The following is a 118,804-nucleotide window of genomic DNA, read 5'->3' on the forward strand; positions in this document are numbered from 1 at the left end:
CTCTTAGAGTGTTGACAAGCTCATGAAGATTTGCCATAGTTGCAAATCTATTCTCACTTCCGTTGAAAGTAGCATCCATAATCTTTCCTTCCATAGACAACTTAAACAAATTCAAAAGTTAAATTAGAGAAGCATAATCCGTAACCTATGAAAACAAATCCCACAAAGAAGGCTAATCCACTCTCTTTAGAAAAAAGATTAGTGTTAGAAAACAAGCTTTTTTGTTTAAAGGTGGGTAGTCCACAACCTTCAAAACACAACAATAGAAGTAGGATAATCTACTCACTTCTAAAACAAGACAAAAATAATATGTTAGCACTCTTGTCAAACTATCAAGGATATGAATCTCAAAGAAAAAGAATTCTCAATACATTCTTCTATCACTGAAGAGAACTAAAAAGTCACTCAAAAATGATATATTATTGCACAAGAATGGCTATTGCCAAAGACAAGAAGACTAAAAAGTCTTGGAATAAGACTAAGGACTAAAAATGCATTGACAAGAGTGAAGAAGGCTTTATTAGTGCCTCCATATACACTATCTAACTAAGAGCTACATAGTAATGTCCTGTAGGACCTCCAACATGTGTTGACTTTGTTAGTCACATGTCTTATCTTGTAAGGCAAGTTATCTATATATGTCCCACGTACTTGACTTGTTTTACAAGCTACTTCACAGAGATAATTTGTTCCACAAGCTACCAATACATGGTTAGCTTTTTGGCCAAGTTTCTAATCTACAAACACATCTAAAGGCAAAACGGCATCTATAGAGCTTCTAGGAAGCTTCTCTAGAAGACTTTATGAAATTATTTTATATTTATTTATTTTTACTTAATCATATAAGTAACTATTGAGATAAACATACATATTGTTCAGATTGTCTAAAATTTATAGGATAGGTAAATTTCACCCTTAAATTTTACTACAAAAAAAATCAATCGCAAATTCATCGCCAATCTTTTAGAATCTAAGAAACCCTAGCAGATGCTCTTAATCCTAATTTACAAGCACCTAAGAACTATTTTCTTAATATCTCAAGAACCCAATATTCAAATGTGATCAAACTTATGTTCAAAGTTTAATAACATGAATTTATACATTCCTCGAATTTTTTAGCCAAAATCTTGCCAAATTGCTCAAGATGTAGTTCAAGTCAAATCCATTAGTAAATCGGGTCACTTATTATCCTTAGATTGTATGTGCTGACTTCAAAATCCAATAACACCTTCATCCCAACTTCGAATCTAGCAAGGAGTATACAAAAAGTAAAGTTGTAAAAGTGCTCTCTCTAGTCGCGATCTCCGATGCTCAATTGTTATCTGAACGAGTGCATTATGCCAATAAGAGTGATACTAGCTTCCAAATCAACACCTTAACTTTGAGCGCCTATATCTCCTTCATGTAAACTCCAAACCATACAAAACTTCTACTAAAATCATAGCCAAAAATCTTAACTTGATGACTCTAGCCTTCAAAGCTCGAATGGCCCCGAAAAACTAATCCTAATCTCTAGTATGGCCTCGCACAGCCTCCACAAAGCCTATTAGTTATGATTTTTGACCAATAGGAATGAAGATTTTCATCATTCATCTCCATTCATCTATATTAGTGCCCTAATTATTCCATTTGCTACCAAAACCCTTCTTCAATCCTATTTTTTATAAGATTTACATAATTTATGCTCTAAACACCATATAAAAGAACCAAAATAAGTTTCCAAAGGTCACCAATGTCTCACAAAGGTGGCTTTAAATATTTAGAAGTAATTATCAACGAAAATCAATCTTAAAAACCACTATCAAAAGAAAATTAAACTTATAAAAATTCTATAGTAATCTATATAAACAACCTCTTTTCAAGGTAGTATTTGAGATGTACCATCAACTATCATCAAGATGATTGGACAACTCTTTTGCCATTGGCAGAGTTTTCATATAATAATTTGGTACATTCTCCTACTTAAAAAATACCTTTTTTTGCCAATTATGGTTATCATCCATGTCTTAATACTTTTGACTTTTCAAAATTTGATAATCCTATGGCGGAAGATTTAGCAAATCGCTTCTAAGAGCTACATATAATGATGAAGATATAATTGAAGGAAGCTCAAGAATGACAAAAGACCAATATGGATGCCTATCGCAAGGAACAACCATAATATAATATGGGTGACAAGGTATGGTTACTTCGTCGTAATATCAAGACTACTCGTCTTTGTGATAAATTAGATTATCGTAGGCTGGGACCTTTTCTTATTTGTGAACAAATCAATCTTATTGCCTATCGATTACATCTACCAACGTTTATGAAGATCCACCTTGTATTTCACGTATCTCTTCTAGAGCCGTATAAGATAATGAATATCTTGGGAAGAAGATAAATGCCACTTCCTCCTATAGAAATGGATAATAACTAAGAGTTTGAGGTAAAAGAAGTCTTAGACTCAAAGTAGCGCCGAAATAGGTTAGGATATCTTATTCATTGGCACGGATATGATATTAGTGAATGCACATAGAAGCCATCAAAGAAACTTGCAAATACAGCAAAGAAAGTTGAAGTCTTTCATCAATGACATCCATCAAAACCAAGATGAAGAATAACAAACCTTTGTTATAAAAGAAACAAGATCTAAGAAAAATAACATTCTACCTTCTATCTTTTATTATAGCTTTTATATATTTGTGATGAGATGGAGCACCAACAACTAGTAGATTCAATTCAAGAGCTTTTCTTTGCAAAGTTACTAGACGAGATATTACAATTGTCACAACCTTCAAGATGACAAAATCGAGATGAAGATCCTCAAGAACAACATGTCTTTCTTCAAATAGATGGCGAGATACAATGTGTTTGGTATCATGACCTTAGAAGAGACTTTCGATGTTTAGTGATTTTATTAGAGGTAGGAACAACTCCTGACAGTGTTTCAAATATTTTATTTGAAGGAAGTTATGAGGGCCTCAACAATGACCAAATAAAATAGTGGTCTTTTCGCCTTAGAATGGGATAGTATAGATGGTTGAGAGGACCTATCAACCATCTTCGAAGAAAGCAAAGATTGGAGTATATAGCAAATACAATTTACCTCGTCTTGGACTTCCTCAACATATGAAGACCACTCCTCGTGGAACTCGTCTGTAGAAGGGAGGGTAATATCATGGACATATATATTTATCTCAATAGTTACTTATATGATTAAGTAGAAGTAGGTAAATATAGAATAATTTTATAAAGTCTTCTAGAAAAGCTTCCTAAAAGCTTTATAGATGCCATTTTGACTTTAGATGTGTTTGTAGATTAGAAACTTGGCCAAAAAGCTAACCATGTATTGGTAGCTTGTGGAACAAGTTATATCCATGTAGTAGCTTGTAGAACAAGCCAATTACATGGGACATACATAGATAACTTACCTTGCAAGATAAGATATGTGGCTAACAAAGTCAATACATGTTGGAGGTCATATAGGACTTCACCACATAGCTCTTAGTTAGATAGTATATATGGAGGCAAGAGTGAAGCCTTCTTCACTCTTGTCAATGCATTCCTAGTCTTTAGTCTTATTCTAAGACTTTCTAGTCTTCTTGTCTTTGGCAATAGCCATTCTTGTTCAATAATATATCATTTTTGAGTGACTTTTTAGTTTTCTTTAGTGATAGAAGAGTGTATTGAAGATTATCATTTTTTGAGATTCATGTCCTTGACATCTATTGTCATAGGTTGTGATTGGAATCAACTGAGTGGAATACTTTATCCATAGAGGATATTTAGAATGACCACCAAGCCATAGTATGTACCTAGTGGGGAGATATGATTTTCAAGGATATGATTAGCAAGTGCCCCAATTTACAAATAGAATTTTCTTTTAGATGGGTCCATTGTGATAGTTAGTTTTGACAACTTCAATTTTTTTGTGGCAGGCTACTCTTGATTTTTCCTAATACAAGCATTGTTGAATCCAACTTCTCCATGATTGGGTGAGAGAAGGACGAATATGGGTAGTGCTTCATGGACTTCTTGCTTGAAAGTATCCAATATTCTAAAATTTTTGACAAAGTCTGTCAAATTTGACAAGGACAGATGTTTTTGCATAGCCATATATATGAATTTCATCCATTTCTAATTCACCTAAAACAAAACTTGATCCTAAAATAAGCTAAATTAGATATTTCAGGGAAAACCCTAGTTTCAAGAGGCTTGGGCATCATTTTTCTTTTTACAATCAAACATATTCAAGCCAAATATCAACATGTTGATATACTTTACACATGTTTTTTTCTTCTCTTAGCATTTGATAGAGTTGTTTAGGAATCTGAATACCCCACCCTCATACAAGGTTTTTATTAAGAATAAATTTACAGGTACAAATACCCTGCTCATACAAAGCAGATCTCCGTTGAAAGCTACATAATCTCAGAGTGACAAGTTTGCTAGTATTCAACGCTTTGCCAATGAGATAATCGTAAGAGCACTAGATGCTTTTTCACGCAGGAATGCCAAATTTTAGTAAACTTGATGACAGATGCACAGATCACCCATCTCCGAAGCCCGCAACATTCATCGAAACGAGGAGGAATTCATCTCTTGGTTACAGAAAGGAACTACACGATGGCGGAGATGTTGGGCTGTAACAAGTTATCTGACTCTCCAATTCCGAGAGACGGACTGGCATGTGTTTCGACTACTGGGCAGATTGATGTTCTAAAAGCGGCAGACAAACAGCGCTGCTCAGCTATTTACGGTACGAAACTCTTTCATCGTTGCATCGCTCAGACAGCAGGAAAACTAAATGAAAGTCGGATTGATTGACGTCGGTTGAAATGATTAGTTAGATGGTTGCATCTCCTCAACTGTGCTCAAAGAAGTTGCAGCATTCGCTTGATCCGGATTAGCACCTACAGCTTCCTGGGTTGATCGAGAGAGCGTCCATCCCTTTTTCTTTTTCTTTTTGACACTGTAATCTAAACCTTTTGCAAACGCCTGCAATAAGTGCATAGATTAAGGGAAATTTCCCTCCCAGGTCTGGCCAAACCTCCAACCGCTTCCCACTGCGTTCCGAGTGATGAGAACGCGACCATGGCTAGTGGTGATCATGAAAAACAGTGCTCCGGACATCCTCGCTCGGACCGTCCACAGCGAGCCCCAGTTACGATACATGGAGATTAACCCCGAGTGTGGTGATTTTATCCTGACGGATCTCACGTCACCCGCGCCGCCAACGTTGTGAATGAGTATCGTCAGGAACCAGAGGTTACCTCCCATGGTGAACCGAATCCCACCTCGTTTCTCACTGCGCACTTTGGTGTACTAAACGGGGGCGACGCCACCTTCTCGCCTTGCCAGACTCAGGAAGGCAGGCATTGGCAAGTCGAAGTGTTGGAGAGGGGGATTGCAACATCCGCCACTGGATCGCGGTGGGCAGAGGTTTATGGCGGTGACTGTGATGGTTCGAGAGTAGCTCCAGCACCAGTTCTTCACGGTGCGTGTAACCCTAATGGGTTCGCACCTGATCTGGTAACACGCACCGCACGAGCTTCCACCTTGAAACAAAGACGAGCTCAACGCCGCTGTCATGAAGCCATACCCCAGCGAGTAAGTGTTTTGGTACCCGCAAGCACCTCCTTCCGTTCCACCGCCATTGGGAGAGCCATAGTAAGTTATGTGAGCATCTCTCTATCCATACGGGGCCCCGAGCACCTCCGGCAGTCCCATATGCGCTACAAAAAGCACAACCGCGAGCAGAATCACACTGGATGTCGAGCCCATCGTCGTGATGGTGTTTCGCAAATCACAAATTGTCTCAGAAACGCAAATGTGTATTCTTACTGTCGAGTGACTCTCCACTCCATGTATGTCTGTCGCATCATACAATATTCAATGCACACGCACAAGTTGGCGGAGTAGGAGGCACAATACCAGCAGAGGACGTCACATCGATGCACCGAACAAGGGTAGCAAGAGACGATCTCTCACGAACAATTAACTCACCTTCAATTCAGCTACGTCGAAGACCCACAAGGCCATTCGTGTACTAAGAAATTTTGATGCGGTCAATGATGCGCAGCCATGTTTTCAGAAACCGATGTCTTACTCTCAACATGTTCACTAGATCGATTGAAAGATTAGCTTTAAGTGGCAGGTCCACGCAGTCGAGAATCTTCTCGAACTGGCCCAGAGATTGGGCTGTATTTTTTCAGTGAAGGACCAATGTAATTCAACTGCTGATACGATTCTCTGAAAGTGTTACTTGTGCCGTCGTGAACTACATTCTGTGTCAAATAGGGTGCCATCCATTCGTTACCAATAAGGGAAGGCCAGGGATAACACCTCCCGAGCTTGAGTCCAGATAAAAGTTTTTTACAGTCACTGCAAGGATCTGGGATCTTCATTATGACGTCTTAAGTATACTTTGCCCTCTCCAACAAACTCAGGTTCACTACGTCTGATGAAAATGTGCACATTTGTGTCTCCGAGTTATTGCAAAAGATAGGAACAGTATCTTTCATTCACGAGCATGAAGAAATCGATTTCAACTCTCATTCGCCTTGTAACAATTTACACTGAAAACCTAACTTGTGGGCATTGGTAAAGTCCTTGAAACACTTTCCGTCACCCACTGCATGAATTTTGTAGCGACGTTCAAATCGCTCAATCGAACAAGTTAAACTAAGGAAATTTAGAGGTTCCAAATCTGTAAGTCTTTGAGGTTTGATTTGTTTACAGAGTGAAGTGTACCTCTGTATTTCAGCCAAACAAGGCTGGAAGCCCCTACGCTACAAATAGATTGAGGAAAGAAACATAACACAACAAAAAATCCAGTAAAACAAAATGCTGTAGACCTTGAGTATGCAGGCAGTCTAGGTATGGAGCCTGTGCCCAAGTTCTAAGTTCAAGGACTATTCCAAGACAGACCAGTCAGAACTCATACTTTCAGAAGAAGAATTACTTTGCAATGTTAATCATTCAGAGCGACGAAACAATTCCTGCACAATTCGGAAGTCGTCTGTGAAAACTTCCGAACCACCGGAAATTATGTATTCCAAAAAATGACGTTACATCTTTAAAACTGATGAAACAATACGTTGTTAAAAAGATGGTTGTCCCGAAATGGACCCTGGGATGCGCATTTATAATTTGAACAAAGGATGATATCCAAAACGTGTTTATGATGTTAGCGTGTGTATATGTATATAAATATGCATGCATGCATGCGGCTGAAAAGCTTGCAACTGTAGCTTAATATCTACATAGTCCTGTATACAAACGTCTTCAGAAGGTTGTGGACAAAATTCAGCACAAACGAGGCAAGAAATAGGGGTGACAGGACTATCACAGGTGTACGCTGCTGCGTAACACAACACCCTGACACGAATTACCACAAAATGGCCAATGTGAGAGAGAATTAAATCAATAAACAAAACTTAGCTAGGTCCTTCACCTGCAACTGCGGATAAGTCTGTACTTGAAGCCTCGGCTAGAGGCTGTGCTTGCAAGGTCGCAGCAAACTCAACAACATAATCCGCCATCTGCCGATCAAACGCTGGCCCTTCCATTTCAAAGTGGCCCGCCCCCGGTACTAATCGTGTCTCATTCCTCCCAACTGCCGTCTTAAGCTTGGCTTCCAGCTGTTTAACTGATGTGAAGCCGTCGTTTGTTCCCATAACAAAGAGCTTAGGTTTTTCAGACGCCAAGATTGGTTTGTTGTGTCTGCCGAACAGGACGGAGGCTAACATTCCAAAAGGATAACCCAAAGCTACGTAGCCTACAACCTCCTTCACTTCATCAATTGCAGATCCTGCAATGGGTGCCCCTGCATTTCACGACACAAAAGTAAGGCTTCAGGAAAACTTTAACCCGTTTTCAGTTTCAAAAATCTGCAACAGGTTGATGTAAAAAAAATAAATAAATAAAAAGAAAAAAACAGAAAAGTAGTTATACTAGATCTCTATTCGAAATTCCCTACCACTTGATTGCAGGTCAGTCCAGCATAAATACAAGAGGAACGAAATGAGCTGCATCGAAGTACTGAAGATGAATGCGGATTTTTTTGGGGGGAAAGGGATTAAAGAGAAGGGAGGCCCATGGTACCAGCGGAGTTGCCGATCAGGATGATGGAATGGGCATCGAGATTCTCTGTAGCCCATTTGCTAACAGCCACCACATCTAGCACCTCGGCATAGCCCGTGAGCGAGGGCCTTCCAGTGGACCTTCCCGCTCCGCGCATATCAAATGTGACGGCCGTGAAGCCACGACTGGCGAGCTCGGTGGCCATGCCCTTCAGGAGCGCCTGACATCCTCCTAGCACCGAGTACTGGTGCACCATCACCAGCGTCAAGTCTTGCTTCTTCACATCAAACGGCGGCCTGAATATTCTCAACGACAACACAACCTCGTTGGCCTCCACTGTCACAAACTCCATTTCTCACCCTCTCTTGTGCTGAACTCAAGCCGCAGTTCACGCTCCGCACACACCCACCCACCCACCACCTTCAAATCAAGTCCGTGATTCGGAAATTTCACCATAACCACCACAATACCATGGCATTCCTCCACACACTCAAAAACTTCAAAAACCTGATGGACTTCAACCAAAACGCACACACACCAACAACCTCTTCGTAAGCTTCAACGTTAAAACTCACGAATCAACATACTCCAAAACCCACAAATCTTACAACTCCATGCCGCATGTCAAAAAGATTCAAACTCGCAAATCACACAACAAATAAAAAAAAACCACCAGCCGCTACTAAACACAACCCTTGAGACAGCAGCAGCAACAACAATACAAACCTTACCTCGAAAGAAAAAGAGCATTCAGAGATCAATCGAGGATAGCTAACCTCGGATACTACAACTGTAACGACAACCCAACTGTGGCTATCGAATTATGTGTATTTTTTTAGTGCTTTTTTTGTTTTGGTGTGTGTGTGTGTTCAGTGGAGATGAGACGATGACTGACTGGCCTCAATAATGGCGCCCACAGACAACCATGATGAGCAATGGTGAGGAAATTGTGAGACATGGGTTTTGCTCCACCATTAATCTGCTTTTGTAATCGCCGTTGTCGCTTCATCGATTCCGGAGCTTGCTCGGTTCCGTTGGCTGATCAATTTCCGGGAGCTTTGATGCCGAAATCAGCAGTCATCTTCAGCGATGGGGTTCTAATAGTGGCTTTTTTTTTAGGACGGAATTGGGTCTTCTTATTCTTCTTGCCTTCTGTATAATTAGGGATACAGGGAAACACACAATTCTGTCATATTTTTTTAGGGTAATAACATGTAGATACTGATCTGTTGCATTTCTTTTAGATTTGTGTAATTTTTGTTTCGATTTTGGTTGAAATTTGTTTGCAGAATTTACCAAAATGTTCAAGAACATTGACGTTAATATTTTGGACTATTAATAGGACTTGTATATTGTGTATTTTGCTTGCATAGAAAGAATTCAATATGTATTGACATCTTTTTTTTAATATCATAAGATTTAGAAGAATTATTCTTAATAGTCTTGACCTAGTCCAATCATGTATGTCCTCAAATCCTCTTGATTATGGTATTAAGCATAATTCTTCTAAATCTTACAATACTTCTAAGTTTGAATTTTATAATAGTTTATTTTTATTTTTATTTTTAAGATTGCTTATATGTTCTAAAAAATGAAGCACACTTCTAAGCTCTTCAATTTAGTCATATTTTCTCACTTGGAAGACATTTTAAATACAACATGATATTAATGTTAATTTCAAGAGATTTTCACATGTAGAAAGCAATTAATGACTTTGTATAAACTTGTGATTTTTGTTTAAAACAAAAACTTCTTATCATCAACCTTGTAGACATTTCTAACTACTACCTATACTTAAATTACCATAGTCATCTGTTTCTATGAATTTTATTAAAGGTCTTTCAATCTCAAGCTCTTATAACTTTATATTCGTAATAATAGATTGTTTCATTAAGATGGTATATTTTGTATCATATAAAAAATCTATTGATATGAAAGAAACAACTAAACTTTTTTTTTGACACTATTTATTGCTATAATAGATTACTAAGGGATATTATATTAAGTAGAGGAACTTAATTTGTATTAAGGTTTTGAAAGATTCTTTTCGAGATATAGAAGGTGGATATAAAACTATCTTCGGCTTTCCATCTGTAAATTAATGGATAAATAAAATATGTAAAATAAGTATTAAAGCACTATTTCAGATGCACTATCAATTATTATCAAGTTAATTAAATAATTCTTTTGCCATTAGCAAAATTAACCTATAATAATATGATACATTATTCTACTCAATGATCACCATGTTATGCTAATTATGGTTATCATTAATAATTTAATACTTTTGACTTTTCAAAAGTTGATAATCTAATGGCAAATGATTTAAAAAATTATTTATTTGAGCTACATTCAACATTAAAGGCAATTAAAAGAAGTTCAAGAATAACAAAAGCTTAATGTAGATGCTTATTATAAAAAATAATCTTAATTCTATATTGGCAACAAGGTATGATTACTTTGTTGTAATATCAAAACTATTTGTTCTTATAAAAAATTAAGTTATTGTAGGCTTGGGCCATTTTTTTTATTTGTAGGTAAAGAAATTTACTTGCATATTAATTATACTTACCAAAGTTTCTAAAGATCCATTATATTTTTTATGTGTCTCTTCTTCAACTATAAAACATAATAAATATACTAGAAAGAAGACAAATGCTACCTCTTCCTATGAAAATGGAAAATAATGAAGAATTTTAGATAGAAGAGGTCTTAGATTCAAGGCAATGTTGAAACATATTAAAATAATTTGTACATTAGCAAGAATATAATATTACTAAGCAAACAAAAGAGTCATCAAAGAATCTTTTAAACACAATAGAAAAGGTCAATAATTTTCATCAACAATATCAATCAAAACCAAGTTGAAAAGTCAAGAAATATTTTGCTATAATAAAAATAAGGTTCAATAAAGTATGCATTTTGTCTTCTATCATTGTTTGTAGTTTTGTATATTTGTGGTGCTAAAGAAATAGAGAACTAATAATTAACAGATTTAAGTCAAAAGCTATCATTTGCTAAGTTATTAAATAAGGTATTAAGATTGTCATGTCCTTCAAGATAATACAAAAGAAATGAATACCTTCAAACATAACATTTGACAAAGAACATGTTTATAAATCTGATTATAAAATATAACATATTTGGTATTACAATCTTAGAAGAGGTTTTCAACAATTGGTGGTATTATTGGAAATAGAAACCACCTTTAATGGTATTTGAATTGTTTTATTTGAAGGAAGTTTTATAAGCCTAAAAAAAATAAAATAACAAGGTGGCCTTTTGCCATTTCTTATATGAGATACTATCAATGGTTCAGAGGACCTATCAACTATCTTTAAAAAGAATAAAATTCAAAATACATGTTTAATATAATTTATTATATTTTGGACTTTCTCACCATGTAATCATGATACGTTGTGGAACTCATGATTAGAAAGGTAGATAATATCATAAATATACATATTTATATTAAAAATTATTTAGATTAAATGAATTAAATAGAAATAAGTAAAAGTATATAGATTTCATAATATCTTATAGAGAAGCTTCTTAGAAGCTTTATAGACGCAAATTTGAATTTTAAATGTTGACAGATAATTGATAGGTTGATGTTGTGGACATATATTATTATATAAATAAGAAGTTTTAGTTAAATGATAAATATAGTGTTGAAGATTAATAAGATCTTGTATAATTGCCACCACATAGAGTTCAACTATAGTAAATTGCTAATAATTAAAAGATAATAAAGGATTAAAATAAGTTACTATGGTAGCGGCTAGAACTCTAGGTTGCAGCTAGGCTAAGAAGAATCTAGGATTTAGGTGGATGTAGCAAAGAAAGATGAAAGTAATTGTAGATGAAGTTCATCTATAATAGATATAAACTTCAGCTATTAGTAAAGAGTGTTGGAAGTGAGAGTCATCTTATTCCATTCTTTTCTTTGTGTGCAACCTTATTGATGCTTAGTGTTGTGGCTTTTAACTTTTCTTTCTTCAATATGTAGGTAGATTTAATAATATCTTGTGATAAAACTTCTTAAAAGCTTTATAAATACACATTTGACTTTACATGTAGTTGTAGTTGATTGATAGGTTAAAAACTTGGTGAATAAGTTGGCTACATATTACACATGTTGGCGACTTGTGGTATAAGCTGGCCATGTGGTGCACATCTAAGAAACTCATCTTGCAAGTTAGACACATATCTCACAAGTTGGATGTGTATCTAAGGTCTTATAAAATGTTATCATGTAACTCATAGTTAAATTATATATATATATATATATATATATATATAATCTAACTATGAGTCTTCTTCATTCTTGTTAATTTCTTTCTTGACTTTAGTCTTCTTTCTAGAGATTATAGTTTATTTTTGTCTTTGACAATAGTATTTTTAATTTAATACTATACCATCTCTTAGTGCTTATGTATTCTTTTCAAGTAACACAAGAATATATTGATCTTTTATTTTTTTGTAATTTATGTCCTTGACAATTGAAAGCTTGGCTAACAAGTTATCTACATATTACATATATTAATTACTTGTGGTAAAAGTTGGCCATGTAATACACATATAAGAAATTTGCCTCGGAAGATAGATATATGTTATATGAGTTCGACATATGTTGGAGATTCTAGAAAACATCACTATCTAGCTTTTAGTGAGATAGTATATATAAATACAAGAGTGAAGCCTTTGTTATTTATTCTCTTTGATTTTAAGAGTCTATAGCTTTCTTGTCTTCACAATAGTCATTACAATTTCTTTTTAAATACACATACTTTCTCATTTGATTTTTGTTATCTCTCTTTGAAACATATCTTTTCTAATTAATTTCATTCTTTAAGTTCTTTTCTTTGATACAATTTTAGAAAAAAATTTAAAATTTTCATATACTTTTATTGATTTAAAAATAATAATATATGAAAACTTATATATAATATTTTTTCTAAAAAGAATATATACTTTTCTTAAAATAAGATTTTTTTATACTTCTTATATATTATAAAATATTAGTAAAAATATTTTAAAAATTAGCTAAGATAATACATAAAAATCTAATTATTTATTATAAAATAAAAAAGCTAATTAATTTTTATTATAGTTAAAAATTCTTTAAAATATGTTTTACAAAATTTCACTTTTTAATATAAATAATTAATATAAAATATTATTTTTTATAAAATATAATATCTTATCAATTCCACATTTAAATTATAATTTAATAAAGTACTTAGGTATTTAATATTTTAATTTTTAACAACCATTATAATCAAAATAGATAAAAATATCCAAATAAAAGAAATTTCTATAACTATTAACTTAAATCATACTCCAATATTATAAATATTATATCCTCAATTGATACTAATATTTCAAATAATATTTTGTTGTATACAAAAAATAATTTTATGTTACATTTCAAAATCCTGCATAAAATTCAAAGTCTAAGCTCAATTTGGAGCATGTCTTTGGTAAGAAGGGCTAACAATTAGATTAAATTAACTTAAATGAATTTCTCATTCAATTTATTTTTTATTTTTTATACCAACAAGTATCTCTATGATGTAAACCTTGTGCACTAGCTCCTAGAGCATTTCTTGATGCAAGAACAAGTTTAAGAATTGAGGTTCAAGAATAAATTTTTAACATAAAGATTTTAAAATTTTCAAATACCATATGGTGATTAGCAAAAATTGGGGTGACAATAGCAACACATTTTAAAATTATAGTACTGTAGGAGAAAATTTAGAATTTTATATTTACCTAAATCTTATAAATATTAAAATAAGATTCTTTAATATATAAAACTACAACTAAATATATTTGTAAGTTGGAGTACAACCAAAGAATAAATTCTAACAAGAGTACATTAAATAATTGTACAAAGATTCAACTTTAGTAAATATATCCTAAATATATATATGGAAATAGATCTATGGCAAGAAAGGGCCATCAAAACTTTAGTTTAGTCTAAAACTTGAAAATAAAATAAAAAAAGAAAACAATATGTATATATATATATATATATATTTATATTTATATATATAAATAAATAAAATAAACAAAAATTGCACATTAATCAATATATATATATATATATATATCATTAAGGACAAAAATATCCAACCTCTGTTACCATTTATATTAGCAAAATACACACCAAATTAAATTTATAAAATCAAAAAGGCCTAACCAATATATAACATAGTCTTCCTGGGATGGATGTCTTGTTTACGTTCCTTTGTCCAATCTTCTATCTTCACAATGGATGGAATTAAGAAGAAAAGTACTCCATCATACATAAATATAATTTAAACCTTACTCAAACATAACACACAGCTTGAAAAGTATAATATTTTGAAAGAATTCCTATACCTCATTATATTCTCTAATCATTTACTGTAGATTAGTTAAAAGTTGAACTCTCTCAAGGAGAACAACATAGAAGTACTGTTAACATCAGCACAGAGGTCATCTTGATGATTTCCACAAACTACCATGTGCTTGGCCCCCTTCCAAGTGCCATTTGTACCAAAACTTGGTCCTGTTGTTGCCTTCCACATGCACTATTCAAAAGCCAACTGGAATAAGCGGGGTCATGAGAACCGATTCACGCACACTGCATGTCTGCCTGCATACCTTAAAAGAGTTCAGAACTCGTAACGTTGGGCACGCCTCAAGCTACGAATTGAAACAGGTGCATGAAGTGGGTATTGCAGGGAGTGTGTCTTCGTTCTTCGTTTAATCCCCAGTCATAAGGAGGGAAGAGAATTAAAGCAACATAGCTTGTATATCTGTTCGGGGTTTGTTAACGTACTCGGCTCTGAAGTTCTCAAATAGGGGCTATTTCAAAGGTCATGCCTACCGCAATTCTGCAGGGCATTGCAGAAGCCTTCCTTCCTATTTGACAAGAGAATGTGTGCATGTTCCTGTCTGCGACGATCTCAAACGAACCCCGACCACATTCTAGCGAGAGCTCAAGGATTCAAGTTTTCCCCAGGATTGGTCTGTGCTTACCATTCTTCGTGGAACAACGGTTATAAAAGTAGAAGTACCTTCAATTCAATTTCGGCGCCGTAGATCCCCTGTCATTTGCAAGAACTTAGCAAAGAGTTGATGATATGTACAACAAGCTTTAATGCTGTCTGCTCGGACTGCATCATTGCAACATCCATCATTTGTAGGCAGTTTAGGTAGGATTGTTCCAGGCATCCACGCATATGTGGAATCCAGCGAGGGTCATTGAGATCCAGGGCTAGTGCCGCCTCTTTAATCCACTGGATCTTATGCCCTGTGTCCTTGTGCAGATCAAAGGACAAGTTTCGCACCAGAGACAGCAACACTCCTTGGCTCAAAGGCGGAGGCATCGTTGAAAGGTCACTGGGGTCAAGCTGGACACAGTTATCATGAAAGAGGAATATGAGCGAACAGTAACAGGAAAATACGTAAACAGACTATCAGCGCTCATTTATCTACACCTCTCTCTGCTCACAACTGCTCAGGAATTGTATCTTCAATGAACAGTAGAAAGGAACGTGCAACTTTCAGCTAATCATGTGAGATGGGCAGTAAACCTGTTGGCACAGCCAAGAAACCAGTTGAAATTCACTAGATGACAGTGCTTTGTTGAAGGCCTCCTCCATTTTTCCTTCATGAACCAGTTTGCGTAGCTCAATGGTTGGATCTAAAGTCTGTTCCAATTGTTGTGCCGAGAGCGCCTGGATGAAAAAAGCGCCGTATTAATGACTGGCTAACTCTATACTGGTTATGCTGAAAAAGATAATACTGTTTAGAAGTACTTCAGTTGGTACGTCAGCATAACTAGTCAAACTAAATAGTAACGACATCAATGTGTGTTGAACATCCACCTTTTCAGGTAAGCTCCCTTTGCTCTGCTGAATCTCGCCATATCGCGACACATTTACACTCGCCGCTTCCACAAGATCGAGAAGCTTTTCAGTGCTATCCTTCAAGTCCTCTTTCAAGACTTCCGCTAAAGCTGAGGCGTCGCCAATTACTTCCTGTGAAGTTGAAAATCAAGATCCATGATAGTTAGCTGATTCAAGGTACAGTACTTCTAACTTAATAATTGCTTGATTGATATTGATTAGCACGAATGGTTTAGGATTTTAGATATCGACAGAAGTAGCCACTAATTTGAAAAAACGTCTAAAACTTAAAAATAAAATTTCCAACTGAATACATGCACACTTAATATCAATTATGGTGGAAATAGTGGTGAAGATGATTGAAGGAATAGTCATTGATTGAGTTTAACATTTTTAGAATTGAAAGCAACCCATAAAAAAAAAGGCTGCTCCTGTGGAAACTTCCGTGAGGCATACGTGCATCTGTAATTTATGTTAACAATTGAGGGAAGGGAGAGTAGGATAGTCGAAGGACCTGAAGAGTAGTGGCAAGAGTAGTATCTGCTGAAGAACATTGCCGCTGGCCATCAGAAGCATGCTCAGCCATACCCCTATAGAAGGCAGTGCTTAGCTGTGCTGACATGGATTGACAAGACCGTTCAAATGCTGGTATCACTAAACTCTCAAAGCCACTCCGAAGTGATTCCTGGCAACAAGTTCACCCATCAGATCGTCAATTCCAATTCATTATAACAAATTCTCACAGCTGTTTAGAAATAATTTGAAACAATTTAGAACGGAGGTTTTACTACAGTGTCAACCTCACATGTTGTTTGAGATACCTGCATTGCTTGTCTCCCAGTCGTTTGAAATTGAGTCTTGAGTTGCCTGATCATAGCAGCCTCCAACCTTGCAAGTGTTGTTTTCTCAAACTGTGGCAGAATTTTTTCAATAGCACTCTGCAGTGCAACAAGACCAACCACCCAATCAAACTACGTATAATTGCTTCATAATAAGATTATCGTAAGATGTTCGAAAAAGCTGTTCATATGAATTACCTGAGTCAACCTTTAGCGCTACTGATTTCCAACTGTGAAAGCCAGTGGTGTTCAACGAAAAAAATGCCGACTAATTCACAGGTTAATAATGGTAGCATGACAGTTTTAAAAATTTGTGGTTCATTAAAATGCTTAAATTACTTAGGTCATACCTGGAAAGTCTCAGTCGCTCCTGTGGACACTGATTTTTGGAGAGGTTGAAGCAGAAACTGAGTAATTGTAGGCCCGAGAGAAGCTATTTCCTTCTTTAGTACTCTTTCCAAGGCAGCTGGCATATCCTTACTGATAAAATTGCTTATAAATGTAGAGAATTGCTGCGCTCTATCACGATCTTGCTTCTCTCTCTTCCCTTTCTCGTCACCGATCCGTGCCCACATGGCATCCACATTTGCTTTAACAATCTTCTCCATACGCTGGCCAAAAGCGCCTGCGTCAAATCCATATTGACGAAATTCCAATAAAAAATCATTGCATCGAGAAAAATGTCATATCAATATCTTCAACTCTCACAAATACTAATCAGAACTAGTATTCACAAGAAATATAGTTGACCAGAATATCATGACAGACCTTCCAATCTCTTGGTTTCCTTAGAAAGGGAAGCTGCTGTCAATACTGTCATCTGCTTCTGCAGCTCCCTTTGAATTGCAAGCACCTGAACATAGCAAAAATGAACATCCTAAGTAACATAAGAAATTTAATACAATTTAAAGATGAAAGTTCATATTTTAGGCTTTCATAAGCGTCCTCAAAATCACCAGAAGGCTGAGAAGTATCAACGCCAATAATAAAGTTAGCGAAAAGGACCTGATTTAGTGACTCTTGCATCGTAGCAATTTGAGTTGTTAGGCCAGGGTCCAATAGAGCCGAATTCAGACTTGACACCGTTTCACATTCACTCAGTGTTGCAGGAGCCGCGGAGGATTGTGAGGGATTAGTGATCAGAGGTAGGCCTGAAGTAGCGACGTTGTTCTTATTCTTACTCTTCCTTCCTTTTACAGGTTGTTGAGCAGTAAAATTACCAACACCCGCTTCACATTGCTTTGCCAGCACACTTTTCAGTTCATGTTTTGAATCTGAATCTGCAGAAGATAATTTCTTTTCTTCCATTAACTTGTCGGTTTGGACGTCATCACAACCTGCCATAGTCGCAAACCCGGGCAATTCAAGTTCAGTTTCGTATTCGCCCACATTCTGGACCACTGCTATGTCTTTTTCAATGAACGGAGTGCCGCTCTCATCAACTCCCTCAAAGGCTCCTAAAATTGAGGCTATTGTAGAGCCATCGACCGCATCTTCTCTAGGGTCATCTGATATGTCGGCAATTTTATTCTGATGAATAGCTCCACTGCCGAGCTTTTTCAGATTAAATAAAAGACTCGATCGCGTATCTTCTTGCCAATCTTCCACATCTACAAGTTTTGAGGCTCCATCTGAAGTAGGAGCATCTTCTGAAACATTTTGAACAGAGGCAACTTCTCCTTTGGCGCATGCGGCAAGGGACAAAATGTCAGAAGGGCTCATTAAATGGGGGCTTCGAAGCTGCTGAATGGTGCTTGGTTGCAAACCACTGCTACTTTGAACCTCTTCTTTTTCCTCTTTCGAATAGTTTTCATCCTCAACAGAATGGCTACTTGAAGAAGTACGATCCAAGTCAACTGGTGCTGAAGGTGGCGCTTCTGTTCCGTCCCCCTCCACCCACATGTCCCTTCCCATTTCTGCTTTCTCAGCTCTGTGCTTCGAGTAAGTACTATGCGCGGATACGTACTGCATATCGGTCACTCTCGCAGGACTTCTTGACCTTGAACGCCTCCGTGCAATTGGAGCAGGTGGTTTAACCATGTTCGAGGATGACAGGACTTCCCTCGTAACCTCCGGTCTTGAGTTCAATCTAGGACTTGATTGTGATCCTTCTGCAAAAGTTGGATTTATTGCTTTCGCTATTCCATCTTGAGATTCTTTTGAAGGCACAAGTGAGATCGCTTTTGTCGCATCGGTTAGTCTATTTGCTTCTGTCACATATTGTTGCATACGACCCCCGATTTCAACCAAGCTGCCAAATGCTGTGGGCCTTGGAGGAATACCAGGATTGGCACCCAAGGAAGGCACGATTGTGACTCCTGCGGAGCTCGAAGTGGTCATTAGATTTTGGTGACCTTTCTCAAGTGCAGGGAAAGCAGATGAAGTTAGAGTCCATTGTGCCTGTGTCACACTAAAGCTTTTTTTAGGGGTGCTAGGAGTAGAGCCCTCCGAATGGTACTCATCTAAAGTATGAGGTAAGCATTGTGATAAATCAAGCGCATACTGTTGAATTGCTTGCGTCTGAACACAGAACACCTTAATGATGCCCTCACCCTTTTCGTTGACAGAATTATCAGTAACTGTGAAGCTAAGGATTGGTGTCGCCACCGAAAATTCAGCCAAATAGGCCATTCGAGGAGCGACAGAGGAAGAGTTGAAATCTATATAAATTGCATAAATTGCATGCTTCTTAGCATTAGCAATTAAAATGAGACCTGCTCGAGGCGCCCCAATAATATGGTTGAAAAACGATTCCTCCGGTTTGCAAATGCTAGAGCTTTGGAACTCAAGTGTCTGGATGCATTTCCAAACATCTTGACTAGACTTAGACGGCAGTTCATCACGGTTCCAGAGTTTTATATTCTGATTCGAAGGTCCCTGCAGCAGCACATGGTGCAACATCATTACTTAATAAGGAACGAGGGGATAAAAGGGAGAAAGTGCGAAAACATCTCATTTACTTGCTGTACACAACAATAACATTGTTCCACTGTGACGCATAAATAGTAACTAAAATATTCCCTTTTGCATTATACAATTTCATGACACTGAGATGGGTTGCATGTGCTCCAGAGTAAGAGAATACCCCTGTAAGCAGAAACTGCCGACCCGTGCTTTGTGGTGCGGATATATAGCGCACTGCATCCACAGCATTTCCATCGTATGGTGTGAACTTAGAAAGACAGTTCTTCTGTTCTCCCCAAACGCGTACCTGAAAGAAGGGAGTGCGGGAAGAGAAGTATAGTAACTTTACCATCAAAATCCCACTCAACGACTATTCAATGTTTATACCACAGGTTGCATACTTCATATGAGAGTTGTGTTGACATTTGAAACAAAATCTAGTTACTGACAATGCAGGATAGAGCAAAGTGTACAAAACAGAAGTATAAAACTACGAATAAGAAGTGGCAGTATACCAACATGTTGCAGACGATTATGGAAATAAAATATTAGTAGAAGAGGTTATTCACCGTGCCGTCTTTTGAGGCTGATGTCAAACGGAATGGACCCGAAGCAGGGACACATAAATCAGTGACTACATCATCATGTTGTCCAGTCACTGAGATTCCTTTGTGAGAACTCCCTAAGTGACATACAAGAGGATGTTCTGAATTGATTCCGTCATGGCCTGTGGATTGCTCCGTCTTGCTTATGTCAATTGTGACAACATATTTTCCAATCGCAACGAAGATAATTTCCTGTATTTACAAGAATTTGAGGCGGTCGTTAAACTTGGAATTTATACAATTGAAGTCTGACTATGAACGGCATAGAGGACTCAATAGTGACATGTGTTTATTAGCTGAAAACCAAAATTTGAATTAACTATCTGTACGTAACTTTCCATCTTTTCCTTCTTTCTACTCATAAAATAGGTTCTGAGGTTACCTGCGTACTTGGATGCCAGCACAGACGAGGATGACACATTTCCCAATCCCCGACAAGTTGAATACCGAGAAGAATGTTCGCTGTTATTTTCCCATCCTCCCCAAATCCTTCATAAATTCGACGTACAAAAATTCTTCCATCTTCACTCGCGCTGAAAATGTAGGCATTCCACAGGTCAGATTGGTTAAAATGTGGCTTTCCCAATTATCGAAAAGCAGCAAGCAGAACTGTGAGATATTTCTTAGAGGCTCTAATAAGGTAGATGTCGTTGGAATCCAGTTCAAAACTTGCAAAGTAGTCCAGCATATGAATGCCAAGAAAGTGCGAAAGAGTAAAAATAAACTTCTGACACTGAACTCAGTTGAAGCAAGTCTACCTTGCAAAAAGATGCGCGCTCTCTGAAAAGAAAACCATATCAGATACTCTCTGTCACAAACATAAGGATGATTTAAATTTGGATCGAGTATGGAGCAGAATTTATTTCTCGTACTCTTAAACATAAGAATGCAAAGAGCTTGGAATTCTGACGAATCAATGCTCATTTAGGGCCTCACCTGTGTATGGTCGCGAAGCAATATTTTCTGTGCATTTGTGATGTTGAGTATGCGAATACGGCCGTCACGCAATCCATAACATATGTACTTTTCGTTCACTGCAATCTGTCTTCCCAGTACCAGGCCTGGATCTGATCCGTACATGGTAATCGAGCTCATTTCCAATTGTGGTTGTGCCTCTCCCGGTTTGCGTACATCCACATCATAAATGACATGTTCGCCCCTAAGATATCGTCCCTTGGAAGTTTTCGAGGATAACCGCCCTGGTGCTGCAGAAGGAACAGGTGGTGCTGAAGGCAATGCTGGAGACATTGGAGGTGGAGGACCGCACACCTCTTTGCCAGACGAAACATCTGTTTGTCTCGACGAGGGTAAGAGCCTGGGAGAGCTACGGGGAACTCCGGGTATAGATGGATTTTCGTGATCATCGTGGGCGTCTTGACCTCCGGACTGCTGAGTAGTTAAGAGCGCCATGAGGCGCGGTCCATCAAATGGATGACTAGAAGGGCTAGACGGCAAGCTGGTTTGAGAGAATTTGGGGTTAGAGGAAATGGACGATGGCAAAGGAAGAGAAGATTGAGGTTGGTTAGAGTGTGAAGGAGATGAAGGAGGTTGAGAAAATGGTGGCGCAGCTTGCTGACTGAAAGGAGAAGTTGAATAAGGGACCTGAGTGCGAAGCCCATGATCTTGGTTGTAATGCATGAACTGTTGGCCATGGTACACTGGAGAGCCGGATTGTTGAGGTGGCGTAGCATTGTATGAGTAGTTTGAAATTTGAACGTGAGGATACGCATTCAAACTTGGTGGGAAGCTGCTGGGAGAATTGCTCCCAGGTGGATAGGAGCCATGAGAAGGCTGATGATGAAAAGAGTTGCCTGGAGATGAGGGTTGGTAGCCACCCGATTGAGGTGGATAAGCGCTTTGAGTTGGTCCTCTGAAGTATTTGTGAAGATCATAACCCCCTGGTGGACCCGGAGCCCCCATCGTAAGCTGCCTCCAAACCTCAAATAAGGAAGATTGATCTCTGTAACCATCATAAATATTGTTACGAGACTGATAATTGGCGACGCTAGAGTTTGTAAGATGAATTTGAAGCACCTCTAAAGCGTCCTGTATCTCAGAACTCTTAAAATTTGAAGTGAGGTTATGCTTTGGATTCGTCAAAATGTCAATCTTCCTGCCGAACTAATAGAACTACAGATAAGTGGACTGAAATGACTGCATTTCAAGGTATGCAGGCTGAGAGAAATTGTATAAGTAAGTAGATCAAGGAATTCCTTGAGAGAATTAAAAGATTCAGCTCTGATTCACAACTTGAGAGTGAAAGCAGCTAAAGGTCAGTTAAAAGAATACAATAAACTATAGACATTCGTATCGTTTGGTTGAAATATAGAGCTAATAAAATTCGGGATATTGACGGTAGCAAGAGCGTGACGACGCAACTGACAGCAATCTTTGGGTTGAAAGCTCAAAATGTTTACAGTTAACAATCCTCTCAAGCAGGAATAGATGAAACAGCTCATGAGATGTTCCAGTTTACCTCCACTGCAATGCTCATACGTTGTGATATTTTTCTGCAGATTTAACTTTCAATTTGCACCACACGAGTAATCGAGAGCTGCACCAATGAACATTTATTGCAAGTAATAAATTTCAAAGACTGCAGAAGGGGTTCATCAAGAGAAAATAAATATAGAGTGAAGGCAATCTAACTATTAGCGCAGCGGTCTGATGTTGCGGAACTAGAAGCACAGACGACTACCAGAACGTCAAGAAAATCTTAGATGAAACAAACACGTACAGGTCGATTCATGGCGTAGCATAAGTCTCCACCCAGAAATTGGGTCAACCTACACTCCTTCATTAGCTCCTGTAAGCTGAGTTTTAGGGCCTCTGATATCCCCGTAGTTCCCAGCAACTGATTTATTCACTGAGCTACTCAGTCACAGGAAGAGACTCGCTTTGCTCCTTCCAACCGAGGGCACGAGTCGTTCTTCCATAGTTTTCCAGTGAGAAAGGCACTTAGTGAGATGTTGACGCTCAAAGTTGAAGGAAAATTTGCTGCAGTTGCATAAAAAAATAAATAATTAAATAAACACAAAAAGAAAGAAAGAAAGAAAGAAAGAAAGGTAAATCAGAAGGCAACGAGTGCAGAAAGTAGACCTCAAATAATTACCGAACAACACAAGTTGCATGAAAGGTATCATTGCTCACACATCGAATAAAATCCTCACAAAATACTTCAGAACTCTCATGAAAAGCTGAGCATCTCGTGCTATCTCGAGAGTGGCACTGAGTCAAAGAGTGCAGCGACGCAGACAAGGTCAAGTGTTCACTAAAGTGTTCAAACGAACAAGCTAAGATTTTTAGCAAGAGAACAAAAATCTCATCAGTTGTGACTCCCTAAGACCAGAGATTGACCAAGTCCTCGTTACAAATTTAACCGCAAAAATCGTGCTTATTATTGAATCAGAATTGATTCTCTTATCCAGCGTAGTCAATTAACTCTTGAAAAGAGGTCAGCACTTACTTTAGCATTCTTACACACAGCTGCAAAAAAATTGCAACCTAAAGTGCCAGAAAAGGCTTTCAAAACTGGATTATGTTTGGTCAGTAACGCTCCACTACAACGTCTTCGCACGTTCTGATTTTAAACCACGAGCTATGCACAAAACTGACATCCCATTAATGAATCGCCTCTACGAACATCTGCTGAGAGTACTATAGCCTGGAAACATGTCCGGTACTGGCACTTAACTGCTAAAAATGATTCCAGTTTCGATTTGTAACAATAAGGTCACTACTAAGCAGCTAAGTACATACTAACTAATTAAGTGCTTGCTCAATAATTTACTGAGTGACTGTTAGCACAATCATTGACATCATGGAGGCTAACATTTGCAAGCCATTCACTCGAGTTCGACGAGGCGTGGAGATGACTCGCATGAAGAAGTGAAGAAACAAACTAGTCCAAGGAAGAGCAATCCTTCTTGGCCTCGGCCTGTGATTGTAAGCACATGATTGTATTGATATCCCTGAAGCACATGTGATGGGAATTTTCACACGACAAGCGAGGCACACACTCGACCAGCCAGTCTCTTATTCTCTCCAACCCTCCCTCAGCGAGCTTCATATGCACAATCACTAACTGGCGTCCCAAATGATCGTCACATTGCTCTATCTTCCAATCTTAAAACAACTCAATTCTACTCCGCCAAAAGAAATCAGTTAGCCATCACTACCAAGACCATCGAAAACTTCAGCGAAACTCCGAAACGAGTCGCAGAACTCACTAACGCACTCTCTGCAGTAAGTCTCTCCATCCACCTTCCAAAGCAAACACTCCCCTCCCCTCTCTCCAACTAAATCCACGCTACCTCCCAAAATCCTCTGAAGCATCTATACCGCGAAACAATCGCGCGCATAATCGACCTCTCCTCTCATACAAAAAAAAAAAAAAAAAAAAAAAAGAAAAAGTCACCAGATCCCGTCCGAAATTGATCAAGCAAAGAACAATTCCGAGCACCTGTCCAGGAACCGGATCAACGCAAAAACCGGTGGATACTTCATTCGCTTGAGCGACAGAACTCCCTTCGCCGTAAGAAGAAGCTTGTCAGAGAGAGAGGAGAGCAACGCGCGCACCTAGAATAGCAGGCGAGGATGACGAGGCCATGCATATCAGGGCCGCGACTGTGCCTCTAAAAACTGTCAAAGCTCAGCAAAGAATGAGAGAGAGACACCATGAGGTGGTGCCGGTGGTGGTCGGGGGAGGGAGGGAGGTAGGAAGGGAGGTCGGAACGGAGGCACACCAATTGCTCCCTCCTTTCCTTTCCTACCTGCACTGGTCTGCTATTCTGTTCTGCTCTGTTCATGACTGCTTCTGTTTTACTGTGGCCCACACTTTGGCTGGTCCCCCGCCCAATCGCCATTTACCCGCCCTTAGTCTCTTTCCTTCCCTTTCAAATCAGCCAACTATTAATTACTTTTATCTTTGGTAAAAACCAGCTTGGTTGATGCAGCACTGAATTTGAAGCATTACTTACTTACTGCATTCATTCACTGCTGTCGTTGCTATGGTAATTCGGTCCATGATCGTATGCAGTTTTTACTGCTGTCAAAGGAAGTGTGCTTCTGATAGGATCTTCTGATGGCCACACTCATTTCTAGGTAATTTCCTCTTTATAGCACATGGGTTTTTCTTTTTTAGTTTATTATTTGTTAAATGAACATTAGAGGGTAGAAAACAATAACAATAATAATAATAATCATATGATGTCTGCAAACCATGAAATTGTCTACAACCAAGCTCCAACTACCAAAAACTAGAGAACTTTCAGGTATTTTGTTGAAAGTCTAGGATGCTATTGGTTTAGGTAAAAGAGGAACATTTCTAGTTCTAGGATCTTTTAACTCTAGGAAATCTCTAAACTCTATGCAAAATTAATATTTCATTTACAAATAAAAAGATTGATACTATTACTAATTATAATGTGCTGATTTATTTTTTTGTAAATTTTGCATTGATATTGTTGCAAATGTATCTAGTGTAGGTATTTATTCTTTAATTAAACTTACACCAATTAAGTTTTATTTGTGCAGAGTTAGCTGTAGATTTTTTGATTTTTTTAAATAAATTGGTGTGGATGAAAAAGATCACCTATGATTTGAGATCTTTCTAAGGTTTGTTTTATTCTTCTTTGGAATTGAAGAAATCATTGTTGTAAAACTCAATTACAAGGTTTATCCCTTAAAAGAACCAATAGTCATAATGAGATTTTGGAGACAAATCATTGTTTTATGTTAATTTGTCTTCCACATTAATTTGGAAATTTTGAACTCTAAAGTAATTTTTTTTCCAAAAGTACATAAATTATTTTGGAAGTTCTTTGCATGGTGTTTCATGTTAGGAGATCAATGTCCTTAAGTGTGTCTCAATATTTTGTGAAATGTGTGAGGGCAACTATGAACTAGTAGCCTTTTGTTATTGTTTGTTGAACTACTTGCAGTTCAATTATCCTCCAGATGTACACTTTCTTTCACAAATTCTGCCTAGTAAGTTTTAGATCTCCTTTGCATTTGTATTACACACAATAATTATCCCATTCCCATGCTTGCTGAGCCAATTAACACACACATTTACCTTCAAATTATCTAATCTCCTTCATGAGCATCAAAAAAATAAAATAAAAGAAGAAACTTTGAAATTAACACTTTATATTTATATATGTATAAATATATGTGTATGTATGCATGTATTTTGGATCAGTAGAGATGTAGAAGACACTACATCAAAGCTAAGAAACTATTGACATCAATTTGGAGTTGAGAAAATCCTAACCATGCAAGCAAAGGGTCTGCCATTGCTCCCTCAACTCATATGTAAATATCCATTGCAAACATGTGGTTCTTGTATGGGAAATATTTCAAGAGAGGTGTTGCCAGATTTTGTAGAAACTTGTGCTCTGTTTGCTGGGAGCACATGATCCAAGAAAAATACCCCAAATCAGGAATACTGTATTATGATGGTCAAGGAAAGGTTCTTAAGTAGAAGGGCCCCTTGGAACACCAAAAAAAGTTAATCTTTTGACTTTTCTAGATATCTCCGCACAGTGTGTTGTAGTAGTAGGCATTTTTTCAAAAAAATCATTTCTTTAATAAGTTTTATTATTCTTTTCCTTTCCCTCACATTAAGTTGAACTGGCATATCTTTCCCCTAGTGAACTAAAATATGTACACACACACACACACACACACATATATACAAATTTTTAATACCCTGAATATTCCCACGTGGATTCTGGTTTAAAAGACAAGAATTTATGGTAACACCTACACAACAAGCAAAACAATGTGGTATTAAGAAAGGAAGTCTTTTCAACATTGGCCTCAATCCCATTTCCAAGCAAAATAGTAAAATCCAAATATATGTTAGGATGTCCAAGACAAAATCCAGAAACCAAAATATCCAGCCCTAGAGTATTGATATCCAAGTAAGTGAGGCTGGTGATTGTTGCTTTCACAGAGGTGGGACTTGTGCCCAACTTACTGGGCTATAACTACCATTCACAAAATAGAGATGGTGGCCCCCACCCGCACTACAACCCCATGTCTGAATTCCTCCAATAAGGGGGGTGGTGTTTAGAACCCCACCCCACTGTTAGGATGCCTATGATATAGTAAAGGGGCAGTTTCTGTTTGGGGACAAATGAAAACTGGAACCTGGTGTCAGATAGGAAATGAGGTAGTTAGATAGATAGATGCCTACTACTGACTGACTGACAAATCCACTTGGAATGTTACCTGATTTCATGACCTGGTGACAGATGGGAAAGCAGGGCTCTCTCTCTGCTTCCATCTCCCCCCCCCCCCCCGACCACTTGAGAACGGCTTCGTTTTCCTCACCTTGTGAAATGTAATCCATTTTTTACTGTTATTATTATTATTATTATTGCTATTATTTCTGCTAACTTATTAAACGATTGAAGGCTAAGAGGAGAGCTAACGTACAAATTGTGATTTTGAAGAATTGGGTAGTGGTGTGAGAAATGCTGTACAGCGTTGCCATTGAGAAAAACAGATTAAAGTTTGGAAACTGATGAATTGCACCCAACTCAGCAACAAAAAAAACATGATTTTTTTGTTTGTTTGTTTTGTTTGTGTGTAGTTCGTTCATCGTTACCTTCATTCATCCAACGATTGGTTTGGACCCCCTAGTGTCCACATTTTTCTTGTAATGTAGCCAAAAAAACGAAAACCATGCGTCAAATCGGGCACAGTCAGGTCTATTCTATGAAAGGAAACAAGGAAATCGAGGGTTGGATTTTTTCCTCAGGGGGGGGGGATTATAACAAGAAAAAGTCTTTTTTTTTAATTAAAAAAAACAAATGGCCATTGATATAATCATTCTGCCAATGATTTATGCCCATGGGCGGTTCAGATTATGGACGCGGATGAATGTGTGAGTCACTTTTCGATGCCGGAGATTCATACAAAATGACGAATGATAAATTGTTCCAGTTAAGCAACGATGATGCCTGTGGATAGAGAAGAACTTCGCACAAGGGGGCAATTGAACAAGTCAAGCGAGCTCCTCCTCTTCTACAAGCTACCCCTCCCCCAACCGCTTATTCATCCATCTGATACTTCATCCATTTTATCATCCATTTCGAGGGGACCTGGGCAAGCATATTTAGAAAAGAAGCAAATAAAATTTGTCTTATTTTGGGGGGGGTTTTGTGGGGTTTTTAATGGATTGCCGAGAAGATGTCCCTACCTACAGAAAGGACTGAGGCCCAGAAACAAATTTTGTTTGTTTGTTTGCGTGTCTGTCTGTTTTGTTTTTTTTGTCTAGACTGAAGAGGAACAAATTCTTCGTCCGAGGAGTGTTCTGATGCACTGGAGTGTAGTGAGCCTTTGTGCACTTGGCCACCATGCGGTGAGCTGTCTCCTTTGGCCTTGCCTGTTTGTATTCATTCAGAGAAGCCTTTGATACTATAAAATACGCAAATATGTATTAAAAATGGGGTAGAACTGGGAAAGAGGGAATATATATATCTACACTTGGGATACAGACTGGACGTCCACTGGGAAACGGAAACACAAGCAACAGATGCATGATATATATCATCACCCTCTCCAAGCATAATATTATCCACCAATAGGAAGATAAATAAAATAAAATAATGGGATGGCAAGTTGGTGGTGGTAGCCCAACATTACTACTATTACAACCACCACTACCACTACTAGAGTCCTCCGCCAAGGCAATTGCTCCAAGGCGGAGGAAGACCCTGTCAAAGGGAAGGCGGAGAGGGCTTTGCTTGGACGCCAACCAACAAGCAATGGTGTCTTTCTGGCATTGGGGATGTGTGCCCCTCCTCTTTGGAGTGTAGGATCAGAACAAAGGAAGCGAGAGAGTGAGAGAGAAAGAAACAAAGATAAGAGAGAGTGACTGAGACTCACTCTGGGGGAGATTCATGCGAAAGGACACAAACAGCTACCAGCTAGCTGGTTTGTTCAGACAAAACACCAACACTTGATAATAATATAAGAATATATATGTGCTACTGGGTGAGTGGTATTTGATCAAGTTCCAATTTTTGTGGGGTACCCACGTGGTGATGTTCTGTACCACGGTTAAGGAGTAGTGACTGTGAGGTGAAATGGGTCACGAACATGAAGCTCAACTATCTGTGGAATCAGAGTCACCGGCTTTGCTTGAAGAAGAAGAAGAAGGATAAGTTTTTTAAGTTCCCCTGGATTCCGCTGAAGATATTAAGCCGGAGTAAAGTCCGGATAGTGCAAAACACTGCAACCAGTCAGTGAGGTTGATCATGGATCTCAGCAGTGGGGGGGACGAGACTGTAAATTCGCTCATTCGGTGGCAACGATTCTTCACTTTCTTCCACTTGAAGGTGCATCTGGACATTGTAATGGTTGCAGATGGATGGCGTCAGCAATAAGTCATGAAAGAGGGGGCTGGGTCTTGGACCTCACAGATGTTCAAGCTGCTTCGGCACGCTTTCATGGGTCACTGTTGGTAGTATCTCTCGTCAGTTTAGGGCTGATGCTCAGCGTGATCGGAGTTCTTTTAGACCTTGCTCAGTGTATGCTGACCAGAGCCTTGGTATTTTTGTTCTCAGTGCACCATCCAGCATGGATTGCAAGCACAATGCGCAGGTTTGAAGATACTTGGAATGAGCAACAACCGCAAGAGATTCAGTTAGGCCGTGGTACTCGTTCACAACCTCACCGCTCTAGTACTTTGGCAGAACATTAATGAATGTTTGATACGTATATGACTGCAATGTAGGGATGGAAATTTGAGTGATTATTATCTATCTGCAGTGAAACTCATGCTGTGAAATCTTACCGTGATGGGTAACCAAAAATATGTGGAGTGGCTTGCGTGAAACATTTCGTTTCTCCCATTTATAGAATCTTACAAGATCTTGTACGAAATTCGTTATTTTCTGATGTAATCTTTCAGTGGGAATGAAAATAGGAAGTTAATAGTTCCTTCCAGTTGTTGGTAGTCCTTTCAAGAGGATATGATGCCAGGTGGAAACGCAAGACCAACTCATCTTGTGATGTGTTCTGTCTGCAGAGAAGGAATCAAAGGGAGTAAGTAACATGAAAGTAGGAGAACGTGTTTTCCTTCACATTAGCTACTCTTGCATGTGGCAAGGAGGGCAGTTTTTTCCTTCCCCATTGTGCTGCTCTTGACTGGTCTTGTCACAACGTTGAGCTCGTCTAGTTATCAAGAATGTCGAGAAGTATGTTCGTTACAAGAGCTCGAAGTACGCTGTTCACAAACTGTACCACGTGAATAGTGGTAATGACAGCTGATCTTGTCTTGCATGTGTGCAGTAAATCAGACTGGGATTTCTGACTGTTGTCTTGATTGGAATCATATTTCCAAACCTCGAAAAGGGTGCCAGGAGGGATGGTGGTGGAGTAGCGCCTCGAGGCCTCAGATCGTTTGGGAGTGGATGGAAATGAAGTGTTTCAAGGGGAGAAACCTTGTAGAAGCTATGCAGCAATACGGAATGATACCCACCTATTTCTTTCCAGTATTCTAACTCGTTTCATGGGAAACTCATGAATTCATGTTGATCGATTCATCTTGTGGATTACACTTAATTAGCAGTTGCCATGTACATCAAGCTAATAGGTCACATACAGTAACTGCTGGGTTCGCAAGCACTCGCATGTATGGGTGATGATTCCATTTATCAACACATGGGCGAGTACAATAACATTGCGATTGCTGCAAAGAATCTTGGGCATGATAATCTTGCTGCCTGCATGCTCCAACTACATACCTTTGAGTAAGCCATCGCTTCCTGATCAGTGGTGACATTTTTCTTTGTCCTTAGCAATGGCATGTGGTATAAGCAAAACGATGTGTTCTTACGATGCTCTCGGGGTGACTTATAAATGTGCTGATGTTTTTGATATTTTCATACGAATCCAGTCACATTCTGAAAGTTGAGCATTTGATACTGTGAATGGTGCCGCCACCAACCATGAATGGATCAAAAAACACGAAGGGCCTTCTGATGCGAGACCGTGAAGCTGGGCTTGATATTTTCAACTGTTCTCCAACAGAGTCTCGAAAGTCCGAAAACATTCATGAGTTGGTGGATTGCTCGACGTGACTGCGCAAGATCCAAATGTAACCAAAGCTCTGTTTCTTCGTGGGAAAGCACACGCAGGGGCTTTGCCAATCGACTAATGTGAACTTTAAGGTAAACAGCGAAAGTTGTACAACGTCCTCTTTAAACAGTCCCTGCTAATACTACCCCATAGAACAGGCTTGCCTGTTGGTTTTCCAAGATTCAGCAACTGGTTGTTTCAGTGCAACTACACATTTCCGAGGCCAACAGTCCACGGAAGAATCACCCCCTCAAATCACAAGTCATGATGTCCCCGTTTCTCCTCAACTAACAGAAACAAGATGATTTGAGTGATTTCAGTATTGTAATTATTCAATGTTAAAACTAATTTTTCAGTAGGGTTGGAGGAGGCAAAAGTTTGTGGGAAGCGACAACAACGAAGTATGATGCTTCAGCTTACACTGTGAACCAGGTTTACAAATGCTTGTCATTGATTGAATTAGTGCTTCAAGGATGGCTACAGAAATGATGCTCTGGAGACATTTTAGATGAATCATAATTTGCGAAGCTGTTGCTTGACAATGCGTAGGAGATTTATTTCAAGCTCGTGGCTACTAATTAGAAGAAGGCATTGCATTATTTGTTTCAAGGAACAGATGGATATTGAATATTCAATAAATTATCATGCTATAAGCAATGTGTTTATATTCTTTGTATGATTAATCCAGGTGAATTTATAGTACGCTTTTGTCCACTCACATTATTCTAGTATCAACAAATCAGATAATAACATACTACAAATATTACATGCTCTTTTTAATAATATGATGCATACATTTTTTTTTTTTTTTTTATTTCTTTGTTTATTGTATCACTTACTGATGGTGTTTATATAGCATCTCTTCTTAAAAGTGTGCTTTCTTAAAAATATTATGCATTTATTACAATCAACTATTATCTATATATATATATATATATATGTTTTCCTTTTACATTAGCATTTCTCCTAAAAATGCTATCATGCACAGTAAAAAATATATACATACATATATATACACATATACATACATACATACATACATACATACATACATACATACATACATACATACATACATATATATAAAATAAAAATCAATCATAACATTAATACTAAAAATATTCTTATGTCTAAAAAGTGCTTTAAAGACAATGTGTTATATTTTAATTACAAATAAAATAATATTTATTATATTTAGAATGTCAAAATATAAGTTCTGTATGTGTGTATATTTATATATATACATATATCAATTCCATGTCTATTCTTAAAGTAGTCTTTTGTTTAATTTTTAAAATATTATACAATTGTGTAGTCTTATAGATTTTACAAATTAACACAGTGACTTAAAAACATTAAAAATATTATAATTATCAAATTATCAATATACAAAAATAAATTGTATAATTTAGGCACATATTTGAGAATGAAATTATACAATTCCTGCATGATATTTGTTAATCAGATAAATAAATATAACTAAAATTTCTTCTTTGATTTATTTAAAAACTAGCACAAGGATTTCATTTGATCTATTAGGATTTTTGATATAATACCAAATCTACAATGATGGCTTAAAATACTACAACTTAATGTAGAATACATATATATATATATATATATATATACACACACACACATTTATATATAGAAATTTTTATAATTAATGAATTAGAATATATAAGATTTAAAATTTTAAAATTTTGAAGCAATGTACGCAACAAAATGCATATTATACAAATTGAGATTCAAATTTATTAATCTTTAAGTTGTTTTATTTAAAAGTAAAAAAAATATATTATTAGTATTTTTAAATGCTTAGAGATATTTGGTACAAATGCTAGAGTCAAGTTATGGCACAAATATCTCTTTTAACACTAAATGACAAATTTTTGCCATTTTTGGCATTAATATTCTAATTCAACTTCCATTGGCTCTATAACTATGTATAATAAGCATAGAAGAGTTTATTTCTAAATTATTCAACATGTAAATAGTTATAAAACTTATATTGATAATCTTTGTACACTAACAAATAAGTAATTATATTTAAAATATGCATTGCTATACAAAACTTCGATAATAAATTCAATTTATATTTATTGCACATTTAGATAATATTTTAATAAGTTCATATAGTTTGAAATTAAAACATTCAAATAATATTATAAATAATACATTAACTTAAGTTGCAATATGGTTTATTGTTTCTTGATTGAGATAATCAAATTGAATAAATTAGGAAACAAGAGGATAAAGACTTAAGTGAGAGCTCAAACTCACAAAAGCATTCTATAGAAGTTATGTATCAACCTCAGTTACTACTAGCTCTACCATTTTCATGTCTTGCTGTAATACACCTTTCTTCCTTTTTGACCTTTTATTCTTTAAATTTACAACAAACTCTCAAAATTCTAATGGGAGTTAGTATGAGGATTGATAATAGTGAAGATATTGAAAACGAGGTTGGAAACAAAGGAGTTTGGAATGCGGGTCGGGAACATGAAAAATAAGAGGATTGAGGGGAGGACGATTGAAATGAAGGCTAGAAATGGAGGAAGCACGGATTAAAAACAAAGAAGAATTGAGATGAGGGCTAAGATTTTAATAATGGTTTCTAGAAATGATTGATAGTTCTAATAATGGATGCAATAGGATGGAACAATTTAGTAAATGAATGGATTGATTTAGTTAATAGATAAATCTATTTAACATTTTTTAATATTTAATATCTCTAATAGACCTAAAAACCTCCTCCAAAATTGATGTGAAACCTGGTTGTCACAATATATATTAGAGGTAACAATGAAGAATATCTTGGTCTTATTTTGTTTTTAATTTCATAATTGACTATTATTAATTTGATATATATATATATATTTTATACTTATAACATTCTTCATGATTTTTTTAATATACTCTTAAAAAATATTTTTATTTTATTCTTCCAAAATTAATTACAATAAAATAATAATATTTTAGAGTTTTATTATATTATATTAAAAATTAATAAAAAAATTGCATTTAAAATTTATATATTTTTTAGAATTTATTTTAATTATTTATCTAAAAGAATAAAAGTATCTATATATTAATTTATTTTGATAACTTGATTAAAATTCTATTGCTAATATGCAATGAAATAGATTTTTTTTTTGAATAAATGAATGAATCAGGACTTGAGAGAGTTTAGAGAATATGTTATAAGATAATTAACATGATTTAGAAAAAGCCATATTAAATGATTCAATGTATTAGTAAAAAAACCACAAATAATATATATATATATATATATATATATATATATATATATCAAAGCAAATCTAATCAAATACAAATTCTAAATCAGAATTATAAAACACGTGTATTTATTATAGAATTATGAATGCAAGATAAAGTTATTGTGATAATTAAGACATGAAATTTGTTAACAAATTGTATTAAAAATAATAAAATTAGAAAAATTAAAACTTTATTTGTTAATATTACTATGTAATATATGATATTCACTTCTATTAGTTTATTGCTAAGTTAAAATTAGTAAATAAAAATACTTTTTTTCTTAAAATAATACTATTTATGTTAAAATGGCTAAAAATTTATTGTTTATACCTTTGTTCAATAATTTTCTTGAAAAAAAAATAAATCTAAAATTAACCCAACAAGTTCATAGAATAACACTATTTTTTCAGTAAAACTAATATTATTTATATTACTTAAAATTAATATACCAATTATGTAAATAAAATAATAAAGAAATTATATATAAAAATATCTATTACATTTGTTTAATCTTGAAGGTTCTATAGAAAAAGGAGTGTTTTTATTTAAAGATTTCTTATTTCTTATTTCTTATTTTAAAATTTCATAATCATTAATATTATCAAAAAAAAAAATCTAGAAAAAAAATAAAATGAAACTAGTTTTAGTAAGTACAATGTGAAGTTGAATACAAACATAATAGTGAAAACATTCTTGCATTTATTGGAATCTTGCATAATATAGATATTAAAATTCTCTACAAAATAAAATCACAAATTTCATTTTAATTAAAGTATTTTTTAAATAGTTGATATAAATTTAAAATATTATGTAAATTATTAAAGATAATAAAATAATTCTAAATATAAATAAATATATAAATATATAAAAATAATAAATTATTGAGTAGACTGAAAAAATTTATACATACTTGAACTTTCTTAGAGTCACAGTAAAACTTTAAGAATTGCTAAATTTATTCAAATTAATTAAGTCAGAAATAATAATATATATAATTAAGCAAAAAAATAAATATTTAAAATAAAATTTGCATGAAATAATATATTATTGGATATTTATTTTGCTACCAAATCAAAGACTATAGTATATTATAGACCTCACATAAAAAAACCATTCAAAAAATGAATAATTGTTAAGAAAAAAAAAATGATAGAATAGAAAAAAAATATTAATGATACATCAATTAAGAACTATATATATATATATATATATATATATATTAATTTAATATATAATTATATTAAATTTATCTACATATCTAAACTATCATTATATCCTTCTAATTCCTACTGCTATTCTTCTCATCTCTATTACATTTCCTCATTTTCTTCATTTCGAGTCTTCTTAAGGATATAAACTTTAAACAATTAAAATATCAATATACTCTTGTATCACTCAAAAAGACTAAAAATTACTTAAAGATGATATAATATTAAACTAAAATAGCAAGAAGACAAAAAAGCCTTGAAATAAGACTTATGACTAGAAAGGCATTGATAAGAATAAAAAAGGCTTAACTCTTGCCTCTATATATATTCTAAACTAGGAGCTATATGGTAATATCTTGTAGGACCTCGAAAACGTGTTGACTTTGCAATATATGTATCTTAACTTGCAAAGCAAGTTTTTTATATGTATGCTATATAGTTAATTTGTTTCGCAAGCTATCAACATGTGGTTAATTTATTGTCTAAGTTTCTATCCTATTAATTAACTACAAATATATATAAAGTTAAAGCAAATTTTATAAATCTTTTAAGAAGCTTTTCTAAAAAATATTATAAATTAAATCTATTTTTACCTACTTCTATTTAATCATAGAAGAAAATATTAGAATAAATATATATGACCGCTCTTAATATAACTCATCCCAGATATATATATATATATTTCTTTTAAAGATGAGTTCCATGAAGAGCAATTTGAGGCCTTCCTAACTCTTTTCAAATAAAACATCTGAAATACCATCAAAAATCATTTTTACCTTTAATAAAATCATCAAATGTTGGGAGACTCTTCTAAGATCATGATACCAAACATATTATATCCCACCATATATATGAGGAAAGAAATGTCCTATTTAAGATCTTTATCTCAATTATGTCATGTTAAAGATTGTAACAATCACAATGTCTTGTCTAGTAGATCAACAAGTAATAGATCTTGAGTTGAATATGTTAGTTGTTGGTTTTCCATCTCTTTAGCATCACAAATATACAAAAATTACAAATAAGAGTAAAAAGTAGAATGCTATCATCTTTGATTTTTATTTTTTTATAACAAAGATTTGTTATTCTTCATCTTAGTTTTGATGGATGTTATTGATGAAAAGCATCATTTTTATTTATTTATTTATTATATTTACAAGATTCTTTGTTGGCTACTATGTGCATTTATTAATATCATAATTATATTAATAAATAAGATATTTCCATCTATTTTGGTGCCGCCATGAGTCTAAAACTTCTTCCATCTCAAACTTTTGATTATTATCCACTTTTATAAGAAGAAGTGATATTTGTCTTCTTCTCAAGATATTCACAATCTTATATGGATCAAAAAGAGATATATAGATTACAAAATGGATTTTCATAGACTCCAATAGATATAATTGATAAGTAATAAGATTGATTTATTCACAAATAGAAAAGGACTAAGCTTATAATAGTCCAACTTATCATAAATATAAATATTCTTGATATTATGACAAAATAGTTATACCTTATTACTTATAATAAATTATGGTTATTCCTTATGATATGCATATGCATTGATCTTTTGCCATTCTTAAGCTTTTTTTAACTGCACCTTCATTGTTGTATGTAGCTTTAACAAACAATTTGTGAAATCTTCTATTGTAGGTTTATTAACTTTTGAAAAGTTAAAAGTATTAAGTCTTAGAAGATAATCATAATTAGCAAAGAAAGATGTTTGTTGAGTAGAAGAATATACAAAATTATTATACATAAGCTCTACCAATAGCAAAAGAATTATCTAATCATCTTGATGATAGTTAATGATACACCTCAAATATTATTCTAAAATTTGATTTATCCATTGTATTTGCCCATCAATTTCAAGATGAAAAGCCAAACAGAGCTTTATATCCATCTTTGAAATCTTGAAAAGCATTCTTAAAAATCTTGATACAAATTGAATTCTCTTATTGAATATAATATTTTTAGGCAATCCATGATAGTGATAGATATTGTCAAGAAAAAACTTAGTTATTTCTTTACATGTGAAATATTTTACATATAATACAAAATATACCATTTTAATAAAATGATCTACTATCTCAAATATAAAATCATACAAACATAAGACTAGAAGATTTGTGATAAGATTCATAGAAACAAAAGACCATGGTTACTTTGGAATATATAATAGCTGAAAAAGTCCATAAAATCAATGACAAAGAGTTTTTTCATCTTGAACAGATATCACATAATTATAAAAAGCCTTTAATTGCCTTTTACATTTGAAGCTATGAAAAATTTCTTGATATTAGTTCTAAAGTCTTATTGTATCCAAAATTTCTTGCTATTTGAAAGTTATGATAAGCTGAAAGAACACATAATTGTACTTCACCTTTTAAAATATATAATCATCCCTCAAAATAGAGTAGATTATTCATAAACTTAAACCTAGAAGTATCATAAGACTTAGAAGAATTATTCTTGATATTACAAATAAGAATTTTAGAGAACATACTTGATTGAATTTACTAGACAAAGATTTAATCAACAGTCAATCTTGATTTTATTGCTCAAAGATGAAAATTCTTTGGCTTTAAGAAGATCATTCTTTGTTAATAAAAAGCTGCATCTCTTTCTTTTAATACAAGAAAAGAATATTTACAAAGGAAGTCTCATAAAACTTGTTGTTTTTTGGATGGATAAATAAATTTGAAATGAAATCTTGATAAAAACATACTTTAATAAATTTGGCTATAATTCAAAACATGTGCTGATAAGAAATACTAAAGGTTCTTGTGATTCATATACATGGTGTTGTATTACGTGAAGCCTTGTTTGAGAATGCACCAAGCACCTAGCTATGGAAGGTAAAAAGAATATTACAACAATAAAATTTTAATTCTAATAGAATCCTAAATAATTATAATTAAATATTAATAATTTTAATTAAAATTTAATCAATTCTAAGAAACCTCAAAAAAATTACAAAAGAATATAAAGAAATCCTAAAGTAATTCAAAGAAAGTATTAAAATAAAATCCAAAATATATTTTAAATAAATTCCAATTAAATCTTAATTTAATCTAAATTAAAATTTTAGTAGTTCTTATTTAAATTCTAAATCAAATCTTAACTAAATCCTAAACAAATCGTAAATAAATCCTAAACAAATCCTAAATTCTAACTAATTCTTAAATCCTAAACCAAATCCTAATCAAATTAACTTAATCTTAAGGCAGTTTAGAATCTCAATATCTATCAATTATACTATTGATCTTGCTTAAGATTTTATACACCTCTCAATAACTAAGTTGGCAACAAACACACAAAATTTGAAGATCAAATTTACTAAATAGAATAACAATCCTAAATTCTGCTTGAGTATTGGCCGACCTTCTATTCCAATCTGAATGTTAAACTTCTAGTGCTAATATCTCTTTTTTGAACCATTGAATTGCCTCTAAAATACACTTAAACTGTAGAAAATCAAGTTTAGCCTCCATAAAAAAAAATCACTTCAATCTAATCAACAAATTGCTAAAGATCTTAAAAATGCTTACTAACTCTCAAATTTCAATTTCTAAGACTTCAATCCAAAAAAACCTTCACACACTTTGATCTAATTGTTTGATTGATCTCAAAATTTTCACACATAGTAACAACTAGAACACCAATACATTGCCCAAAATTCACTTGTACACACATCACAAAAATCAAGAAACCCTCAATTTTGTAAACATAATTTTAATTTTCAAAAACTAATCCAACCAAGAACATTATTAATTTTAAAAATCTCCAAAAAATTGTATATTAACTTCATTGATATAAAATCAATACTTAATAATATTTTTATAAGTCTACTCTCAAATTTTGCTCTTTGATCTATCAAAGAACCTTGGAATTGCCATAGATATGTGGTTTTGTACTTCAAGGTCTGATTTTGACCTTGGTTGACAATTGGTGCTCTTTGAGTATGAAGATTTGATAATTTGAGATAAATTTTACTTAAACCTAATGATAACTTCTTCTTCAATATGTTTATATTAATCACTTATCTCATTTATTTTGATTTGAGGCATTTATGTCCCTACAAAGCAAATAAAAGCTCTTTCCCTAAAAGACAACATTAAGAGTAAGTTTTTTATTACCTTCCTATTATTTATCCTTATTTTTCTACCTCATCTTCTTATAAGGTACTTTGTAACAACATCCATGTTTTTATTTTTGTACCATATAGTCGTATTACTACATGACAATGGTGATCAGACTAGAAGCGCCTTTTAGATTATGACACCATTCTTGAAATGAATTTATGATAACAAGAAGCTCTTTGTCATGGATCTGATAGTTAATTTCAGCTGCTGAAAATTTCTTAAAAGGAAAAGCTATTAGATAGAGCTTGTTATTTATAATAAAATTTGATGTGTTTATTTTTATAAAAAATTACTTCAAAAAGTAAATATGATATAAGATTCATGCAAAAATAAGTATTATCTTTCAGGCTTCAAAAGATGCTTTAGCTTCTTTTCTCCACTCAAGTTTATCTTTACATATCAAGTATGTAAAGGAGGCGGCAACTTGAAAAAATTTCTTAATAAAGATCCAATAATAATTGGCAAATTCCAAAATAACATTGCACATCTCTAATTATTTTTGGAATTTTTTAATCTATGATAGTTTGGACCTTCTTAAGATCCATCATAAGACCATTGTTTGAAATGATGTATTCTAAGAAGTCCACTTGAATAGTGTAAAATATACACTTTTTTAACTTGGCATATAATCTTGCATCTTTTAGTTTTGTATCATACAACAAATATGAAGTTCATACTTTTTTATATTCTTAGAATAGATCAAAATATTATTTAAATAATAGAAGATAAAATTATCAAAAAATTCACAAAAAATATCATTCATTAAATGTTAAAAATTAGTTAGCGCATTTGTGAATTTAAAAGTTATGATATTATATTTGAAATGCTTATATGTAATTCAAAATATAATTTTCTATTTATCTTGTTCTCAAATGTATATTAGATTATTTATTTTTCATAGATCTATTTTTATATAGATCTTTGCTTGATTTAGTTAATCAAGAAGTCCTAAAATCAAAGGTAAAAAGTATCTATTTTTAATAGTGATCTTGTTAAATCCTCAATAGTCTACATTCATTTCTAGAGATTTTTTAATTTTCTTTACAAATAAAATAGGAGCTTTGATTGAAGATTTTGAATCGCATATGAAGTTCTTAGCCAAATTTTTATTATTACATTTCTTGAGTACAACCAACTTGTTTTGTCATAGGCTATAGATTGGTCAAAATAATAGTTGAGATCTTTCTTAAAAATCAATGGAACAATCATAGAGACAATGGTCTAAAAAAATATCTATATTTTTATATTTAAAAATGTCTTCATAATCTTAGTATTGGCTTAGAATGCCACTTGAAATCTTTTTTCCATCAACAATAGGTGTGGTATAAATAACAAAAGTTGATCCTTCTTTTGTAACATGCATGAAAGTTTTTGCACCTACTAATAATGTTTTAGATATATCAATATTATGGATTTTTACTTGTCTAGAAAAATCTTAGGCTAAACTATAGAAAAAATAAAGATTGCAAGAAATTTAGCTTATCTAAGGATTATACCTTTCTATCCATGATAATTCTAAAATAATTTAATTAAAAAGAGATCTAATCATATTAAGTATTATTAAACTATTATGATTACTAGTTGCTACTTCCATAAAAATAGTTTCATGTATAACATCCCTTGAAGAAAATAAACGACCATCTACTACTTCTAGATGGACATGTTTGATTCTTTTAATTAAAGATGTATCTTACTTTTTGAAAAAATCTTTGTCTATAAAACAAGCTAAGGTTCTTGAATCTTAGAAAGCTAAGACTTTGTGATTTTTTGGTCCTAAAAAAACTTCTATTATAAAATAAGGTAAAAGATTTGAAGAGAGAATATGACCTTTATACTAAGAGTTGCATAAGATTCTAGCTGCATAATTCCTATTATAGGTGGAGAGATTTATTTTTCAACACATCATTCTCTTTAGCAACCATGCTCCTCATTTTGTGATTGTGTTGCTTCTTTAAATAATATTGAGCAGTGTATTTGAGTTCTCTACAATATAGGCACAAACCTTCTTAATAGTGACAAGTCTTTTCTTGTTTAGTAAGAAGTTTAAAACATATCATATTAATTTTCATTGATTTAAGCCTTGATAAATAAGTGTCTAAAAACTTAGGAGCTGCCATCATTACTTGACTTATTCCTCATAAAGAATAAAAACTCTTCACGACTTTTAAATAATTGATTGTTCTATGTAATAGCTAAAATAATAAATTGTTTCAAAGATTTTGCTTTTGACATTGTTAATAATAAATCTTTGATATTATCCTTGAATCCATATTAAAATTTACTGATAAAAGCTTTGTCATTCTAATCACCTTCACAAATGAGGTTTTAGAATTTAATAGTATATATGGTGGCTAACCATAATTCTAGAAATGAATTCAAATCATAAAAGAGTAATGAATATTTTTCTATTAAAGGTATAAATCAAAATAAAAAACTTCTAGATAGAAGTGTGCCTATAAATCCACTTTGAGTAAATCCATTAAGACATTAGAAAGAATGCAATCTTTGATAGAGATTGACTTATTGTAAAAATCCTTGAAATTTTTATCTTATTCCATCAAACTTCTGAAGTATACTAATCCTTGTCCCTATTATATTTGTTGAAGCAAAACTTCCTATATTTGGTTGTGATTTCAATCTAATTACTTCTTTCAATTGCACAACCTCTTGATGCAGATTCTAAACTTCTTCCATAGGCATAAACTTAGTATTTTTTTGGTTGGCGCTTGTCATGCATGAAATTTTCATCCTAAGGATATTGACAAGTTTGTGAAGATATGTAATAGTTATAAATCTATTTTCATTTTTGTCAAGTATAACATCTATAATTTTTCCTTTTATTTCAAACAATTTGATAAATCTTCAAGTCAAATTAGAGGAAGATAATCTGCAATCTCTAATATTGAATAAAAATTTCCACAAAGATGGATAATCTATTTTTTTAAAGAAAGAATTAATATTAAAAAATTAAAAAATTAATTTAAAGGTGGATAATTTGTAATATTCAAAATACAACAATAAAAGTGGGATAACCTAATCATTTCTAAAATAAGATAAGAATAATGACTTAGGAATTTTGTCAAACTATCAAGGACATAATCTTCAAAAAACTAAATTGCCGATACACTCTTATATCACTCAAAAAGACTAGACTATCACTTAAAGATGATATAGTATTAAACTAAAGTGACTATTGACAAAGATAAGAAGACTAGAAAGTCTTGAAATAAGACTAAGAATTAGAAAAGTGTTGACAAGGGTAAAGAAGGCTTCACTCTTGCCTCTATATACACTCTTAATTAAAGTTTATGTGGCAATGTCTTATAAGACCTCCAAAACATGTTGACTTTATAAGACACATATCTTAAATTGCAAGGATTTTTTTTATATGTGCGCCATGTAGTTAGCTTATTCTGCAAGCTATCAACATGTGATGAACTTGTTAACCAAATTTCTAACCTACCAATTAATTAAAAATATATATAAAGTCAAAGAAATATCTATGAAGTTTCTAAAAAGCTTTTGTTTAGAATATTATGAAATAAATTTATTTTTACCTACTTCTATTTAATCATATAGAAAAATATTAGAATAAATATGTATGTCTGTGACAAGTTCTTATCTTCTTTTTTCCTATTTTTACTCTTTATTTTCATTCTTTCTATTTCTAGTCTTTATTCTTAGCCCATATTTTTTATTTCAATCCATATCTTTAATATGACCACGATATATTAGTAATAGTTCCAAATTTTTTGTATATAATGGAATATGATAAGTGTGAGATAAAGTAATAAAAGAGAGCTATACAATATAAGATGACTATTGATATAAATATTTGTAGTGCCACAGATAACAAGAATAGCAATGAAAAAATACACAAATAAATAACAATCATAGTAGTCAATTTAAAATAGCAATTGATGCTTGTATTTAAAGGGGCATAAATCATATAATATATAATATAGAATTATTTTATGACAATGTGCACAATTACGATAAAAGTTTATATATTGATATCATGTGCATGTAATCTTCATCTTTTCAATACCATAAATATCTCTTATAGCCATCTATAAAGCTCCAAGTATGTTTTTTTCACAATTTGTAACTTCTTGATTGGCACTAAAAATATTTTAAAAATATTCTAAAGATTCTTTTTATTCTCAAGATAAATATTGTTACCTGGATGATGAGAAGAATTTTTTAAATGTCCTTCAAATATAAAAATAAAAAAAATTACAAAAATTTACTTATTAATAACAATCAAAAGGTCAATATAGAATTTGGACTTCATTACTTATTTTTTTAATATTGCAGCATCAAAAATATAATTGTGGTGGATATTATTAAATTATACAATTTGAGTTTTGCCATCAGTATACAACAAAAAGTTTTCAGTTTAAGAAATTGTATTGCACATTCATGTCTTTCAATATTCCCATGAGTTGTACAAAGAATAATACATGATCACACAAAATATCAAGCTCACAACACCATAATATACCACCACATTACTTGTGAAAAGTATACTAATCTCATAGATATGTCTATAAAACAGCAACAATATTGTTTTAGCTTTAGCTTTCTCTCTCTTTCTTGCTTTATCTCTCAGTCACACACTATCACGGACATATGCATGTAAGCCAATAATTATATGTATAAATAGGTAGAAGTAAGTAAAAGTAGATAAAAATAAGTTAATTCTATAGTATTTAGTATGGAAGCTTCTTAGAAGCTTTATAGACGATGCTTTAACTTTATATGTGTCTTTAATTGACTTTTTGGGATTCGAAACGTGGTCAACAAGTTAGCCATGTATCAAATATATTGTTAGCTTGAAGATCAAGCTAACTATGTGGCCTACACGTAGAATAACTTGCCTTGTAAGTCAAGGCATGTGTCCTACAAAGTCAACACATATTGGAAGTACAAGAGTACACCTACAATAATAGAACTTTGCCTAATCTTGATTAAGAGTAGATTACCACTTTTTTTTCTTAATAAGACACAAGCATATTAGAAGTTGTGGATTACCCTCTTCTAAACTGATATTGTCTTTAGTATTTTTTTTGTTCTCAAGTCCTCTCTTCTATTTGTCTTAAGCAATATTAGACATCTTTTCTTTTCTAAGTGTAATCATGGCAAAACTTGCTGAAATGAAGAAAATAATGGCACAAATACAAGAACAATTGAAGGAGTTAATGCTTGCGATGCATCAACTCAATTTACCACCACAAAGAGCAACAAGATTGGAAGGAAGTGAAGATATAGAAATCATTGAAGCTGCTTCAACATCCACACCAAATCATGTTCCTTTTCCTATAGTGGAATGCCCTTCCATTATTAGAGAACCAAGAATTGCCCTACCCAAGAAGTTTGATGGCACCAGAACCCAGTTTCGAGGATTTATCAATCAAGTGTAACTTGTGATTGAACTTCAACTCCAAAGCTATCTAACTCTAGCATCGCAAGTTAGATTCATTGGATCTTTCAAACTCAGCACAATCATGGTTTTTATCTTTTCTTGAACCACGAGATCCAATATTGGATAATCTAGAGGCTTTTTTGGTAGAGTTTTGATCCATATATGGAGAATATGATACAATTCGTATTGCAACCAATAAGATCCATATTTTATGATAAGGCAATCGATCAATAATGTTTTATACTTTATAATTTTGATAACTAGCAACTGATATCAAGTGGGCTGATGCTGCACTTATTAGCCAATTTCACTATGGATTACAATATGAGGTAAAAAAATTAATGCTCAACTTACTTCATCCTCAAACATTGAATCAAGCAATTGACTTTGCTGTGAAGTGCGACATTCACCTTTTTGAATTCCCATCTGAGAACCGTATAAGTAGATCTCAATGTTACTATAATTCAATGGCAACACCAACACCTCTTCAACACATACATTCGGAAGTAGAGGATATGTAAATTGATGCAGTACGTTTCAAACCTCTTACTGAGCAAGAAAAGACTCGTCGTCATCAAGAAGGATTGTGCTTATATTGTGGAGAACCTAAGTACAATGCTCAACATTATCCAAAGAAGCGACGCAACCATAAAATGAGGAGTACGGCGATCAAAAAAGATAGCATGTCGGAAAACGAATTTATCCAGCTACAATAGGGACCGTGAGGCTAGAACATTGTACAATGGCTAATGAAGGTCCAATCCTCTCCTTAGAATCCTCTCCATGTTTTACGATAAATATTATTCTAGGATCTAAATATCTCAAAGCCTCTGCCTTACTAGATTCAGGAGCCTCAACATGTTTCTTAGATAAAAAATTTGCTAAAAGACATAACATATTTTTAATAAAGAAAATTAAACCTGTTCATGTAGAAGTCATAGATGGTCGTCCGTTGTCTTCACGAGATATTATTCATGAAACCCTTCCTATAGAAATAGCAACTAATACTCATAGTAGTTTTGTAATATTTAATATCATTAGATCTCCTTTTAATCCAGTCATTTAAGGTATATGATGGCTAAAAAAATATAATCCTAAAATAGATTGGACTTCTCGTAATCTTGACTTTTCTAAAAGTATACCTAAGAGTGTAGTTAATCAAGTAGAAAGTCATAAGTCTAGAATAACTAAACCTATATTTGTAGGTGAAAGTACTTTCTTGCATGCTACAAAAGAAGGATCACCTTGTGTCATTTATGTCACACCTGTTTTTATTGGTGGAAAGACTTCAAGTGGCATTCCAAGCCAATATCAAGATTTTCAAGATGTATTTGAGAAAAAAAATGCGGATACTTTTCCAGAACATCATTCCTATGACTACTCAATTGACCTTCAAGAAGGACCACAACCGTCATTTGGACCAATCTACAATTTATCTCAAAATGTGTTAATTGAACTCAAGGAGTATATTGAAGAAAATTTAGCCAAGAACTTTATATGCCATTCCAAATCTCCAACAAGAGCTCCAATTTTATTTGTGAAGAAAAAAGATGGATCATTGCGGATGTGTGTTGATTATCGATAACTCAACAAAATCACTATAAAAAATAGGTACCCGCTACCTTTGATATCTGGACTTCTTGATCAGTTGAATCAAGCTAAGATCTATACAAAAATAGATCTATGAGGAGCATACAATTTGGTACACATCAAAAAAAGGAGATGAATAGAAGACTGCGTTTCGAACAAGGTATGGACATTTTGAATACAACATCATGCCTTTTGGACTTACAAATGCACCAGCAACATTCCAACATCTAATGAATGATGTCTTTCGGGAGTTTTTAGATGATTTTTTTATCTATTATCTAGACAACATGTTAATCTATTCTAAGAACGCAGAAAAACATAAACTTCATGTTTGCCAAGTATTACAAAAACTAAGAGATGCAGGACTCTATACCAAGATAGAAAAGTGTATATTTCATACTACTCAAGTCGACCTCTTAAGATACATTATTTCAAATGATGGACTTATAATGGATCCTAAGAAAGTTCAAACTATTATGGATTGAAAGATCCCAAAAATGGTAAGAGATGTCCAATGCTTTTTGGGATTTGTCAATTACTATCGGATCTTCATCAAAGACTTCTTTCAAGTTGTAGCCCCACTTACACGTTTGACTTGCAAAAATAAACTTCAATGAAATCAAGAAGCAGAAGTAGCATTTGAAGCTTTGAATACAGCCTTTGTTTTTGCACCAATCTTGTATTACATCGATTTTTCTAAGCCATTTTTTATGGAAACGGACGCATCAGACTTTGCTTTGGGTGCCATATTGTTACAGATAGGAACAGATGATAAACTTCACCCAATAGCTTTTCATTTCAGAAAATTTTCAAGAGCCGAGATCAACTACGAGATCCATGACAAAGAACTTCTTATAATTGTAGATTCGTTTGAAGAATGGTCCCATTATCTGGAAGGTGCTTCTAGCCCAGTCACAATATATATGGATCACAAGAACCTTAGATATTTTATGTCAGCATGTGTTTTGAATCGTCGCTAAGCCCATTGGAGTATGTCTTTGTCAAGATTTGAATTCAAGATCACTTATCGATCAAGAAAATAACAAGGTTTGTCAGATGCACTCTATAAACGATCTTATCTTGCACCAAAAGAAAGAGATGCTGCTTTTGATCAATAACAAATAATTCTCTTGAAGCCAAAGCATCTTCATCTTCGAGCAATGAAATCAACACTAACTGTTGATTCAACTTTCATTAAGCAAGTTCAGTCAAGTATGTCTTTTGATCCTCTTATTCATGATATTAAGAAAAATCCTTCAAAGTCTCATGATACTTCCAAGTTTGAATTCAAGAAAAATCTACTATATTTTGAGGGACGCCTATATGTTCTAGAAGGTGAAGCTCGATTATGTGTTCTTCAATCTTGTCATGACTTTCCAATAGCATGACATTTTGGGTACAATAAAACTTTGGAACTAATATCGAGGGACTTTTGGTGGTCGCAAATGTGGAAAGAAGTCAGAGATTTTGTACAATCTTGTGATGTCTGCTCGAGATCAAAAACTCCTCGTCATCGACCTTACGGACTTCTTCACCCATTACCCATTCCAAAACAACCATGGTCTTCTATTACTATGGATTTCAATATGGATCTTCTAATCTCATGTTCTTATGACACTATATTCGTGATAGTAGATCGTTTTACTAAGATGGCACATTTTGTACTATGTACAAAATCTATCACAAGTGAAGAAACAGCTAAGCTCTTTCTTAACAATATCTATCGCTATCATGGATTATCCAAGGATATTATATCAGATAGGGGAACTCAATTTATATCAAGATTTTGGCAAACTCTTTTCAATATTCTAAAAGTGCATATAAAACTATCTTCGACATTCCACCCTCAAACTGATAGAAAAATAAAGCATGTTAATCAAATTATGGAGCAGTATTTAAGTTGTACTATTAACTACCAACAAGATGATTGGACAACTTTTTTGCCATTGGCAAAGTTTGCTTATAATAACATGATACATTCTTCTACAAAAAAAATATCTTTCTTTACTAATTATGGTTATCATCCACGACTTGATACTTTTGACTTTTCAAAAGTTGATAATCCTGCTTCGAAAGATATGGTAATTCATTTGTCAGAGCTACATGCAACGATGAAGGCGTAGTTAAAAACAACTCAAGAACAACAAAAGGTCAATGCGGATGTCTATCGAAAGGAACAACCACCATTTCACATGGGTAATAAGGTATGGTTACTTCATCGCAATATCAAGATCATTCATCTTTGTGACAAGTTGGACTATCAAAGGCTTGGACCATTTTCTTTTTCTGCACAAATCAATCCAGTTGCATATCGTTTACATCTACTGGAGTCAATGAAAATCCATCCAGTATCCAAGTGTCTCTTCTTGAACCATACAAGATAGTGGACATACTAAGAAGAAGACAAGTTCCACCTCCTCTGATAGAAGTGGACAATAATGAAGAATTTGAAGTAGAAGAAGTCTTAGATTCAAGGCTGCGTCGAAATAAATTGGAATATCTTGTCCATTGGCAAGGATATGAAAAATGGAGAACCAACAACTAGCGGATTCGACTCAAGAGCCTTCATTAGCTGATCAACTCGACGAGACATTACGATTGACACAACCTTCAAGATGACGCAATTAAGATGAAGATCTTCAAGAATGACATGTTCTTCCTCGAATAGATGGCAAGATATAATGCGTTTGGTATTACGACCTTGGAAGGAACTCTCGATGTTTGATGATTTTACTAGAGATAGGAACAACTCCTAATGGTGTTCCAAATGTTTTATTTGAAGGAAGTTATGAAGGCCTCAACAATGATCAAATAATTGGGTGGTCTTCCTGCCCTAGTATGGAACACTACTGATGGTTGAGAGGCCCTATCAATCATCTTCGAAGAGAATAAAGATCAGAGTATGTGGCGAATACAATTTGTAGTATCATAGATTTTTTCAATATATAATTACCGCTCCTCGTGGAACTCGTCCATAGAAGAGGGGGTAATGTCACGGACATATGCATGTAAGCCAATAATTACATGTATAAATAGGTAGAAGTAAGTAAAAGTAGGTATAAGTAAATTAATTCTATAGTATTTAGTATGGAAGCTTTCTAAAAGCTTCATAGACGTTGCTTTGACTTTATAGGTATCTTTAATTGACTTTTTGGAATTAGTAACGTCGTCAACAAGTTGGCCATGTACCACACATATTATTAGCTTGAAGAGCAAGCTAACTATGTGGTCCACAAGTAGAAAAACTTGCCTTGTAAGTCAAGGCATGTGTCTTACAAAGTCAATACATATTGGAGGTCCTATAGAACGTCGCCACATAGCCCCTAGTTAGATAATATATATAGAGACAATAGTGAAGCCTTCTTCACTCTTGTCAACTCCTTTCTTGCTTCCAGTCTAGTTTCAAGGGTCTCTAGTTTTCTTGGCTTTTGGCAATAGCCATTTCAATTTCTTTCTTAATATATATATATATATATCAAGTTATTTCTTTTTTGTCATCTTTCTATAAGACAAGTTTCACTTGTTTATTTGTCTTTATCATGTTCTTGTCCTTGACACAAACTCTATATTGAGTGAAGTAGATTATAGAGCAACAAATGCACATTGAATGTAATAATAGACTAAAACAAATGCAAGATGGTGAAATGGAGATGGAAATGAGAATTATTTGTATGGATCAACTGCCTTGGTGACTAATGACATTGTCGAAACGTGATAGTCTTTGAGATTCTTTTGGATTTTCTTTTTTCTTTTTTTTTTTCTTTTTTTTTCACCATTGCTAGAAAACAATCTTAGGTAATTTTTGCAATGCATCTATGAATTCCACGTGGTAACAATGTAGAAACAAGGACGAGGATTAGAAGGATTGGAATAGGAGACAATGGCTTAGGATGAGGCTATAAATGAGGTGAATGAGGATAGGGGCTAGAAAAGTGCAATAATGATTTAGACATGTGGATTGATTTAATATAAGTCTCGGTTATTTTAACATATATATATATATATATATATATTAAATGAGGTTGTAATAACAAAGTTTTTTATTTATTAATTATTTTTTATAAATAAAAATCATCAAATTTTTAAAACAAGAAGATTTGTTTCTAAATTATTATCTATAGTTGAAACTCACACATACATGTGCATATATATATATATATATATATATATTTATATACACACATTTATATACTTTAAAAAATCTTCACATAAAAATATGATTTTTTGCTCATTTTGAAAATTATTTAGTTTTTTTATTGATTGTTTTTATCTAATGTATTTTTTATTTATATATACATTAATATATATATATATGTATTAATATATATGTATGAATATATATATATATATATATTTATATATAATCAATTGATTAATATTTTTTTACAAAAAACTTTAAAATATATTAATTAAAAACAGAAAATATAAAAGTTCTATAATTTAAAACACCACTTATTTGATTTGAAAAGAGCAATGTGTCTCTTTGTATTTATTTTAAGCAAAACAATTCTTGCCAACAGCCATCTCAGCTTCAAAAACATCTTTTTATTTAAACATTGAGGCAATTTATGTATGTTTGTATATATATATTATTTTTCAAAATTCTTAGCTGTTCATTAAACAAGCATATGATAATATAAGGAAATCCAGAAACATCCAAATTAAGGACTTCTACAACCATCCGTTCATTTGTTGTTGGAAAACAACTAACTTTGGAAGGTTGGTCATATTAATAATTAACTTGGTGGTTGACATCAAATCAGCAGAACACTGTGTCAACACTACTACAGAGTGTGTAGATGTATTAGCTGTGTGGGTAGTAGTGTAATATTTACGAACTTCAGCAGAAACAGTTATTCTTCATTCATGCACGAGAAGAAACACACATTAATCCACACCCTAATTAACATCTTCTCAATATCCCACCTCCCTCATACTTCTTGTTCTTTTACTTCTATTATTAGTACTTATACTATTAGTACTATTACTAATAGTAGTATTAGTAGTAGTTCCTTTACCGTGGGTCTATGGGAGACGGAGGAGGACTGGCTGGTCCGGTGACCCAGCCGCAATCCGGGCCTCCTCGTGAACTCCGCCCCCTCTGCAGGATGGGGTGGGAAGGGAAGGGAAGGGGAAGGGAAAAGGCCTATTTGATCGGGCAAAGCTTGTCCAGCAGCTCTTGATTCCCGACACGCTAGCTAGCTTGGCAGCAGCAGCTGAAGAAGCAGTGCTATCACTGCCAGCAATCATTCTATCAATCCCTCACCCTCAAACCCCACTTGCGAATTCGTCTCTACCCATCCTTCTCCTCGTCCTCGATCCCCTCATCATGTCGTTCATGATTTGCCCCTTTTTTTTGTCTACAACGCAATCGCCGCGTCGAATGATCCATCATCGTGCATTGTGGGTAGTCCAGCTTGCAGGGAAGTGAGTGAGTGAGTGAGTGAGTGAGTGAGTGGGTTAAGGCTTCCTTACTTCCAGTGCTGCGAGTAGAAAGAAAGATCACGAGGTTGGGGTGGTGAAGCGGGGCAAGATCATGACTTTGTTTGTGTTGGCTGAGACAGCTAGACTTGGTGTGTGTGTGCGAGGACCACGATTGTCGTGGTTTGATGGTTTTTAGAGGAGGGTGTCAGTGCTGGTGATGATGGACGGTGATCACGACGCGCCCCACCACTATTTTGCTGACTTGCGGAGAGGCTGGCGCTTTTGGTAACGTGGCTGTGAGTGAGAGAGCATGGTTGCGGCTGATCTGGCTTTGCGGGGTCTGTGTCGTTGGCCCGCCGTGGACAGTTGTTGGGACCGCGCGTAGCTCAGGAGTCTTGGACGATGGTTTGACAGGACATGGGTGGAAGTTGTGTTGTTGTTGTTGTTGTTTTTTTTTTTTTTTTCTTCTTCTTTTTTTTTTTTTTTTGTGTGTTTGTTAGCTGAAGGTGGGAGGAGTTGACGAGATAAGAACTTCGCGTCTACCGTCTTCCTCTTACTTAGTTGTGAGCTTGGAACTAATCTCCTGGTCAGCGTGAATGCTCAGTTTCTGTCGAGGACTGGTGGATTAATGCGCTAGAAAGCTTGTTACGTGAATTGGCCCCATGTTTTTAGAGTTTGGTAAGAGTTTGGTCTCACTTGGTAGTTGATTGGCAGCACTTCTCAGTATCACGTCCGCAGTGTTAGCATAGGATTTGAAATTGACGAGACTAATTTCGTAATTGTCTTCAGAGACCCATTCGTAGTTACTTGTATCCAGTGCTTTAGTTCAATATTCGTCTCCAGTGAGCTTGTGCCTCGTCTCTGTCGAAATGATGGTGACCGAGCTTCACGACCCAGGCGACCTGGACTTCGCCGAGATCGATATAATTCTGGCGCAGGCCAAGCTCCGACTTCAAAGGGATCGGTGCCGAGACCGCAAGCTGCGGCGCCATATGAACCTGTCCGATATCCCTGAGAATTTTGCTCACGTGCCTCCGTGCACGTTCAGCGAATGCAGCTCGCTCGCCAGCACGCGCTCCGTGTCGCTTGACACCTCGCAGCCGGACTTCGCAAGCCGAGATGTCAGAAGCAAAAGGCGGCCGCCCAAACCACACCAGAAGTTCCAAATCTTGAGCCTAATTGCACCCATGAAGTGGCTCCGGGGATACATGGGCTGCGTCATGGCGGGCGCGCAGGATGCATACTGCGATGCGGAAGGATCAGCTGAAAGCCGCAATGTGATGACCAAAGCAGAATATATCTTCCCCCCGCCCCAGTACTCTTCTCGGTAGGAAGCAGGATTAACCCTCTAATCCCTTGCTACTCTTCGGCTTCTCATTTCCACAGATATCGCCATGGTTTAGATTGCAAAGATATATTGAGTGCAGCACTCTTGCGTCCCATTTGTTCCTGCGTCCGAATGAACTCAAAGCGGCTGAAGCTCAACCTTCTTTCCGCCTCGTTCAAGCGATTACGATCGTTCATCTCTGTCGGAACCACCACAGAACTCGGTTGCCATTCCTTTCAGCGCGGTTGTGAAGCAGCCTAGTCACAGCGACACATTGAACAAATTCGTGAAGCAATTTTGTCGGCGACGAGCTACTTCTGCAAGATGGTAGTTCTTGTATAGTACCCACCTTTGTTTCCCAAGTTGTGTGATGACTTAACGATTTCAATGGTTGTGCTGTGCGCATTCAACAGCCAACCTTCATGTCAACTCTTTCACTGGCTTTCCACAACCAGCTTGGTCTGACCAATATCATGTAAATCAGACTCACATGCTGATTCGTGATCTTATTCCTGTCTTCACCTCGCCGTAACGAAACTCATCTTCCAAACGTTAGCATCCATGTCCACATTCCACACTCTTTCAGATTACCAAATGCCAACAATCTAACTGCCTCAGAATTTGAATTTTGCTTGTGACGGAGGTGAAAAGGAAAGTGGAACACGTACGCAATATCTCGCACACAGTTTTCTCCCAGTGCTGACGCCGCTTACCTACTCATCAATCTGCTACCAACTACCGTTACCAGTGCGCCGACACGATGCCATGCGATCTTAAAAGCGACTTGCCATAATCGACCACCATCAAAGCTTGGGGAAAAGGGACAAAAACGGTGCGCGGTGGGTCTAGTGTAGGATTCGGATTTGTTGCAACCACATGAGGCGTTAGATCCAGGTGAAGAAAGAAGTTCGCCGCTGCACATGGGAGGTGCCATAAATATTTCCCCTTCTCTGTAGCCGACGCCATGAGACAAACTTGCGATGCCAAGGCACTGCTACTCGCCGATAGCTCCCAGATGGCTGTTCAGATACACTGCTGCCTACACACTCATCCTTTTGAGAAGCCCACCTTGGTTCAAGGCGAGAGTTTTGGTTCCTTAGATGATGCAATTTGACCACATTTATATCTATTTATATTTGTGTTCAAGTGGGCGATGACCGTGAGCTTCACGCTTTCGTCGATACTTTCGATGATGATAATGATGAGTTGGGTTAGCGAATTCCTTGCAACTTCGCAAACTCTGACATTTGTGTTCAAATCTATTGTTTTGGTTTAAAAGCGACAAGTGCACAAGGAGTGGTTTCCACGAAAGTGTGTGATGTATGGGTTAGGGACGTGGAGTTTTTTTTTTTTTTTTTTTTTTTTTTTTTTAATTAGGAGGTGGGATAATAGTTTATGAGGAAGAAATGTGGGGCATTTTTGTGGATTAGTGAGATTGTTGTTCATGTTTGATGGTATCATGTTCCATTTTGAGGTATAAAGTAAAAAGAAAGCTATTGGCATGGCAAAGTAAAGTAAAAATCACTTTTTGTACCTAAGTATGTATTGTATTGAAAGTATGTATTGATACCTAAGTTTGCTTTTTAAGACTATATACATGAATTTTTATTAGTTGTTTATTTCTAAAAACTATTTCTTTTGTCTTTTCTTGGGTGTTAGATTTTATCATTACTTCTTATTATTGATAATAAGATTGTAGAAAATAGTATTAATGATAATCATGTTTTTGAAGTTCCAAAGCTCAAGAGATATCCCATTAGAGCTGATATTTTTAATAAAGATGTTTAATAAGTTGTAGTTTTTTAGGTATCTAATATAAGTTTGAATTAAACTATGAAGATATGCATTAAAGTAGCAAATACGAACATACATGTATACAAAATTACATACAGAAGCACACTCAAGTGCTATTACATATCATTGCAATCCTGCACATGATTGTATTACACAATGTTTATTATTTTTATAATTTAAGTTCATTTGTGATATATTTCTATTATGTGAATATTTTGAAATATTGAGTTGATTCTTCTATTATTTAAATCTCTTCTTTATTTTGCTTCTAACTATATCACACAATAAATATTAGATGCAAAAAGGTTTTTTTTACATACTATTAAAATTCTCAAATATGACTACATTAAATTTTTGGACAATGCTATTTTTGTATAAATCCACTCTTCTAACCAATAATGTAATACCAGCATTATCGTCCAAATATTACTTATTTTTAAATATAAAATACTTTAATTTTTTTGACATTTATAAAATATTACTATTATCTTGGATTGTGATATAATAAATATATATACACTATTAATATAAAATAGTTAAAATAGTTAAAAATAGAGTGTATCTTCTTCCACCAAAGATAATCTTGTAAAATTAATATGACTACAAGATCACCTTCTTCTACACAATTTCTATTCATGTTTGTTCACATCCTTTTTCATCTTGGATATTTAAGCTCAACAAATTCTAAGCAGCTTACCCTTCGGATTCCTTTTCTCACACATCTATGTTCTCCTGTACTTGCAGTTTCCAAAATATCCAATTCAATGATTTTAATTCTTGCTGAAATTTCATGCAACTATTGCCCTCATAAATGATGGTTTTTATCATGTCCCAGGATTACCACTTAATCATACATTATCTCATTTCATAACACAAACCAAAGGTCAGATTGGGTGTTGCTCATATAAACAGCAACGAGCATGCAAGAACAACCTGTGCCATAGCAAGTCTCTGTTCTATTGTTTGCCAATCCCTTTGTTGATTTGATTTGATTTTATTTTATTACTGAAGTTGTTTGTCCATATGCACAAAGTCATGAATATCAATATGTGAAAATATTTGAAAATATCCCATGTAGTCACTTTTTCATATGTGTTATTCATTGATAGCATAATAACTCTCAAAAACCAATCTCATAAACATTCAAACCATAAAAAGTATGAAAGATGCAACCTCATTCCATGTTAGATCACAATGAATCTCAAATATATATATATATATATATATAGTGAATTTATTTTTGGTGACTAATTAATGTTCTTTGTCATGGAGGAAACATAACCAACGACACCTTTCTGACAATTGCATCTGAAATTGGTACCCAACTCGAGCACTTCACATGTACTCAACTAGGCCAGAACCAGGGAACGGAATCAGGCGACAATTCCCATGACCGTGATCCACGGTATTGAGTGACCACGGTCGTAGGCAGGTGCGGCGCAATATTACGCAGAGAGGGGAGAGGTGCCGATGGCTTTTCTCGCAGGCAGGTGGCCTCGGGACGACGGCGATCGCATCGCAGTCAGGGAGAGAGCCTTATTTCCTGGCTTCTTCGATCACTAGATCTGTCCATTCTCTTACAAAACTTAACCTGGAAGTGTTTGTGTTAGATTGCGCAGCTATAACTAGCTAAAATTTGCACTAATCCATATCGGGAGCAGCCTATAGAGGGATTATTGGTCTGTAGTGGAGTGGACTGGAGTGGACATGTAACCCTAAGGGGGGGAATTAGAGGAAGCGGGGGAGGTGGTGAGGAGGAGGAGGAGGTGGAGTGGTTAGTGTCATAGAGAAATGGGAAAAATGAGGTTTAATTCCGAATTTACTCGAGTATCGGCGATATTTGTGTTGATGAGTTTGTTGTGGAGAGAGTCGGGGTGTTTGATGGAATTTGAGAACCCTAGGAGCGGCAGCAGGGGATCGACAGGGGTTAGGATTGAGTCGGAGCGTGGATCCGCGCTCGTGCTTCCCCTTACGAGATCGAAAAAAAATGATATTGTGGATCGTCGGTTTGAGCGGCGGGGACGAAAGCTCGAAGAGAGCGCGCGTATGACACTCCACGACGATCTGCTCACGAAAGGGTGCGAATGATGTGCTACATTTTGTTAATTGTTAAGAACTGCAGATGAATTGCTTGGTTTATTTGGCAAAGGTGCTGGATTTCTCGATTTGAGCTGTGGTGTTATGGAAGATCTGTTCTTGCATCCAAATTTGAAATATTATTGTGGGCAGATTTGGTGCTAGATTCGTCGCGAATTTTCAGTCCAGTTGTCAGCTAGTGTCACGCTGCCAATCTAGATACAGCATGAGCTTTGAATTCCATCCTTGTTTGAGGGCTGATTCCTCTTGCGATACATGGAGTTTTGTTAAGGGCCTCGCTTAATTCTTATTCCTCTATAATCAACTACTGCTTCGAGAAATGAATGTGACGGAATCCTTGTCTGGTTTCTCAAGCGCTTTGAATATTTTCAGCTTTTGTTAAGTGGTTCTCTGCATTGGTGAAAACTCCACGTAATGTGGTCAGAAGCGAGTCTAAAAGCGAGTTTGATGTCTGGTTTAAACTTCAATGTTAACTGTCAAATTATTAATCATCAGTTATTGGTAGAAGGCGTTAAGGATCTCCGTTTGGGGCACCCTTCGTTTATAGTCAATTTCGAGAGACTGGCTGACCACAGAAGTATTGTATGTTGATCAATCTTCTCCTGCATTACGTCAGGTCAAGACCTCATCAGTTATGTCGAGAATGCTTTAGGTTTGATGAAGCTGCTAATCAACGCATAAGCTTGGAATGCAGATATTATACGAGCAGGGTTTTTATTGGAACACCGCCGAATGAATTCGCACTTATAGTGGATACAGGGAGCACCGTTACGTATGTTCCCTGCTCCTCCTGCACCCATTGTGGCCACCACCAGGCAAGTTTCAGTACTCACCGTTTGTTCTGCAGGGTAGTTTCTGCTTTTATGCAAGAAATTTGCAGAACTTGAGCTCACTAATTAGTTATATGGTTAATCGATGAGTACCCCTAATCTTTCAAAGTTCGTCGCCTAGGTGCAATTGGCTCAGAATAAAATGGTCGTGTAATTTAAGACTTAAACCAGATGCATGATATGGTGGCATTTTGTATGATAACTTACCTATGGATGGACTATTTAAATAACACGATTGTGGACCGTGCTTGTTGTATGTGGCGCAGGATCCTCGATTTAAACCCGAAAATTCAAGCTCTTATCAGAAAATCGGTTGTAGGTCTTCAGATTGCATTACAGGGTTGTGTGATTCTAATAGCCACCAATGCAAATACGAGAGAATGTATGCGGAAATGAGTACCAGCAAAGGAGTACTCGGGAAAGACCTGCTAGACTTTGGCCCAGCTAGTCGGCTGCAATCTCAGCTTCTTTCGTTTGGCTGTGAAACTGCGGAATCTGGAGATCTTTATCTACAAGTTGCGGATGGCATTATGGGGTTGGGACGTGGTCCGCTCAGTATTGTTGATCAGCTCGTAGGAAATGGAGCAATCGAAGATTCTTTTTCACTTTGTTATGGTGGCATGGATGAGGGTGGGGGTTCTATGGTGTTGGGAGCAATTCCGGCCCCTTCAGGCATGGTATTTGCAAAATCCGATCCACGTCGCAGGTAGGACTTATTCTAGCTTTCTCTTGGATTATATCATGTCAGAGATTATTATTATTCGAGCATAAGAACACGTGTATGTTTCTGTCTTGGGATGGATAGAAAAGAAAAAGACAAGAAAAAAATGTTGTGGCTGACTCAAATGGTTTGGATGCAGCAATTACTATAACCTTGAATTAACTGAGATTCAGGTGCAAGGAGCAAGCTTAAAGCTAGATAGTAATGTTTTTAACGGAAAGTTTGGCACAATTTTAGACAGTGGAACTACATACGCTTATCTTCCAGATCGAGCTTTCGAAGCTTTTACAGATGCTGTGAGTGAACCAGCCTTCCTAATTTTCTTTTGTGTAGCTTGCTGTTCTACTTTGTAAAAAACAAAAATGTATGTATATATATTTTCTATCTTGCTCGTAAGAAATTCACAGTTTAGTTGAAATTTGCCTTTAGAATATACTATCATTTTTAGTATAATTAACGTTATTTAAAATTTTAAATTGGTGGTTGAGAGCTCAGGTTGTTGCACAGCTTGGTTCGTTGCAAGCTGTCGATGGTCCTGATCCAAATTATCCTGATATCTGCTACGCAGGCGCAGGAACGTGAGTTTCCCAGTATTCCTCTGCAACAAGCGCATTTTTTTTGTCCCATGTTGGGACTAGTTTGGATATGTATGGCTTTGAATGCATCCATTTTTTGAAATGTTGTGAGTATGTAATTTCCTGGATGTGTAATCCACTCATTGTACTACCTCTCAGGCACCAACATTTATTGTTCTCATTGATTATTAATCTAAGTTTTGATTGTACGTAACTAAGTACCTATGAAGCGAGAATATGCACCTACTATCTGCAATTTCGAAATGTGTACTGATTGTTTGAGTGTGCTTCCAACAGTGACACAAAGGAGCTGGGCAAGCATTTCCCTCTTGTAGACTTCGTCTTTGCAGAAAATCAAAAAGTTTCTTTGGCGCCAGAAAATTATTTATTCAAGGTTGGTCATCCAACCTTACAGTTAATGTTACAAGTCAATTCCTTCCTGTTCGCTTTCATTCGAGTTTGAAGGTCTTTAAAGTTCGAAAGTAGAAAGTTCTACAATACTCAATCTTATGTACATAATACGTTACCTCTATTCCATAGCTGTAAGTGCGTGCTTTTTGATTCTTATGCTTTTCTGGAATTCCAAATTCTTCTCACCACATAATAAGGGCAGTTGATAAAGGGAATAAAATGATCCAGTTTTCATTAGCTCCTTCTGATCAACTTGTTAGGCATTTAGGTTTTGTGGTTGTCTCTTACACTGTTTAGCCCATTTCGTCTATTTCTATTCATGCAATTTGTGCTTCAACTAGTTTTGTCTTTCTTTGATCGTATGTCATCTCTAGGATCAAATATTCACCTCTCATTGTTCGTTACATTCTCGTAAATCTTTAAATTTGGCAAGATCACTGTCTCCTTACGTATCTCTCTGATCACAGCATACAAAAGTGCCAGGCGCATATTGTTTGGGTTTCTTCAAGAACCAAGATGCAACCACGCTGCTTGGAGGTAATATTTTTGGTTGTGCACACATTATACCAATGCTTGACGATTGGATGATGTTTCTAATTTATGTGGGACTCCATCGGTTTGAGATATTGCACCAATAGAGATAGCCTTGGAAGTTAAGCACAAAAATGATGATGGCAATGGTCAAAAGTCCTGTTAACTTCAGCATGTTGCTTGAATTTTTTCAGGAATTATTGTTCGAAACATGCTGGTTACTTACGATAGATACAATCATCAAATTGGTTTCCTGAAGACGAATTGCACGGAATTGTGGAGCATTTTGCCTGCTGAAGCCCCATTAACAGCACCAGCTGTCTCCCCATCTGTACCCCCGGCAAATGAAGAAAGTCCTCCAGTAGAACCACCTTCAGCATTACCTTCACCTTCTGTGAATGCCCCTCCTCCGCTCTCAACAGAATCACCGGCACCTGTATCGCAGGGTATGTGCTTTAACATGAAAGAGTTTTCTTTGATGGCTCGATTGTATACCATTGATACAATTTTTCTAGATTTTAGATGAGTGTGTATATCTTAACTATCATGAACCATGAATACTGTAAGGATGAGTGCTATAACAGTGAGTCAACCTATTTTTCTCTTGCCAAGACCAGAAACATTCAGGTTTTATAGATTTGCAGTCTTGAAGAAATCGTAATTGTTACACTGACGTTTGAGTTATCTTAGAACAAAACGTGATGGAGCTGAAGAGAATATACCATCTAAACGCATTTTTTATATTTCATGCTGATTGCTTGTCTTAGTATCAGTCGGTGATTTATCTATCTCCATGACTAGTAACAACGAGTAGCCCACTATTAGATTTCCACACTGCTGTTGTTTTCCCTCATTTCATTAGAATCAACTTCAGATTCATGTTACTCACCAAATATCATTGTTTCTTTACAGCCGAAATTTTTTTTGATAGAATTCAACTTATAATTGTATTAGATACAAATAAAACTATTATTTGTGAACAAATGGGCGTATTTCTTTCAAGCATTGCTTCGGAGCTTAATGTTTCCGAGTCACAGGTTAGAACTTGAAAATCTCTGTTCTTACTGTTGCAGCTCTACTGTTTTGGGTTCAGAAGCTGAGGTTGTTGGTTTTTTGGGCTGGGTATAAGGGTTAACATAATCCTCCTTTGTCATCCTCTTCATGGAAGTGATTTCAGGATTTTCAGTAGCCCATGTAATCTAGTTTATTTTCTTATGACTCCGAGTATTGTGCAGATAAATTCTGAGGATGTCACTGTTAAAGAAGAAGCGGGACAAGCGGTCGTGCAACTTGTCGTGTATGCAGAATCTTCGCAGCATTTTTCATCTTCTTCTGCTCAGGTCCATTACCTGAGCTTGCCTTTTCTTTTTGCACTGAGTTGTTCGTTCGCGATGAATGACGACGAAAGTTCAAGCTTGAAAAATCTCTTGTTGTCGATGCCATTATCACTGATCTCTTGTTGTCGGTGCTTCTTTTTCTGATTAATGACGTGACTCTGTCAGACGCTGGCATCACGGTTTGGAAATCATACTGTTCAGCTGCCTGCAGTTTTTGGTACATATACTCTGAAAAGCTGGAAAGGTCTGCCTCCTTCACGAAGGTAAAGCGGTTGCTGTTCTTCTCTTGATTTTCAGTGTCAAATCATTTTAAACTGTGCACAGTAGACTCAAACTAGACCTCGTACTCACTTAATTGATATCATCCCTAAGAATCCTGTGTTGTGTTTCAGCAGGGGCTGGTTTCAATCTAAAAAGATCAAGGTTGCTGCCATCGTTGCTGGAGTAGTGGGTTTGGTGGCAATGTTAGCTCTTGTTCCGAGTTTAGCTTACTGGTATATTTCAAAATACAAGGAGAAAAACCAAGTTAATTACAAAAACTTGAATGCGGCAGAAAATTCCGAAGAGGAATCGTTGATTGGTGACCAACAATTGTAGTCACCCCCACATGTACCATGGGTTCACCTGTCACTGACTTGTGACACTCTTTTATTCAATGATTTAAAAAAAATCAGAACTGTAGACTTCACCAAGCGTGTTGCATCTTGTGCGTGTGTTCTTGCGCTTACCAGCAGCCTAAATTTCCCCTAGACTTTTAATAATATTTTGTTCTTGATTAACATAAATTCTTCCTGAGTGCATCAAACCTTACACCATTAGTTTCAGTTCTGTTCTTAACGTAAGTCAGGACGTTAGCTTTACCCACACCAAAAATCAAGATGGTTCAACATTCTTGCCAATTGTCACGTTAGCAATTGGCACGTTAGCCATTGAAATTGATCACAGGTGAAAATTTCGCCGTCATGCACTTTGAAGCAGTCTACGAGTATCCGCTTTCGATTGGGCACCAATGTTCAATAATCAATGCAGATGTGGATGTTCGTGACTGTGCACATATAAGCAAATAGCCTCAGAACTGTTTATGGATTTGTTGATGGAGAGCAGGGATTAGCCTGGCAGAGTGTGCTGGGACATGCTTTGAAGCCTCGTGCAACTTTTGAAAGCACCACTCATTTCTGAAAATTGATTTTGTGTTTGTTGCAGTGAGACAATCTGCCACTGAATAGTAATTCGATGACACGGTAATACCACCATTGTTGAAGCAATAGTTGCGTGGGATTTGAGCGAGAATTTGAAGAGAGTGCGGGTTCGTTTGGACGCTGCGAGCATAGGAAGAAGTACACGCGGAAGAGGAAAAGTGTGAAGGCCGAGGCACTTGGAACCTATTAAACTTCGACATCATGGTGGATCAGTGGCTAGAACAAGCTTCACCTCACCTATCACGTTTTTAAGTTTCTTTCCACACGATGCCTTCGTGACGTTCTTTGTTGAAGTTTAGATGTCTTCAGTGGAGAGGTTGCAAACGAGGAAGAATTCACTGTGCCAAGGGGGGTTGGGGATTTGCGAACGCTTTGGAAGGAAAAGAAAGCATGAGTTCGTTAGTGGTGGTGCAAGTGCATGAACGTGAACATCGGCCGAGTTCTTTCATCATGAATGAGTTCGACGGTGATGACAGAAAGTGGGCAAGTGGTGAAGAGGAGCAAGTCGGGGGTCGGTACGTAAAACAAAGAGCAGCCATCGAGGATGGGGTCGCAGTGGGGCCAATATGGAAAAAAGGGCGGAGGCGGTGTTTCACAAGGTTTTTTTTGCTGGCTTTTGCAATGGTGCACAGAACAAGCGACCGGAGCATGCGATGAGGTGTAGAGGAGCTCAGCAAGCATCTCACCGATGGACTTGACGTTGAATAAGCGATGAAGTCTAAACATGAGGAATCTTGCAACATCTTCCGATTACCTTACGGATACGATTTTTGCAGTTGTCGGATAGAATGCACATCAAAAAGAAAAATTGTCCTAATGGAAACCCATATGCTCATTCGATTCCGCGATCCAGCACGTAAGCTTTAGTGTCTATCTTCGTGATCTTAGTTTGTGAAGACGAGACTGATTGTTTTTGGTGCGCAACAGGCATTCTTTCTTGTCTTTTTACCAGTCTGAGTTTCGTGCATCGTCAATTTGTTATTGCCATGATCTTTCTCTTGAAGTGTGCCAGAAACGTTTTTGGATAAAGTTTACCTATTCGTTGTTCGAAAGAGTTTAAAGGCGTAAATTGAGGGGTCGGTGCAGTGGAGAAGTTGATGTTATGATGTTCGCATGGAGAGTTTCGTAAATATCCTTGTCGTAAGGTTCTTGACGGCTGTTTGAACAAATGGTGGAGCAAATGTATCATTGATCGGAGGGGTTTTTTCAGGGTGATAATTTTTGTGAAAATTCGGACACAAATGAACGTTTGTGGCTCTTCTTCTTTTTTTATTTTTTTTTTTATTTTTTTATTACTAGGGGGACACCAATTGAGGATGTTGGATTGGGTTCGGTTGTGCAATTGGACATTCTTTATGTGAATACAAGACATCTCGTGACCTTCCTTCAGAGTGATTTCACCGCTCCTTTTCAATGCGTAGGAATGTCAAATTACAGATTATGTGATAATTCTGCAGTGGGTCGAGGGACTTGGGTGATGCTGTGTGCTCCTGAGTTTCTTCCCGTTCAGGCTTGAAATCATGAAGATGAAGGTTGAGTGTCGGGTTAAGGTTTCGTGCATCTTGGACGTAAAGTTAAGTTCCCAACATGTTTCAACGAAGATTGAATAGTCACATACCCTAGACGTCGGTGAAATAGTCGCATACCTTAGACTTCTTCAGACGACAACGGGCGGTTGGTTGCTTGTGACTGACGTCAGTTGGGAACTTCGACGATGACGTCGTGTTTAGCGGAACACTCTGTCGTTGTGGTTATTGAACTGTTCGTTTAGATTCGGTCTTACAGTTGTATCATAAATCCTCCTAGGGTGCTCTCCAATTTCCTGTTGGATAATTACACGGCACTGCTGTTGACGCTTGTCGCAATCGTTGCTCCTCAACTGTAGCCTAGTCACGAGCACCTGAAGCTGGCGACATATGATTTGGGGGCCCTCTGATGTTCGTGCTATCTGTTCGAGTTTCAAGCTCTGGTATGAAATCTACTCCTTACAGAGTGATCTATATATGTAGTTTGGTGTAAGGCGTCGGCACAGTATTTGTGACTACGCCACTATCGACACCAGTCTCACGCTGGGTCTGTCAAGATCTGAATCACGGCCAGACACGCAATTTCTTCCAGCAGCACGAGCATTGTTCATTCTCAACTTGTAAACCATTTTCAGATTCGCCCATTTGTGGACTTAGAGTTCGGCGTTGAAACTTATCTGTGCTTGTAGAATGAATGTGGGTCGAGGGGTTTTGAAGGATTCATCGTTCGTAGGGGTTCGTTTGAATTTCTCTTCAACATCTCATGTGTACGCAAATTCGGCTCACGATTGCTGAATGTATCTTACACTCGCTTTTGCTTGGCCTGGGTTGATTCCATAGTGTTAAAAATATATTGATCTATTGACTTTCTTACGGGCTGTGATCTGGATGACTGCGTTCAGATTTGAGCTCTCTTTTTCCGAGTGGAGAGCGGCCGCACATATTATTGAATTCGAGTGGTTGCAAAAGGATTCCCCTGTCAAGTGGTTGTGTTCTTCCTGGTTGCGGCAGAGGAACGTCGGAATTTGGAGTAATTTGAGCCCTATTTCTTGGTGCAGCTACATTTTATCTGCGGTTGAGGCTTTCGTTGATTTTCTGTGGAAATAGCACGAGTTTTTCGATTTAGGGTAGAAATCCTAGGGTAAACATCTGTCTGGCGAGGGCAAGTGGAGGGATTTTTGTTTTCTTTGCTTAGGGTGATGAGAATGGGTCACGAGGGAGCAGAGTGTGAAGCGTTTCGTAGAATATGTCATGCTCTGCAGCTCCTTTAGGCAGATTACGCGGTGGGGTGGGATTTGCACTGAACAGAGCAGGACTTGCGGCATTGTTTAATCAAGAGCGTTGTGGTTGTGAACTTAACAGGAGAATGAACTTGTGAGCAACGAGCGGGGCTTTGATGCACAGGAGATACATGTGTTCAGTAGGGAGGGATACAACAAGGCTGTAAGCTCTTGTGTGGTAGTAAGAAGATAGAATGAGTGTCGAAAGTGCTGAAGGCGCGAAGGTGGCATGGCCCAGCCTCAGTCAGATAAAAACTGTGGCCCAGGCCTCGCAAGATGGCTTAGCGAAGCTGCTGGCCGCCCGGTCTGCATTATGTCAATCCTTGGAGAAGTCTCGTGCCATCGGCAACCAATTAGGTCAATCGGACAAACGACTGCAGACTTCTCACGAGCGCCTGCCCTCTGTGAGGAAAGCATTGGCGCCGCTGGAGGGGCAATCTAAGATCGTGGAGGGGCTAGCGCAGAGGATAAACAAAACCTTAGAGCCTGCAATGCAGGTTCTGAGTATGTTCGATGTTGTAAAAAAGATTAGAGTGAGGCTAATGCGGGAGCCTAGAGATGATTTCGACAGCTACATGTCAGCTTTGGTGCAGCTGGAAGACGCTGTGGATTATTTAAATGAGAATTCGAGCGTCGCTATCAAGTGGTTACAAGAAGCTGTCTCATATTTGAACGAAGCAGGTTCTACAGACACTGTGCGCTTGGACCGACTTAATGAGTCACTGACATTTTTGAAGTCTCAACAGGAAGGTAAGTGTTTTAACGCTAGATGTTAGTGTATATCAACCCATACTGTATTTTCCGAGTTTGAGTGAGGAAATCTCCTCATTTACTTACAATTAAGGGCAAGGTTTCTGTAATAGCCTGTCATGATTGATTTAAGTATTGGGCCACTGTATTGAGCTAAGTGTCGTAATTAAGCAGGTGGGACACATGAGATCGACGGTGGGCTATTACTTACCGCCTTTGGCAAGCTTGAGAAAGAATTCAAGCGCCTCTTACACGAGCACAGGCATCCTATTAGTTTGCCGGAAAGGATAGATAATGAGGTAGAGGAATCTCCTTCTCGAAATTCCGAGGTGGACTACTTAGACAGTTACACTCCTGAGGTGCTGGAGAGACTCCAAGCAATCATTTCAAAGCTAGTTGGCTATCCTCATTACCAAAGATGCATGTATGCATACCAAGATGTACGAAGTTCACTCTGTGAAGAAAGCCTGCAAGTAAGTTGTCATCTCACACTTCTTTTTGGTTCAACTCTGATACTGGATTATGGTTCTCGTTGCCTACTTATATTTCAGCTTCTCAAGGTTGAATTGTACTTCCAAAGCATGGGGCCAAAACGCCTTAAAACTTTCAGTAGTTTGAAGCTCAAACTGTTACCAACCTTTGACTAGGTCTTCCCATAGTTCATCCTGCATGTGCTGTAACTATGTTCTCAACCTAGAACTTGCTGACTGTTTTCTGTTCCTCCGAAATGTTGCAGACTTTGGACGTGAGTTATCTGAATTACAGTACCACAGCAGCAGTGGATACCGTCGCCTGGGATGATCTACAGGTTATGATACATAAATGGTGCGAACATTTCAAGATTATTGTGAAAATACTATATGCTGGTGAAAAGCGCCTCGCCCGTGAAGTGTTCAAATTTGTGGGGCATTCAGTCTGGGTGGAATGTTTACGCAATCTGGCTGAGAATGAGATGGACGCGTTTATGCGATTTGGATTAAGCGTTGTACGGGGTGAACGCTATCCTGAGAAGCTCAGCAAGCTGCTGGAAATGTTTGAATGCCTAGAGATGTGTGAACCCAGTGTTAATCAAGTATTTGATGGGGAAGTCTGTGTTGAAATTCGATCGCGTCATCGAGAACTTATGAAACAGGTGATTACTCTTCGTGACAAGAACAAAGCATGTCTTACTTCTTATTTGGCGTCTGTGCATGCATGCTAGCAAATAAACGGGGGTTTAAACAATATTTTCGAAGTCATATTTGGATGTTTGTCGGAGCTTTTCCCGAATGTTTAGTTACTATATCTAAGCTCAGGATGTGGCGCATTTCTACTGGACTCTAAGTTCTTGTTTAAGGAATCTTATTGTGGGCTCGCTAGCTTCGTGAACCTCCTTAGATATTTCGAGGGCTAACCTACAGTAAATAACCTTTTGAAATACACCCCTCCTTCTACGGCTCTATGTACAGTTGAATATAAATTTAAATAATATTAGCGACATCGGTAGAATTTTCAGCCAGCTTATCATATTGCATAGTTTTGTAAGAACTTTTGTTTTGTGACGTTCTGAGATCCAACATATTGCTTTGCTGCGTGCCCCATGTTACAGGTCGTCGTTGCATCTGACAAGACATTTCGGAGCATTCAGGGCTGGATAAAGATGCAAAGGGAATTCGTGACATTCGACGCCAGGGTCATGCCGATCTGCAGCTTTGTGGTTAATTATCTGAAATTAATAATTGGTTCATATGTTGATCCGCTGAGAAAGGTGCTCCGAATCGCTCACAGTTGGGCGGACCCTCGTGCATTGGTCAGTGGGAGCGAAGATGAAGACGAGGGACTGTCTCAGGGCATTGCTCAGATTTTACGAACTCTTGAAGAAATAGTTGAGGCTCGCGCCAGAGAAGTTCAAGACCCTGCTCTGCGCCACATATTTCTAATGAACAATATGTACTATATTCGCACCCGTGTGAAGAACAGTGAAATCGGACCGCTGTTGGGCGAAGACTTGATGTCAGGGATCGGCCGCAAGGTATTTGCCCTCAGCGTGAACAGACAGAAAATTAGTCATTTTTTTCATTTTTTCAGTGTAACTGATTAAAGTACTACGTAATGCACTTCTATTTGGCTGTAGCGAGCACATTTCGTTTTATTTTTAAAATGAAAAAATCTTTACACGTTCTATGATGCTATTATTCAACTATAAAGTTATTGTTCCATGTACAGGTGTCACAAAATGCATTGAAGTACCAGCAAGAATGCTGGCGACCGGTTCTTCAGCATCTCAGCCGTGAAGGGCTTACGGGTTCTGGATCAAGCAAGGGACACCGTGATTTGGTGAGACAACGTTTGAAAGCATTTAATGCAGCCTTTGACGAGACCATACAAATTCAGTCAAAATGGATAATTCCAGATCAAAACTTGAGAGACGGAACCTTGGCAGCTGTCACACAGATGGTGGTTCCTGCATACCGAAGCTTTATGTCACAGTTTGGGCCTTTACTTGAGAGTCGTCTCCGCGATCCAGATAAATATGTAAAGTATTCTGCCGAAATGTTGGAGACAATTTTAGGTGCTTTGTTTTTAGGCAACGGTTAATTTAATTCATCTTCGGAATCTCTTTGTATATATTTTGCGCATTGCTATGCTTTAGCTCATTCTCTCTGCTCTCACAACATACTTTTGGTGTACTCATTCATTTAACCGATATGGTAATGTGTTCTAACCAATCTCAAGTATCAGAAACCGTTCGTTATATATTTTCGCGATGTCCCCACGAAAACAGAAGGGTTTGTGTTCCTGACAAGCGTTACTCGGTGCTATCTCCCTTTGAGCAACCTCTTGGATGGATATTTCCAGTTCTATTTTCAGATTTAATACAATTTCATCAACTGACTAGACATCATCAGCACTTCGTAACCTAGTCCTGATGTCGGATTTCAATTTAATGCTTTAGTAGTGGCGAAATTCTAGCTTTCATACTATCAGAAATTGGCAGTTAAAATTATCATGAAGTTGATTGACTCAGTAATCACCGGAATACACGATAGGTGTACACAAATCTTACCAATAAGAGCAACTGGTGCAAACTATCACATTAAATGTAATTCCTCACTGAAGTCCGAAATCTTGCAACTGTTTATCGATGTATTACTTGATTACAATATATCCCACCCTAGGACGCACAGTTTCTGTACGTTGTAAGCTTTACCACACATTCCACATCGAGTAATCTTATTTTGATTGCCGTGACTGGAATTTCAACTTCACGCTCACAAATTGGACAAACGTTGAGGTACCTAGATGTAATCTTTGAGTCTGCAAAGACGATAAAATAAAGCTAAGGCAGAAACGCATGCTCGAATCTCAAAATCACGCGGCACCTCACCACAAGTACGAATCATGCATTCCATCCTATAAAGCTAACATGTAGAGAAGTTGCAGAACTCGACGCTAGAGTACAGTGGAGAAATCGAACTGGATGATATATCACCTGAACACCAAATTAGGACGCGTGGAAACTGAATGTGCAACTGTATGTCTACATTAACTATAGAGAAAAACCTAAGTTTACACACGCAGGTCCACATAAAACCATGTGAAACTTGACAACTCTTACAGTTGAACAAGTACCTCTACAATACAAGCAACTCTATAACTTGTAAACGACCATGACATTCAAAATACTTCATGGTAAGAAGCTGAATCCAAGCAGAATTGAAAATGTTGTCTGAAACTCTATCACAATTCTACCACAAACTTCGAAGGGACTTTTTGGGAACGATAGTGAGACATGAATTTTATATTATCGATCACTCCCTCATATGGCCTAAATCCTGAGAATAGACTGGTAGTATGTAGATGTGGACTAACATAACGCATGTATTCTCTGCAGTGGAACAACAAAACTCTTATTGGCACTGTACAGTTGCATGTACAAAATGGAAAGCTTTCCTTCCTTCCCAGAACTTCCAATTTCACTAGCTCCAATATCAGTACAAAGCATCACTCGTCCTTTGGTGTGTCCGATTCAGAAGAGGAAGGCTGTGCATCAGGGGACTCAGTTGGCGCATCCTCACTCTGGGCAGTGTTTGGCTTAACAGTACCCACCTTCACGTACTTGCTTATGAACTTGTACTCCCAATCGTTCAGAGCTTCGACCTCATAGGAACTTAAGCCTTCAGTGTCACCTGTCAGATCCTTCTCCTCAAAAGACATTTTAGCCAATGCTCTACTTGCGTCTTTTCCAGCGAAGAGGGCATAAGGTCCTCCAGTTCCGTAAAATGCCCTGTTTCAACAGACATTCCGGTTTGAACTACAGAAAGTCAACAAATAGTTTAGAACCCTGACCACACTAGTGGCAAGTCATCGCTCCTCCGTAAGAAATATAACTCTGAAAAGTCGGCTAGACCCAATTCACCATCGTCTATTTTCAAAAGGAAAGACCATCAAACTGATATGGTTTTAAGTTGGAAATTGGTCATGGTCAAGCATGTATTTTTTTTAATCGAGTCAACAATCCACCTCAGAACAGAAGGTTTGGACTCGGGGATCAATGAGTTCTTGCGTCGCTTAGTATCAAAAAATGGAAATATCATAAACATGATTTCGGATCCATGCCATGCCATACCATCGTCAGATCGGGCCTGCTTCTCTTTTCCGAATTCTCTTACACGCATGTTCAAACAAGATATTTTGCCTTCAATGTGCTGTTTATGAAATTTATTTCTATTTGACACGCCTCTTCTTCACAGAGATTATTGAAACCCATTTAAAATATAAAAGTTCACATACCTTGATTGAGATACATCATAAATTTGTCCTTTAATAGCCATCAGCAAAGGCTTGCTCGGATCAGTACCATCATAGGCTGCGAGCTCTTTTGCAGTCAGCTCCCCGACCTGTGCAGGAGGCGGCAATGGCTGCACGGGGACATACTTGACAGGTGGTGGTGGTGCAAAAAGACCCAATATTAGGTAATAAATACCGACCACCAGTCCAATGATTGTAAAGAAAGTACCCGCTGAGAGTCCCGTGTATTGCGGGATCAAAGCCAATGTAGCATTCACGAAAGCCATCTCCACCACCCTACCTTGCTTCAGTTAGTAAAAGCAGATTGCAATCCTCCACAGTTCCTGTAAACATGAAACCAAGGCCACATAATTCATGATCACGTAACTTCATGTTGATTGTCATGACGCCAAACTTATGCAATCAACTTCATCTTCAGACTCGCACAAATCGGCAACAGAGTGTGACAGCTACAAACTTGTAGGTTGGTGTAGCAATGTTTTAGGAGATAGCAGAGACACAAAAAACAAAGAAAAGGAAAAACCATGCATGCGTGGAGTTCTAAACCGCGCAGTACCTCATTCCAGGGAAACAAAATACAAAAATTCCCTCCAACAAAGCAAGCACGCACAAGAGTTGGGTTTCAAACGAGTTTCATTGGCAGGTTTAGGGACCTTCAAAAATCTACCTATTACCTGCTCCAGATGATGAGTCACTAAGAATAGAGACAATGAATACGAGGCAAGGTGATTTATCAGATAAAACATACGCAAAAGGCCCTTTTGTCTGAGCAAGGGGTGGGTTTTATTGATACAAGGCACTGGGTCGAGAAATGATACTGCTCTTAGGTTGGGTCGACAAAGAGCCAAACCCTAGCTCACATCCCCCTCGGTGGGTCTTTGCTAACAGCAGCATCAAGCAATAGGCTCAACGAAATAGTCCAGAAAATCACTCTTCCAATGATACAAACATCACATTGAAACCCAAAAGATGCTCCCCCTAAAGCTACTCCCCAAACGAAAATCGCCAAACCAACATCTAGAACACAGGTCTAGGGTCAGCAACTTCCGCTCAATCCCACTAAACCTCACTTCCCGCAACGCGAACTCCTCGTCCACACCCCAACAACTGCATAAAGGAGAACTACCACCACTTAAACCCAACCACTGAAAATCCCGAAACCTACTATGCATGCAACAAGCGCTCCTCAACGTCAATCAACAATCGCATTCCACGCAATAAAAGCTCATTCTCCCATGTTCTTACACGAACCAATGCAAGAAAATGCCAAGATGACTGAGATGAAGCGAAGGCGAAATAGTCGATGGTGTGCTAAAAAGGAGGAGATCCTTTCTCGATAACAACGCAGCAAAGACTGAAAGGCCTCGACCAGACGAAAGGGGAACTACTCGCAACACGAACTCGTCAAGCTTGGCAACCTGGGAATAAGTTGGCTGCGACGCAACCTCAAGTCTGACTCCTCTGCGAAGCTCCCACCCCTACGGTTTCAGTCCATGTATTTTTTATATGTGCAGTAAATATTAAAAGGTCGAACCTATGACCGGGAAGCGGCGGTTCCTGAAAGCTTCGCTCACAGTATATTTATGGGGTTCGGCAATTTGTGGGAGCCTTTGACCACTGCCCCCCAGCAACTCGCATTTGGATTCGCGTTCTGGTTTCAATAAGTCGTTCTACGGCTTTAGCATATTGGGCTGATTTGGTTGTGCATCGCAATTGCTGAGCGTCATAAATTTCACTAACAGGGTACGCATCTAATTCCTTTACCACCTGTAATTCGGATGGCAGCTTTTCGTGATAGAATGTGCATGTTATGGTTGTGAGAGTCAAACTGTTAATCTGAATCTGAGTTTTGCTTGAACCTCAATGTTGCTTGAAAGTTTTGTCGAACCGTGCGGAGAGGGAAGAAAGTTCAGAATTCTACAGTAGAAAATGCGGTATCCTTCCTCGTGACAAAGTGCTCTGCGTTGCGTTTTCTCGTCGTCGGAAAAAGCCGGCATTCGTGTGTCGAAGTTAGAAATGATTTATGCTAACGTATGATGCAGGATGTTGCTTTGAATCTTAGAGTGTGGATTCTACATGTCCTCGATGCAATGTGGGAATAGTTTTTTTTTCTGGTTGGAGTGGGTTTTATTTAGTTACATGGTCAGAATGAAGTACGGTGATCCAGGTCCATTGGTCTTGGACAGCCCAACTTACAACCATCTCTTCCCGTCATTCTCCCTCAACTATCGGAATAGTTCTCACTAGGAATGTGCATCGAAGGTAGAAATATATTACCACCTACAGCCAGAGAATTGCTACTCCTGAACATGATATATCCTTCGCACTGAATGTGGTTCCGATCTAGAAGTCAGGATTCTTTACGATGGTTGATCAGACTATTGATTAGGTCTTTAGAAGTCTTGGAAGTAGCCGGATAACTTTAATTTTGTCTTGGCTTCGTATCAAAATATTCACTTCCTTGAAATCTTTCTTGTCCATACCAATTTATATCCCATTGTGTGTTGTGTCTGCGTCAGATTCCTTTCACCATTGCTTTGGAAATACGTGAAGGAGGCAAGTTGTACATGCTGTACTTTGCCAAAGTTGGCATCCAGGTGAAGGCCTTCACACCCATCTCGTGGACTCTGCTTCTCTGCTGTCAATATGGATGAATATTTGTTCACACAGAGTTACCAACCACAACCATGGTTGTCATATTTGTCAATTTTGACGCTGGCTGGTTTCAAACGCCATGAATCATAATGCCAAATGGTACCAACGATCCAAAAAATACACATGGTAAAAAAAAATTCCTTATGACTCAGTTTGTTTCGACTTAATTGCTGACAATTGCTGAACAAAGTGCTGACACAAAAGAACCCCCAAGTACATGGCTTTAGAGTTTTACTGGATAAATCGTAAGTCCTCGATATTATCTCGACCTGGTATCTTCCGTCCCTCTGTACCTTAGTTGTATAAGCCTAAGGAAATTCGCTTACAGTTGAACTTTTCTCAGGATTCCCACAAAAACAAATATCAACAATCGTTGGATTGTGGTGGAGCAGAAAGAAAAGTATGAATGTTTCAATGTGCATCTTTCTAGATGTTTTTTCTGTGTACAGTCTCTGTGTACAGACTGCAAGATTCTGCTTTGCATATCCAGCTTGAATTGAACGAAAATTTGTTCCTAACTGTAAACCAGTTGCAACGCAAGCAGGACTGTGCTATGTATGAAGGTGACTTTAGTCATTCGGGGGTTCTCTAATGAGGAACTCCACGTTTTGAGAAACATATCAATCGCTGTCTTCGTTAATGCTGTTGAGAATGCCATGCTAATTTCGTGCTTGTTATGATTGATACTTGCATCCCTGTCTATCCCCTCTTAATGTTTTGCTGTATTCGTTGTATTATGAGCTGCTGGTCGGTTGCCTCATAGTTGGATATCCTGACTTCACGAGGTTTAATCCTCTAGGCGTGTTGTTACTCGGGTTTGTAATTAAAACGCGCCACACCTTTGAACCACTCTTGTTGAACCATCATATGTTGATACGTTAATATTCAGTGCACTATTAAGTTTCTAATGAGCCATCAGGATGCTTTTGCATCTTAGCCTTGCAGCCATGGGCATCTTCTTCAATGTTGCCATTACATTTAGCTGATGTTTCCTCGAGAGAAAGCAACCTTTCAACATCTCTGAAGCAGTGTGTGTGTTTTAAGGTGAAATTGAGTACTTACCAAAGGACCAACTGCATCAATAACTGCCACTGTTCCGTTTGAGAGCAACCTAGCGATGTGGGAGGTGGAATCACGTAAATGTGCCGACCCATGACGGGATGTAGTTCACCTTGCTAGGTGTGAAGACGAAGATCATGTCACAGGTTGTACTTTGGATTATGAGAATGAGGATTACTTAGATCCGAAACATGGGATAGTGAGAATCTAGATGGCTAAGATGAGATGACGGTGAACTTGCCTCGACGCAGCGAAAGTGGAGTCAATGCTCCCTGCTGCCCCAGACCTTCCTCAAGAATCCGATTGTTCTGTACTTTGCAATGGCTCCGACCCTATCTCGGATGATGCTCCTTCAGAAAACACCAGCAGAGCCTCAACAGCAGCAGAATCCCTCTAGGATAACAACATGACCGAACTCGTGGAGGCAACTCAAAATTGTTTTAAGAAGAGCATGCCTGCTGCATTCTAATGCCAACTCTCTCTCTCTTCGGAGTTAGCCGAACGTCAAAACGAGTTGATCCTCAATCTGCCTCAGCTGCAAAACAGTGGACATTGTTAGCACCAGCGTTGAAACCTTCAAAGCGAAGAATGATTACTTCTTTAACTGCTACTGCAAATCTATGAGGGCATCACCTAATGGGACAAGTCTAACTGTTGTTGAAGGGAAGTACTCTCAATGCAGTTTCCACGCTGCAGTTCAATATCTTCTTCGTCCTCTCTCAGCAACTCATCAGCCATAATTGGCGCTGCAAGTCAGGAAACTAAGACAGCAACGGAGAATCCAAGGCAAACACATGAACACACAATCCTACTGCAAACTGAAGAGTTTTGAATGGCTTGATTACTAAACATCCCCACTTCTTTCTCCAAGTATACTTGTATTTAAAATGTCGCAAGGTGAGGAGTTTATGATGAGCCAAGTGAAATTATTTGGATCTAGAGTGGTATCTAAAAATCAATGTCAAAAGAATGTTGGTAGTTAGAAATCATCAATCTCACGACTTAGAGTCCCATTTTCGTAGACCATGGTTTAAAAGTTTCATGAAAGTTTCTTGTTTGGTGGAAAATAAATGTTTTTTGAAGCCTTATTTTTTTAGAGAGATAAAGTGTGAAAAAGCCATGACATACACTAAATCATATGTTTATTTTGATTTTAGATATAGTAGCTCAAATCTTTATTGTAATAATTAAAATTATTATTAAAAAAATAAATAATTAATAAATTGGTTGATAAAAATTAAAAATTAAAAACTAAAAATGATTCTTCAAAGTCAATCTAATGCAAATTTTATAAAAAAATATTATTTATGCTATGCAAAAAATACGTGCATTGTACTTCATCTTTTCCTTTTATGTCATTTTAGCTGATTTTTTTAAGTAGAAAACTAAGCAATAGAGGTTTCTTTCTAATTTCAACTAGTCAAAAGTTTAGAAAGTTGTGGCATCTTGACTTCTCTCCTAAAAAATAATTAAATATCTTAGTTTTATAATTTTGGATGCTACATGATTATTTAAAAATACTACTATATAAAACTTAATATTAACAAGAAGAATTGTATTCTTATTGTAAAAACCCAAAACAAAGTATCTAATATTATCCAAAGTAAAATTTTAAAATTACAAAATATAAAATATATAGTTATTATTTACGAATTTATTTTTTATCATATGAGTGATTAATAGCTAAAGTCTTTACAATATTTAATAGAATCTACTCTAATAGTATACAAAGGAGTTAATAATTGATCAATTTAGATAGAATATTTACACAAGTAAAATAAAATTAGCCAAAAATAAATATTTTAATAGAAAGTTGTAAGCACTAATAAGACATTAATTTATAAATAATATGCTACCAGTTACGTTATTTGAGTTTTCTATAGTATTTGCAAAGCTCTAATATCAGTCTTAAGCTGAATTTAGATTTTTGTAATTAGAATATCATATTTGAATTAATAAGGTGACTTTTTGAAATTATAAAGTAATCAGAATATGTCAAAACTTGTGTAACAAGGGTGTCATAGTTTATTATTTATGAGTAGACTTGCAATTGATTTCAATGCAATTTCAAGACAATTTGTGTGTAATTAGCACTAATCTTTTGAATAAGTGATTGAGTTTGAATTAAAAAGAAAAAACCAATGGTAGAATAATTAATTGGAATATTTGAGAACTTATGTAATAAGAGTGTCATAGTTAGTTGTTAATGTAAAGTCTTATAGCTGATTTTAATGCAATTCAAAGGTAATGTAGCATTAATATTTTGAATATGCGATTAATTTTGAGTTAAAAAGATGAAACTAATGGTAGTATAATTAATAATTGACAAGGTTTTAATATCAAAATTCGAATTATGATCTATTGGAGCAAAGATAATATCGTAATATGTGTAGAATTGATTGTATTGTTATAAAAAATGATTAAATGTTTCACAAGTGTCTACATGTGATTAATTTGGGAAATGATATTTTAATTAGAATATTTTTTCTTAGTTCAAATTTATAATTATTAATTATATAAAAAAATCTAATAAGAGTATTCTAATCTTGATTGAAAAGATGAATATTATTAAAAAATCAAACTAAAAAACTTTCATCCACTAGTATTATAAATAGACCATTAGACAAGAGACAACAAAAAAAGTATAAAGAACAATTAATACAAATATTAAAATGAAAACATTATCAAAGTGATACTAGAAAAGATGGCATTCAATATGAAATTATAAAAATATTTAATTTGATTATCAAACCTATATTATAAAAGAAGTTAATAAATAAATAATCAAATTAGGCATAAGAGTTAATTAATTTTTTTAATAAACATCTATAAATAACAAAATAATTGTTGTAATATATTAAAAGTCATTGATAATTTTTAAAAGTTATAAATAATGAATCAATTAAAGAATTTTATATTACAATGGAAGCTCAAGAATGTAAAAGATGTAATAGAAGATATATTAGATGAATGCCATATCAACCTTAGCATAGATGCAAAAGTAGCAAATAATGCAATAATTGAAGTTTTGATATATAGAATGTACTAAGAAAAAGGTAACTACAATGAATAGTTATTATATATATTGAATCATATAGACTTACAATATAACAAATATTATAGTGTAGAATTTATAATACATGTTGATAAAAACATGTTATTACTAGTCTTTTATTATTATTCGATTGATTCAAATATAATAAGAAAATTGATATGAATTAATTAAAGATTAATTTTAGACTTCTTTGGTGAATAAACTAATAGTTTAAAATATATATATATATATATATATATATATAATATATATAATATATATAAAAAAAAACTATGACAATAGAATAAAAATTTAAAAGATATAAATTATATCAAAAAATAATTTTATTTAGCTATAATTACAAAAAAACAAAATCTTGACCAAGAGTATGTGTATTGTATATTATTTTATTAATGTATTTTTCATATTTTATCACAAATTATGATCCAAAATAGATTTCTTTTGATTTTTTTTTTTAGATTATAGAGTGGCTATTTATTTTTCTAAAATGGTTCTTTTTATGTTACTATTTATTATTGATATAAAAATTAAAATATGTACATATAGAGGTTATATGTGGTCAACTTTTATTTTGTAATTGGTTTAGTTGAAAATTTATAATCCTTAAATAGATTAAATATCTCTTAAATAAATAGACTTTTATTAATGGATGTACATGATTTTAGATTTAAAAATTTTACTATGAAAAAAATATATTATTATTAATATAAAAATATAATTTGAATTAAAAGAGACTGAGGTTTATGCTAAAATAGATCTATAAAATACATACAATCTAGTGCATATCAAAGAAGGAAATACTTAGAAGACTACATTTTGAACTAGATTTGGTTATTTCTAATACAATGTCATATTTTTTGGATTTAAAGATCCTTCAAAAAAAATTGATAAATAATATATATTTTATTTATTATTTTATTTTATTATTTTATTTTTAAAATATTTCCTATGCATTCTAAGATTATAGAAGAATATGATCAATATGCTTGCCTTGTATTAAATGAACTAAGAAATATAAGGTTATATACCAAAATCAAATATATATATATATATATATATATATATATATATATATTACACAACTAAAGTGGAATTTTTTGGATTATATTATTATAAATATAAACTTAGAAATGGATTTTAATAAAGTATAAGTTTTTTTTAGATTCAAACATAAAAACCATACATGGTGTTTATCACTTTTTAGAATTTTCATAACTACTATTGGATATTTGTTAAACACTTCTTATAAGTTATTAATCTACTTACACAATGAACTTGTGAAAAAAAAAAATTAGAATCAAATGATTTGCTAAGAAATCACTGTTAATTTTGTAGATTTATAAATACCTATTTGTTATATCATAGGTTGAAACAAAGATCATAATACTTACAAATTTATAAAAAATGAATGATAAATTTAAATTATATAAATATTTTTGTTTATATACAATTTTCATTACATGTCTTTTACATTAAAATATTGTTACAAAGCAGTATCTAATAAGTTCCTTAAATATGAATGTATCTATAAACAATTTATGTTTCAAAATTTCAAAAATATTTCTTTCATACTTTAAAATTTAATATATTAATAATTCCTTTGTATTTTATTATAAGGTTTAGTATTTTGTGAATTTGTTTCAATAAAGAAGTATTGTGTGTGTATGTGTGTGTATATATATATATATATATATATATATATTAAATCAATAGTTGATGATAATTTTAGGTAATTCAACATGTTCTCATAGTAATTTTTTTAAAAAAATTAGAAATTTATATTTGGATTTTATGGAGTTCAATCATTAACATGGTATGCAACAAAGGCTAAAATTATTTTAAACCATCTTCTTACCAACAAAATTCCATGATTATTAAATTGATCACATGGTTATATACCACAAAAATTGATGTTGATATTTTTGGATTTTACATCCATATAAAAGCTAAAGACCAAATAAAATAATGAATGATCATGTAGCATTATTGCATGAGCTCGATTACCATTTATTTGGAGACCAATGCACAATAGCTAAAAACAAAAACAAATCTTTGCATGCATTTGTTGAAAAATACTATCTTTTTTCATCTTTAACCCAATAATGCAATGAAAGATTGGCATACATAGTGGTTAATAATACCTTCGCCTAAAAACGTTTAAGCAAATCTCGTAGTAACATATTCTTTTTATTATTATTTATTCGATTTATGGTTCACTAGAAATGGGCACAGTGTGAACAGAAACAGTTTTGAGCCCGAAATTTGTGTTCCCCTTTGAAGGGAACGCGATATAGGGGAAGAACGCCCACATTATTCGAGGAGAGCGAAGGCCTCCAATCTTTTGCTTTTGAAAAACGTAACTTTTCGGTTTAAAAAAAGCAAGTGGAGGGAAAGATTCTGGGTTCGGACCCGAACGCCAAACCTCAGGACCGGGTGACCCCCACCTATTTAACGGGCGACCTACTTTCATATAGCGGGTGACCCTCTCCTGGTCATATACCCCGCAACGTCCCGTCCCAAATTGGAAATGGGGTCCGGTCCGTGATACCGGGTCCCATTCCAGGCTCAGGACGGGTCCTGGAATTCAAACTCAGGTGTCGTGTAGCGCTTGGGGACTCCGCCAGTGGCACCCCGTTTTTTATGAATGGAGGAAGGGAATCCACCCTAAATACTCCCCTTTCTCTTTTTGTCACATGGGTTTATTAATATAATTATTTATTTATTTTCCTCCATTTTTCCATGTGGAAAACAACTTTGAATTGGGTTAATTGGATGAGATGAGATTTCTTTGGTTATTTATAATACACTCATTTTGGTGGTAGAATGTGATGCATAAGGGATTTACATTGTTGTATGCATCGCAACTTATGTATAAAAGAGAAAAAGAAAAAATAGAGAATGTGAAGGTTATAAGGCATGATTTGTATCTTATTATGGAGCATGAAATCAAAATTATGGTGATTCTACAGATGACATATGTTTGTATTTATTTAGCATAGCACATTTTAGAAGATTTCAAAAGATTTTTAACTTAGATTTCTTTTCTGGTCTTAATCAACACAGTAATCATAATGCAATGAATGTTGTTTTTGAAGGACCGTTTTTTAAAGTATTATGTTCTACAATTATGTATATTTTTCATGAAAGCAAAGCTGAGCTTTTCATGAAATCGTTTCTTTTAAAACTGATTACATAGTTTGACTACTTTCTAAAATTGCAAAGAAATTAGTCAGCCATGTAGTTTTCAAAGGTGTTAAAATTTTAATTGGTAAATACTACATATATGATATATATATATATATATATATATATATATATATTTATATATTGGTACATAAAGTTTGGTTATATTTTGCATTGATTATTTTATTATCATTGTTACCAGTACAAATTTTGTTAATTGTTTAAAAATTTGGAATGCAAAAATGGATGTCCAATGGAGCATAAATAATATAAAGTAAAAAGTAAAATTAAAAAATAAATTTCAAATAGTCTTTGGGGTTACAGAATACCACTAAGTCTAACAAATATAATCAATCTTTTAGGTATCTGCAAGGAGAAGAATGATTGTAACAATATAACAAATCTTGATTTTCATTCAAAATCAAAATGGCAGTTCATAAAAGAATAAAAAATGAAAAATAAATTTTGTAGAGAGTGCTTGGGTGGAATAAAATCTAGTTTAAAGTCTCGATTTTTTTCATTTGAAGAATCACAAAATGCTCAATTTGATTTGAATTTATTAAAACATTCTAAAAAAATTTACGGAACATGTATAGAGAAATATCATAATTGATATATAGTTTCTGATAACGGGAATTGAGTTATATATATTTTATCTAATTAGACACTCTTTACTTATTCTGTTCAATGAAATAAAGTTTTCTATTAGTTGTCTTCTTTTTTTCATAGTTTTAAGATTCGTTTACCACATAAGAATCATTTGCACAAAATCAACTAAATTTGTAATTTTGGACGGGCACAAATGCAAACGTTTGTATTTCAAACTTTTCATATCAAAGAACCTCTTTAAAAATAATACACTTGTTTTAATTCACAAAGATATGCTAAATTCATCAATTATCAAAATCAGTCATTCCTACTGTGCATATCTGTGAAACCTTTTGCTGAAACGATTGTGGACAAAACCCACTTTACGAGAATAAATACAACACAACATTCTTCTATTCACTTGCTTTTCCATGTGTTAAGGTCTAAATTCATGACAATCATGTTCAACAAACTCTGTAATGCAGAGTGATTCCGTTTTTTTGTAGTACTGCATGAGAAAATCGTGAAAGAAACAAACAAGCGGAATTGGGTGGCCCGGAAATGCCGAATGTTCTGCTCGGAGTGAGTGTGGGTGTATTATTTTGCAGTCACCACCATTTCGTAGATCCTGTGTGCAGATTCCCACGCAATAGTCGCCGAGATCGGTCCGGAATGCGTTGCCATTTCCTGCATTGTGGGTTGTTGTTGTGTTTCGCTTCTGTTTCCGAATGTTTGCCGGAGTGGGGATGATGAGTGGGTGAGAGTTGCATTGCTTGAGCTTCAAAGCTTTTTGAGGTTTGCCGGAATCGGTTGACTTTGGGTTAGCGAGCTAATCAAGGGCGGTGCAAAAATACCAAAGGATTCGGCCTCGGGTTGTGGAAAAATAGGAAGCACGAGGTTTACATTGACTTGTCCCACAAACGAGAATCCATTGCGGTAGAATCTGAGCGACGAGCTCATAGGTCGAGGACTGAATTTAGAAGCCACGGGCAAGATAAGCCCCAAGACCCAGCCAACAACCATCGCCAGCGCGCACGCGCGCCGGGCTCCGAACGCGGGCGGGTATCTGTGGTATCGATGGGGAGGGAGGGAGAGGGTGTCACGTCCTCGCTGCGGTCCAGGCACCACCGCTAAGAACGAAGAAAGACAAGAAAGACAAGGCGAGAAAGAAAGGTTGAACGGGGGTCGAGAGGTGGAGTCGTCGTAGTGTCAGCAGTAGTCATCCCAACTGTCGCGATGTGTTGATGGTTGATGAGGAACGAGGACGAGGCCATGACAGTGAAAGCCGGGCTTTCTGGATATGACGGAAGCCCGCCCAATCCCCCCCCCCAGCCCCCGCTACAAAAGCCTCTCGCATTCGCTTCCACGCGACCTTCCCTCCCTTTTCTCGTTTGGACCGTGTTGCAAATTCACGCATCGCGCCAGCATTCATAATCAAACCATTGCATTCATTGCAATAATTGCAGAAATTGGATCTCGTCGACGACGGGCAATACCCACAGCTCTGGACAGTGCTGCCACCTGCGCACCTCGCAGACAAATATGTCGCGCCATCATCGTCGTTGACATCATCTCGGTTGTTGTCGGGTGAGAAGCAATATAGTTGCACACAGTCGTCGTCGTTGTCGTCGTGGGACAATGACTGCTGTCGTCGTCAAGCCGTGGACGTAGTTCTCTTGAGGAGGCTTTGATCACCAGGTTGGCGAGAGTTCGATTGTTTGGATTTTGGGCGGGGTGAGTGACTTGATCTCGGGATTCGAGAGTGGCTTTGTTGTGGGCTTGGCGTTTTGATGAGCGTCGAGGTGCGGGGTGGATTTCTTCTGGGGACTTCTTGGTTTTGGTTGGAGATGCAGCAGGGACCAATTTCGTGTGGGGATGTAAATGTTCAGTGTGAGAGTTCAGGTTTTTTTTTGGGGTTAAGGAGGGCGGTATTGGGTTGAAAGAAGGAGGGCTAGTGTGTTGTGAAGCGGAATGGAGGCGTCGGGAGAGACGAGGGGATGTTTGAAGCTTTTTTGGGGTGGTAGAAGTTGGGAACTCAGTTTGTTGGACTTGGGGGCATGCCAGTTGCTTCTTGATACCCCTCGCTGGTTTGCGCTTTGGGTTGTGGCTATTGTGACTTGGCCTTTAACGTGTTGGAAGTAATTTTGTGGGACGAACAAAGGTTTTTGTTTTTATGGACATTCGAATTGATCAAGAGTTTATGTCACCCCTCTAGTATCAATCTGGGAAGTCCTTCATTTGAGCTAGAGACTCGTGAAGATTCTTGAGGTTTCTCGCTTGCCGTGCCTGCACACCTTGTAATATGTGCCATCTCAACCTGTGCTCTGTTCGAGTAGATCAATGCCTAGTACGCGTGCTGGGCTCTCGTAGTTCTCGCATCTCCTCTGCAGGTCATGTCGTTTGTTTCATTTCAAGCATGTTGAATTTGGGCATAATGCGCTTGCAGTTCTCTCTCTTCTTTTCTCAATTTGTGGCACAGGAGCAATGGTGTTAATTGCAATATATGTGCTGTCAGCCTGTGAATGTTGAAAGGAAATTCCCCATGGAGTGTCTCTTTTAGCTTTCTTCTGGATTGATTATCCTACATTTGATGCTACGTGTGAGAAAGACGCATGATACGCTGTCGGCCTTGACGCACTGAAACCTGTTTCCTATCCAGGGTGGAGGAGCGATGTAACGATGACCAATCAACAGGCGCTCACATGGAAGGAGACCCTGCATTCAGGGAGGCCTAAGATTGAGTCCAGCGAGATCAACGACCTTCTGTACTCAAATGTATGTCTTCTCAACGTTCCTCGAATGGTCATGTCTGTTTTTGAAAAGCAGCATGGACATTTCTTACATCTTCATTGTTTACAATAGTGATGTGAGGGAAGCAGTTGTAGCATTCATCTTTCTTGGCATTCCTCAGCTCTTCGGTATCTCATGCGGGTGTGTTGACATTCCACTTACTTGCATGTTATACCTTTTCATAGGCGAGGTCTTCAACCGCAGCTGTGGAGGCGTCCTTGATTCTCAATTCAATTCTGATCTCCAGTGTGTAGGTCATGTTTTAGAGACCCTGGAACCTTCAGCACGTTCCCCCCTACGATTTCCTACGTAGGAATCGATTGTTGACTTATAAAATTTGTTTCCCTCGATGTCATTGCCTTACCAGATGAAGCGGAGGAATAAGTCCGAAGAAAGACACGAAGTGGAGATGAATGGGTGGAATGAATACGTGAATTCTGATCTTAGCCCTGCTCCAACTCCCTCAGGTCCACGAGCGAGAGTCAGCCGGCCCAAGGCAGGGAAGCAGGCGAAAAACTGCCCTTTGACCCCAAGACCTTTAGGGGCTGGTAGGACATGATTCCGCAAAGCTTCTTTGTTGATGTTAAGGTCTAAAGGTGTAAAATATGCATTCCAATACAGCACATGCTGTGACTAATCGATTTACACTGCATACCAATGTGTATAACTATGTTTTTGTTTTTTTTATTTTGTTTATCCTCATTTGCGACCTGTTGACGAGTGAACAATTTAAGCAGCTCGATATGGTGGAGCGATTCTGCTAGATTGAGTTGGGGCAGAATCAACCTGTAGTCGTGAAGCGTTTCCTGAAGTTGCGTTTAAGATTAGGATGGGCAATGGTGTCTCACGCCATGTAGCAAGATTACTAATCCCTGCACAAACAAGTCGATGTAGTCTAAGGCAGAAGCCTCTCGAATTCTTTTTGACTCTTCGACGATTTGTAGGTTCTCCTACAAGCAGCGCACCAACCCCAACAAGCACTTGTCGCTACGACAGTTCACTGGGTATGACAACCTTGCTCCTTTAACACGTCATAGTTTTTCATCATGCCGATTCCAGGTTACTTAATGAAACCTAAGACAGCTCGTGCTGTCACGAAATTTTACGTGTATGAAGTTGATAAACAGGTCATGACTTTGGGGGGTTTTGAAGAAGGGAGCATCTTAGTGCCTCGCCCTTGCTTCTAATCTGATGTCCTGGTTACCCAGGTCTCCTGACAAAGAAGTTTATCGACCTTATTAAGCAAGCAGACGATGGTGTCTTGGATCTGAACAAGGCCGCAGATACTTTGCATGTTAGCGTTCTGCCCGGTTTTCCCTTAGATTTAACCATAGAGATTCAATTCTGATATTTAATCGTGAGTTAAGATTGCTGCAATAATGTTGATTGCCACTAGCATTATGGTCAATTTGTACTTTACTTTTCTGATATGTAGCGCAATAATGTGTTTGTATTTCTTTAAAAATGCATTAACTCATCTTTCATATTTACATTCTGATGGCCTACAATGCTGGGAATTTTACTATTTATTTCATCAGGTACAAAAGAGAAGAATATATGACATCACCAATGTGTTAGAAGGGATTGGGTTAATTGAGAAGAAGCTGAAAAACCGGATTAGATGGAAGTCAGTAAATTCGTCTACTTCCTCAATGCAACAATCTTACTAGACTATTGCAAGTTTATGACTGCATGCTTTAAAATAGAGTACGAATTTAACGTTCAGTGACAAAAGATTAGCAGTGACAAATCTTCGAATTAAAAATAGCATCTACTGCACGTAAGAAATATGTGTCATTGCTTGTGCTGGTTTTGGATGCAGGAGTCTTGGAATGGTACGAGCTGCTGACACCACACATGGTGCAGGAGGGCTACAGGTACGTATTTTCTAGGTGTTGAAGTTCCGTCTGTTTCTGGTTAATGCTGCAATATATTCTAGAATAGAGCCTCATGGACATGAGCACATGGTGCCTTTAGGGCAATGTCGTCTGTAACTCTTAATCGGCAATCTTCTGCTTTGATGTAGGCTGAGGTGAAGGACCTTTACAGTGAAGAGAAAAAGCTTGATGAGAGTATCAGGTATTTCACTATTCTACATGCATTTTTTTCCAGTTCGTATTGTACATCGTCATTGCCATTTTTGAGTCTTGGCACGGAACAGATTGTAGTTTGTTTGTTTGTTTGTTTGTTTGTTTGTTTTTTTAATTTCTTTTATTCTGTTATTTTATTTTATTTTATTTTTGGGTGACTTGAAGTGAAATGAGGGAGCAATTAAGGAGCTTAAGTGAAGATGATCACAACAAACAGTAAGACGTTTCCGTGTATGTTAGGTGTTATCAGCAGCATTGAAGGTTGATAAGGATTGTAGCTGCATCTTTCATTTCTCTCCATCGTATGTGTCGAGAATCTTATCCCCTCATCTGAGAAATGCCTTTGTAGACCCTGTGCAGTCGTAACCTAATGAATCTAGATTGAATGAGATGTTGAAATCTGAGAACTCGGCCTTTTCGTGCAGATGGCTTTATGTTACTGAAGATGACATAAAAAATCTGCCATGTTTTCAGGTGAACACACTACTTGCTTTCGACGCATCTTAATTCTTTTCTTAGAGATTTGTGCAGATTAATCGTTCTCCATCTCTCTTCTAAATGTATGATTTTGTGTTGATTTTCGTTAGCTCCTCGGAACTAGTCTTTTTCTGCTGCTTTCTGCAAGTTCTGCTTTAGTTCAAAGTTACTGAATATGTTCGTAATCTGGGCGTCGGCAGAATGAAACGCTTATTGCTATTAAGGCTCCTCTTGGGACCACTTTGGAAGTGCCAGATCCAGATGAGGTATTCGTTTTCTTTAGTTAAGAAAATATCTATTTCTAACTGTTAATATTATTTCAAATCATGATTAATTACATCTGTTTGGGACCTGCTGATACCATGTTATTTATTTATTTATTTATATTTCACAGGCAGTGGAATACCCTCACAGGCGTTTTCAGATTTTGCTTCGCAGCACTATGGGACCCATTGATGTATACCTTGTCAGGTTAGTGCTGTTCTTGCCTTGGCGCATATTCCTTCCGATTGACCATCAGTAAAGTGAATTCAGAGTCAACAAAACTTTTTGCAAATGAAACTAATAAAGACGTTATCCATCAATTTGTGTTCTTTTGCCTGATGTAGCCGCTTTGAAGGAAAGTTTGAGGAGATGAACTCCTCTGAGATGTCTATAGAGGTTGGGCAGTCCGTTCCTCAGGCGGCTGGTGCATCTTCCCCTGCTGATGCTATGAGTCACGAAGAAATTGTATCAATGGTGCCAGATATAGGCTACGACTTGACAAATTTGGAGTCTCCAGGCAGTCATGAACCAGCATCCCAGAGCTCTGGCCCCACCAATTCTCATCCTGAGTTAGCGGGTGGGATCATGAGAACAGCGCCTGCAGAAGTCACTGTAAGTTGTTTGATGACATGTATACAAACGGCACTGCTTGATTAGGAAGGTGGTGTCATCTGTCTCATGTCCGAGTAATGTGCCTCAAGGTGTCAAGTATTCCCACTTCATTAATCAGTCGCAAATGCCAAAGATGTATGTCGCAAGTAGATAGCTGCTCGTATATCTCCTACTTTATTGCATGTTCGGTAATAGAAAACAATTCCTGAAGTCGTGACTATTTCTCTTAATTTTTTTAACTTCTATCGGTCTATCCTGGCTTAGGTGATTAGCTTTTATCTTTTAAAACTACTTCATAGAAACTATTGACCTTATCGTTGGACAATTTTGAGTTTGAATTTCAGACGGACACAGACTACTGGCTGCTATCGGACGCTGGTGTTGGCATCTCAGACATGTGGAGAACTGATCGTATCCTTGAACTTATTTTTTGTCGTTGCTAAGCTTGAGTTGTCTTGACCAAATGCCCATTGAATCTTGTCCTTTGTTTGTTTCGGTAAGCTATCTTAGTTTCTGCATTACCACGGTCTTTTTAACCTGAATATCTTAGTTGAGCATACATGTACACCTTGACCTATTTCTATAGAGTCGAATGGTATGTGGGATGACGTAATGAGACTCAATTCAGAATTTGGGATTGAGAACATCGGTTCTCCAAGACCTCACACTCCGCCATCTAGCAATGTCCTGGAAGTTGTTCCAGTTAGTTGAGCACGGACACCTGTCGAATCTACAAGGCTGGTTCTGGTCCTAAATTCATGTTCTGTGAGGCATGGTGTTGATGGGAGATCCAACTCTCTCCGCAAAGGTTCGATGATTATCTTGCTTGATAATACTTCAACAGCGTCCCACAAACATTTACACTCAGAAGGCCTCAAATATTTCGTGAGAAACAGTTGCTGCACTTGTGCTTAAAGTCTTCAATCCTCGGAAATGTGCCAAATTCGGGGCTTGTGCATGTTGGTTTCAGCTTTTTTAAGCTGAGAAAACAGTTTTCCAGCCGCTCAATTTATTGTGGCGTGATGCTAGAGGTATTGTTTCGGATCATCTTTCCTACCATCAGAATGAAGACATGGTCCTATTAGATGGAAAGATTGGCATTTGGCATGTATTTATCATTTGTATAAACTAAATGAGTCCATTCTGTGTAAGGTGCTTTCCTCACAGAGTACAGAGGTCCTGCCCGAAGAAAGTCATTTCTTCTTGATTCTTTGAGAAAATTCCGGCTGCTTTGGCTTTGAACTTGCCAGATTTAGGGCAGTTGGACGTAAATTTCCTGATTTTATCGTGCGTAGTGGAGGCATAATGTGTGAAAAAATCTTTTAGTGTAAACAATCTTGTTCATGCTCTGATACCTCCATTCCAAGGTCAAGGTTGAGGTAAGACAGCGCTAATGTGTAAATGTTGCCTATCGCTGTCATGGTCTACTTGAGTATTGGTTTTCTCGTTGGAAGTTTTTCTATGTAGCATTCTAGTATGCATTTATGTGTTTTAGAATCTGGAAGTAGAGAATTTGTTGGGTCATGAGTATCTCTTTGGAGACGAGGTCTGCTTATTGAAAACTTGCATTCTGCAGTGTATCCCTGTTGGTTGTAGTGTCAAGTCCGAAGCGTAAGACGACCCTGCTGTGCTGACAACGAAATTTGTACGTCTGTGTTTGCACTTTCTAATAAAATAGTGCTGTAAGAGAGTACCACATCAGTGTGGCGACAGGTTGAAGCGGTTCTCCAATGTTTTACATGTCCAGTTCCATCTCTATCTTTAGGTATTCTCCCCCATTGTTTTGCTCAGGAAATGTTGGGAGCGGCATATGATTGTGGCCGAAGTGTTGTAATGAATTTCAGTTAACCTGGAAGAAGCAGGTTTGAGGTATGTCATACAACACAAGATCCAACTTCAGAAACACTATGGTGTACTGTATTTTGGATATCAATGCATACACAGAAGAGTGGCAATCATTGTAATGATCAATTTGAGAAGTGAACCTAGGTGTCACAAATTCTAGCGAGCGCTGAGTTCACTTTGATTTAGCAACATTTGTCTTGGATGAATAACAGTATCATCTATGATAATGAACCATGTACTGTAATAGCACTAACCCGATTACTTTGTCCTAGAGCAATTAATACGATGAAGCTTTGCTTGTACTCGACTTCACACTACTCAATCAGAAACCTTGCATAACAAATTTCTGCAGCACCATCATTCTAAATTCGGGAGACATCCACTTAAGCTGCTATCGCAAGGTGCTGTGCCTCACCCAGTACAGAGTTCTTGGGTTCATGTAATGCTTATTTACATCAAAGTGCAGAAATGATTTGCTTTCATGACAGTGTAACTGTAGGTAGAATGACTGACTACTATACTACGTATTTACTGTGGGTAGAAACCGAACATTTAATTAATAGCACTTTCTTTTCAAAATATACACCAATGAACACGAAATTACGCTCGAGGTCAGGAAGGACCCTAGCAGAAATAACCCCAACTGTAATTTCAAGATTGAAAGTTGGCTTGAAAGTGTTAGCGATACGTCCTCTCAAATCTCACACTGTTTAACACAGGTGTGTTGAACCAATATGATCGGACAAGTGTGTAGGACCGTTAGAATGAGTAGTTATTTACAAGCTAAAACCCATGTCTGTTGGTATAAAAGGCTACCATCCTGCACCAACTCTTCTGCCGAAAAAGAAACACATTTCATGCTCATTGATCTTCTTGTACGGAGCTGTCCTTATTGTGAAGTGAATAACATCGTGCAACGTGCGTCACAGTCCACTATCCACTCCTTGAAGTGTGGGTGCTACCATCTGGAGATTTATCGGTTTCAAAAACTTTTGTGTAGAATGTGCCAGTCCTGTGCCCTTCTCTCCGCTCACAAACTTTATGATGAGAGTACAGTAAAGATGTGCTCTGCAACTTCCTTATTTTGATCTTACCTTCAAATTAATAATCTTCCTCCGCAGTGTAAGCTCACCTCGTTCATTAACTGCTTGTTCCCCACCTGTTGGTGAATCGATTGTCCAAATATCTCAAAAGACAGGTGTGCGGATTGATGACATAAGCTAACATGGGTGGCGCATAGGACATCAGGATTAATCTAGTATCCCCCCAGAATGTGAGATTGACTGCCATCGGCGTCCTGGGATCGCAGGAGCTCGTCTGCTGGGTGAGGCTGGTACATCGCATCAGCATCTTGTAACGAATCTTCATCAGCGCGGCTCCTCATTTCGTAAAGTGTGGGAGTCGCATAATATCCGAGTGCTTCTGCAACAGAAACTTAGAGAAATGGCCATGTGCTCTTGAAACAAGGGATACTGACATCAGATTCGGAACAACAAACACAATTGTCCGTTCACATTGGTTACAAGAATTTTCACCTAAATCATGACTCTTGTGTCCACGTGGATTTGTCAGTGTATTCAATTCCTCAGCTGCGATATCGTGCATGCCACAGCCAAGTCAGGAATTGGCAGACATGGACACCAAAGGCTTAAAAGGTGCAGATTCAACACTCATTACAGAGATAAACAAGTACTCACAAGGTATTATTTACTCTAACAACGTCTACAAACTTGAGGTCCTAGCAATGTATGGCATTTTTGAAAGCCAGCCGACCTGAAATCTGATCCAACAGTAAACCAAGAGGTAGTTTTGGTACAGCATTGGCAGCGTCCTGCGCCAGGAGTAAAGCGACGATCATCAAGAGAGACGTCACTTGCAGAAGATCCGACGCATGGACACCTCTTTTTCTCGCCTGTTGCATCATCGCTCGCCTTGTACTTCAAATTTGGATTTGTAGGGTTGTAGGTGAGAGTGGGGGATCCTAGATATGGTTGGTTCCGTGCACTGAATTCCTCTGCAACTGAGTCTTGTTACAGAACTGCACGGGAGAATCCGCAGACGATCATGGGAAAATCAATAAGGAGGCCATGGAAGCATTGAACGCCGAGCCGGCACCTAAATTTTGCGAACTGATTGCAGGAGTCTCCTTGGAGGGAGCACAAAATTTCTAAGTAAATGGACCTTGAGCCGGAAGAAGTTCTTCCAGTCCCGCACATTCAATTACGAATCCAAGGAGCTGAACTGTCGGTCGCCTAGGATTGCTACGAAATGAAACAGACCGAAATTCTGATGCTCGTCGTCGGCTGAATGGCACAAATAGTGTCGTCTCAGAATTGACCGAAAAAAAACTTCCTCGTGTGGTAATGAAAGTGGCCTAGAACATGGAACAACAGGCAGCGGAACAGGCACTTCCATACAGGTCTAAAGTAACGTCTGAGCCAGAAAATCTTTCAAGTTAGACTTTCCTCAATGTGCAGTCACGAATCTCTTGCCTAGGCGTCCAAATTACGGCGTGGGAAAAGGACCTCATGATGAAAACTCCTGTGATACGACTGTGCGACACCTGATACCGACGCAGCACCCACAATGTGCTGGTGGCCACAACTTAAGGGGATATACTTGAGATGTCCATCCTAATTTTCAAATACGCCACATAATCACACACACACACACTCACACATACACTCACACACTCTACACTGCAACCATAGAGATACAGTAGAGTTCAACACTGTCACGCTTCATACCCAAAATTCAAATGAGATAGCAAGGAGTGCAATTCTTACCCTATCGGAACCGCCCATCAGAAAACCAGACGCACATACTCCAAAGTCGAATCAACACTGACAGACTAGTGAATTCCAACTCGAATATTGTAACGAGTGTGATGCCAATTGCCCACGTTGCTTTTCCAAAAACAACACTGAGTTCAGAGGGATTTTTCTCGTTGAGCTCTTCTAGAAAACCTTGGGGAGGAGTTTTCCCATTGATGAGGCGCTTGATGCAAGAGGTGGTGGCTTGTCGGTAGGTTGATGCGGCACAGCCGGCGTGGAAACTGGATTTTAAAAATCCCCCTTCACACCAGAGATAGACTTGTCATGGGTTGAGGCGGTAGAGTTGGTTCCAATGGTTTCACTGTGTGGATCGAATTTAAGTGACAATGTGCTGTTCGAAAACTGATGAGGGGTTTTAATACTTAGAAGTTTATTTGAGAAGGTCATGGTGCAAAAGTGTTATGAGAGGTTCCTAATTTGGTGAAGAAAAACCCTTCTTCAAAAGCATTGGTATTTGGAGATAATATAAAGTGGAAAGAGGCCATAAAATGAATTAAATATTTTTTTATGTGTATTCTTTTATTATGATTTTGAATGTGTTAATTCATATCTTGATTCTAGTTTTATTCATTACTGTTATATTAAGTAAAATTTAAACACTTTTTTTTTTTTTTTTTTTTTTTTTTGGAAAAACAACCTCTTAAGGATGACCTATCACAACACTATTTTGAAGAAAAACACTGTTCATACTAAGTAGGATTATTATTATTTTTTTCTTATAGATGTTTTGGACTGATTTTTTCTAGTTATAAAAATCAATTGAGTAAGGCTTTTTAATTTAACCGATCCAATTTTTTTTTAAGTTATGGTTTTTTTAGGTTTAAAAGAAATTATTTATATCTTATTCATGACTTAATAGTCTTTGCATTTTTTTACAACTTAAGTAGCTATAAAAATTCTATTTTATTTATGCTCTTCTAAAATTAACACCTTTGTCATGTTCTTGGATGGTACAGGAAGTTGAGTTTTTTAAAAAATGCTTGAAGGATGTGGTTACACCTAAAGTTAATAGCTTTTCTAAAAAAAGATTATCGAAAAATAAACCTTTCCCTCATTTCAAAAGTAAAGGGCAAGATTTTTTATTTTATTTTATTTTATTTTTTTTATCACAAAATGCGTTGGAATTTCATGCAACCACCAATTCAAATATCAATATATAATTGTTTTGGTAAATTCGTGCTGTACTATTGCATCGTATTGCTCTCAAACCTCTTCTTCAATGTAGCCATTGCTTGCAATTGCCATTGTAATATAATCAATATTTATCAAAAACATTCTCTATCATCACAACAATCATCATCCTCTAACCATACTGTTGGTGCAAAGAAATTTGTAATAAAAAAAATAGAAATTTAAGTGCGCATGACATAAAGATATAATAGAAAATGTACAAAAGATATAAATATCTTACACATCAGCGTACCCAATCATAACATTTGCAAATAATCACTCATGGCAAGAGTAAAAATAAAAAAAGAAAAAAATTGGAGACTGAAAACTTTGTGAGGTATTTACAATATAGTTCCATTTTTTAAGCTTAAAAGGCCTTCTCATCCGCTTCAACCATTCACTATAACTTCTGTTGTGCTTGATTCTTTATTGTAAAACTGGCTTAAGGTTGTTGAGTAAATTAAACCTAAAGGAATATTTACATTTGTGAATTGTGAGTAGTTTGGAAATTATTGCAAGCATAATTTGGCAGAGTTTGAACGTGATTTGAACATGGGTTTGATTGTTTGAACAGGATTTGGGACACAGAGAAGAATTTTATTCGGCTGCTGCGAGTAAAAACTTGGAGTAACAAAGCAGCTAGAGCTATTTTATTGTACAATCTCAAGCTTGTTGCCTGTACAAATATAAGCTGTGAAGCAGGTTCGAAGAGAAGGTTGATCTAAGTCTTGAAACCTCCATGTGCTGCTTGTATTATGTTCAAAAGAAACGTACAATTTTTTTTTTTTTGACATGACAACCGGTTCGGAACACAATTGTAGACGAGTTCCTGAATGCTCAAGCAATCCTCAAACACAATTAAGCTAGGATCCAATGCTTGGAAAGAAAAAGAAAATACCATGACCAGGATTTGTGCTTGTGTAATTATCGGAACTTCAGCGACCTCCGCGTTCCGTAATAGTCTATGAATTTACAAAAACAATACTATATCCTTCAATCTGCATGTGATAAAACTCAAGCACTACTATACCAAACTTCTAATACACTATTTAACTGCTACTTATCCACTAGCTTCTAAACTTAAATTCCTTTACGTGCTTCAGCTCTTCACATATCAATAAAAACATGAAGGATTCAGGAGCAGACACTGCTCGAAAAGAAGATCATTTCGTGTCCCGGATGTATGTACCAAGACCTCCTGCAATATCCAGCTTGTAATGTACACAAAGAAGGTAAATTACCATGTGAAAGTGTTATACGAAAACTTAATCTATCTTAATCTCTCCTTTATAAGAGAACATGCACATGCTACACTAATAAGCGACTACAGCAGTGTCTTATTTGCTCCCATTGTCTGTCTCAGGTTTGAGAAATTGGACTGGAACAACAGGTATGCTATACCACCATTCACCGATTCGCCGCATAAATCGACGCGAAGATGCAATCCTCACGGGCATTTCGCTTGAGAACACGTTTAGAAAGATAATTAGAATCAACCAGCGAGTTGGAAAGATAAGCACGACGACCGCCAACGCGAGGAGGATGGCTATGACATGATTCGTGGCCTGCATGAGGACAAATAACTCTATCAAGATTAATTCTGGAATAAAAGAGTCGCGTCTCAATGTGAATTAGCCCACAATGATCTCAAAGTCCTGCGATAATCGAAATCAGACGAGCAGAGGAAAAATATCAATAATAGACACCTCAGGACGGGCTGATAAAATCAAAGCACGTGTCTTGAGCAGAAATATGTTGCCACTCTGAATTAATGCCTCCAACTCTGTCAATGCTTGTTGCAAGGCTAGCAGCTGCTCAACCGTGTTCTGATTGGGAGGCGACGATATTAAAATTTCTTTGATTGGTGCTCCATCACGCATTCTCCGCACATACGCCATGTAGGCAGCCATCATCACTAGCGATAGAGGCAACACGTAGGGTAGCCCACTAGGGAAAAAAAAAAAAAAAAAAAAAAAAAAAATACAACACAACACAACACAACACAACAGAAAGATTGTAAGTAATAGCTCCGAACCACAAGCGCGCAGAAAAATACAACATGCCGTCATCTTGTATCGTATCATCACCCTTAACAACAGTGTCCTTAGAATTGGCAGGTTTTAACAATATAATAAAGGTTGTGAAAGGTAGTTGCACTTGGAACCCACTTGAATATAATGCAGCAGCCAATAACACAAAATGTGAGCGACTTTAAAGGCCCCTCCCAGATAAATACACTATGAAGCCAGGTAATAACTGCTATCAGAGGAAGCACCAGCTCCTACAACCAAATGACCGAGATACGTTAGTCTCCATACTTGTCTTCAATGGAAGTTCTCATCACGACAAAGTAATTAAGATACAAGCAGCTAACCATTGCCGAGACAGGAGTACCTTCATAACAGCAGCATTTGTACCAATGCCCTCAACCTTTTCTTCCTTTATGGTAGCCTGCACTAAGAGCACTTTCTTCGAATTATCTCGTGATTGTTGGATTGCTTTCTCCAAAGGAGAAGTTTCACCAATGAGAATCTCTCCAACGGGCACAGGTGATTCCTGTGTCTTTTCAGACCCTTTAGGAGTTGACGAACAGAAGCTATTTACAACAGTTGCAGCCGAGATGGCATAGATCTTGTCACCCTGGTGTTTATCCTGAACACTTTCTTCACCCGCTTGTACTTCTCCACGATCCGTGCCACGAAGAGAACAGGCCAGTTCTGCCAATACTAAATCCCCACTCGGCATCTCTGATCCTAATGAACAGGTGAGCAAATTTTCAGGTTTTGGTGATAGAACATGAAACGTTTCTTTTGTAGCTCTTAACCAAGCAATCCCCTATACCGCCCTCGCTAAAGTTTCCGCTTTGCCTACACCCTCCAGTTGATAAGTCCGGATGAATTGGTGAATTGACACTACTTCCCGAATAATTGCCAACCAATAGTCACGCCGTGAACGCCCTTTCAGCTCCGGAAACTCTAACACAACTGGATCCACCCTGTGCCCGAACAACCAACAGATGATGAAATCAGTGTATTTAAAATGCTCGGAAAAGAGGTGCCTCTATGCCTTACGATATCTGTATTGAAGCTTTATCTGTTCCCTCTGAGGTGAATCTAATTCATGGTATGAAGCAAACTTGGTACAGTGATGGTCTACACCATTGAATAATACAACATGCAGGCCAACTTTGATGCTTAACTTACGTGACGCTTGATTTATACATAACAGCCTTATCAAAAAGGCGGGCACCTCATGGTCCGATCAAATCTGGCTTCACCATGTGCATTAAATCTGCCGAAAGGTCAAATTTCTTGGGTTTGTCATAAGACACAACCCCAGTGGCTTCAAAGTAGAATGCATGATCCGTTAGGGTCAATCGTCCTGCAGAGAGGTAAGGAGCCAAAATCGCAAAAATCAGCACACTGAAGGGGGAGAAAAACCTTGAAATGGTACTCGTAATAGTATGAACCATTTTCGCGTGATAGTGAAAAAGAGCTCAAATAACGAGCAAGACCGGTTAGTATCGCCGTTAACTGTACCAGGCCAAGTAGATACACCAACATGCTGGGGGACAGGCTGAGTTGTGGCAGTCCCATTTATATCAATCAGTGTCTCATTCTTTACCAATTGCAAGGCCTTGAGTAGCGCCGGAGTTGCTTGGTTCTTTATAGCCCTGATCGATCTGAGCAATAAATTTTCAAATACAATGATGAGTTAAATCCTCGTCTTTAACTCTCTTCTTTGGCTCTGGTCTTTAAATATGTAAAGAGGAAAACAATTTCCGCACGAATATTGGAATATAGCTTAGATTCTGTTGTGAAGAAAATCAATCAATCGTTTCCACTAGGATCTGGCATATCCCCACATTTACATACAAGCCATTTTTGTGCTTTAATTGCACAGATTCCAAACAAAGAAGTTCAAATAAGCAGTATTATACATCCAGAAATTAAGTAGAGATTTAACCAAAAGAAAACTAAATGCAATAATGAAACCCAAAGGTAAAACAGGCTGGAAGAGGAATAAATGGGAAAGGGAAGACGGCCTCCTCTGCTCGCAATAAGAGATTCAAACTGGCTGTGCAATCCATTGCGTCTGCAATGGTGGGAATAGCAGGTGCAATTCTTACAAACGCATCAGGCCCAACAGTACTCTCCACATCCACCTGCATGTACCATGACATTATTGGATAATATGCTTAGAACCAGTACGTCTACAAATAGCTAATTTAGGGTTAGCGGAAGCCTATTGTACTATATTTTCTCCTAAAAGGCTAATGGTAATAGACTTGATGCGGGTCTGGAAGAACATTTGGACCATCAGGGGCATCAGATCAGAATAGAATAGTGCCGAATTTTCCTCATCCTCCCGTTCCAGAGTCCCTCGTCGATGACTCAGGTTCTCTCAGTCATGCAGCCGAAACACAAAGGGGTAGGGATAGGTTTAATTCTGCCACAAAATGATAGCATCATGATTAAGGACTCTAAAATGGTTCCGAACGACTTGCTTTCATGAAATCTATGTGTGAAGTGTGAATTCCCTTCTAGCAGTAGAAATCCACTAACACTGCATCAATAATACCGTATATTACATTGCAACACTTACACTGCATCAATAAGTCTAATGAACTTTTTGCATCAATAAGTCTTAAGAACTTTTTGCAATGTAATATACGGTGTTATTGATGCAAAACAGTAGAATACAGGTTGTGACGAACCAAGTAACATGTCTTACAACCAATACCTTGAAAAAGAAAAACCACGATATTTCCAAGTGCAGACAACTCTTTTATCCATTTTCGAGTGTCTGACGGTGTGTGCTCAAGCTCCTGTGGCTTCTCAGCAACGCCAAATTTTCCACCAAATATGTCCATTAAAGTGGTGTCTCCCGTGATCAAGGAATCTAGCATGCTTTTGGTCAACACTGCCATCGCTACCTAACAATGGAATTTTTAATCAGTTAGTTTCTAGCAGATGATTCCATAACACCTCACATTAGAAGGCTTCAACCTTACGAAACAATACACACAAGATGAACAGATAAACAAGTTGACAAAACGAAGATGCTTAGCACCTATTGCTTTGAGTATCTCACAGTCTAAGCTCCTAGATCCTGAAATCAAACACTGCTGCGTAGAGAAAATATAGTCTGCAACTCAAGCATTAAAAAACGCAGTACTGCTCACTGATGACAACTGATTCAAATGTGCTGACAAACAAGTTGAACGTAGTCACTGAACCTAGTGGACCATCAAACTATAACATTGGTTAGTAAGACAATGCGGGTTGCTAGCGATTAAACTAAAGGAATGTTCTTTGTGTTTGATTACACCTTCTTGATGTTGTATAATGTATATTCTTGCTTGAAAATGTTCTAGGCACTTAGCTTTGGAAGGTAAGTAAAAATGCAACAAATTCCTACCAAGTCTAATAAAGTCTTAAATGAATTTTAAATAATCCTTAACAATCCTAATCAAAATTTAACCAATTCAAAAGGAATTTAAAAGAAGTTACAAAAGAAACATAAAAAATAATAAAATAATTTTAAAAATAATAATAATAAATAAATCCTAAAGAAATATAAAAATAAAATCTTAAAGAAATAATAATAACTTTAAATAATATTAGAAATTTAAAAAATTAAAATAATAGGAAATATTTTTAAAATACTAAAAACAAAATTTTCAAATAAATCCTAAGTAAATCCTAATCAAATCCTAATTAAATCTTAATCAAATTTTAAATCTTAGACCAATTCTAATAAAATTTAAATAAATCATAATCAAATCTTAGATCAAATTTTAATGAAATCCTAATCAAATCTTAATCAAATTTTAAATCAAATCTAATTAAATCCTAAATTCTAACCAAATCCTAATCTAATCTTAATCTTAAGCAAATCCTAACCAAATCCTAACCAAATCCTAATCTAATCCAACCTTGATGCTGATATTCTATAGTCAAAATCTCTTAATATCACTATTCAATATGTCTCAAATTTTGCATAATTGATACAAGTTAAATTTATTACCTATGCACAAAATTATATTTCAATCTAACTAAGAGATTGAGGGATATCTTAGAAACTCTTATTGGTCATCTAAATCCCAATTTCTGAGACGTCAATATGTTTGAATTTCAATAAACTTTTAACATATCCCTAAATCAAGCTTAAATCTGAAATACAAATTATGCACAATAACAACCACTTAATTATAAAATTTCACTTCTAGATGATTTATAAATCTCACATAAATGTCCAAATTATCAATTCTTTAAATTTTTAAAATTTAAAATTAATCCAAACTTTGTAAAGTCTTTACAAAATGTCATAGACATACATATTTATTCTAATATTTATTTATATGATTTAATAGAAGTAAGTAAAAATAAATTTATTTCGTAATATTTTTTAGAAAAGCTTCTTAAAAGCTACATAGATACTACTTTGACTTTATATATATTTGTAGTTGATGGATAGGTTAGAAATTTCGTCAACAAGTTAACTACATGTTGATAGCTTGCACAACAAGCTAATTATGTGGCACACATATAAAAAACTTGCCTTACAAGTTAAGATACATGTCATGCAAAGTCAACACGTTTTAAAGGTCTTATAAGATATCGCCACATAGCTCATAGTTAAGAGTATATATGGAAGCAATAGTGAAGCCTTCTTCACTCTTGTCAAATCCTTTCATGCTTCTAGTCTAGTTTCAAGAGTCTCTAATTTTTTTTATCTTTTGGCAATAGTCATTCTATTTTTTTTTAACATATATACTTTTCTATTTTTATTTTGTCATATTTTTTTGAAAAAGTCTCACTTATTTATTGTCATGGACATACACATGTAAGCCAAAAATTACATGTATAAATAAGTAAAAGTAAGTAATAGTAGATAAAAATAAGTTAATTCTATAGTATTTACTATGAAAGCTTTCTAGAAGCTTCATAGAGGCTACTTTGATTTTATAGGTCTCTTTAATTGACTTTTTGGATTAGAAACGTGGTCAATAAGTTGGCCATGTGCCATACATATTGTTAGCTTGAAGACCAAGCTAACTATGTGGCCCACACATAGAAAAACTTGCCTTGTAAGTCATGGCAAGTGTCTTACAAAGTCAACACATATTGGAGGTCTTATAGAATGTCGCCATGTAGCTCCTAGTTAGATAGTATATGTAGAGACAAGAATGAAGCTTTCTTCACTCTTGTCAACTCGTTTCTTGCTTCAAGTCTAGTTTCAAGGGTCTCTAGTTTTCTTGGCTTTTTGACAATAGCCATTCCAATTTCTTTCTTAATATATATATTAAATTATTTCTATTTTATCATCTTTCTTTGAGAGAAGTCTCATTCGTTTATTTGACTTTATCGTGTTCTAGTCCTTAACAGATTGACAAGAGTACACTTACAATATCAGAGCTTTGTCTAACCTTGATTAAGAGTGGATTACCTCTTTTTCTTGATAAGACATAAGCATATTAGAAGTTGTGGATTATCCTCTTCTAAACTGATATTGTCCTTAGTATTTTCTTTGTTCTTAAGTCCTCTCTTCTATTTGTCTTGAGCAATATTAGACTTCTTCTCTTTTCTAAGTGTTATCATGGCAGAACTTGCTGAAATGAAGAGTGCAATGGCACAAATTATCAAGGACAAGAACTCAATGAAAAAAACAATTTAGACAAGTGAGCCTTCACTCAAAGAGAGGTAACAAAATATATATAAATAAGTATATATATTGAAAGAGGAACTGGAATGGCTATTGCCAAAAGACAAGAAAACTAGAGACCCTTGAAACTAGACTAGAAGCAAAAAAGGAGTTGACAAGAGTGAAGAAGCCTTCACTCTTGTCTCTATATATACTATCTAACTAAGAGCTACATGGCGACGTTCTATAGGACCTCCAATATGTGTTGACTTTATAGGGCACATGCCTTGACTTATAAGGCAAGTTTTTCTATGTGTGGGCCACATAGTTAGCTTGATCTTTAAGCTAACAACATGTGTGGCACATGGCCAACTTGTTGACCACGTTTCTAATCCAAAAAGTCAATTAAAGACACCTATGAAGTCAAAGCAACGTCTAAGAAGTTTCTAGGAAGCTTCCATATTAAATATTATAGAATTAACTTACTTTTACCTACTTTTACTTACTTCTACCTATTTCTATATGTAATTATTAGCTTACATGATTATGGCCGTGACATTACCCCCCCTTCTAGGGACGAGTTCCACGAGGAGTGGTCATCATATGTTGAGAAAATCTATGATGCGACGAATTGTAATCGCCACATACTCTGATCTCTGTTCTCTTTGAAGATGATTGATTGTCACGGCCATAATCATGTAAGCTAATAATTACATATAGAAATAGGTAGAAGTAAGTAAAAGTAGATAAAAGTAAGTTAATTCTATAATAATTAATATGGAAGCTTCCTAGAAACTTCCTAGATGCTACTTTGACTTCATAGGTGTCTTTAATTGACTTTTTGGATTAGAAACGTGGTCAACAAGTTGGCCATGTGCCACACATGTTGTTAGCTTGAAGATCAAGCTAACTATGTGGCCCACACGTAGAAAAACTTGCCTTGTAAGTCAAGGCATGTGTCCTACAAAGTCAACACATATTGGAGGTCCTATAGAACGTCGCCACGTAGCCCCTAGTTAGATAGTATATATAGAGACAAGAGTGAAGGCTTCTTCACTCTTGTCAACTCCTTTCTTGCTTCTAGTCCAGGTTCAAGAGTCTTTAGTTTCTTGTCTTGCGGCAATAGCCATTCCAGTTTTCTTTTAATATACCTACTTGTTTATATTTTGACTTATTATATCGAGATAGCCTTTTTGTGTATATTTTCCCTCATCGAGTCTTTGTCCTTGACAGATTGACAAGAGTACACTTACAATATCAGAGCTTTGTTTTTTCTTGAGTAAGAGTGGATTACCCCTTTCTCTTGACAAGACATAAGCGTATTAGAAGTTTACGGATTACCCACTTCTAAACTGATATTGTTCTTAGTATCTTCTTTGTTATCAAGTCTTTCTTTTCCTTTGTCTTGAGCAATATCAAACAAATTTTTCTTCTTAGTGTCATTATGGCAGAGCTTGTTGAAATGAAGAGTGCAATGGCACAAATGCAAGAGCAAATGAGGGAGTTAATGCTTGCGATGCATCAACTCAATTCACCAACACAGGAAAGAACAAGAATAGCAGAAAGTGGGGATATAGAGATGATCGGAGCTACTTCAACATCTACAACAAATCACGTTCCTTCTCCAATTGTACAACACCCTATAAGCACTAGAGAACCAAGAATTGCCTTACCTGAGAAATTTGATGGTACGAGATCAAAGTTTCGAGGGTTCATCAATCAAGTACAATTGGCAATTGAACTTCAACCGCAAAGCTATCCAACTCCAGGATCACAAGTCAGGTTTATTGGCACTCTACTTTCTGGTTCTGCATTATCGTGGTTTTCGTCTTTTCTTGAACAACGAAATCCAATATTGGACAATTTGGAAGCTTTTTTGGCGGAGTTTTGATCTATGTATGGTGAACACGATGCAACTCGTGTTGCAACAAATAAGATCCGAATTCTGCGACAAAGAAATCGCTCAGTAACAGTGTATGCTTCACAATTTCGACAACTTGCAATTGACATCAAGTGAGATGATGCTGCACTCATCAGTCAATTTTTTTATGGATTGCAATACGAAGTAAAGAAATTGATGCTCAACTTACCTGATCCTCAAACTTTGAGTCAAGCAATCGATTTTGCGGTAAAATGTGATAATCGACTTTTTGAATTTCGATCCGAGAATCATTCACGGGAACCTCAATGCTATTACTCAATGACAACATCAACATCTTCGCCAAACGTACATTCGGAAGTAGAAGACATGCAAATTGACGCGGTACGTTTTAAACCCCTAATTGAGCAAGAAAAGATTCGTCGTCGTCAAGAAGGATTATGTTTATATTGCGGAGAACCTAAGCACACTGCTCAACATTGTCCAAAGAAATGACGCAACTATAAAATGAGGGGTACGACGGTCAAAGAAGACAACATGTCGGAAAACGGATTCGTCCAACTACAATAGGGACTGTGCAGCTGGAACCTTATACAATTCCTAATAAAGGTCCTATCCTCTCCTCAGAACCCTCTCCTTGTTTTATAATAGACTTATATTTAGGACCTAAGAATTACAAAGCCTCTGCTTTATTAGATTCGGGAGCCTCAGCATGTTTTTTAGATGAACAATTTGTTAAAAGTCGTAAAATACCCTTTGTACAGAAACCTAAACCAGTACATGTAGAAGTCATAGATGGTCGTCCCTTGTCTTCTAGAGATGTCACTCATAAAACTCATCCTATAAAAGTAACAATAGACGGTCATGATAGCTACATAGCTTTTAACATAATTAAATCCCCGTCCAATCCAGTTATTTTAGGTTTATCTTGGCTAGAAAAATATAACCCTCGAATAGATTGGAATTCGCATAAACTTGACTTTTCCAAAAGCATTATTAATAGTTCTACGAACCAAGTAAAAAATTATAAGTCTAGTATAGTAAAACCCGTATTGATAGGTGCAAAAGCATTTATACACGCAGCAAAAGAAGGATCAACTTTTGCTATTTATGCTGCACTTATTTTTGAAAACGTAAAGACTTCAAGTGGCATTCCAAGTCAATATCAGGAGTATCAAGACGTTTTTGAGAAAAAGAATGCAGATATTCTTCCTGAGCATCGTCCATATGATTGTTCAATCGACCTCAAGGAAGGAACTCAGCCACCATTTGGACCAATTTACAGTTTATCGCAAGATGAGATGGCTCAACTCAAGACATATATTGACGAGAATTTAGCGAAGAATTTCATACGCCATTCAAAATCTCCAGCAGGAGCTCCAATTCTATTCGTAAAGAAAAAAGATGGATCTTTACGAATGTGTGTTGATTATCGAGGACTCAACAAGATCACAATCAAAAACAGGTATCCATTACCTTTGATATCAGGACTCCTTGACCAGTTGAATCAAGCTAAGATCTATACAAAAATAGATCTAAGAGGAGCATATAATCTAGTACGGATTAAAGAAGGAGATGAATGGAAGATTGCGTTTCGAACCAGGTATGGACATTTCGAATATAATGTCATGCCCTTTGGACTCACGAATGCACCAGCTACTTTTCAACATCTCATGAATGATGTATTTCGTGAATTCTTAGATAATTTTGTCGTCTGCTATTTAGACGATATCTTGATCTATTCTAAGAATGTCGAAGAACATGAAATACATGTTCGTCAAGTATTACAAAAACTTAGAGATGCAGGATTGTACGCCAAGATGGAAAAGTGTGTATTTCACACTACTCAAGTTGACTTTTTAGGATACATCATTTCAAATGATGGTCTCATGATGGATTCTAAGAAAGTCCAAACAATCGTGGATTGGAAGATTCCAAGGACGGTAAGAGATGTCTAATGTTTCTTGGGATTTGCCAATTACTATCGGATCTTCATCAAAGATTTCTCACGAGTTGCAGCTCCACTTACACGCTTGACTAATAAAGATAAATTTCAATGGAATCAAGAAGCGGAAGCAGCATTTGAAGCCTTGAAGACATCGTTTGTCTCTGCACCAGTCTTATATCGTGTTGACTTTTCCAAGGCATTTTTTATGAAAACAGATGCATCAGATTTTGCCTTGGGTGCAGTTTTATCACAAATGGGAACAGATGACAAACTTCATCCGATAGCTTTTCATTCAAGAAAATTCTCAGCAGCTGAGATCAATTATGAGATCCACGATAAAGAACTTCTTGCGATCGTGGATTCCTTTCAAGAATGGCGTCATTATCTAGAAGGCGCTTCTAGTCCAGTCACTGTATATACAGATCACAAGAACCTCGAGTATTTCATGTCAGCACACGTGTTGAATCGTCGTCAAGCTCGTTGGAGTATGTCTTTGTCAAGATTCGAGTTCATTATCACTTATCGGCCAGGAAAACAACAAGGTTTGTTTGATGCCCTATCTAGACGTTCTTATTTTGCACCAAAAGAAGGAGATGCAGCTTTTGAGCAACAAAGAACGGTCCTCTTGAAACCGGAGCAATTTCATCTCCGAGCAATGAAATCAACATTGACTGTTGATTCAACTTTTCTCAAGCAAATCCAGTCCAATATGTCCTCAGACCCTCTTGTTTATGATATCGAGAATAATTCTTCCAAGTCTCATGATCCTTCTAAGTTTGAGTTCAAGAATAATCTATTATATTTTGAAGGACGCCTATATGTTCCAGAAAGAGAAGCACGTTTACGTGTTCTTCAAGCACGTCATGACTTTCCAGCAGCAGGGCACTTTGGATATAATAAGACTTTGGAACTCATATCAAGAGATTTTTGGTGGCCACAAATGTGGAAGTCAGTCAAAGACTTTGTACAATCATGTGATATTTGTTCAAGATCAAAAATTCCTCGTCATCGACCTTACGGACTTCTTCAGCCATTACCTATACCAGAACAACCATGGTCTTCTGTTTCTATGGATTTCATCACAGATCTTTCAAGCTCAAGATCTTATGATTCTATATTTGTGATAGTAGATCGTTTCACCAAGATGGCACATTTTGTGCCATGTACAAAATCTATCACAGGTGAAGAAACAGCTAAGCTTTTCATTGATAATATCTATCGCTATCATGGATTACCTAAAGATATCATATCGGATAGGGGAACTCAATTTGTGTCAAGATTTTGGAAGACCCTTTTCAAGATTTTAAAAGTGGACATAAAGCTATCTTCGGCTTTCCATCCTCAAACTGATGGACAAACAGAGCGCGTAAACCAAGTCTTGGAGCAATATTTAAGGTGTACTATCAACTACCAACAAGATGATTGGACAACCCTTCTGCCATTGGCAGAGTTTGCTTATAATAATACGGTACATTCTTCCACGCAACAAACACCTTTCTTTGCCAATTATGGCTATCATCCACGACTTGATACTTTTGATTTTTCAAAAGTTGATAATCTTGCAGCAAAAGATATGGCAAATCGGTTGTCAGAGTTACATGCAATAATGAAGACACAATTGAAGGAAGCTCAAGAACGACAAAAGATAAACGCAGATCTATATCGTAAGGAGCAACCACAAATCAACGTGGGTGATAAGGTATGGCTACTTCGTCGCAATATCAAGACTACTCGACCTTGTGACAAGTTAGACTATCGTAGGCTTGGCCCCTTTTCTGTTTCTGAACAGATCAACCCAGTTGCATATCGGTTACATCTACCGGAGTCAATGAAGATCCATCCTGTATTCCACGTATCTCTTCTTGAACCATATAAGACAGTGGATATACAAGGAAGAAGACAAATGCCACCGCCTCCTATAGAAGTAGATAATAATGAAGAATTTGAGGTGGAAGAGATATTAGACTCAAGGCGGCGCCGAAATAAGCTGGAATATCTTGTTCATTGGCGTGGATATGATATTAGTGAACGCACATGGGAGCCATCCAGGAATCTAGCAAATGCATCAGCTAAAGTCAAAGTTTTTCATCAACGACATCCATCAAAACCAAGATAAAAATCTCTCTTATAAAAGAGACAAGATTGAGGCAAGATAAAATTCAATTTTCTATCCTTGTTTGTAACTTCTTTAAATTTGTGACGCTAATTAGATGGAGGGCCAACAACCAGCGGATTCAACTCAAGAACCTTCGTTTGCTGACCTGCCGGACGAGACATTACGATTGTCACAACCTTCAAGACGACACCATCGAGATGAAGATCTTCAAGAACGACATGTTCTTCCTCGAATAGATGGTGAGATACAACGCGTTTGGTATCACGATTTGGGAAGGGACTCTCGATGTTTGGTGATTTTGCTAGAGGTGGGAACAACTCCTGATGGTGTTCCGAATATTCTATTCGAAGGAAGTTACGAAGGCCTCAACAATGATCAAATAACTGGGTGGTCTTCCCGCCCTGGTATGGGACACTACCGATGGTTGAGAGGCCCTATCAATCATCTTCGAAGAGAACAAAGATCAGAGTATGTGGCGAATATAATTCGTCGCATCATAGATTTCCTCAACATATGATGACCGCTCCTCATGGAACTCGTCTCTAGAAGAGGGGGTAATGTCACGGCCATAATCATGTAAGCTAATAATTACATATAGAAATAGGTAGAAGTAAGTAAAAGTAGATAAAAGTAAGTTAATTCTATAATATTTAATATAGAAGCTTCCTAGAAACTTCCTAGATGCTACTTTGACTTCATAGGTGTCTTTAATTGACTTTTTGGATTAGAAACGTGGTCAACAAGTTGGCCATGTGCCACACATGTTGTTAGCTTAAAGATAAAGCTAACTATGTGGCCCACACGTAGAAAAACTTACCTTGTAAGTCAAGGCATGTGTCCTACAAAGTCAACACATATTGGAGGTCCTATAGAACGTCGCCACGTAGCCTTTAGTTAGATAGTATATATAGAGACAAGAGTGAAGGCTTCTTCACTCTTGTCAACTCCTTTCTTGCTTCTAGTCCAGGTTCAAGAGTCTTTAGTTTCTTTTCTTGCGGCAATAGCCATTCCAGTTTCCTTTTAATATACCTACTTGTTTATATTTTGACTTATTATATCGAGATAGCCTTTTGTGTGTATATTTTCCCTCATCGAGTCTTTATCCTTGACATTGATAGGGCCTCTTAACCATCGGTAGTGTCCCATACCTGGGCGGGAAGACCACCCAGTTATTTGATCATTGTTGAGGCCTTCGTAACTTCCTTTGAATAGAATATTTGGAACACCATCAAAAGTTGTTCCTACCTCTAGCAAAATCACCAAACATCGGGAGTCCCTTCCCAAATTGTGATACCAAACGCGTTGTATCTCACCATCTATTCGAGGAAGAACATGTTGTTCTTGAAGATCTTCATCTCGATTCGGTCGTCTTGAAGGTTGTGACAATCGTAATGTCTCGTCCGACAGGTCAACAAATGAAGGCTCTTGAGTTGAATCCGCTGGTTGTTGGTTCTCCATCTCCTGAGCGCCACTACTACAATGAAGCTTCAAATAAGAATTGAAAGTAGAATGTTATCTTGCCTAGATGTTGTTTCTTTTATAAAGAAGGTTTTCATCTTGATTTTGATAAATGTCGTCGATGAAAAGCCTCCACTGCCTTTGCTGCATTTGCAAGATTCTTTAATGGCTCCCATGTGCATTCACTAATACCATATCCGTGCCAATGGACAAGATATTCTAATTTATTTTGGCGCTGCCTTGAATCTAAGATTTCTTCTACTTCAAACTCTTCATTATTGTCCACTTCTATAGGATGAGGTGGAGCTTGTCGTCTTCTTGGTATATCCACTGTCTTGTATGGTTCAAGAAGAGATACGTAGAATACTAGATGGATTTTCATTGACTCTGGTAGATCTAAACGATATGCAACTAGATTGATTTGTGCAGAAATAGAAAATGGTCCCAGCCTTCATTAGTCCAACTTATCACAAGGACGAGTGGTCTTGATATTGCGATGAAGTAGCCATACCTTATCACCCAAGACGAATGATAGTTGTTCCTTTCGATAGACATCCGCATTGGCCTTTTGTTCTTCTTGAGCCTCTTTTAACTGCGCCTTCATCGTTGCATATAGCTCTGATAAATCAATTGCCAAATCTTTCGCAGCAGTATTATCAACTTTTGAAAAGTCAAAAGTATCAAGTCATGGACGATAACCATAATTAGCAAAGAAAGGTGTTTGTTTTGTAGAAGAGTGTACCGTGTTATTGTAAGCAAACTTTACCAATGGCAAAAGAGTTGTCCAATCATCTTGTTGGTAATTAATGGTACATCTTAAATATTGCTCCAAAACTTGATTAACACGCTCCGTTTGTCCATCAGTTTGAGGATGGAATGCCGAAGATAGTTTTATATCCACTTTAAGAATCTTAAAAAGAGTCCGCCAAAATCTTGATACAAATTGAGTTCCCCTATCTGATATAATATCCGTGGGTAATCCATGATAGCGATAGATATTGTCAAGAAAGAGCTTAGCTGTTTCTTCACCTGTGATAGATTTTGTACATGGTACAAAATGTGCCATCTTAGTAAAATGATCTACTATGACAAATACAAAATCATAAGAACCTGAGATTGGAAGATCCGTGATGAAGTCCATAGAAACAGAAGACCATGGTTGTTCTGGAATGGGTAATGGTTGAAGAAGTCCAAAAGGTCGATGACAAGGAGTTTTCGATCTTGAGCAATCATCACATGATTGTACAAAATCTTTAACTGCCTTCCACATTTGAGGCCACCAAAAATCTCTAGATATCAGCTCCAAAGTCTTATTATATCCAAAATGTCCTACTGCTGGGAAGTCGTGACGAGCTTGAAGAACACGTAAACGTGCTTCTCCTTCTGGAACATATAGGCGTCCTTCGAAATAGAGTAGGTTATTCTTAAATTCAAATTTAAATGGATCATGAGATTTAGAAGGATTGTTCTTGATATCATGAACAAGAGGGTCTGAAGACATACTTAACTGGACTTGCTTAAGGAAAGTTAAATCAACAGTCAATGTTGATTTTATTGCTCGAAGATGAAATTGTTTCGACTTCAAGAGAACCGTTCTTTGTTGCTCAAAAGCTGCATCTCCTTCTTTTGGTGCAAAATAAAAACGTCTAGATAAGGCATCAGATAAACCTTGTTGTTTTTCTGGTCGATAAGTGATGATGAACTCGATCTTAATAAAGACATGCTCCAACAAGCTTGGCGATGATTTAATACGCATTCTGACATAAAATATTCGAGGTTCTTGTGATCCGTATACACAGTGACTGGACTAGAAGTGCCTTCTAGATAATGACACCATTCTTGAAAAGAATCCACAATTACAAGAAGTTCTTTGTCATAGATCTCATAATTGATTTCTGCTGCTGAGAATTTTCTTGAATGAAAGGCTACTGGATGAAGTTTGTCATCTGTTCCCATTTGTGATAAAACCGCACCCAGAGCAAAGTCCGATGCATCTGTTTCCATAAAGAATGCTTTGGAAAAATCAACACGATACAAGATTGGTGCAGAAACAAATGCTGTCTTCAAAGATTCAAAAGCAACTTCCGCTTTTTGATTCCATTGGAGCTTGTCTTTATAAGTCAAACGTGTAAGTGGAGCTGCAACTCGAGAGAAGTCTTTGATGAAGATCCAATAGTAGTTGGCAAATCCCAAAAAACATTGGATATCTCTTACCGTTTTTGGGATCTTTCAGTCTATAATAGTTTGAACTTTCTTAGGATCCATCATAAGTCCATCATTTGAAATGATATAATCTAAGAAATCGACTTGAGTAGTATAGAATATACACTTTTCTATCTTGGCATAGAGTCCTGCATCTCTTAATTTTTGTAACACACGACGAACATGAAGTTCATGTTCTTTTGGATTCTTAGAATAGATCAAGATGTCGTCTAGATAACATACCACAAAATCATCCAAAAACTCTCAAAAAACATCATTCATTAGATGTTGAAAAGCTGCTGGTGCATTTGTAAGTCCAAAAGGCATGGCGTTGTATTCAAAATGTCCATATCTAGTTCGAAACGCAGTCTTCCATTCATCTCCTTCTTTGATGCATACTAGATTGTATGCTCCCCAAAGATCTATTTTTGTATAGATATTAGCTTGATTCAGCTGATCAAGAAGTCCGAATATTAAAGGTAGTGGATACCTTTTTTTGATGGTAATCTTGTTGAGTCCTCGATAATCAACACACATCCGCAATGATCCATCTTTTTTCTTCACAAATAGAATTGGAGCTCCTGCTGGAGATTTAGAATGGCGTATGAAATTCTTGGCTAGATTTTCTTCAATATACTCCTTGAGTTCAGCCAACTCATTTTGTGATAAACTATAGATTGGTCCGAATGGCGGTTGTGTTCCTTCTTGAAGGTCAATTGAGCAATCTTAGGGACGATGTTCCGGGAGTATATCCGCATTTTTTTTTCAAATACATCTTGAAATTCTTGATATTGGATTGGAATGCTACTTGAAGTCTTTTCACCAATAGAAACGGGTGTAGCAAAAATAATGTATGGTGATTCTTTCATAGCAGCATGCAAGAAAGCTTTTGCACCTATAAATATGGGTTTAATTGAACTAGACTTATGACTCTCTACTTAATTAATTACATTGTTAGTTATACTTTTAGAGAAAGTAAGAGTTCGAGAAATCTAATCTATTTGAGGGTTGTATTTTTCTAACCACGATAAACCTAAAATGACTGGATTAGAGGGAGATCTAATGATATTAAATACTACAAAACTATTATGACTATTGATTATTACTTCTATAGGAAGGGTTTCGTGAGTAATATCTCTAGAAGACAATGGACGACGATCTATGACTTCTACATGAACAAGTTTAGTTTTCTTTACTAAAGATTTGCTATGTCTTTTAGTAAATTCTTCATCTAAAAAATACGCTGAGGCTCCTATATCTAACAAGGCAGAGACTTTGTAATGTTTAGGTCCTAAAATAACATTTAATGTAAAACAAGGAGAGGGCTCTGAGGAGAGAATAGGACCTTTACTAGAAGTCGTGCAAGGTTCCAGCCGCACGGTCCCTATTGTAGTTGGACAAACTCGTTTTACGACATATTATCTTCTTTCACAGCCATACTCCTCATTCTGTGATTACGTTGTTTCTTTGGACAATGTTGAGCAGTGTGCTTGGTTCTCCACAATATAAACATAATCCTTCTTGATGACGACGAGTCTTTTCTTGCTCAGTAAGAGGTTTGAAACGTACTGCATCAATTTGCATATCCTCTACTTCCAAATGTATGTGTTGAAGAGGTGTTGGTGTTGCCATTGAATTATAGTAACGTTGAGGTCCACTTGTACGGTTCTCAAATCAAAATTCAAAAAGGCGATTGTCGCACTTCATAGCAAAGTCAATTGCTTGACTCAATGTTTGAGGATCAGGTAAGTTGAATATTAATTTTTTTACCTCATATTGTAATCCGTAGAGAAATTGGCTAATAAGTGCAGCATCATCCCACTTGTTATCAGTTACAAGTTGTGAAAATTGTGAAGCATATAACATTACAGATGTTGAAGTAGCTCCAACTATTTCTATATCTTCACTTCCTGCCAATCTTGTTGTTCTTTGTGGTGGTAAATTGAGTTGATGCATTGCAAGCATTAACTCCCTCGTTTGCTCTTGCATTTGTGCCATTGCAATCTTCATTTTAAGAAGTTCTGCCATGATAACACTTAGAAGAGAGAAGATGTCTAATATCGCTCAAGACAACTAAAAAAGAGGACTTGCGGACAAAGAAAATACTAAGGACAATATCAATTTAGAAGAGGGTAATCCACAACTTCTAATACGCTTATATCTTATCAAGAAAAAGGGGTAATCCACTCTTAATCAAGATTAGACAAAGCTCTGATATTGTAGGTGTACTCTTGTCAATCTGTCAAGGACAAGAACTTGATGAAAAAAACAATTCAGACAAGTGAGCCTTCACTCAAAGAGAGGTAACAAAATATATATAAATAAGTATATATATTGAAAGAGGAACTGGAATGGCTATTGCCAAAAGACAAGAAAACTAGAGACCCTTGAAACTAGACTAGAAGCAAAAAAAGAGTTGACAAGAGTGAAGAAGCCTTCACTCTTGTCTCTATATATACTATCTAACTAAGAGCTACATGGCGACGTTCTATAGGACCTCCAATATGTGTTGACTTTATAGGGCACATGCCTTGACTTACAAGGAAAGTTTTTCTACGTGTGGGCCACATAGTTAGCTTTATCTTTAAGCTAACAACATGTGTGGCACATGGCCAACTTGTTGACCACGTTTCTAATCCAAAAAGTCAATTAAAGACACTTATGAAGTCAAAGCAACGTCTAGGAAGTTTCTAGGAAGCTTTCATATTAAATATTATAGAATTAACTTACTTTTACCTACTTTTACTTACTTCTACCTATTTCTATATGTAATTATTAGCTTACATGATTATGGCCGTGACACAAATGTAAGAGCAATTGTGGGAGTTAATGCTTGCGATGCATCAACTCAATTTACCACCACAAGGAGCAATAAGTTTGGCAGGAGGTGAAGATATAGAAATAATTAGAGCTGCTTCAACATCTATACCAAATCATGTTCCTTCTCCTATGGTGGAACGCCCTCCCAGTGTTAGAGAACCAAGAATTGTCCTACCCGAGAAGTTTGATGGCACCAAATCAAAGTTTAGAGGATTTATCAATTAAGTATAACTTGTGATTGAACTTCAACCCCAAAGCTATCTAACTCCAAGATTGCAAGTTAGATTCATTGATATGCTTCTTTCAAGTTCAACATTATCATGGTTTTCATCTTTTCTTGAACGACAAGATCCAATATTGGATAATCTAGAGGCTTTTCTGGTAGAGTTTCAATCCATGTATGGAGAACGTGATGCAATTCGTGTTGCAACCAATAAGATCCTTATTTTACGACAAGGCAATCGATCAATAATATTTTATGCTTCATAATTTTGATAACTTGCAACTGATATCAAGTGGGATGATGCTGCACTCATTAGCCAATTTCTCTATGGATTACAATATGAGGTAAAAAAATTAATATTCAACTTACCTGATCCTCAAACATTGAATCAAGTAGTTGACTTTGCTGTGAAGTGCGACAATTATCTTTTTAAATTTCGATCTGAGAACCGTACAAGTAGACCTCAACGTAACTAAAATTCAATAGCAACACCAACATCTCTTCAACACATACATTCAGAAGTAGAGGATATGCAAATTGATGCAGTACGTTTCAAATCTCTTACTGAGCAAGAAAAGACTCGTCGTCGTCAAGAAGGATTGTGCTTATATTGTGGAGAATCTAAGTATACTGCTCAACATTGTCCTAAGAAATGACGCAATCATAAAATGAGGAGTATGGCAATCAAAGGAAGTAGCATGTCGGAAAACGAATTTGTCTAGCTACAATAAGGACCATGTGGTTGGAACCCTGTACAATGTCTAGTGAAGGTTCTATCCTCTCCTCAAAATCCTCTCCATGTTTTACGATAAATATTATTCTAGGACCTAAATATCTCAAAGCCTCTCCCTTACTAGATTCAGGAGCTTCAACATGTTTCTTAAATGAAAAATTAGCTAAAAGATATAGCATATTTTTAGTAAAGAAAACTAAATCTGTTCATGTAGAAGTCATAGATGGTCATTCATTGTCTTCAAGAGATGTTACTCATGAAACTCTTCTTATAGAAATAAAAACTAATAGTCATAGTAATTTTATAATATTTAATATTATTAGTTCTCCTTCTAATCCAATCATTTTAGGTTTATAATGGCTAAAAAAATATAATCCTAAAATAGATTGGACTTCTCGTAGTCTTGACTTTTCTGAAAGTATAACTAAAAGTATAGTTAATCAAGTAGAAAGTCATAAGTCTAGTATAATTAAACCTATATTTGTAGGTAAAAGTGTTTTCTTACATGCTGCAAAAGAAGGCTCACCTTGTGTCATTTATGTCACACCTATTTCTACTAGAGGAAAGACTTCAAGTACATTCCAAGCCAATATCAAGATTTTTAAGATATACTTGAGAAAAAGAATGCGAATACTCTTCCAAAATATTGTTCCTATGACTGCTCAATTGACCTTCAAGAAGGACCACAACCGTCATTTGGACCAATCTACAATTTATCTCCAAATGAGTTAGCTGAATTCAAGGAGTATATTGAAGAGCATTTGGCCAAGAACTTCATATGCCATTCCAAATCTCCAACAGGAGCTCCAATTTTATTTGTGAAGAAAAAAGATGGATCATTGCAGATGTGTGTTGATTATCGAGAACTCAACAAAATCACTATCAAAAATAGGTACCTGCTACCTTTGATATTTGGACTTCTTGATCAATTGAATCAAGCTAAGATCTATACAAAAATAGATCTATGAGGAGCATACAATTTGGTATGCATCAAAGAAAGAGATGAATAGAAGATTGCGTTTCGAATAAGGTATAGACATTTTGAATATAACATCATGCCTTTTGGACTTACAAATGCACCAGCAGCATTCCAACATCTAATGAATGATGTCTTTTGAGAGTTTTTAGATGATTTTGTTGTCTGTTACCTAGACGACATGTTAATCTATTCTAAGAACCCAAAAAAATATAAACTTTATATTTGCCAAGTATTACAAAAACTAAGAGATGCATGACTCTATGCCAAGATAGAAAAGTGTATATTTCATACTACTCAAGTCGACCTCTTAGGATACATTATTTCAAATGATGGACTTATGATGGATCCTAAGAAAGTTCAAACTATTATAGATTGGAAGATCCCAAAAACGGTAAGAGATGTCCAATGCTTTTTGAAATTTGCTAATTACTATCGGATCTTCATCAAAGACTTCTTTCAAGTTGCAGCTCCACATACACGTTTGACTTGCAAAGATAAACTTCAATGGATTCAAGAAGCAGAAGTAGCATTTGAAGCTTTGAAGACAGCCTTTATTTCTGCACCAATCTTGTATTGCGTCGATTTTTCTAAGCCATTTTTTATGAAAATAAATACATCAGAATTTGCTTTGAGTGTCGTATTTTCAAAAATGGGAATAGATGATAAACTTTATCCAATAGCTTTTCATTCCAAAAAAATTTCAGCAGCCAAAATCAACTACGAGATCCACGATAAAGAACTTCTTGCAATCTTGGATTAATTTCAAGAATGGCGCCATTATCTAGAAGGTGCTTCTAGCCTAGTCAAAGTGTATACGGATCACAAGAACCTTGAATATTTTATGTCAACATGTGTTTTGAATCATCGCCAAGCCCGTTGGAGTATATCTTTGTCAAGATTCAAATTCAAGATTACTTATCAACGAGGAAAACAACAAGGTTTATCAAATGTACTCTCTAAACGATCTTATCTTACATCAAAGGAAGGAGATGCTGCTTTTAATCAACAACAAACAATTCTCTTAAAGCCAGAGAATCTTCATCTTCGAGCAATAAAATCAACACTAACTGTTGATTCAACTTTCATTAAGCAAGTGTAGTCAAGTGTGTCTTCTTATCCTCTTATTCCTAATATTAAGGGAAATTCGTCAAAGTCTCATGATACTTCCAAGCTTGAATTCAAGAACAATCTACTATATTTTGAAGGACGCCTATATGTTCCAGAAGGTGAAGCTCAATTACGTATTCTTCAAGCTCGTCATGACTTTCCAGCAATAGGATATTTTGGGTACAATAAAACTTTAAAATTAATATCTAGAGACTTTTAATGGCCCCAAATGTGGAAAGCAATTGAAGATTTTGTACAAACTTGTGATGCTTGCTCAAAATCACAAACTCCTCATCATGGACCTTTGTCACGGCCATAATCATGTAAGCTAATAATTACATATAGAAATAGATAGAAGTAAGTAAAAGTAGATAAAAGTAAGTTAATATTTAATATAGAAGCTTCCTAGAAACTTCTTAGATGCTGCTTTGACTTCATAGGTGTCTTTAATTGACTTTTTGGATTAGAAACGTGGTCAACAAGTTGGCCATGTGCCACACATGTTGTTAGCTTGAAGATCAAGCTAACTATGTGGCCCACACGTAGAAAAACTTGCCTTGTAAGTCAAGGCATGTGTCCTACAAAGTCAACACATATTGGAGGTCCTATAGAACGTCGCCACGTAGCCCCTAGTTAGATAGTATATATAGAGACAAGAGTGAAGGCTTCTTCACTCTTGTCAACTCCTTTCTTGCTTCTAGTCCAGGTTCAAGAGTCTTTAGTTTCTTGTCTTGCGGCAATAGCCATTCCAGTTTTCTTTTAATATACCTACTTGTTTATATTTTGACTTATTATATCGAGATAGCCTTTTTGTGTATATTTTCCCTCATCGAGTCTTTGTCCTTGACAGATTGACAAGAGTACACTTACAATATCAGAGCTTTGTTTTTTCTTGAGTAAGAGTGGATTACCCCTTTCTCTTGACAAGACATAAGCGTATTAGAAGTTTACGGATTACCCACTTCTAAACTGATATTGTTCTTAGTATCTTCTTTGTTATCAAGTCTTTCTTTTCCTTTGTCTTGAGCAATATCAAACAAATTTTTCTTCTTAGTGTCATTATGGCAGAGCTTGTTGAAATGAAGAGTGCAATGGCACAAATGCAAGAGCAAATGAGGGAGTTAATGCTTGCGATGCATCAACTCAATTCACCAACACAGGAAAGAACAAGAATAGCAGAAAGTGGGGATATAGAGATGATCGGAGCTACTTCAACATCTACAACAAATCACGTTCCTTCTCCAATTGTACAACACCCTATAAGCACTAGAGAACCAAGAATTGCCTTACCTGAGAAATTTGATGGTACGAGATCAAAGTTTCGAGGGTTCATCAATCAAGTACAATTGGCAATTGAACTTCAACCGCAAAGCTATCCAACTCCAGGATCACAAGTCAGGTTTATTGGCACTCTACT

The 118,804-nt window shown here is 36.4% G+C and overlaps 10 protein-coding genes, 2 long non-coding RNA genes and 1 pseudogene across 40 annotated transcripts; 6 read left to right on the forward strand and 7 right to left on the reverse strand.

Annotated features, from left to right (window-relative positions):
• Positions 1-4,309: 4,309 nt before the first annotated feature.
• Positions 4,310-6,098, reverse strand: LOC112285214 (expansin-A14-like; annotated as a pseudogene). Its single transcript, XR_016504299.1, has 2 exons — positions 5,989-6,098; positions 4,310-5,855 (listed from the first exon to the last, which is right to left on the reverse strand). The product of XR_016504299.1 is annotated as an expansin-A14-like (transcript).
• An 864-nt stretch (positions 6,099-6,962) lies between these two features.
• LOC112285215 (uncharacterized) lies at positions 6,963-8,461 on the reverse strand. The gene is made up of 2 exons (XM_024525880.3): positions 8,089-8,461; positions 6,963-7,810 (listed from the first exon to the last, which is right to left on the reverse strand). Exons 1-2 carry the CDS (start codon positions 8,417-8,419, stop codon positions 7,422-7,424), a joined length of 720 nt encoding a protein of 239 aa, XP_024381648.1. The 5' UTR covers positions 8,420-8,461; the 3' UTR covers positions 6,963-7,421.
• Positions 8,462-14,198: 5,737 nt separating this feature from the next.
• LOC112284571 (enhancer of mRNA-decapping protein 4) lies at positions 14,199-24,956 on the reverse strand. The gene is made up of 16 exons (XM_024524468.3): positions 24,779-24,956; positions 23,054-23,313; positions 22,793-22,870; positions 21,253-22,276; positions 21,075-21,124; positions 20,699-20,849; positions 20,281-20,508; positions 19,893-20,018; positions 17,813-19,684; positions 17,576-17,660; positions 17,158-17,432; positions 16,790-16,906; positions 16,483-16,653; positions 15,948-16,100; positions 15,654-15,797; positions 14,199-15,470 (listed from the first exon to the last, which is right to left on the reverse strand). Exons 4-16 carry the CDS (start codon positions 22,234-22,236, stop codon positions 15,168-15,170), a joined length of 4,659 nt encoding a protein of 1,552 aa, XP_024380236.1. The 5' UTR covers positions 22,237-22,276; positions 22,793-22,870; positions 23,054-23,313; positions 24,779-24,956; the 3' UTR covers positions 14,199-15,167.
• A 4,379-nt stretch (positions 24,957-29,335) lies between these two features.
• Positions 29,336-32,075, forward strand: LOC112284480 (uncharacterized). 4 transcript variants are annotated; one of them, XR_016504300.1, is made up of 4 exons: positions 29,336-29,666; positions 29,895-29,984; positions 30,359-30,375; positions 30,622-32,075. XR_016504300.1 is itself a non-coding variant. In XM_024524303.3 (3 exons), exons 1-3 carry the CDS (start codon positions 29,699-29,701, stop codon positions 30,622-30,624), a joined length of 306 nt encoding a protein of 101 aa, XP_024380071.1. In that variant the 5' UTR covers positions 29,673-29,698; the 3' UTR covers positions 30,625-31,171. The 4 variants fall into 4 exon arrangements, 2 of the variants coding, with proteins under 2 accessions (XP_024380071.1, XP_024380070.1); XR_002970413.3 differs by having other exon boundaries at positions 29,359-29,666; positions 30,359-31,171; XM_024524303.3 differs by lacking the exon at positions 29,336-29,666 and having other exon boundaries at positions 29,673-29,984; positions 30,622-31,171.
• A 25,012-nt stretch (positions 32,076-57,087) lies between these two features.
• Positions 57,088-62,795, forward strand: LOC112285124 (aspartic proteinase nepenthesin-1). 2 transcript variants are annotated; one of them, XM_024525674.3, is made up of 12 exons: positions 57,088-57,683; positions 58,397-58,517; positions 58,799-59,238; positions 59,393-59,549; positions 59,749-59,831; positions 60,126-60,222; positions 60,707-60,776; positions 60,965-61,216; positions 61,683-61,807; positions 62,006-62,110; positions 62,273-62,370; positions 62,500-62,795. In XM_024525674.3, exons 1-12 carry the CDS (start codon positions 57,397-57,399, stop codon positions 62,702-62,704), a joined length of 2,040 nt encoding a protein of 679 aa, XP_024381442.1. In that variant the 5' UTR covers positions 57,088-57,396; the 3' UTR covers positions 62,705-62,795. The 2 variants fall into 2 exon arrangements, with proteins under 2 accessions (XP_024381442.1, XP_024381443.1); XM_024525675.3 differs by having other exon boundaries at positions 62,503-62,795.
• Positions 62,796-64,773: 1,978 nt separating this feature from the next.
• On the forward strand, positions 64,774-69,498 carry LOC112285122 (exocyst complex component EXO70A1). 9 transcript variants are annotated; one of them, XM_073535482.2, is made up of 7 exons: positions 64,774-65,275; positions 65,735-65,862; positions 66,195-66,862; positions 67,037-67,335; positions 67,599-67,994; positions 68,451-68,873; positions 69,068-69,498. In XM_073535482.2, the coding sequence occupies exons 3-7, from the start codon at positions 66,307-66,309 to the stop codon at positions 69,437-69,439; spliced, it is 2,046 nt and encodes a 681-aa protein (XP_073391583.1). In that variant the 5' UTR covers positions 64,774-65,275; positions 65,735-65,862; positions 66,195-66,306; the 3' UTR covers positions 69,440-69,498. The 9 variants fall into 9 exon arrangements, with proteins under 9 accessions (XP_073391583.1, XP_090108322.1, XP_073391587.1 ...); XM_090252196.1 differs by having other exon boundaries at positions 64,978-65,275; positions 67,034-67,335; XM_090252199.1 differs by having other exon boundaries at positions 65,135-65,275; positions 65,735-65,906; positions 67,034-67,335.
• A 998-nt stretch (positions 69,499-70,496) lies between these two features.
• LOC112285125 (putative steroid-binding protein 3) lies at positions 70,497-73,213 on the reverse strand. 6 transcript variants are annotated; one of them, XM_024525681.2, is made up of 3 exons: positions 73,072-73,213; positions 71,636-71,976; positions 70,497-71,129 (listed from the first exon to the last, which is right to left on the reverse strand). In XM_024525681.2, the coding sequence occupies exons 2-3, from the start codon at positions 71,917-71,919 to the stop codon at positions 70,847-70,849; spliced, it is 567 nt and encodes a 188-aa protein (XP_024381449.1). In that variant the 5' UTR covers positions 71,920-71,976; positions 73,072-73,213; the 3' UTR covers positions 70,497-70,846. The 6 variants fall into 6 exon arrangements, with proteins under 6 accessions (XP_024381449.1, XP_024381447.1, XP_024381446.1 ...); XM_024525679.3 differs by lacking the exon at positions 73,072-73,213 and adding an exon at positions 72,905-73,066; XM_024525678.3 differs by lacking the exon at positions 73,072-73,213 and adding an exon at positions 72,899-73,066.
• Positions 73,214-73,265: 52 nt separating this feature from the next.
• Positions 73,266-74,452, forward strand: LOC149988594 (uncharacterized). The gene is made up of 2 exons (XR_016504301.1): positions 73,266-73,396; positions 74,173-74,452. It is a non-coding gene; the product is annotated as an uncharacterized LOC149988594 (long non-coding RNA).
• Positions 74,453-82,809: 8,357 nt separating this feature from the next.
• Positions 82,810-89,780, forward strand: LOC112285207 (transcription factor E2FA). Of its 6 annotated transcripts, none has more exons than XM_024525868.3 (15): positions 82,810-83,780; positions 84,853-84,968; positions 85,351-85,531; positions 85,928-85,987; positions 86,192-86,277; positions 86,522-86,610; positions 86,806-86,860; positions 87,010-87,062; positions 87,239-87,289; positions 87,499-87,547; positions 87,751-87,816; positions 87,945-88,021; positions 88,159-88,426; positions 88,771-88,837; positions 89,013-89,780. In XM_024525868.3, exons 2-15 carry the CDS (start codon positions 84,873-84,875, stop codon positions 89,135-89,137), a joined length of 1,323 nt encoding a protein of 440 aa, XP_024381636.1. In that variant the 5' UTR covers positions 82,810-83,780; positions 84,853-84,872; the 3' UTR covers positions 89,138-89,780. The 6 variants fall into 6 exon arrangements, with proteins under 6 accessions (XP_024381636.1, XP_090108331.1, XP_024381634.1 ...); XM_090252205.1 differs by having other exon boundaries at positions 83,303-83,780; positions 85,169-85,531; XM_024525866.3 differs by having other exon boundaries at positions 83,314-83,927.
• A 1,479-nt stretch (positions 89,781-91,259) lies between these two features.
• LOC112285209 (uncharacterized) lies at positions 91,260-93,197 on the reverse strand. Of its 2 annotated transcripts, XM_024525871.3 has the most exons (4): positions 93,058-93,197; positions 92,045-92,309; positions 91,807-91,860; positions 91,260-91,693 (listed from the first exon to the last, which is right to left on the reverse strand). In XM_024525871.3, exons 2-4 carry the CDS (start codon positions 92,193-92,195, stop codon positions 91,527-91,529), a joined length of 372 nt encoding a protein of 123 aa, XP_024381639.1. In that variant the 5' UTR covers positions 92,196-92,309; positions 93,058-93,197; the 3' UTR covers positions 91,260-91,526. The 2 variants fall into 2 exon arrangements, with proteins under 2 accessions (XP_024381639.1, XP_090108332.1); XM_090252206.1 differs by lacking the exon at positions 93,058-93,197 and having other exon boundaries at positions 92,045-93,026.
• Positions 93,158-96,069, forward strand: LOC141045658 (uncharacterized). Of its 5 annotated transcripts, none has more exons than XR_012217954.1 (5): positions 93,158-93,295; positions 94,062-94,612; positions 94,850-94,990; positions 95,379-95,507; positions 95,639-96,069. It is a non-coding gene; the product is annotated as an uncharacterized LOC141045658 (long non-coding RNA). The 5 variants fall into 5 exon arrangements; XR_012217955.2 differs by lacking the exon at positions 93,158-93,295 and adding an exon at positions 93,304-93,555; XR_012217953.2 differs by lacking the exon at positions 93,158-93,295 and adding an exon at positions 95,097-95,195 and having other exon boundaries at positions 93,562-94,612.
• LOC112284532 (uncharacterized) lies at positions 95,000-97,163 on the reverse strand. Its single transcript, XM_073535527.2, has 4 exons — positions 96,670-97,163; positions 96,444-96,556; positions 95,982-96,222; positions 95,000-95,840 (listed from the first exon to the last, which is right to left on the reverse strand). Exons 1-4 carry the CDS (start codon positions 97,018-97,020, stop codon positions 95,613-95,615), a joined length of 933 nt encoding a protein of 310 aa, XP_073391628.1. The 5' UTR covers positions 97,021-97,163; the 3' UTR covers positions 95,000-95,612.
• On the reverse strand, positions 97,111-99,205 carry LOC149988595 (uncharacterized). The gene is made up of 7 exons (XM_090252255.1): positions 99,019-99,205; positions 98,593-98,678; positions 98,253-98,440; positions 98,147-98,164; positions 97,815-97,990; positions 97,529-97,656; positions 97,111-97,335 (listed from the first exon to the last, which is right to left on the reverse strand). The coding sequence occupies exons 1-7, from the start codon at positions 99,203-99,205 to the stop codon at positions 97,111-97,113; spliced, it is 1,008 nt and encodes a 335-aa protein (XP_090108381.1).
• Positions 99,206-118,804: the final 19,599 nt, after the last annotated feature.

Source organism: Physcomitrium patens, chromosome 7, assembly GCF_059467195.1.
Source record: "Physcomitrium patens ecotype Gransden chromosome 7, ASM5946719v1, whole genome shotgun sequence".
In the NCBI taxonomy this organism is placed as follows: domain Eukaryota; kingdom Viridiplantae; phylum Streptophyta; class Bryopsida; order Funariales; family Funariaceae; genus Physcomitrium; species Physcomitrium patens.

What these genes read in the sequence shown, in the direction of transcription:
- LOC112285215 (XM_024525880.3), bottom strand. Translation starts at nt 8,419, where the DNA reads ATGGAGTTTGTGACAGTGGAGGCCAACGAGGTTGTGTTGTCGTTGAGA. An exon ending in CCTGATCGGCAACTCCGCTG is followed by an intron (nt 7,811 to 8,088) that starts GTACCATGGGCC and finishes CGTGAAATGCAG; the next exon opens with GGGCACCCATTGCAGGATCT.
- LOC112285209 (XM_024525871.3), bottom strand. Translation starts at nt 92,195, where the DNA reads ATGATGCAACAGGCGAGAAAAAGAGGTGTCCATGCGTCGGATCTTCTG. An exon ending in ACTGTTGGATCAGATTTCAG is followed by an intron (nt 91,861 to 92,044) that starts GTCGGCTGGCTT and finishes ACGATATCGCAG; the next exon opens with CTGAGGAATTGAATACACTG. An exon ending in ACACAAGAGTCATGATTTAG is followed by an intron (nt 91,694 to 91,806) that starts GTGAAAATTCTT and finishes TTTCTGTTGCAG; the next exon opens with AAGCACTCGGATATTATGCG.
- LOC112284571 (XM_024524468.3), bottom strand. Translation starts at nt 22,236, where the DNA reads ATGGGGGCTCCGGGTCCACCAGGGGGTTATGATCTTCACAAATACTTC. An exon ending in AGCGCGCATCTTTTTGCAAG is followed by an intron (nt 20,850 to 21,074) that starts GTAGACTTGCTT and finishes CTACATTTTCAG; the next exon opens with CGCGAGTGAAGATGGAAGAA. An exon ending in AAGGGAGCTTACCTGAAAAG is followed by an intron (nt 15,798 to 15,947) that starts GTGGATGTTCAA and finishes TTTTTCATCCAG; the next exon opens with GCGCTCTCGGCACAACAATT.
- LOC112285125 (XM_024525681.2), bottom strand. Translation starts at nt 71,919, where the DNA reads ATGGCTTTCGTGAATGCTACATTGGCTTTGATCCCGCAATACACGGGA. An exon ending in TATGATGTATCTCAATCAAG is followed by an intron (nt 71,130 to 71,635) that starts GTATGTGAACTT and finishes CTGTTGAAACAG; the next exon opens with GGCATTTTACGGAACTGGAG.
- LOC112285124 (XM_024525674.3), top strand. Translation starts at nt 57,397, where the DNA reads ATGGGAAAAATGAGGTTTAATTCCGAATTTACTCGAGTATCGGCGATA. An exon ending in TGCTACGCAGGCGCAGGAAC is followed by an intron (nt 59,832 to 60,125) that starts GTGAGTTTCCCA and finishes TGCTTCCAACAG; the next exon opens with TGACACAAAGGAGCTGGGCA. An exon ending in TGCAACCACGCTGCTTGGAG is followed by an intron (nt 60,777 to 60,964) that starts GTAATATTTTTG and finishes GAATTTTTTCAG; the next exon opens with GAATTATTGTTCGAAACATG.
- LOC112285122 (XM_090252196.1), top strand. Translation starts at nt 66,307, where the DNA reads ATGAGTGTCGAAAGTGCTGAAGGCGCGAAGGTGGCATGGCCCAGCCTC. An exon ending in ATCGAGAACTTATGAAACAG is followed by an intron (nt 67,995 to 68,450) that starts GTGATTACTCTT and finishes CCCATGTTACAG; the next exon opens with GTCGTCGTTGCATCTGACAA. An exon ending in TGTCAGGGATCGGCCGCAAG is followed by an intron (nt 68,874 to 69,067) that starts GTATTTGCCCTC and finishes TTCCATGTACAG; the next exon opens with GTGTCACAAAATGCATTGAA.
- LOC112285207 (XM_073535525.2), top strand. Translation starts at nt 84,496, where the DNA reads ATGTGCCATCTCAACCTGTGCTCTGTTCGAGTAGATCAATGCCTAGTA. An exon ending in TTCTCGCATCTCCTCTGCAG is followed by an intron (nt 84,584 to 84,852) that starts GTCATGTCGTTT and finishes TTTCCTATCCAG; the next exon opens with GGTGGAGGAGCGATGTAACG. An exon ending in AAAAACCGGATTAGATGGAA is followed by an intron (nt 86,611 to 86,805) that starts GTCAGTAAATTC and finishes TTTTGGATGCAG; the next exon opens with GAGTCTTGGAATGGTACGAG.
- LOC112284532 (XM_073535527.2), bottom strand. Translation starts at nt 97,020, where the DNA reads ATGCCGAGTGGGGATTTAGTATTGGCAGAACTGGCCTGTTCTCTTCGT. An exon ending in GGCTGCTGCATTATATTCAA is followed by an intron (nt 96,223 to 96,443) that starts GTGGGTTCCAAG and finishes TTTTTTCCCTAG; the next exon opens with TGGGCTACCCTACGTGTTGC. An exon ending in TTTTATCAGCCCGTCCTGAG is followed by an intron (nt 95,841 to 95,981) that starts GTGTCTATTATT and finishes GTCCTCATGCAG; the next exon opens with GCCACGAATCATGTCATAGC.
- LOC149988595 (XM_090252255.1), bottom strand. Translation starts at nt 99,205, where the DNA reads ATGGCAGTGTTGACCAAAAGCATGCTAGATTCCTTGATCACGGGAGAC. An exon ending in CTGATCTGATGCCCCTGATG is followed by an intron (nt 98,441 to 98,592) that starts GTCCAAATGTTC and finishes TGGTACATGCAG; the next exon opens with GTGGATGTGGAGAGTACTGT. An exon ending in AGCCAGATTTGATCGGACCA is followed by an intron (nt 97,336 to 97,528) that starts TGAGGTGCCCGC and finishes CGTAAGGCATAG; the next exon opens with AGGCACCTCTTTTCCGAGCA.
- LOC112284480 (XM_024524302.3), top strand. Translation starts at nt 29,699, where the DNA reads ATGGCGTCAGCAATAAGTCATGAAAGAGGGGGCTGGGTCTTGGACCTC. An exon ending in AGAGATTCAGTTAGGCCGTG is followed by an intron (nt 29,985 to 30,358) that starts GTACTCGTTCAC and finishes TTCTGTCTGCAG; the next exon opens with AGAAGGAATCAAAGGGAGTA.